A 121,896-nucleotide genomic window follows, 5' to 3' on the forward strand; every position below is an offset into this window, starting at 1 on the left:
TCGGGATGATTGCAGTCAGCCACCTCAGAGGTGGTGTATGAGTTAACTTATATTTCCAGCGAGCCGCTGCTTAATAAATATACCCCAAGCATATATAACAGCATCTTATGTCATTTAGGCAATATTTACATTTCATAATACAGCTCATGCATGTAGCCTAAAGGTAGTTTTATATATTTGTAATACTTTTGTAAATGTAGTTCCATCAAAAAGATAGTACAGTACTGTAATCAGAAAGGTATTATTTTTTTGTTTGAATTAAACATAGGGCTATTATTTGCATTTTAGACACAAAAACCAAATCAAAGACACAGAGAAGACTGTGACTTACAGGCAGAGAAAAACAGCAATTTTTGAACATTTTGAATTTTGGAATTTCCGGATTTGTGCCTGTATTAATATCTAAAGCTGCTAGGACTGATGTTAAAGGATTTTTTATTTAGAATTAGATTCTGGCACACTTAGAATAAGTTTCACCATGGGGCGTGGCTAGGCGGCGGCCATGAATGGTCGCAATATCTGGGGCTCCTGGAGTGAACTGCTCAATCCGCCGATTTAAGCAGCAATTCTGCACTTCACCTAGATTAACAGCTCGTCTTTGATTAGATTAAAGACCACTGCACAATATTATTTCAAAGTTGCAGAGCTAATGAACTTTGGGACCCAGATCTGGTCCGTTGAGATCTTAGGCGGCGGCCTACACAAGATCCCGACTCCCCCCCCCCCTGTAACCGGGGTATAGCAGTCTCCATAGACTGCCCACTATTTTGCAGAAGGGGGCCAACTTGCCAAACATCTTGAGGTCTCTTGTGTGCTAGAGAGAATCGTACATATACTGTTTCATAAATGGAGGCCCTGGACAAGTGGGAACACTCAGTGACGCAGCTTCTGAATGAACACTTCCGGAGCTTAGAAGAAGAACTGTACAGAATACTCTTCAGCCCAGCAGTTTCAACAGTCTATATGACCATTGATAACAGTGATCATGTAGCCCTAAGTGCCGGCTCATCTGACTCAGCATCTCTTACCAACTGCTACTCTACAGATGACCCCAGATGTGCGGATCTCTCATCTATCAGGGTCATTCGTCAAGGGGGGCATTCTATTCTGGAAGACCCGACAAGCAGCCTCATACCAACACCTAACCATCAGAGGAGCTGGTCGACGCCCGAGACAGAAGCGAAGTTTATGATGGCTCCGACGGAAGGGTTGTGCACTCCAGAAGACATGAACATGATGGGAACAGAAGCTGTAACTCTTATTGGGGATGCAAACCCTGATCTGAGCGGAGAAAAAACTGTTTCATTTGTGGTAGTAAATAATTACATAAAGAGAGGTAAGAAGTCACTCATGTATAGTTTTGGGGACGCTAGATTGGCCAGATGGGCACCGGTCCTTACTCCAGGGGATCATGCCAAGACAACCGGGAGATTACCCTGCTTATTGTCTCCCGTAACAAACTGTAAACAGAAGCGGAGGCTATTTGACCCAGGGGGAGAGCTTCTATCCGGCATGACAGAGACATAGCCATATTCATCTCTGATCCGTGGCCGAAGCATTAGGTGGAAATGATCACATAATAGTAATGCACTTTGTGAGGTAGAATGGCCTTATATGAATGGGTTAGCACTGTTCTGCTCTAATCACCTTCTAGCTCACCGGATTTCACCCTAGGGGACTGTTGCAAGACAACCGGGAGACTACTTTGCCTAATGTCTCCCATAGCAAATTATGAACGGAAGCGGAGACTGTTTGACCTAGAGGGAGAACTTATGCCCGGCATGACAGAGACATAGCCATATTCAGCTTTGAATCATTGTTAGGATTCTAAGTGGCATTGAACATTTAATAATATTATACCTTATGGGGCAGAATAGCTTTATAAGAATATGCAGACATGGTATTGATTACTCCCTAGTCCCTCTTAGTGTATTATAGCATGTCCTGTTTTTTCTTTTTCCTTAGGGGGCGCTAAGCTTATTGCCTAAACTGCACTCTCGCTAGCCAGCGTGTTCACTGTGCTTGTGCTGCGTGGCCAGCGGCCGAGGCGGCGCGGTACGGCATAGGGATTAATATAATAGACACCCAATATTTCAGCCCATAGTTTTAATTTTGACTCATAAAATTTTAGTTTCCCAGATAGCGGAGGTACTACCCCAAAGCTGGTATTAATTGATGAATATAGGCTGTTTAACATGATAATACTATTATTTTTATGTCATACCGGAGCTGTGTAAAACCGGGTAAGCGGCCCCTGATATCAGACATGTAGTTATGTCCCTATTTTGAGATATGTTCAGGTAAGAGTGACAAAGTTTACAAAATGTTGTTTGCATCCTCTATTATTAAATTCCATAGTATATCAGTTCTACCTAGAAGTACGTCTTATGCTATATAATACTCCTCCTGAGTATAATATGTTAGCTATTATAGCACTAGTTGACTTGTTTGTATTAATACTCCTGTTTCATTACTTTAGCTCCCTCCATGAAAGAGATATACTCTTGGTTCAATTCAATTGGAGATTTGACTATGGGTACTATTTCCCAGCACATTTCCCTACATAACTCTCTATAACTAGTTGACAAGTTGGTTCCTAATACATACATATGTTGATACGAATATTGTCCTGTGGGTCCAAAAGTGGCCCTTTCACACATATATTTTTTTCCCCTGCGTGCCCCCAGATATCTCCCTCTCTATAGTTTCAGCAGTCCAAGAGAGGCTGCTAGAGTTTAACTGGGGTAATATGTTTTAAATTGTATACAATTATGAGGGGAACTTCTCATCTATCCTATAAATTTAAAAAAAAAAAGGGGTTCAATCTGAGACCCATGAGTGGTCTTCTTCTGTCTCAGTTTACCAACTATAACGACACACTATGTATATAATTTGGGGGTCCAAGAGTGACCTCATATAACATTGAGTTGGTATACAAAATTGTAAGGCAAACATTTTCTTATACAAAGAATGTACAAGTCATTAATTCATGTTTTATATACATATATATATTCTGATTTGTATCAGCTTGAAGTCTTGTAACCATTTATTACTGTATTCTTTCATATGTGTTGACGTTTATTATTTGTAAGCCTTGAACTGAACCTTAATAAAAAAAATTAAAAAAAAAAAAAAAAAAAAGAATAAGTTTCACCATGATAGTGTCTTTATTTCTAAATTTAATCTTTATTTTCAATTTGGACCTAAAACTTAAAAATACCGGCCATGTTGGTAAAATATCGGCTGGGTTAAACACCTTGCAGCCTGCATTGTGTAGTGTTTGCTAATTGCTCTAATTAACTGTTCCACTGCTGGGCTGCTCATAAAACTGACCTTAGACGGAACACTGCTGGCAATCATATTCAGATATAACAAACAACTTTCCAATTTACTTCTTTTATCAAATTTCTTTAATTCCCTTGGTACCTTTTGTTGAAGGAGTAGCAATGCACTACTGTGTGTTAGCTGCACACATTGGTTGAGCCAATGACAAGAGAGAAGTATGTGCAGCTGCCAATCAGGAGCTAGCTCCCAGTAGTGCATTGCTGCTCCTTAGCATACCTATGTATCCTTTCCAACAAAGGGTACAAATAGAACAAAGCAAATTACATAATAGAAATTGAACTGGAAAATTTGTAAAATTGCATGATCTATCTGAATTATGAAAGAAAAACAAAATGTATGCTTACCAGATAAATTCCTTTCTTTTCTGGCAGGGATAGTGCATGACTTTATTCCTTACTGTTGGGATTATAACACCAGACCACCAGAAGGAGGCAAAGACACTCCAGCCAAAAGGCTTAAATATCCCTCCTATTTCCCCCATCCCCCCAGTCATTCGGCCGAGGGAACAAGGAAAAGCAGGAGAAACATCAGGGTATAAAGGTGCCAGAAAATTTTTTAAAAATAGGGGCCACCCAAACAAAAATTCTTACGGGCGGGGTCGTGGACTCTCCCTACTAGCAAAGAAAGGAATTTATCTGGTAAGCATAAATTGTGTTTTCTTTTCAAAGGCAGGGAGTGTTCATGACTTCATTCCTTACTGTTGGGAAACAAGACCCAAGCTCAAGAGGACAATTAATTAACGGGAGGGAACTTAAGAAAAAAGGCGAACCCTAATCTGAGAGCACCGCAGCCTGCAAAACCTTTCTCCCAAAAGCTGCTTCAGCCGAAGCAAATACGTCAAACTTGTAGAACTTTGAAAAAGTATGTAAGGAGGACCAAGTAGCCGCCTTACAAATCTGATCCATAGAGCTTCGTTCTTAAAAGCCCAAGAAGAGGCAACCGCCCTAATGGAATGAGCTGTTATCCTCTAAGAAGGCTGTTTACCTGCTGTATTGTAAGCGAAGCGGATCACTTTCTGACCCCTGCGCTTATATGCATACAGAACAAACAAGGATGAAGATTGTCTGAACTCCTTAGTAGCCTGAAGGTAAAAATTCAAGGCACAAACCACATCCAAATTATGGAGTAAACTTTCCTTAGTAGAGGAAGGATTTGGACACAGGGACGGAACCACAACCTCCTGATTGATGTTTCGATCGAACACAACCTTAGGAAGGAAACCTAACCTTGTACGTAACACTGTCTTGTCAGCATGAAAGGGGAATCACACTGTAAGGCCAAAATCTCAGAGTCTCTGCGAGCTGAGGCAATGGCTAACAAAAACAAAACCTTCCAAGATAATAATTTAATATCAACAGAATGCATGGGCTCAAACAGAGCTTGTTGCAAAACACGAAGAACAAGATTGAGAATCCAAGGAGGAGCATTTAGTTTAAAGACAGGTCTGATTCTAGTCAGAGCCTTAACAAATGATATTACATCCGGAAGATCAGCTAATCTCTTGCGCAACAAGACTGATAAGGCTGATATCTGGCCCTTCAGAGAGCAGGCAGAAAGATCCTTCTCCAAACTGTCTTGGAGAAAGGATAAGATTCGAGCAACCTTCACTTTGTGCCATGGGAAACTACATTCCTCACACCAGTGGAGATAAGTGCTCCAAACTTTATGGTATATGCGGCAAGTAACTAGCTTGGATCAAGGTGTCTATGACCCTCTCAGAGAATCCTCTCTTGAACAGAACTAAACGTTCTATCTCCACATAGTCAGCCTCAGAGAATCTAGATTTTGGTGTAGGAAGGGGCCTTGAATTAGAAGGTCCTTCCGAAAGGCTAACCTCCAAGGAGGAGATGATGACATTCTCACTAGATCTGCAAACTAGATCCTTCAAGGCCAAGATGGAGCTATTAGAATCACTGGGGCTTGCTTCTGTTTGATGCGAGCCACTACCTGAGGGAGCAGAGCTAACGGAGGAAAGAAGTATATAAGACTGAAACTCCATGGAACCGCCAATGAATCTATTATCTCTGATTGAGGATTCCTCGATCTCAACCCGTATCTGGGAAGCTTGGCATTTAGGCGAGAAGCCATGAGATCAATCTCCGCCGTTCCCCATCTGAGACAAATCTCTGCAAACACCTCGGGAGGGAGAGACCATTCTCCCGGATGAAAAGAATGTCTGCTGAAAAAATCTGCCTCCCAGTTGTCCACTCCCGGAATGTGGATGGCTGACAGAACACAGTTGTGATCTTCCACCCATTGTTTAACCCAAGATTAAGGAAACCTTCATCGCCAGGGAACTCTTTGTTCCTCCCTGATGATTGATGTAAGCGACCAAGGTTATACTGTCTGATTAAAATCTTATATATCGGGTCAAACCCAGCTGAGGCCATGCCATTAATGCATGGTGATTCGCTCTGAGCTCCAGAATGTTGATCAGAAGGGAAGACTCTTCCTGGGATCACAGCCCCTGAGCCCTCCTGGGACCCCAGACAGCTCACCATGCTGAGAGGCTGGAGTCCATAGTCACAATCTCCCAGGACGGTCTCAAGAAGCACGTGCCAATCGACAAGTGATCTTGACAAAGCCACCAAGAGAGTGACTCTCTCCTCAAGTTGTCCAACATAATCATCTGAGACAGGTCTGAATGATCGCCGTTCCATTGTCTCAGCATACATATTGTAGTGGTCTGAGATGAATCAGAGCAAAATGAATAATGTCCATACAGGACACCATGAGTCCAATTACTTCCATGCACTGGGCCACTGAAGGTCTTAGAGAGGTCTGAAACAAAAGACAACTCGCCATTAGCCTGGCCAGTCTTTGATCCGTTAGGAAAAATTTAATGCGGACAGAGTCTATGACCGTGCCCAGAAAAACCACCCTGGTACTGGGAACCAGAAAACTCTTTTATAAGTTTATCTTCCATCCATGTGACCGAAATAGATTCAGAAGAGTTTCCGAATGTGCTTCTGCCAAAGGAAAAGATGGAGCCTGAACGAAGATAAGGGGCTACCTCAATACCCTGCGACCTGGCTATGGCTAAAAGAGTACCCAAAACTTTTTTGAATATACTTGGAGCAGTAGCTAAGCCAAACGGCAGAGCTATGAATTGGAACTGCTGACCCTGAAACACAAATCTCAGGAACTGAAAGTGATCCTGGTGAATCAGGACATGTAGGTAGGCATCCTTCAGATCTATTGTGGTCATGAATTGTCCCTCCTGTATTAGAGGGAGAATCGATCTGATGGTTTCCATTTTAAAGGAAGGGACCCTGAGAAATTTGTTTAGACACTTTAATTCTAAAGTTGGTCTGAATGTTCCCTCCTTCTTGGGGACCACAAAAAGGTTGGAATAGAACCCTAGTCCTCTTTCTGAGGCGGGTATCGGAACTATTACTCCCAGGGAAGATAGATTCTGGACACAATCTAAAAATGCTGACCTCTTCTCTGGTCTTGAAGGCTGGAGATGAGGGACCTACCCCTGGGAGGATGAGATTTGAATCCTATCTTGTATCCTTGAGATACAACATCTAACACCCAGGGATCCTGTACGTCCTGAAACCAGGCATTTGAGAAAAAAGACAGTCTGCCCCCTACATGATCTGATCCCAGATTGGGGGCCGCCCCATAATGCAGAGCCTCGGAACTGGGAACAATTTCTTAAAAGTAGAAGAAGTGGAGAATGGAGTTCCAATTCTCTCCCATTCGGAAGAAATAATCTTCGCCATGCAAACAGGGACCGGGAAGGTCTGTGGAGCCTTCTTATCCTCATAAACTATATTTAGTTTCAGAACTATAGGTTCCTCAGAAAGCTTTGCATCAGGCACCTCTAGGGTAGATAAGACTTCCTTTAAAAGGAGGTTCAATCTTAAATTTAAAAGAGGGTTCCTCAGAAGGAACCATCTTAACATTAGATTTCTGACTCCGACAGCTCGCTCTTCGATGCTACCGAGGTTAATTCATCCTCAGAAAGCTGTGACATACTAGCCAAGTCAGACTGAAAATTAGATAAATCTAGGTTTGTAGAGTTATGTTTAGCCTTTCTCTTCCGTTTTCCAGAGACAGGCAAGGCACTTAAGGCAGTGAACACAGCAGATTGTAACTTGTAGAAAAGTCTACAGGGGAAGAAAAACCCTCCTGTAGGAGGATTAGGGATGTCATGAGGAACTGCATGTGAAAGATGGTTAAACGCAGGTTTAGGAGTGAGGGTAGACATCCCTGGACAACTGAGTCCTGAGAGGTAGACAGCTTAGACTAAACTTATTTGAAGGGTTACCATTCTTGGACCCCTTTTTGATCTAAAGAACATCCCCTAAACAATTGGAAGAAAGTTGTGCAGAGGGACATACTATGGCCTCCTCACAGTACAGGCAATTATTCGAAATAGGCACTGACGCTATAGAACCCCCTAAAGGGTTAATATCGGAGTCCTCCATTGCTTTAGAAATATATCTCCACTCAATGAGAGAAAAAAACCTAGAATGAGTGGCACCTTTATTCCCACACCAATAGCTGGAGCACTCACCACCTCCTAGTGTCTCAGTAAAGACCCTTCTGTACTCTCTGTTGATCAAAAAGCAGCCTGATGGAGACCGGACCAGATCGCTAGTGAAATTTGGAAGAAAAGTGCACCCAATCAATGGTACACAATAGGAGCCAACCCTGCTAACAAGGAAAATGTACGCTGAGAATTAACAACTGTACAACAGTCAAAAGCAAAAGTAAAACACTTTGACAAGTTCCTCAGATACAGCCATGAGCAAAAAATTACCTGGTACCCTACACAAGTTCTACCATGTAAAGCGGCACATAAGCCCCAACTGCTCCCACACATTTCCATACATAAGGATAATTGCTAACCCCCGATCCCATAGAGGGTCTATGTGTCACACTGTGACCAGACTGAGTCCTGTAGTCCTTAGAGGAAAATGAGCCCTACTAGGGACTATCCCCTAATAAATAAAAGGATTTACCCTCCAGGATCGCTCTTGCTGTGGAACAGACCAGCCTTTCATGGTGTGACACTTCCACTGGAATTTCTGACAGGGACCTGAGAAAATAAAGATAGAACAGTATAACACGTTAACACTGGTTCCCAAGGAGCTGTTAAGATCTGCAGTCTGGATGCAGTAACAGAAAAACTTTCCCTGTATCTCCAGACTCTAACTCTCTTCAACACCCTCACTGAGAGATTTACATGACTACCTCAAGGCAGCTCCAGTCCTCTCTTGAAGGGAAAATACCAATTAAAAGACTATATTCTATCTTCTAGCACTTCTCTGCCATCCTCCTCTTGTGACGAAAGGCAAAGAATGACTGGGGGGGATGGGGTGAGTGGGAGCGATATATAAGCCTTGGGCTGGGGTGTCTGCCTCCTCCTGGTGGTCAGGTGTTGTAATCCCAAAAGTAAGGAATGAAGTCATGGACTCTCCCTGCCTTTGGAAAGAAAAGGTTTTATGTCCCTTTAAGGAGGAGGGGAAAGTATTTTTGTCAGGACTGCACTGGAGCTATTTACTATAAAAGGCTCATTTCTGCTGTCAGTCTGGGAGATGCTGGGTCCAGGCAGAGATGGGTACTGGAGCAGGATACTTAACATTAGACCTCTCAGTACTAACCCAGCTCTCTGTTTTAGGCCACTTATCGACTATACTTGGTTCTGGTTCACAATATATTTATTTGCATGTTTAGAGGAGCCTATAGTTCAGCACACCTGCAGCTCCCAGGTTTACTTACCTCATTACCTGGTTATTTTAGCTGCTTTTCTTTAAGCTTTGGGCTCTGACATTGAGTATTTGCTAGAGACAGCCTGGCTCTCAGTCTGATTTGTTTTTCCTTGATTCTGACCACGACCTGCCTCCTGACTTCACTGATTGCCGACTGCCACTGACCTTTGGATTGTCCCTGACAGGCTCCTGCCTCAAGGCCTCTTATACTTTGTCTTGAATTGTGCTTTCTACCTGCTTGTTGTTGCTGTACACCAGTACCCAGCTCTGAAGGGAGCATTTACCAAGCATCAGTGGCCTGCTCTGGTACACAGCCCTGCAGAAGACATCTGTAAAATATCAGTATTTTGCTCCAGTACCTCTGAACACAGTATCTACCAAACATCAGTAGCCTGCTCCAGTACCAGGTTGTGCAGAGGGCTTTCTGCCAAGCATCAGTAACCTACTCCAGTACCCAGCTCAACAGAGATGGTCTGCTAAACATCATATTCTGCTCCAGTACCCTCTGTTTGTCCTTGTAAATAAGTGTCATGACAAAAGAGAGTAGGGATATGGCAAACAAGTGAGCCCAATGCTAATAGGGCCCATCCACCAACCCTATACTTCAACCCTGATAATTCCATGCCATGTTTAGAAGATATGGAAACATAGAAAACAGAGAGAGCAAGGCAAATTCAGTAGTTGGGAAGCTGTGTCGCTCTAGTCCGTGAGCAAGCGACAGGATTCAAAAGCCAATCCCAGCAGGGTTCCAAACGGTCCGGTATGCGCAAGATGCGACATACGCAATAGGGGGGTGCCAACCAAAAAATGGTTGAGCCAACCAAGGTAAATACAAAGAGAAGAAAAGATAGGCGGCACTCCAAAGGCTTCAGGTGCAATAATAAAAGCAATTCTTTATTTCATTAATAAAAAATAACACTCATAGTGCTAAACATGATAGGAGGAGGAGACCTTACATGTTTCATGCCCTGCGGCACTTAATCATAGGTGCAAGGCAAATTATTCAAACTATATCTTCTAACAACAGAAAAAAACAATATCATTTGTGTGACCTAGATTTTTCAGGTCAAGTACTATCTGACCTACTACCAAGCTATACCTGGAAATTTCCCAGATGCCATCTTAAACTAATATGAGTGAGAGAGACCCATAGATGATGTTGCATCTATGGGTCTCTCACTCATACTAATCTCAGATGGAGTCATTACAGGTGAGGATGGAGCGACATATTCTGTTGGGTCCAATCATGGAGTTCCAGGGTAGGTTTTCAGTCTGGATGGTTCAGAAGCATGTTAAGGTTGTCCCTGATTGGCAGGACATTTGTAAGACAGAAAGAGTTGCCAGACTTGGAATATGTGAGATAATTGGGAACTCTGCAAATCAACTCTACATGTCTGTAATGATCTGTGTTCAAATTGTGCCTTCACCTTGCAAACCCTAATGGATTAGTGTAGGATTTCATTGGGGGGTGGGGGCTATGTATGGGCCACATTTTTAAAGAAAATGTTTCGCTGAACCCACCAGAGTTTTTCTACCATTTTATTACTTAGAAGTTTATTAATCACTATATTTTGAATAAAGTAATATATAAAAAATAGCTGATGACTTTGTAATCAGTCAAAACATATTTTTTTTCTTACATATCGACCTTTGCTCCAAAAACTATGCAGCTGGTAGCCAGGTTTTAATCGATTTTGGCTTCATTTTTCAAGCCATCAACTGTCATCCGTGTGTCATCTTGCATCAAAATCCATGAGCCAATTATAAATCACATTTAACAAGCAGTCATTATTATTATTATTATTATTATTATTATTATTATTATTATTAAAAAAATCATCTTAAACAATCATAGTACAGAATATTATGTGATCATCAGTCTTGTTAAATCAATTGCTGAATATTATGTTTATTTTTTTACAGGGAACATGCAATCCTGCACCAGTTAAAGGGATATTCTACTCCAGGATTTTGATTGTTTCAAAAGATAGATTATCCATTCAGTGCTGACTCATAAATAACTCCACTGGAGTCAGCACAATATTATCTTTACGGCACATATGAACTAGCGCTTTCTATCCACAAAAAAACAGACAAAATGCACTGAGATGGCCTTCAAAGGGCTTAGAAATTAGCATATGAGCCTTTAGCTTTCAACAAATAATACCAAGAGAACAAAGCAAATTTGATGATAAAAGTAAATTGGAAAGTTGTTTAAAATTGCATGCCCTGGGGGACGTGTCTGAACAGTGATCAGGAATGGTTGCATCCTCTTTGAGCTCCAGCTGAAATTCTGAAAATCCGCTGACATCAGAATAACTTCACAGCAAAAATAATATACCAATAGTACACATCACTGTGCTGATTAAAGGTACATTATAAATCAGGATTTTGGCTGTGCTCTTGACGCAGGAGATCAAGAATGACTGGGTTAAGGCCTGGCGCGGCGGCTCACTACAGGCAACGCTACCCCCCTCGGTTCGCCGAGGTTATCTGTCCTATTTTGGATAATATAGCATAAAAGCACAAACTCTGCATCGCTCATCTGGTCTAAATTACAACAGCTCACTACCCAAACAAAGGAAATAATAACCGGCAAATAAAAAATAGAGAAAACACTGCCACAGACCAACTAAGATGGCCACCAAACGAAAAGCAGTCCTTCTCAATAGCTCAGATCGCTACATGGCACAAATTGAGAGCTGTTTCCAGAGATTAATTGACAAAGCACCCTGGGATCACCTAATGGATATTTATGCCAAGAATAGTAAGTCCAATACCATCATTGGTGCCCCAGATACTACTCCTCAACATGATGACCCCAAAAGAACACTCCAGTAATGCCTAAACATTTGCGGAGACAGCTACTACCTACCATGCAGCTGATACACAACACTACTGTGACATGGAAGAAGGAAAACCATGTCCGCCCCATTAGCGCCTGTGCCCCGGCAATAAGAAAAACACCCAAGGCAAACCGGATCCACATACCGTTATAACAAAATAACAAAACAGATTACACCGGCCTTCATAGCTTATGAGAACTTACTAGCAGATTGGGTTCCAGGGGATGCCATGCCACTGCGGGATCTCGGAGGGGACTCCCGGGATATCACTGGCCCCGGCGGGATCTCCACCTCAATCACTCATGTTATGTCAGATGGATGTTGGGCTGTCTTTTGTGAGTGTCCAGCTAGCCCACCATGTCCTGCTGAAGGGTCTGCTGCCACAAAGCTAATAACTGATAGACACTTGAAGATGTTAACATCCTCAAGCCAGCACCCTCTTTGCAATTCCAATAAAATGCATTGGGACATTATTTTCCTCAAAGATTAAACTTTGCAGCTGATTATTTGTTTCTAATGTGCTGGGTATCACCTTTTATTTCTATAATATATATATACAAGAAGAGTTTTGTGTAGCCTAATGTAATTTAAGAAACAAAAACTAAGGTCTCAGCTGAATGTATATCATACTTTAAAAACAAAACAAACACAAAAAAAAGTATTTAGTTCTGTACTGAACAATGTATAACTGCACGAGATCTCTAATTCAATGCTTGATAAGGGGCAAACATGTCCTATTAATGTAATTATAGAGCTGCACTATTTTAACTACATATTGGAAATATTCTAACCATCTAAACTCTATCTTTAAACTCAGAGTCTATGAGTAAGCGCACCTGGAGGCGCGAAACATGTTAGACTTTTAGTCTCCTTACTGCCTGTCTGCATGTGTTGTTGTTTTTATTTGGAACCTCAATAAAGCATGACATATGTTTTTATATTTCACGGATTGAAGTAGTGCCTGCCTATTTTTTCCTTTTGTGTATTATATTTATTAACCCCTAATCTGCCCCCCTCAACGTCGCCGACACCTACCTACACTTATTAACCCCTAATCTGCCGACCGGACCGCGCAGCTACTATAATAAAGTTATTAACCCCTAATCCGCCTCACTCCCGCCTCAATAACCCTATAATAAATAGTATTAACCCCTAATCTGCCCTCCCTAACCTCACCGACGCCTAACTTCAAGTATTAACCCCTAATCTGCCGACCGGATCTCGCCGCTACTATAATAAATTTATTAACCCCTAAAGCTAAGTCTAACCCTAACACTAACACCCCCCTAAGTTAAATATAATTTAAATCTAACGAAATATATTAACTCTTAAATAATTATTCCTAATTAAAGCTAAATACTTACCTGTAAAATAAATCCTAATATAGCTACAATATAAATTATAATTATATTGTAGCTATTTTAGGATTAATATTTATTTTACAGGCAACTTTGTATTTATTTTAACCAGGTACAATAGTTATTAAATAGTTAATAACTATTTAATAGTTACCTAGTTAAAATAATTACAAAATTACCTGTAAAATAAATCCTAACCTAAGTTACAATTAAACCTAACACTACACTATCAATTAATAAATTAAATAAACTACCTACAATTATCTACAATTAAACCTAACACTACACTATCAATAAATTAAAAAAAAATTAATTAAATACAATACCTACAAATAAATACAATTAAATAAACTAACTAAAGTACAAAAAATAAAAAAGAACTAAGTTACAAAAAATAAAAAAATATTTACAAACAGAAAAATATTACAACAATTTTAAACTAATTACACCTACTCTAAGCCCCCTAATAAAATAACAAAGACCCCCAAAATAAAAAAATGCCCTACCCTATTCTAAAATTAAAATAGAAAAGCTCTTTTACCTTACCAGCCCTTAAAAGGGCCATTTGCGGGGCATGTCCCAAAGAATTCAGCTCTTTTGCCTGTAAAAAAAACATACAATACCCCCCCCCAACATTACAACCCACCACCCACATACCCCTAATCTAACCCAAACCCCCCTTAAATAAACCTAACACTAAGCCCCTGAAGATCTTCCTACCTTATCTTCACCACACCGGGTATCAGCGATCCGTCCAGGCTCCGATGTCTTGATCCAAGCCCAAGCGGGGGGCTGAAGACATCCATCCTCCGGCTGAAGTCTTGATCCAAGCGGGCAGAAGAGGACATCCGGACCGGCAAACATCTTCATCCAGGCGGCATCTTCTATGTTCTTCCATCCGATGACGACCGAATGATCTTCAAGACCTCCAGCACGGATCCATCCTCTTCTTCTGACGACTAGACAACGAATGAAGGTTCCTTTAAGGGACGTCATCCAAGATGGCGTCCCTCGAATTCCGATTGGCTGATAGGATTCTATCAGCCAATTGGAATTAAGGTAGGAAATAGATCAGCCAATAGAATGCGAGCTCAATCTGATTGGCTGATCGGATCAGCCAATCAGATTGAACTTGAATCTGATTGGCTGATTCCATCAGCCAATCAGAATTTTGTTCCCTTAATTCCGATTGGCTGATAGAATCCTATCAGCCAATCGGAATTCGAGGGACGCCATCTTGGATGACGTCCCTTAAAGGAACCATCATTCGCCGGGAAGTCGTCGGTGAAGATGGATGTTCCGCGTCGGCGGGATGAACTACATGGATCCGGAAGAAAGAAGATTGAAGATGCCGCTTGATAGAAGACTTCAGTCGGATCATGGACCTCTTCAGCTCCCGCTTGGATGAAGACTTCAGCCGGATCATGGACATCTTCAGCCCCCCCGCTTGGGCTTGAATCAAGACATCGGAGGCTCTTCTGGATCGATCGGTGAACCCGGCGTGGTGAAGACAAGGTAGGGAGATCTTCAGGGGCTTAGAGTTAGGTTTATTTAAGGGGGGTTTCGGTTAGATTAGGGGTATGTGGGTGGTGGGTTGTAATGTTGGGGGGGGGGGTATTGTATGTTTTTTTTTACAGGCAAAAGAGCTGAATTCTTTGGGGCATGCCCCGCAAAGGGCTCTTTTCAGGGCTGGTAAGGTAAAAGAGCTTTTCTATTTTAATTTTAGAATAGGGTAGGGCATTTTTTTATTTTGGGGGTCTTTGTTATTTTATTAGGGGGCTTAGAGTACGTGTAATTAGTTTAAAATTGTTGTAATATTTTTCTAATGTTTGTAAATATTTTTTTTATTTTTTGTAACTTAGTTCTTTTTTATTTTTTGTACTTTAGTTAGTTTATTTAATTGTATTTATTTGTAGGTATTGTATTTAATTAATTTATTGATAGTGTAGTGCTAGGTTTAATTGTAGATAATTATAGGTAGTTTAATTTATTTATTGATAGTGTAGTGTTAGGTTTAATTGTAACTTAGGTTAGGATTTATTTTACAGGTAATTTTGTAATTATTTTAACTAGGTAACTATTAAATAGTTATTAACTATTTATTAGCTATTGTACCTGGTTAAAATAAATACAAAGTTGCCTGTAAAATAAATATTAATCCTAAAATAGCTACAATATAATTATAATTTATATTGTAGCTATATTAGGATTTATTTTACAGGTAAGTATTTAGCTTTAAATAGGAATAATTTATTTAATAAGAGTTAATTTGTTTCGTTAGATTTAAATTATATTTAATTTAGGGGGGGTGTTAGTGTTAAGGTTAGACTTAGCTTTAGGGGTTAATACATTTATTATAGTAGCGGCGAGATCCGGTCGGCAGATTAGGGGTTAATAAGTGTAGGTAGGTGGAGGCGACGTTGGGGGCGGCAGATTAGGGGTTAATAAATATAATATAGGGGTCGGCGGTGTTAGGGGCAGCATATTAGGGGTACATAGGGATAACGTAGGTTGCGGCAGTGTACGGAGCGGCAGATTAGGGGTTAATAATAATATGCAGGGGTCAGCGATAGCGGGGGCGGCAGATTAGGGGTTAATAAATATAATATAGGGGTTGGCGGTGTTAGGGGCAGCAGATTAGGGGTACATAGGTATAATGTAGGTTGCGGCAGTGTACGGAGCGGCAGATTAGGGGTTAATAATAATATGCAGGGGTCAGCGATAGCGGGGGCGGCAAATTAGGGGTTAATAAGTGTAAGGTTAGGGGTGTTTAGACTCGGGGTACATGTTAGGGTGTTAGGTGCAGACTTAGGAAGTGTTTCCCCATAGGAAACAATGGGGCTGCGTTAGGAGCTGAACGCTGCTTTTTTGCAGGTGTTAGGTTTTTTTTCAGCTCAAACAGCCCCATTGTTTCCTATGGGGGAATCCGTAAGCACCGCTGGTATCGAGAGTTGCAGTGGCGGTAAATATGCTCTACGCTCCCTTTTTTGGAGCCTAACGCAGCCCTTCTGTGAACTCTAAATATCAGCGGTATTTAAAAGGTGCGGGGAAAAAAAAGCATGCGTAGCTAATGCACCCATTTGGCCGCAGAACTCTAAATCTAGCCGTAAGATACTAGTACTACTATGCCAATTTAACATGGTTAATGACAACTATATCTGAAACTCCCAGAGACGCTCTACTGAGCAATCACAATTATACCCAACTGCCAATGCACCCCCAATAATTAAAGAGAGTCGGCTTAATATTTGACAATTGTTACCTCTTTATTGTAATTTTTTATTTAACTTACACTGCAGAGTTTCGTTATACCTATCATATGTATACCCAAAATAGGCTTTAGCATCATTTCTCTATTGTCTAGAACAACTAGCTTAATATTTTTTTTTTCATGATGCAATTCTTTTGTTTATTTGATGTTCTTGGAACCTGTTAAACCCCTGCAGCATATTATTACTGTATACAAGACCCAAGAGTGGTCAATATCTTTTAAATTGGGGAGAAAATGAAGGGGATGATTATTTTTAAGGGTACAAAGCAACACTTCCAATATGTCACTAATGTTTGTAAGATTCCCTGTACCATATATTTTATGTTTGTATATTTCTACAACCCCAATAAAAAAAATTAAAATAAAATAAAAATTAAACATAAATTGCATGCCCTATTGGAATCATGAAAGATTAATTTTGACTAAACTGTCCCTTTAACTTTCTTTTTTTCTTAGATATCATTAATTCAATCTATCCATTTGTGGGCCAGATTCACACATACATATACTGTACAGTATATGTATATAAGCATATGCATATATATTTACAAGGAACACACACATTTCCCCACAACGCAATGTAAAGGCACTTTTCAGTGCCATTTTTTTCTAACACCCCACACCGGCCAACTTTAACCACTAAAAATTGCTTTGTGCAGTTTTTTTTTATTAATTTTATTTAATAAAAAACTAAAATATACTTTATTTTGGGGGGAATTGGGGGATATTTTGAAAAATAACCAGAGACCTGATCTCTGGTTAATTTTTGGAGTGCTAATTGCCACCGCAAGCTCGCTGTAGCAATAACCAGCTACTTGTAATGGCTGGTTATTTATTGCGCGCCCATAAACAGGCAAATTAACCAGTTTACGGGCGTGCAATAAATTAGCGCTCCACTTGTAATCTAGCCCTGTGTATTTATCCATGTCTATATTTACATAGCTTTTAAGCAGTGGAAACAATAGAAATGAATAGGGAATGATGACAGATGTCTGGAATATCAAAAAGGCATTGTCCTAGAGCTGTATAAAGGGCCAACGAGTTCTCCAACATTATTGTATTAATTGTGATTGTTCTCATTATAAGAGAATCAATGGGTAAAAATGTTCACATTAGAATTGGATTATTTTTGGGATTAGTTATCATGTTAGCTTTTCTATTGCTAAAGAAATTTGACAAACATTGAAAAAACTTTTTTTTACCTGCAATGGTGTTGCTATCACAATTGCACAAGCACTTCAGTGCATACAATTATGCAACATCTTTTGTAATTAAATAGACCCACAACATAAGCTCGGACTCCTCTGGTATCCCCTACAAGTTTTGCCTTAGTTATCTAATCAGTATAATTGAAACACTTGTTTCAGTGCTCTATGCCCTTTTTATATAGGCCCTAAGCACTGACATAAAAGCACTAACATAGGCCTAGTTTCCATTGAGGTGGTAAAGTTTGGAAACTGGTGATAACATAAAAATTCTTCATAGGCTTTAATAGAGATAGAAATGTTTTTATCACCGGTTTCTAAAATTTACCACATCAATGGTAACTAGGCCTTAGTTGTTGATTTTCTGCTACAGAGATATTTTCCTGGCTGCTGAGAGTCTGTTTTACTTGAGAACCAGATACAACAGGTTCTCATAATATTTCATTTATCATTCATTTGCTGCTTTTCACTATGCATTTTGTTAATAATTTTGCTGAAGGCTATTCTGCAAGGTGCAAAAAACTGTGTGTATATCCAATTCCATGCAAGTGAACAAGTTGAAAGGGCCCTAAGTCTATAGTAAAATCTTTTAGCTTATTGAGGGCTGTTTCACTCATGTACATTCTACAAGTGCATTAAAGGGACAGTCAAGTCCCAAAAAATGATTCATGATTTAAATAGGGCATGTGATTTTAACCAACTTCCTAATTTACTTTTATCAACAATTTTGCTTTGTTCTCTTGGTATTCTTAGTTGAAAGCTAAAACTAGGAGGTTCATATGCTAATTTCTTCTACCTTGAAGACTGCCTCTAATCTGAATACATTTTGACTACTAGAAGGCATTAGTTCACATGTTTCATATAGATAACATTGAGCTCATGCACGTAAAGTGACCTAGGAGTGAGCACTGATTGGCTAAACAGCATGTCTGTCAAAAGAACTGAAATAAGGGGGCAGTCAGCAGAAGCTTAGATACAAGATAATAACAGAAGTACAAAGTATATTAATATATAACTGTGTTGGTTGTTCAAAAATGGTGAATGTGTAATAAAGGGATTAGCTTTATTTATAAACAACAAAATTTCTGGTGTTGACTGTCCCTTTAAAGACAATTCTGATAATTGCGCGCACACAACACATATGATTAAAGCATTGTTTCCTGTGTAACTTTTATTTAGTTTTGTTTATGTGCTAACAAGGAAGGGGGCGAGTCGCCCTCATTAAACACTTTAACTTTGTAGCAATAATTCTGTTAATCCTGTATATTTATAGTATTGCATGACTAACTAAAATTAATTCTAAATTAACAATACAGATTTGGAAAGGGAAAAAAGGAAGCGATAAGCACGCATAGCGTCAACTCTGATGCTAACATCATTAAAAAAACCTCTGCCACTTCCCCATACCACAATGATACGATCAGACAGCAGTCACATTATATATGAAAAGCATGTTTATTAAAACACAAAATCTACATTTAAAGTCCTAATATATACTGTGTTTAATCATCTTTAAATGTGATCTAGTTTATCCTAAATTTTATTTCCTAAATTTGTTCCCAATGATCATTTTTACCTGTTGGAGTGTATTCAATTGTTCACAAATAGCTCCTTTACCTTTATATCAGCATTTGAAATAGCTTATTTTGCATGTGATATCACAACCTATACTGAAAGTTTCTAATTAAAGGGACAGTTTACTCAAAAATTTTCTCCCCTTTAATTTGTTCCCAATGATCCACTTTACCTGCTGGAGTGTATTAAATTGTTTACAAGTATTCCATTAACCTTATATTGGCATTTGAATTAGTTTATTTAGCCTGTGGTATCCCCACCTATTCTGAAAGTTTTTGGCCTCGAGGCCAAGATGTGTCAACACAGCCAGTAGAAGAAATTACATTCTCAGTGGGTTATAGAAGAGATAAACTAATAAAATGTTAATTTTCCATTGTTCTCTCCAAGTGTTGGTGATTGGTTTATGGACATATATAAGATAAAGAAGCAGGTATATGTAAACAATGTGATAAAGTAATGAGATCTGATTATACCTACATGATCAACCCATTTTATTAGGTTGTGGCTTCAAAACACAAAATCAGCTCATTCATATACACAAATAAGCCTTAAAAAAAGCAAATTTCATACATTTTATACTCTGCAGCTGGTAAAAAAAAGTAATTGGAAACACATTAGGGAAAAAAACTATTTTATAGTATACTGTCCCTTTAAGTGTTGGCTATAGAAAACTGTGTAAACATTGCCAGCAGAAAAAATTACATTCCCAGTGGGAGGTAGGAGAGATAAGCAATAAAATTTTAATTTTCAATTGTTCTCTCTAAGAACCAAATGATGTAAAGATCTCTGGGCTAGAGAGATTATAAAAGAATGATCGCCAGTACTTCTATTTCCCTGGTGGAATTATCTAAAGCCATTTTTACCCTAAAATCAGGGTGTCTTCCTAAGGGGCATATACTGCATTACAAAAGTGCACAATAAAATCCAAATTTTAAAAATGTTACAAAACAAATAATTGAACCATTCACCCAGATATACGCAGGAAATTGTGTTGTTAAGGTGCATCAAAAATTGTAACAAAATGATTCACCAAAAATGGTATTTTATCAAAAAACTAAAAATGTGTATATAAATTACACAGGAATAAATCATATTAAATATGCACAGCGTAAATCGTAATTTAAGTTCACTGGATGTGCAAAATCACTTTGAAATGTGTACTTATAAATACAAAATACAAAGCATAAAATTGTTGTTTTTCGTAAAATGGGCGTTCCATGGGCGTATATGAAATGATCTCTCTAATCCTAGTGTTATTCTGTAAAGATTTGCGCTCTACAGATCTCACAGTTTTTTCTCACAAACTAAAAGCTAAAATACTCATAACCCTAATAGACAAACACATGCATCTGAAAATGTAGGGGATTATAAGATGCGCAGAAAGCAGCGTAATGTGATTTATATTGGCTGCAGGATTGAATTTTTAAAATGCGCCCCTTGCTAACTTCACTCTACGGAGCAAAATCTCCCTTTCCACAAGCTCCTTTACTTTCAATAGGAAACGTCTCGCCATTCGCAGGGACTGCCCCTTTTTTTTATTATTTAATTTTTTATTGAGGTTATTAGATATAACAACATAGAAAATATGCCTATACACAAGTCTAATGTGATAAGAAGAAGCGTGCAGGTCTCTCACAATGTACAAACTTGAACATAAAAATCTATACATGAATACTGAAAGTATACATACCATTTCTGAGGTTTTGTGATGTTATACATATGGATAAAAATAGATATTATATAATAAAGCAATTTCTGTATTATTAAAGTAACTGCTAGCAGAATCCAGAGTGTTAAGGGTTGTAATTAAAACGTATAGACAGTGATATTGTGATCTATCACAGGTAAAATATACAATATGTAGAAATAACAATGAAGGCAACAGCTAACCTATGGCAAATATAGGTGTCTAGGACATATGTCAATGAAATCTCAGTTTGAAGTTTATACTTATGTTCCCCATATTACACATATGATCACTCTTGGACTTACCTGTTCTGAACTTGTAAAAGTAAGGGGAATGGGCATATGGTCATGGTTACTCTTGGACCTTAGCATATACAAATAGAATAGGGATGAGCAACTGATATAAGAAAAATCATTCAGAAGGGTATTATGCATGAAATAGAATATAAGTTTATACAGCTCTGTGATATTAGTAGTATGGACAATATAAATATAAATTATCCAAGGTCAGTTATATCTGGTGATGGAGGATCACTTATCTGTTTTAAACTCTGATATTATGACCTTCAGTGGAACTGAGCCATATAATATAGTAAGCAAGCAAGCTTTGACGCCACTCCAGACAATGAGGACAAAACTGAAGAGGAATCTAGCATGTAAATGGGGGGGATAAATATTAATATAAAAAGACAAGTGGCTATTTCTGTTTTTAGCGCCAGATCCCTAATATGAGAGGTAAATCTTAGCGATTATGTATATATATTTAAGTATATTCTATCAGAAAATGAAAGTTAGATTTGATTGGAGCATATCCAGGGCTGCCATCAGGGGGTGACAGGGGTGACTCCTGTCAGGGGCCCAATGGGGCCCCATGAGGCAAGAACTAAAAAAAAAAGTTTTTAATTTTGGCAGCCACCAGTGGGTACTACAGCAGAGTGCTAATTGAGCTTGGGAAATGTTATTAAAAGGAGTAAAGTATTAGCATTTGAGAGGATTTCGGAGTGTGCACTAAACCACTATGCACAGTGTGAGACAGACTTCGCACTTTGTTTGTACAGTGTGTGCCTGAGTCAGACGGCAGATCACTTTCATTTGCAGAGGAGGTAGGACTTACTTAGCAAATGTTTTTTTATTTCTTTGTGCAATTTCGGGTTGTAACTTCAGTGTGGTAGTAGTTGTATGGTGGGGCCAGGGGTCCATAAAAACACATTTTTTTTAGCAGCAGTGATTATTTGAAAATGCTGTAGAAATTCTATATTTAAAGCCATGCAGAAATGTTTACTCCTCAATACACAAATGGTAGGTGCCCTTTTGGCAGATATGCATTTTTTTATTATATATATATATATATATATATATATATATAGAGAAGAAAGTAAAATGTGTTCACTCAGTATACTGGGTAGACACAAGTGGCACTCTATAGTTGGCGCTAGTCTGTATTGTGTATGGTATAGTGGCAGCTATATAAGACAAGTACTGGTTGAGATGTGAAGTCCCAGTCAGTAAGTGAAAAATGTGTATACAAGAGTAGATACAGCGCCTATATATCCATTTAAAATATGGGTGGTATATGGGAATATGAATGAGAACTAGAGCTAATTATTAGAAAAATAATAGCAATTAAAAGAATATTAAAAAAAAGATAGATTTTTAGAATCAATTATACTTGAAGAATGATGAATAGATTATGAAACAGTGTTCATATGAGTCTTTAGACAATATATAGTCCGTAGTAAATCTTCATAAGCAGTTGATATCAGTAAATAGATGGTATGTAATACCCTTACCAGATATTACCTCAATCTGATGAGGTAAGTATGCCGCACTGGGGGTATATACAGATGGTAGAATCTTCTCCTTGTATTTAGATGTGGTGCCTCTTGGGTTTTCGTAAGCCTCCTGGAGTATGCAGGGATATGTTTCTGGTTGTAGATAAATCCCTTGTACTTCCTTTGTGTTGGTAGTTAGCCTCTTGGAGTACCTTTTCTGTCTTGGTATACAATTGCAAGTCTTTTATCACTGGATCATTCAAGTATATTTCACTCCAGTACTTTTCTTCACCACAATGACACAAATCATATATATATTACATTCCAGTTTACTGCCCCTTTATGCAAGGACTTTCTAGATGCAAGGAGGCATTTTATCTAAGATTTTTACATCTGCATAAAATGTTATACTCTCAGACTAAGATTGCTCAGTGTTTGAAATGAGACAGGTTAACTTAAAACTGTTCAGTTTACACTACAGCTGACTTAATTTTGAAATACATACAAACAAGCCTAAATCCTGCATTTAACCAGATCTAATGGTATGAGTACCACAGCTTATGGTTCCACCAAGACCATATAGAGTACAGCATTTTCAAAATCCATAAGTACAGCTGACAGATGGGAACATTTGTACACTATATTTGAAGTGGTGCTCTTGTTTGGGAAAAATGGGGAAAAAACAAACAAACATATGTCAACCTTTTAAAAGTACTTTTCTTCATCTAGCCATCTACCCAGATCATTAATGTACAATTTTAAATTCACAGAATTATTTTTGTTTGCACATTTACAAATATGATTCTTTAAAAAGTGATCTCTTAATTTCTGCATTTTTATTATCATGCATGTAACACACTGTTGATTTAGGGGATGCAAGGTGCATAAATGTTTCCTCCTGTGAGTGTTTCTGTGGGTGTTTGTGTTTATGTCTTTGTGCTTTGGGTTGTGTCTCTATGAGTGTGTATGTATTTTTTTTCTGTGGGTCTCTCTGTGAGGGTGGGTGCGTATGTCTTTGTGCATTTTCTGTGGATGTCTGTGAGGGTGTGCGCGTATGTCTTTGAGCTTTTTCTATGGGTGTCTCTGTGAGGGTGTGTGTATGTTTGTCTTTGTTTATTTTCTCTGGATGCCTCTGTGAGGGTGGGTGTGTATGTATGTGTTTTCTGTGGATGTCTCTGTGAGGGTGTGTGTGTGTATGTATGTCTGTGTTTTCTGTGGATGTCTCTGTGAGGGTGTGTGTTTTCTGTGGGTGTCTCTGTGAGGGTGTGTGTATGTCTTTGTGTGTTTTCTGTTGCTGTCTCTGTCGGTGTTTCCTTGGGTGTATGTGCAAGTTTGAGTTTGTGTGTGTGTCCATTGTCTGTTCCTTTTTAGGACATTTTGACCTTACTACTGATTATTCACATCTTTCTACATACTTTGAGACTAACGAGACCTTTTCGGAAGTCACCAATCTACCATTTAACCTTTAAATTATTGTTTAGGCAGTTCAGGGCCCTTCCTTTCAGCCACTGCATGCTGTTGTCATCATTTAGTTGGCATCTTCCTTTACAAAAAGATAATCAGAACTCCATATTTTGTTTTCTAAATCTCCTTTTATTAACAAAACTGTAGTTTACCTCATTACTTGTCAGGTCAATGTAAACAAGTGCTGAGTTTCTGTGTCTGATTGAGTTTTTGTGTTTCTTTGCGTGTCTGCTAGAGTGTCTATATGTGAATCCTTATGTGTGAGTGTGTGTGTTTCAGTGTATGAGTGTGTGTGTGTGTGTGTTACTACCTTTACAACATTTCCAAGTTTAAATAGACACTTAAGAATAAAGTGCATATACGTTTTAGTCACTTGGTCAAAAATTGCACATGTCAAAGGAGGGGGGGGGGGCCTGATCAATGGTTAAGTCAGGGGCCCCAAAATTTCTAGTGGCGGCCCTGAGCATATATAATATTGTGCTTGCAATTAATATTAGCAGAACCAAAAACTACATCCAACATTTCAAAGTGTCATCATTAAGATTGATCTGCGTTATTTGTTATTTGTAAAATGTATATGCTGAATTCGGCACCGCCAATAGCGTATATGAGTCCTGTAGCAATATAATAAAAATGCAATACCGTTACATGAGAGATCGTAACAGTAGTAAAGAATCCCCTCACTATCCCACGCCACATGGGATAAAGGAGCCTGGTGAGCTTTGCTGTTCGAGAGATACTGCTAACCAGGATACGGAATATAGATCTTTTGATCTTAGAATGTCCTCAAGGTACTCAATAATGTCCATTCCCATGGATTTCAAGTCAGACGTAGTTCCGAAGGGGGAGGACAAGGTTAGGTCAGTGTTATGTAAGTTCTCGTCCTCTATGGGCCATCGAGCAGTAGTGGAAGTGGTCAGTTCTGAATAGAAGAAGGAGCTACGGCGGCTCTCCGGAGGGCCGGCCGCACCGACCCAGAAGGCCGCCGGAGGTAGAGCTTTCACCAGCGCTCGATCCCTATCCCCTTCTGCGTCATGTTGGACAGCGGTATGTTGGTTCTCCACTAAGGTATGCTCTCTCTTCGGCATCTCTGCTGGATCGTGGGATCTGGTGAGTATGTGCGGCTCATCAATCTATCTCCACTGCGGAATCCTCAATGATTCCTCCTCACATCAGTAGTGTAAGACTCTCAAAGCCGCTGCACATTTTTCAGTCAAAGTCAGCCAGAAGGGAGTCCTCCATTTTAACAGTAGCTGTCGACTGCCCCTTTTTTAATTCCACCAGGGCAGAATCAATCTACACATAGAAATCATCAGAAGCCCCTGCGAGGGTCGGCGTGAAAAAACACGTCTGATCTGGCAGTATTGGGATTTGTTATACAGGCAGAGATAATATAAAAAAGTATGTGTGTGTACAAAAAGTAATACAATAAGGAGATCTGATTTCCCTGCTTTTTCAACCCATTTTAATGGCTTGTGGTTTAAAAAAAAAACAAACAGGCAGCTATTTCATATACATAAATAAACATAAAGAAGACATTTCTCATATATGTTATACTCTGCAGCTGGTATAACAAGTAATTGGAAACACATTAAGGGAAAACAATTTTACAGTACACTGTCCTTTTAAATACCCTACACAAATTCACAAATCAGCTCAATAGCACCACCTAGATGCCAATGATTCTACTACAACTAAATTACATTAAAATGCTAAAGGTGCTAATATGTAAAATATTAATATTCTTACAAAATATATATACAAATAGACATCATTGTGTAACCATTGAGGAGAAGAAAGAAGGTTCAGTCATAATAAAATCAATCTACACATAGAAATCATTATCACAAATATAAGGTCCTATCAAAATATCTATACATACATTTAGGCTTTAAGGATTCCATTATGCATATATGCAACACATTCCTCTTTTTACTTCTTCCTTTTCTTCCTTTGTTTTATCACTTTGGGCTCGATTTATCAAGCCGTTCGCCACTGTATGACTGCAGGTTCTCACAAGAGAACCAGCAGTCAGTATTTATTATCAGACCGCTGCATCCCTATCCTCTTCTCCACCTCTTAGGTGGAACATTTCAATCTCCCCAATCTCAACCGACCGGGGAGATTAACAGCTCCTGCCACGCGTGATTGGCTGTGCGCAGGCAGGGGGCCGTGTTGCACGTGAGCGCAAAATAGCGCTCGTGTGCAATACTGAACTCCGACAGCAGATTGCGAGCTGGGGAGGACAGGGGCAAATATGTACGCCCCTGTCCATCCTAGCTTGATAGATCGAGCCCCTAAAATCTTAACTGTGGAAGTACAATATGTGAGGAGACAAATTATTTAAGCTATTAATCTGATCTAATTTTTAAAATTGTTTTTCAAAAGTGAAAATGTGCTTGACAGGTTTTGCGATTAATTGGAGACCTAGTATAGAATTATCCACATGCAAGGTATAGGGAGTGTTACTGTGCCATAAATGCATTTTAACATGCTGTGATAAGTCAGTTATCATGGGGATTTTTAAAAACTGAGAGGGGTGAGGAGGGGGCTGTGTGTGAGGAAGAGGGGGTCAGAGAGTGAGGAGGGGGCTGTGTGTGAAGAGGGGGGATGAGAGGGTGAGGAGGGGGCTGTATGTGAGGAAGAGGGGGTCTGAGAGAGTGAGGAGGGGGCTGTGTGTGAGAAGGAGGGGGTCTGAGAGAGTGAGGAGGGGGCTGTGTGTGAGGAAGAGGGGGGATGAGAGGGTGAGGATGGGGCTGTGTGTGAGGAAGAGGGGGTCTGAGAGAGTGAGGAGGGGCTGTGTGTGAAGAAGAGGGGGTCTGAGAGAGTGAGGAGGGGGCTATGTGAGGAACAGGGGGTCTGAGAGGGTGAGGAGGGGGCTGTGTGTGAGGAAGAGGGGATCTGAGAGAGTGAGGAGGGGGCTGTGTGTGAGGAAGAGGGGGTCTGAGAGAGTGAGGAGGGGGCTGTGTGTGAGGAAGAGGGGGTCTGAGAGAGTGAGGAGGGGGCTGTGTGTGAGGAACAGGGGGTCTGAGAGAGTGAGGAGGGGCTGTGTGTGAGGAAGAGGGGGTCTGAGAGAGTGAGGAGGGGGCTGTGTGTGAGGAAGAGGGGGTCTGAGAGAGTGAGGAGGGGGCTGTGTGTGAGGAAGAGGGGGTCTGAGAGAGTGAGGAGGGGGCTGTGTGTGAGGAACAGGTAGTCTGAGAGGGTGAGGAGGGGGCTGTGTGTGAGGAAGAGGGGGTCTGAGAGAGTGAGGAGGGGGCTGTGTGTGAGGAAGAGGGGGTCTGAGAGAGTGAGGAGGGGGCTGTGTGTGAGGAACAGGGGGTCTGAGAGAGTGAGGAGGGGGCTGTGTGTGAGGAAGAGGGGGTCAGAGAGAGTGAGGAGGGGGCTGTGTGTGAGGAAGAGGGGGTCAGAGAGAGTGAGGAGGGGGCTGTGTGTGAGGAAAAGGGGGTCTGAGAGGGTGAGGAGGGGGCTGTGTGTGAGGAAGAGGGGGTGAGAGAGAGTGAGGAGGGGCTGTGTGTGAGGAAGAGGGGGTCTGAGAGGGAGAGGAGGGGGCTGTGTGTGAGGAAGAGGGGGTCAGAGAGTGAGGAGGGGGCAGTGTGTGAGGAAGAGGAGGTCAGAGAGTGAGGAGGGGCTGTGTGTGAGAGAGAGGTGCGCTGTGAGGCTGAGAAATAATGGGATTATGAAAGGCATTAGGCAGAGTGACCTAAGAACACAATTCTTGACATATTGCACAAAAGTATTTTTTTTATCAAGCTGTGAATAAAAAAAAGGAATAAAGAAAAAAACAGATTTACACAGTTTGCTTGCACAAAGTATGATGTTTCATAAGGATGGTGCATAATTTGAGGTAAATTTACTTTTTCCTCTAGCAGTATCTTAAAGGGACACTAAATCAAAATTAAACTTTCATTATTCAGATATAGCATGCCATTTTAAACAACTTTCCAATTTACATCCATTAACTAAATGTGCACAGTCTTTTTATATTTTAACTTTTTGAGTCACCCGCTCCTACTGAGCATGTGCAAGTGTGTATGCATTTGTGAATGGCTGATGGCTGTCACATGGTACGTGTATGCATTTGTGATTGGCTGATGGCTGTCACATGGTACAGGGGGAGTGGAAATATACATAACTTTTAAAATTGTCAGAAAAAAAATCTACTACTCATTTTAAGTTCAGACTAAGTGCTATTGCATTGTCTTGTTATCTTGCATTTGTCGATTATGCAAATGTACTGTGTTGACTGGTCCTTTAACAATTGCATATCAGCAGGAACATTCCAATTAATTAGTGCAGTACTTATCATTTTTTGCCCCAATGTCTTGTTCCTGTATTGATAATGCATTTCTTATATATAATACAACTTTAAAATTTTCCAAAAATACTTGGCTCCTAGATTTATGGCCTCCTGCTCCTACATTTTGACTGTCCGGTAGTCTTCAAACCATTATCTTTATCTATCTATTTTATTGTCCAAGAGTAGTCCTTTGTGCTAATTAAAATGTAATATCAAACTGTAACCTAAGTATTAAAAGGCTTAAAAGTGTATTTAATATGCTTGCAATTGTATAAGCTTTATTTGTATCTTTACATCTTTTTGATAAAATAATTATTATGGCCTCTCTAACATGACCTTTTATGTCGTCAAGTTCCGGCCCTTACACACAAAACACATAACTAATACTTTTAAAACAAACCAACCCCATAAATAAAAGACAACAGACTTAGCTTTGGTGCAAATTGGCCGCAGCTCCTTTATTTAATAAATATTTTTTATAAAACTTTAATAACTCAATAAATAACAGTGCAAAATAATTGTAAACACATTACACATAAAAAAACAGCTAGTCCATCCTAATTTCTCTGTATATAACTATGGCCGTAACTCCTGTTACTGGACCCAACCGTGCAAGTGATTGGGCCCGTCAGCAATAATCCACATACGTTTCTTAGGAACCCCTTGCCCTTAGAAGCCCCCCATCTTGAATTCCCCTCATGGGAATGCAAAATACCACCACACTAACAATTGGCCATAGTCTCCTGAAATTTAAGGGCTAGCACCCCCGCCCACCAACTGCGACAACAACCTTAAAATGACAAAACAAACATACCAAAGAAAAAACTGGGGACAGGTGGGAGGGAGATGCTTCTTCCAATCTTTCTAATAAACACTGCTGGCTTTCCCGCTCAGCCCTAAACTATATAACCTCCCCCCAGCTCTGCCTCCAGCTCCTCCTATCCAGCACCCAGGCCTCTTCCTCCGCGGTCAAAACGCCCTCCGGCTATGCTTTGCACCGCCTACAGGAGCCACTTGACCTTTTATGTCGTCAAGTTCTGGCCCTTACACACAAAACACATAACTAATACTTTTAAAACAAACCAACCCCATAAATAAAAGACAACAGACTTAGCTTTGGTGCAAATTGGCCGCAGCTCCTTTATTTAATAAATAACTTTTATAAAACTTTAATAACTCAATAAATAACAGTGCAAAATAATTGTAAACACATTACACATAAAAAACAGCGGTGCTAGTACATCCTGATTTCTCTGTATATAACTATGGCTGTAACTCCTGTTACTGGACCCAACCGTGCAAGTGATTGGGCCCGTCAGCGATAATCCACATAAGTTTCTAAGGAACCCCTTGCCCTTAGAAACCCCCCCATCTTGAATTCCCCCCATGGGAATGCAAAATACCACCACACTAACAATTGGCCATAATCTCCTGTAATTTAAGTGCTAGCACCCCTGCCACCGACTGGCCTGAAACCTCAGCCCAGTCCCGCCAACCCTTCAATGGAACACAAAGCCTCCTTAAAATTGAGGACAAACAACTGAAGACCAAAGTCATTCAAATGCACCCCATCAGGCAAATAGAATTCACCCTCGCCAACCTCAGCCAAGTCTGGGTGATTAACCACTGCGCCACCAAGCCTCCGTACAAAGAACCCCATAAGCTTATTAACCTTTCGCCTGCTTTTGTCTAAACGCACCGGGTCCCAAGCCGCCCTCCACACCATTCGTGGCAAAATGTCAGACCATACAATCCTCAGCGAAGGGAATAAAACCACCAGCCTCCCAATGTCCCTCTTCATGCTTCTCACCAACTCCCTCTGTGGCATGAAACCAAGATCATTACCCCCAGTGCGGATCAACAACACAGTCGGAGGCTGAAAACGTCTGCAGTAATCCACCACCAGAGGCAACAATTTGTCCCAACGAAGCCCCCTTACACCGAACCATTTAACATCACAACGTGACTTGGGAATACCCAACTGCAAGCCATCCACTTTCACCGAAGCCACTCTTTGGGCCCAATAAATAAAATAGTGGCCAACCAACCACAAACGTTCCACACCTAGAACACAGAAAAGAAAAGTAACCAAAACACCACCTTAAAGACCCATCTCAGGATGGACATACAGCCAGAAACGACCAGATCCCCACCTACCAATGCCCTTAACCGCCGCATCAGATAAACCCCTCATTGTAGCTTCAGTTGCCGCCCCTATACGGAAGGAATGGGTCCCAAAATCCCCAGAATTGAAACCCAAATGACTCAATGATTTATGAAGAACAGCCCTGAACTGAAATTGCAACAAAAGCCTACCATCCTGGTGGACTAACAACAAACCCCCCCATCACAGGCCGAACACCCAAATACAACTGCAAACAAAGCCATGGACAAACCTCTGAACCGCTGGGAAAAAGGACAACTGTCCTACCCTTTCCCAACTGATGCGTTTTACTCCTCCTTAAAAATATTTCAACCCTGGAATCAAACAATGACACCTCTGCAAAATTCAAACCACCCATGGAAGTCAAATTTTTGCTAACCAACTCCGAAATTCGGAACGCCCCGAAAAAGGCTAAAACAAAAGCCAGACGGAACAAACAGATCTCAAAATCCGATAAACATATTACCTCTAAAATACTATACATACTTCTCAGCAGCAAAAAAGTAATCGGGGCCTTCGATCAGGAGGGGACCCTACCGAACCCTTCTTCAAACCCTTCAGAACTTACCATACACAAAAGCCTTTCGTTAAATCTTGCACACCTAACAGCTTGAAACAGAAGGCTAAAGCCGCCAGAAGCCTATCCATCGTGGAAGGTGTCAAATTTTGGGACCCCCATTCCCACATCCATTCCAACAACAAACCAGTAAGATCAAATTCCCCTCATGTATTCCTTTTGCATACAACCTGGATTCCCACCACACTCTAAAATAAGCTGCCCAAGTACCTGGAGCCAGAGAAGCTTTCACCAGTCCAGCCAATCCTCCTCCCCAAGCCGCCACAAATAACTTGGGCACGGGCAACCGTTCACGTCTGCATGAGGTGCCAATTCCCGGAACCGCTGCCACTAAAAGCGAGAGAGGGAGTCGGCTATAGAATTATAAACACCAGGAATATGTTTAGCCTTAATGCAAACATTCATCCTCAAACATTTCAGAACAAGCAGACGCAACAATCTCAATACAGGCAAGGACGAAGCCGTCAATGTATTCAGAGCATACACAACTCCCATATTATCCGCCGAAAACACCACCGACTGATTACACAAGTCAGTCTCCCATACAAACAGGGCAACCACAATCGGGAACAACTCCAAGAAAACCAACGGCTAGATTTGGAGTTTTGCGTTAGAAGGGGTGCGTTAGCTACGCATGCTTTTTTCCCCCCGCACCTTTTAAATACCGCTGGTATTTAGAGTTCACAGAATGGCTGCGTTAGGCTCCAAAAAGGGAGCGTAGAGCATAATTTACCGCCACTGCAACGCTAAATACCAGCGGTGCTTACGGACGCGGCCAGCTTCAAAAACGTGCTCGTGCACGATTCCCCCATAGGAAACAATGGGGCCATTTGAGCTGAAAAAAAACCTAACACCTGCAAAAAAGCAGCGTTCAGCTCCTAACGCAGCCCCATTGTTTCCTATGGGAAAACACTTCCTAAGTCTGCACCTAACACCGTAACATGAACCCCGAGTTTAAACACCCCTAACCTTACACTTATTAACCCCTAATCTGCCACCCCCGCTATCGCTGACCCCTGCATTATACTATTAACCCCTAATCTGCCGCTCCGTACACCGCCACAACCTACGTTATCCCTATGTACCCCTAATCTGCTGCCCCTAACACCGCCGACCCCTATATTATATTTATTAACCCCTAATCTGCCGCCCCCAATGTCGCCGCCACCTACCTACAATTATTAACCCCTAATCTGCCGACCGGACCTCACCGCTACTATAATAACTGTATTAACCCCTAATCCGCCTCAATAACCCTATAATAAATAGTATTAACCCCTAATCTGCCCTCCCTAACATCGCCGACACCTAACTACAAGTATTAACCCCTAATCTGCCGACTGGACCTCGCCGCTACTCTAATAACTGTATTAACCCCTAAAGCTAAGTCTAACCCTAACACTAACACCCCCCTAAGTTAAATATAATTTAAATCTAACGAAATAAATTATTTCTTATTAAATAAATTATTCCTATTTAAAGCTAAATACTTACCTGTAAAATAAACCCTAATATAGCTACAATATAACGAATAATTATATTGTAGCTATTTTAGCATTTATATTTATTTTACAGGCAACTTTGTATTTATTTTAACCAGGTACAATAGTTATTAAATAGTTAATAACTATTTAATAGCTACCTAGTTAAAATAATTACAAAATTACCTGTAAAAAAAATCCTAACCTAAGTTACAATTAAACCTAACACTACACTATCAATAAATTAATTAAATAAAATACCTACAATTATCTACAATTAAACCTAACACTACACTATCAATAAATTAAATAAATAAAATACCTACAAATAAATACAATTAAATAAACTAACTAAAGTACAAAAAATAAAAAAAGAACTGTTACAAAAAATAAAAAAATAATTTACAAACATTATAAAAATATTACAACAATTGTAAGCTAATTACACCTACTCTAAGCCCCCTAATAAAATAACAAAGCCCCCCAAAATAAAAAAAATGCCCTACCCTATTCTAAAATAAAAATTGAAAAGCTCTTTTACCTTACCAGCCCTTAAAAGGGCCTTTTGCGGGGCATGCCCCAAAGAAAACAGCTCTTTTGCCTGTAAAAAAAAACATACAATACCCCCCCCCAACATTACAACCCACCACCCACATACCCCTAATCTAACCCAAACCCCCCTTAAATAAACCTAACACTAAGCCCCTGAAGATCTCCCTACCTTATCTTCACCACGCCGGGTATCACCGATCCGTCCACAAGAGGCTCCGAAGTCTTCATCCAAGCCCAAGCGGGGGCTGAAGAGATCCATCATCTGGCTGAAGAGGTCCATCATCCGGCTGAAGTCTTGATCCAAGCGACGGCTGAAGAGATCCATCATCCGGCTAAAGTCTTGATCCAAGCGGGGGATGAAGAGATCCATCATCCGGCTGAAGTCTACTATCAAGCGGCATCTTCAATCTTCTTTCTTCCGGATCCATCTTCATCCCGCCGACGCGGAACATCCATCCTGGCCGACGACTTCCCAGCCAATCAGATTGAGCTCGCATTCTATTGGCTGTTCCGATCAGCCAATAGAATGCAAGCTCAATCTGATTGGCTGATCCGATCAGCCAATCGGATTGAACTTGAATCTGATTGGCTGATTCCATCAGCCAATCAGATTTTTCCTACCTTAATTCCGATTGGTTGATAGAATCCTATCAGCCAATCGGAATTCGAGGGACGCCATCTTGGATGACGTCCCTTAAAGGAACCGTCATTCGTCGGGAAGTCGTCGGCCAGGATGGATGTTCCGTGTCGGCGGGATGAAGATGGATCCGGAAGAAAGAAGATTGAAGATGCCGCTTGATAGAAGACTTCAGCCGGATGATGGATCTCTTCAGCCCCCGCTTGGATCAAGACTTCAGCCGGATGATGGATCTCTTCAGCCCCCGCTTGGATCAAGACTTCAGCCGGATGATGGATCTCTTCAGCCCCCGCTTGGATCAAGACTTCAGCCGGATGATGGATCTCTTCAGCCCCCGCTTGGATCAAGACTTCAGCCGGATGATGGACCTCTTCAGCCCGATGATGGACCTCTTCAGCCCCCGCTTGGGCTTGGATGAAGACTTCGGAGCCTCTTGTGGACGGATCGGTGATACACGGCGTGGTGAAGACAAGGTAGGGAGATCTTCAGGGGCTTAGTGTTAGGTTTATTTAAGGGGGGTTTGGGTTAGATTAGGGGTATGTGGGTGGTGGGTTGTAATGTTGGGGGGGTATTGTATGTTTTTTTTTACAGGCAAAAGAGCTGTTTTCTTTGGGGCATGCCCCGCAAAAGGCCCTTTTAAGGGCTGGTATGGTAAAAGGGCTTTTCAATTTTTATTTTAGAATAGGGTAGGGCATTTTTTTATTTTGGGGGGCTTTGTTATTTTATTAGGGGGCTTAGAGTAGGTGTAATTAGCTTACAATTGTTGTAATATTTTTATAATGTTTGTAAATTATTTTTTTATTTTTTGTAACAGTTCTTTTTTTATTTTTTGTACTTTAGTTAGTTTATTTAATTGTATTTATTTGTAGGTATTTTATTTAATTAATTTATTGATAGTGTAGTGTTAGGTTTAATTGTAGATAATTGTAGGTATTTTATTTAATTAATTTATTGATAGTGTAGTGTTAGGTTTAATTGTAACTTAGGTTAGGATTTTTTTTACAGGTAATTTTGTAATTATTTTAACTAGGTAGCTATTAAATAGTTATTAACTATTTAATAGCTATTGTACCTGGTTAAAATCAATACAAAGTTGCCTGTAAAATAAATATAAATCCTAAAATAGCTACAATATAATTATTCGTTATATTGTAGCTATATTAGGGTTTATTTTACAGGTAAGTATTTAGCTTTAAATAGGAATAATTTATTTAATAAGAAATAATTTATTTTGTTAGATTTAAATTATATTTAATTTAGGGGGGTGTTAGTGTTAGGGTTAGACTTAGCTTTAGGGGTTAATACAGTTATTAGAGTAGCGGTGAGGTCCGGTCGGCAGATTAGGGGTTAATACTTGTAGTTAGGTGTCGGCGATGTTAGGGAGGGCAGATTAGGGGTTAATACTATTTATTAAAGGGTTTTTGAGGCGGGAGTGAGGCGGATTAGGGGTTAATACATTTATTATAGTAGCAGTGAGGTCCGGTCGGCAGATTAGGGGTTAATAATTGTAGTTAGGTGGCGGCGACGTTGGGGGCGGCAGATTAGGGGTTAATAAATATAATATAGGGGTCGGTGGTGTTAGGGGCAGCAGATTAGGGGTACATAGGGATAATGTAGGTTGCGGCGGTGTGCGGTCGGCAGATTAGGGGTTAAAATTTTTTATTAGAGTGGCGGCAATGTGGGGGGGCCTCGGTTTAGGGGTACATAGGTAGTTTATGGGTGTTAGTGTACTTTAGAGCACAGTAGTTAAGAGCTTTATGAACCGGCGTTAGCCCAGAAAGCTCTTAACTCCTGGCTTTTCTCTGCGGCTTTAGTTTTGTCGTTAGATTTCTAACGCTCACTTCAGCCAAGACTCTAAATACCGGCGTTAGAAAGATCCCATTGAAAAGATAGGATACGCAAATGGCGTAGGGGGATCTGCGGTATGGAAAAGTCGCGGCTGGAAAGTGAGCCCCTTACCTACACGACTCTAAATACCAGCGGTAGCCCCTAACGCTGGTTTTGACGGCTAACGCAAAACTCTAAATCTAGGTGAGAGTTTTTTACCAAACCCAGCGCAGACCAATCAGCCGGCCATTCAGCAGCACACCAATGGCCCATAAAATATGCACCAAAACCACAACCACCAGCTGCATCAGTCACCAGCCCCAACTCCTCATTAGACACCCTAACGGCCTGAATCAACGCTGAGCCATTAAAACCCAACAAAAAACGCCTCCAAACCCTTAAGTCATCCTTTAGCTCCCTGGATAGCCGCACAAAATGGTGCGGTTTCACAATACCCGCCGTAGCCAATGATAACCTCCTGCAAAAAACCCTCCCAATCGGGATGATTCTGCACGCAAAGTTAAACTTGCCCACCAAAGATTGGAGCTCACAGAGGGTAACCTTTTTAGCCAACAAAGAGCGTTCAATAACATCCAGCAGGTCCAAAACCTTGTCACTGGGAAGCCTGCATTCCATGCTAACCGAATCAATTGTAATGCCCAAAAATTCTAGTGATGTAACATGCCCTTCGGATTTTTCAAGTGCAATGGGCACACCAAAATCAGATGCGACCTGATAGCAAACATCCCTTAAACGCTTACAATTCCCCGAACCTGCCGGACCCGTTCCGCGACAACCCATTCAAGGAATGTACTAAATTGCTCAAAGAACGAACACGAAATAGAGCAGCCCATGGGCAAGCACAGGTCAACATAGTAAGAGCCCTCCACACAACAACCCAACAAATGGTGCGAAGTCGGGTGCACAGACAACAGCCTAAAAGCCGATTCAATGTCAATTTTTGCTAACAAGGCCGAAGGATCAGCCTCCCTCACCAAGCTAACTGCCTGATCAAAAGACGCATATTTGACAGATGACAATTCTGGCGGGATACCATTATTAACTGATCCCCCTTTAGGGAAAGATAAATGATGGATTAGCCTGAACTTTCCAGGCTCCCTCTTTGGAACCACTCCAAGCGGTGATATTCTCAAATCTGCAATAGCGGTGGACAATCAAAAGGACCAGTCATGCGCCCCAACGACACCTCCTTCTGTAGTTTGTCAAGGACTACCCCAGGTCATAAGCGAGCTGACTTCAAATTACCCCGAGACACCTGACTACCCCCTTGTGACGGGATCACAAAACCAAACTGAAAACCATGGTACAATAAAGCCGCCCTCTCCCGACAACCCTGCCGCCTAGCATAAAGAGCGATCCAAGGCTCCATCGCGTCGAGCCTCACCAGAGTCACCCCCTTTTTCAGACGTATCTCCGACTCCCCCTGTCTTACCTTTACGGAAACACTTTGCATAGGGGTGGAAGCCCCCACACCCAGAGCATTTGTGTTTAAACTTGCCCGCGGAACCCCACTTATAACATTTTTCATTAAATGCAAAGCAGTACCCCTTCTTAACCGATGCCAGAGACCCACTAGCGGAGGAGCCACCGGCTCCTGACCGAAAGGACTGCGAAGCTCTCAAAGGTGTCATTATTTTGAGCCATAACCCTATCTCACGGTCATCCCATTTCATATCTGGTTTAACCGACAACCATTGCCTAAACTGTTCATCATATGACCACCAGGCCATCCCCCCATACGTCCGCTGAGCGGCCGCGATCTCATCCATGCAACAAAACAAGGCACAACCTTGATCCGGAAACCTACCGGAAAACACACTTGTATATATTACAAAGGCATGGAACCAATTAGTAAACGTTTTAGGTAACTTCCTATAACGTTTTTTCCTTTCCTCTTCCTCCTTCTTGGCCACGTCCTTTTTAGAATCCTCAGGGATCTCAAAAGATTGTACAAGTGGAAGAAGGGAGAACAATTCAATAAATTCCCTCTTATATATTTTTTCTTTTATCTCTGAAGTCAAATGCATCCCCAAAGGTCCAATGGAGCAGAGGCAAGATCGGGACATCGCCGTGTCAGCCACCCTCAGCTCTGCCCCATCAAACGGCTTAGGGCCGACACTAGGGGAAACCCCTGATGGCCCAGAACTCTGAACCACTAAAGGGACATCACCATCCTTGACCACTTGAACCGCATCAGCGCGGACCTCAACCCTCCCCAACACCGGAACACCCGCCGTCCCGACCACCGGAACCCACGCCTTCTCCATTGAGGCACCATGAGCGCGCACAACTCCTTCCAACTTCGACAACAACTCCTTCAAACCAGCAACTACCCTACCAGCCACAGAATCCCTTTCACTCACTACAACATCCCTCCCCGTCACATTTATCAGCCCTGTCTCACCTGTTGAAGTGTCCTCCAACTGCTGACCACCTGGTGTACCATCGACTGACGCCTGGAGCCCGCCTATGCATTGCTCCGTTCTCCTTTGTACACCATCCCGAATTGCCCACGCTGGTCCGGCTGCCGTGGTTGTTCCTGAAAAACAGCAGCACGTGAACACATATCTAGGGGAAGAAAACCTTTGCCCCCCGTCCCCCTAGGTGCAGGCTGGTACCCCTAGCTGTAGGCACCCCTTTACCTCTCTTAGGTGCTCCACCACCGTCACCACCTGACCAGGCAGCTTCTGCCACCGGCCGTCGCCTAGATCTACCCCTATTGACACCAACATGGCCCACCGTCCTACTCGGCTATCTGTCACCCCCCCCCTACCACCCCGAGTGGCCGCCGTATATAAACTGGCCCCACTCTGTTCCCTGGTCATCTCCACCACCCTGGCCGTACCACCCCATCTCACCTTGTTACCTCCAACCGACCAAGCTTCTTGTTGCACACTGTCATCAGGCTCCAAACGAATAGAATCCATCCAGGAGCCGTGCAGGCCAAATAAATCCTCCTCAAGGCCGTCAAGAGTGTCTTCCCCCACAGATGGACCTGGCTGAGGCCCAGGCCATTGCCCAGCGGGACTAGCTTCTGCAAAAGAAACACCCACATGTGAGTCACCCACAGTATCAGTCCCCACCACCCTGAAAGCAAACGAAACCCCTGGAGGCTTACCCTCTGAAAAGGACTTAACTCCTGACCCCCCAAAATGGCTAACTGACTTACCAATAGCCCCAGGAGAGGGGGGTACACACTCCTCATCAGATGAATTTAAAAACAACCCAACTGCCCCAGGATCCAATTCAAACTCCTCCCCCTCTTCCCCGGACCCATATTCCAAATCAACAGGGAACCCCTGAGACCTAACAACTGTATCAGGCCCCCCTTGCTGGAATGACCTACCGCAAGGGGCCTGGGCTGTACCATGCCCTGAACAGGTTGCTCAATCCCCCCCCCTGTCAGCACTAACAACCGGAGCCTGCGTAGGGGCCCATAAACCTTCCCCCTCACTATCACTATCTAACACCACCCCCCCAAAGGAAAAAAGAGGCCCACTTGGACCGGCAAGGCCAACATCACCAGCCCTCTGTACCCCATCCGGATCAGACCCCTCCAGGCTGTGGGCCACCAAAACAGTACCTCTATTAGGCTCAGTGGCCAGACCTGTAACGGCCCTCTGCTCCGGATCACTGCAACTCCTCCCCACTGATGACGTCACTGCTGCGGGCCTCGCCGAAGTTGAAGCCCCGTCCACCGCCTCCAGATCAGCCGACCTCCTCACTGCACTGGAACCGGACTTCCTTCCACCAGCAGACCTCTGGCTCACTTCAGGACTGAGCCTTGATGGAGGCCTGGAACGCCTCAACGACTTCTTCCTGGGAACTGGCTGCACCATAACCGGATCAGACACCGGAGCTCCCAGCAATGACTGGACCTGAGACTCCAGCCAGGTAGGTCCTTTCAGCTCTGCAGCCTCCCGGAGCCTCTTCAACAAATCCTCCACGGCAACCATGACGCAGGCTGAGCGGGAAAGCAATGCAGCTAGAGATGCTTCTTCCAATCTTTCTAATAAACACTGCTGGCTTTCCCGCTCAGTCCTAAACTATATAACCTCCCCCCAGCTCTGCCTCCAGCTCCTCCTATCCAGCACCCAGGCCTCTATTTAGGTTGCTTGAGGTTTGCGTCACTGTCCTTGTTATCATCATAAAAAAAACACATAAAAATAAGGCCCAGTTAAACTCAACTCTCCCTTATTGTCAGCATAATTCTTCATTATATGCAGAAATATTGGTGTCCCACTAGCACAAACAGTATATTGCAATATATAAAATGTTTTAGTGCTCCACACTGGATTTGTATTTTTTTAAAATAAAATGTGCATTACCTTAAAGGGACATTGTACACAAGATTTTTCTTTGCATAAATGTTTAGTAAATGATCCATTTATATAGCCCATCTGGGAGTGTTTTTGTAAAAATGTATAGTTTTGCTTATTTTTCAATAACATTGTGCTGATTTTCAGACTCCTAACCAAGCCCCGATGTTTTAGATGTATACTGATGTCTACAGACTGCTGGTTGTGTAATGGGTCTTTTCATATGCAGGAGAGGGTGGTGCCTGCCTGTTCCTGCTTTCCCAGAACCTTTAATTTTACACCCAGTTGTTTGATTCTGCTTTTTATCATATTCACGTATTCTGATATATATATTCACTTATTGTGGCTTGCTAATTTTAAGGGAGACATCCCTGAAGTTTTATATTGGCATGAATGCAGTGTGTATGATTTAATTAGTATCATTAAAGTTTATATATTTTTGACTTTTTACATACTGTGCATCTCTCCTTATTTATATCCATGCTTGATGAGCGCTGCCTCTTCTGTTGTCTGCATTTATATGTATTTTTCCAGAGGGGATTAACTGAGTAGCAGCATGATTTTCTGTCTCCTTAGGCGCTCCTATGCTTCTTATTCACATTAACCCTTTTATTGGGGGACCCAGCCAAGCCTCATCAACAGAGCTAAACTGGGAGCTTCTAAGTAAGTTTTTAAAAGGTTTTATACTGGATTTTGATATCAGTATATGTGCATATTCTTATTTATAGTAGTGTCTATTACATGCAGTTATATGAAAATTGGTGTATACTGTCACTTTAAATTGTTTTTCTCCCATTTTTCATCTTTAAAATGGTGGGTGCGGGGCTTGGAATGGGCGGAGTTGTTGTGAACGGGGTTGGGGCGGGGTTGGGGGCGGGGGCAGACAGGGGGCCCCATTTTGTCATCTTGCCTTGGGCCCCACAATGGCTATGGCCGGCCCTGGTATGTAATGTGTTTATGCATGCTCATGTAATGTGTGTGTATGAGTGTAGTGTGTACAGTGTGTGTCTGTGTTTAATGTACATGTGCATATGTGTTTAACGTGCATGTAGTGTGTTTATGCTACAGGACACCCCTCTAGGTACTCATATACAATACAGACCCAACATTTGAGGTTGCAACTCTCACAAATGTCTATTGCTAAATCACTACAAGTACCATAGAAAATAAATGAGGTATTCTTTTTAATTAAACACTTTCCTCACATAGTTTAAACAAAAACAAAAATCTAAATAAAACTACCCACATGAACTTGGCTTTCTTAGCCTATCTTGTTATTCTGTGTTTTTTTTGTTTTGTTTACCTACACAGGGCCAGATTACGAGTGGTGCAAGAGATATTGGGTTTATCGCGACTGCTTGTGCGTAACGGGTGTAGTGCTCGTATTACAAGTTGAAAGTAAATGTGATTGCTTGAGCACGATTGAATTTAACACAAGTCGGGATAGTGCGACCTCAGAGCTCTGGTTTCAGAAAATAAAAAAGTGTCAAAAAACACATAAAAAAAATAAATATATATATATATATATATATATATTATATATATATATATATATATATATATATATATATATATATATATACAGTATCTCACAAAAGTGAGTACACCCCTCACATTTTTGTAAATATTTTATTATATATTTTCATGTGACAACACTGAAGAAATTACACTTTGCTACAATGTAAGTAGTGAGTGTACAGCCTGTATAACAGTGTAAATTTGCTGTCCCCTCAAAATAACTCAACACACAGCCATTAATATCTAAACCGTTGGCAACAAAAGTGAGTACACCCCTAAGTGGAAATGTCCATATTGGGCCCAATTAGCCATTTTCCCTCCCCGAGTCCCCAGTGTCATGTGATTCGTTAGTGTTACAAGGTCTCAGGTGTGAAGCAGGTGTGTTAAATTTGGTGTTATCGCTCTCACACTCTCTCATACTGGTCACTGGAAGTTCAACATGGCACCTCATGGCAAAGAACTCTCTGAGGATCTGAAAAAAAGAATTGTTGTTCTACATAAAGATGGTCTAGGCTATAAGAAGATGCCCAAGAACCCTGAAACTGAGCTGCAGCATGGTGGGCAAGACCATACAGTGGTTTCACAGGACAGGTTCCACTCAGAACAGGCCTCACCATGGTTAACCAAAGAAGTTGAGTGCACATGCTCAACATCATATCCAGAGGTTGTCTTTGGGAAATAGACTTGTGAGTGCTGCCAGCATTGCTGCAGAGGTTGAAGGGATGGGGGGTCAACCTGTCAGTGCTCAGACCATACGCCGCACACTGCATCAAGTTGGTCTGCATGGCTGTCATCCCGGAAGCAAGCCTCTTCTAAAGATGATGCACAAGAAAGCCTGCAAACAGTTTGCTGAAGACAAGCAGACTAAGGACATGGATTACTGGAACCATGTCCTGTGGTCCGATGGGACCAAAATAAACTTATTTGGTTCAGATGGTGTAAAGCGTGTGTGGTGGCAACCAGGTAAGGAGTACAAAGACAAGTGTGTCTTGCCTACAGTCAAGCATGGTGGTGGGAGTGTCATGGTCTGGGCCTGCATGAGTGCCGCCGGCACTGGGGAGCTACAGTTCATTGAGGGAACCATGAATGCCAACATATACTGTGACATACTGAAGCAGAGCATAATCCCCTCCCTTCGGAGACTGGGCCGCAGGGCAATATTCCAACATGATAACGACCACAAACACCTCCAAGACGACCACTGCCTTGCTAAAGAAGCTGAGGGTAAAGGCGATGGACTGGCCAAGCATGTCTCCAGACCTAAACCCTATTGAGCATCTGTGGTCCTCCTCAAACGGAAGGTGGGGGAGCACAAGGTCTCTAATATCCACCAGCTCTGTGATGTTGTCATGGAGGAGTGGAAGAGGACTCCAGTGGCAACCTGTGAAGCTCTGGTGAACTCCATGCCCAAGAGGGTTAAGGCAGTGCTGGAAAATAATGGTGGCCACACAAAATATTGACACTTTGGGCCCAATTTGGACATTTCCACTTAGGGGTGTTCTCACTTTTGTTGCCAACAGTTTAGACATTAATGGCTTTACACTCACTACTTTACATTGTAGCAAAGTGTCATTTCTTCAGTGTTGTCCCATGAAAAGATATAATAAAATATTTACAAAAATGTTAGGGGTGTACTCACTTTTGTGAGATACTGTATATATATATATATTGTTTATACTATGTAGAAATATGTTTATATGTGTATACATATGTATTTTATATGTATATATGTTTTTACAGACATATATACACATATAAACACATAAATACATATATAAACATATATATATGTCTAGGGTTAGTACATAAGTCTGTGAACCCTGACTTGTTCCCAGTTTGTTTGATTGAGAGCTGGCATTTGTATAGCTGTATTAGGGACCCAGGTTTTGGAAGAGACCTTGACGTGGTACCTGGGCTTGTCCCATTTGGCCAGATTCGGTAACTAACTCTTCCAGATTTGCTTTTAATCTTAGCTGAGAGCTTGTAAGCGAGTGCTGGACTTTCTCTATGTGTTTTATTAATTTATTTTGTCATTTTCCCTATGGGCCTTGCACCCAGACTTGTTTGGGGTTAACTGCCTGTGACTCTGGAGACAGCACAGCTTCCTGAGAGTGCTATTAGCACCCAGGGCTGAGCATGTTGCAGGGTCATGGGATGTGTATCCAGTCCAGTCTGAGAGTGCAGTCCCCTTCTGTGTTTTGTATATGTCTAGGGTGATTACATAAATCTGTAAACCCTGACTTGTTCCCAGTTTGTTTGATTGAGAGCTGGAATTTGTATGCTGTGATAGGGACCCAGGTGTTGGAAGAGACCTTGATGTGGTTCCTGGGCTTGTCCCATTTGGCCAGATGCGGTAAATAACTCTTCCAGTTTTGCTTTTAATCTTAGCTGAGAGCTTGTAAGCGAGTGCTGGACTTTCTCTATGTTTTTTATTAATTTATTTTGTCATTTTCCCTATGGGCCTTGCACCCAGACTTGTCTGGGGTTAACTGCCTGTGACTCTGGAGACAGCACAGCTTCCTGAGAGTGCTATTAGCACCCAGGGCTGAGCATGTTGCAGGGACATGGGATGTGTATCCAGTCCAGTCTGAGAGTGCAGTCCCCTTCCGTGTTTTGTATATGTCTAGGGTGATTACATAAATCTGTAAACCCTGACTTGTTCCCAGTTTGTTTGGTTGAGAGCTGGAATTTGTATGATGTGATAGGGACCCAGGTGTTGGAAGAGACCTTGATGTGGTACCTGTTTTTTATTAATTTATTTTGTCATTTTCCCTATGGGCCTAGCACCCAGGCTTGTCTGGTTTTAACTGCCTGTGACTCTGAAGACAGCACAGCTTCCTGAGAGTGCTATTAGCACCCAGGGCTGAGCATTTTGCAGGGTCATGGGATGTATACCCAGTCCAGTCTGAGAGTGCAGTCCCGTTCCGTGTTTTGTATATGTCTAGGGTGATTACATAAGTCTGGGAACCCTTACTTGTTACCAGTATGTTTGATTGAGAGCTTGCATTTGTATAGCTGTATTAGGGACCCAGGTTTTGGAAGAGACCTTCGGACTCTCCAGTTTTGCTTTTAATCTTAGCTGAGAGCTTGTAAGCGATGCTGGACTTTCTCTGTGTGTTGTATTCATTTATTTTGTAATTTTCCCTATGGGCCTTGCACCCAGACTTGTCTGGGGTTAACTGCCTGTGTCTCTGGAGACAGCACAGCTTCCTGAGAGTGCTATTAGCACCCAGGGCTGAGCATGTTGCAGGGTCATGAGATGTGTACCCAGTCCAGTCTAAGAGTTCAGTCCCCTTCCGTGTTTTGTTTATGTCTAGGGTGATTACATAAGTCTGTAAACCCTGACTTGTTCCCAGTTTGTTTGATTGAGAGCTGGAATTTGTATGGCTGTATTAGGAACCAAGGTTTTGGAAGAGACCTTGACGTGGTACCTGGGCTTGTCCCATTTGGCCAGAATCCCAGAGATAGGCACCGACCAGGGCTGTGGCGGACATTTTCCAAAGTACAGACCTTAGTAAAGGACACCAAGGTACATTTCAAATTAGAAACATAATAAACACTCACTTTACCGAGAGGGTAGTGGATGCATGGTGGAATGGCCATCCAGCAGATATGGTAAAGACAGTGAAGGAGTTTAAATATGCATGGGATAGGCATAAGGCTATGCTAGATATAAGATAAGGCCAGGAACTAATGAAAGTATTCAGAAAATTGGGCAGACTAGATGGACCGAATGGTTCCTATCTGCTGACACATTCTATGTTTCTATAAGTCAGGAGAGCGGCATTACAGACACCAATTAACTAGTCAGGGCAGTTTATTTATAATCCCTTCCTCACTGGATACCCCGCCCCCTGCAGCATAGCAATGTTCCATACAGCATGGGCAGCACTTTTCATGTACTCCCATCAGCATGCATAAATAAAATATGTATCTGTGGTGAAGCAGGACTGAATTCCACCTGAGTACAAGCAGGACAGAATTTTTACTAGTTCTCCTAGATCTATTCCCTGCAGAGAGCCTGTTTTAACCCTTCACTCTACCCTGGGTGGTCTCAGCATGCAGACCCCCTGGCTGCTAACATATTCACTGGGGGTCCCAGTGCAAACAGAACAGCTGGCACTTTAAATTGGCTGCTCTGACTCCAATCCTTCTCAGATGGTATCATGTGTCCCAGCAGCAGGAGCCTCCAGGAGTCTGGGATTGGGGGGAGTCTGGGACCCCTGTTTAAATAGAATCCTGGAGGCTTCTGCTGCTGGGACACAGAATACTGTCTGAGAATGATTGGAGACAGAGCCGTTAGTTTAAAGAGGCTGCTGGGGGGCTCTGCAACTCCTGACCAAACCCACCCACCTGTTTCGCCTGAACGGCTTTCTTAAAGGGATTACGTGCGCCACTAGACCTACTTAACCATAAATGCCCAATACCTCTGTAACATTTACACTTTCATTTAGTTGGCCAGGTACATCAGTTAGCGATTTACTATTTTCCAACTTGACTTGACACAGATGATCTACTTTGGAGACAGAGCCGCCAGTTTAAAGAGGCTGTTGGGGGGGCTCTGCAACTCCTGACCAAACCCACCCACCTTGATGTTAATCGAATGATCATCATGGTCGGTTACTTACTTGATTAGGTAAGGTTTTTCAGAGTAGACAGCGGTCTTCTACACACAGACACCAGCACCAATGCTGCCACACAGATCAAGGAATGAGGGCGGGTCATGACTCATGGGTAGTTGACACAGGCTCCAACAGAGGCAGCTTGCTTTGTCCCTCTCTTTCACTCACTTTTTCGCTACTGAGTGGCATCACACCGGCACGGCCCCAATCCTGTGAAATGTGGTGCCGCTTGCGTCAAGGAGAAGTGTCAGGACCAGCATTCATCTGTCCTACCCCTCCCTCCCCGCCACAAACTGTGTGGTGGACAATGCAAGGGCCAGTCACGGACACCAGTGTCCGTGTACGGACACCTTACCTATTCCTGGGCCAGATGCAGTAACTAACTCTTCCAGTTTTGCTTTTAATCTTAGCTGAGAGCTTTCAAGCGAGTGCTGGACTTTCTCTGTGTGTTGTATTCATTTATTTTGTAATTTTCCTTACGGGCCTTGCACCCAGGCTTGTCTGGTGTTAACTGCATGTGACTCTGGAGACAGCACAGCTTCCTGAGAGTGCTATTAGCACCCAGGGCTGAGCATGTTGCAGGGTCATGGGATGTGTACCCAGTCCAGTCTGAGAGTGCAGTCCCTGTCCGTGTTTTCTGTATATATATATATATATATATATATATATATATATATATATATATATATATATATATATATAAATAAAATTAACAAGACATTCCTAAGATATATAGAACAAAACTAGTGCCTAAGTGAAGATGGATGCATAGGATGCAGGCAGCATTGGTAGCGTGAGTAAATAACGGTCTGTGAGTATCAGCCCAGGGAAGCATTAACTTTGTGAGTACTTAGCATCCAATGAATTTAAGTCTCTGTATAGTTTTAACTTGGATTGTGCTTTCTACTAATAAATGGTAGTGTTATGTTACTAACTGTACGTGTTCCCAGATCACAGAGTTAATTTATACAAGGAACTTTATTCCATGTAACCTTTGAAGATGTGTATCGCTATAGTAAAGGGGAATTTATATCCTTGAATTGGCGCAAGTGTTATTGCTGATAAGAATAGGATCAGATACACTTCCTAATTGGATTACTAAAAGGGAGCTCCCAGTATTAATGGCCATGGACATTGACTCTTCAGGGACGTTTTTGTATATAAACATTTGATAAATGGATGGTTTTCAATAACATTGATCACTTTGCTGGTCAATAAATGTTATTTGTGATGCGGTTCTATTGCCCTGTGTGTGTTTATCAGTAGACTGATTTATTATTATATCCATTGAATGGTTTGTGCCAGATAGGGTTTGCTGGGTCCTAAGAAGGTAGGGTTAATACCTTCTATCTTGTTAATGTTATTAATATTAGGTGTTCAGATCCCTGTGCACCATTTGCTTGTTAGGTGCTTTTATAAACAAGTAAATGTAAACTGACGTTTAGATACTTTCTAGTGCCAGTTATTTGTTTAATATATATATATATATATATATATATATATAAACTTACATATAAACACACACACATTGCTATTCTCACTGCCTCTGTATCTCTCCCTTTCTCTCTCTCTCTCTCTCTCTCACTCTCTCTCTCTCTCTTTCTCTCTCTCTCTCTATATATATATATATATATATACAGTATATATATATATATATATATATATATATATATAGATCGATAGATGATAGATAGATTTTATATATATATATATATATATATATATATATATATATATATATATATATATACACACACACATTTACACTTTCATTTAGTTGGCCAGGTACATCAGTTAGCCATTTACTACTTTCCAACTTGACTTGACACAGATGATCTACATTGGACCACACATTTAGCTGCAAATTAAAGTTTCTCAAATTACATTTATTGCCTGTTAATCAAGAACGAAAAGCTTACATCTGAAACCTCAAGAATGTTTAATAACAATGAATTATTATAATAAACTACTTCATAAACAACAAAATGATCTAAAATAAAATGTGAAGTTCAAGTATAAATTTAAATGGGAAAAAAAAAGAATTCTTATATTTTATAAACATTTATCATATAACTTCTAATTGACATTTTATAGTATTTACAATATGGCTTGACGTATAAAAGTGAATACTGGGATTCTGTATTTTCAATTATATCTCTAAACCTAACCAACGATTTTAAAACACTGTAGATTTCAAGTAAACACTTCTGAGTTTAAAAATATATATTTGTATTTAGTTTTAGACTTTAATTTGGTCACTTATTAAATATAAAGAGATTTATTAGAAATTAGAGCCACATCTGCACCTGTACATAATTTGCACATTAAGATGCGACTATTTATCATAGCTAAATATATTTTTTTGTGCAGATGTACACACACTTAAAGTAATGGGAAATGCAAAGACACCCATTTTGACACCTTCTTTTACCTTTTTATGCACTTTGACAAGTGTGTGGTACGGCCAATGTCAGAGGTACCACAAGCACTATCTATTTCTCCCACACCTGCTTTTGCCTGGCATGTGCAGTTAGATTGTCATTGGATCCAGGCAGCAGTGCAGGAGCGAGCTGCTGTAGAAAAACACAGGGCATGTGTGGTGCCTCTTTTATTGGCAGCACCACACGCTTGTCAAAGTGCATAAATAAAAGGAAATGCCAGGGAGGAGGCCAGATGGATGGATTAACATAATGTAAGTTTTTATTAATTAAAATATTTTTTTGGAAATACCACTATGCTTAATATATTTATATTAAAGGGGGGAAATGCCACTATGCTTAATATATTTATATTAAAGGGAAAGTCTAGTGAAAATTAAACGTTTATGATTAAACAACTTTCCAATCGGATTTGCTTTGTTCTCTTTGGAATTCTTTGTTGAAAGCTAAACATAGATAGGCTCATATGCTAATTACTATGCCATTGAAGTCCGCCTCTTATCTCAGTGCATTTTGACATTTTTGTTACAGCTAGACAGCGCTAGTTCATGTGTGCCATATAGATAGCATTATGCTCACTTCAGTAGAGTTATTTATGAGTCAGCACTGATTAGCTGAAATGTAAGTCTGTCAAAAGAACTGAGATAAGGGGGTAGTCTGCAGAGGTTTAGACACAAGGTAATCACAGGGGTAAAAAGTATAGTAATATAACTGTGTTGGTTGTGCAAAACTGCAAAATGGGTAATAAAGGGACTATCTATCTTTTAAACAATGAAAATTCTGGAGTAGACTGTCCCTTTAACATTATCTATCACATTCCGAAATTTGGTGTCTTTGTATTTACCATCTCTTTAAAGGGACAGTGTACTGTAAAATTATTTTTTTCCTTAATGTGTTTCCAATTACTTGCTATACAAGTTACAGAGTTTAAAATGTATGGGGAATTGTTTATTTAGGTATATTGTTGTATAAGGTATAGCTGTTTCTCCTAAATGAAACCACAGCCCAATACAATGGTCTGATCTTGTAAGGATAGAATACCTCATTTTCTTATCGGTCTAATTATTTACACAAAGTCCTCCTTATAGTCTTTATTACTGTTCACTCAAAGAAAAAATACTTGGATAGAACAATGAAAAATTTACATTTTAGTACCTCACTGTCACAGCCCTCACTGGGAGCATTATTTTATGTAAACCTACTTGTTTAAATATTTTTTTTGTAACCAGAACTTAAAGCGACAGTCAACACTGAAATTGTTATTGTTTAAAAAAATAGATAAAGCCTTTACTACACATTTCCCAGCTTTGCACAACCAACATTGTTAGATTAATACTCTATAACATTTAAACCTCTAAAATTCTGCCTGTGTCTAAGCCACTACAGACATCCTCATAATCACATGCTTTTTTGTTTGCTTTTCACAACAGGAGACTGCTAGTTCATGTGGGCCATATAGATAACATTGTGCTCACGCCAATGGGTTCTTCACAACACAGCTAAAATGCAACTCAATAGATAATAAATAAAAAGTCATGTGATCAGGGGGCTGTCAGAAGAGGCTTAGATACAAGGTAATCACAGAGGTTAAAAGTACAATAATATAACCACGTTGGCTGTGCAAAACTGGGGAATATGTAATGAAGGGATTATCTTTCTTTTTAAACAATACATTTTTTTGAGTTAACTTTCCCTTTAAGTTTAGAAATGTTCAGTATAGGCCGGGATACAACACGCAGCTATTTCAACGAGAAAATAAAGATAAAGGAGATATTTGTAAACAATTTAATACACTCCGGTAGGTAAAATGGATAATTGGGAACATATTAAAAATAGAAGAGTACACTGTCCCTTTAAGATATAAAAACACATACATCAGATGATGTATCAAAAATAAAAAAATAAGTCAAACTGTTTCTCTAATTCTATACCATTTTCAACAACACTTATTTCAGGTAAAATAGATTAACATACACAACATCTTTATTTATTATTTGTTTGCCAAATGAATAATGAATTAGAAATATTTTGTCCGACATCATTCATTACTGGAACTAAATCATTTGCTCATTTGTTCATTTATTTGTTAATACATTTTCCTATCTATGAGAACAAATAAATGAACAAATTTTCTGTTTGTTTATTTGTTTCTTAATGAACAAAATGTTGAACAAAAATTTTAAACTTTGTTATTTGTCTGTCAAACAAATAATGAATAAAACATTTTTGCACATCTATAAACTATTATTGATATTTTATTAATATAACTACAAATTAAGCATAACTAAAATATATACAGAAATATATTATATTAAAACGTGGTTACTTTTCAATGAATACATTTTAGGTTCCAGAGCATTTTAATAACAAGTTGGCAGCATACTGCTAAAACTGTCCAATAAGCAACATTGAAAAAATTACAGTACAGTGCTTTAAGATTTCTAACAAATCACATCTTAGGAGGCAAAGACATGTTTAGCCAATAAGCTTCACCAGTTCTTCATCAGAAAGATTATTGGCCTGCATGATTTTCTCCAGATAATCCATGTATTTACTGGTGTCTTGAAGAAACTGTGGAATCCTAGCATTGTCCAGCATGGCGATGTCTTTCAGGCGATCTACATCTTCATATGAAACCTTTTAGAAAAAAATGGTTGGTTAATATCTAAGAAGTATATCAAATAAAAAAGAAAGAATGTGTGGAATCCATTTATATAAATTTTTATAGGAAGCATATTTCCCATTAAGACTCCATTTTATGCACCTCGCTCTAATCACGGGTGCTGCCATTTTGGAATCTAGGTTACACTGCAGGTATCTGAAGAAGAGTTACTGCACATGTGCAAATAGATCAGCACTGGAATGCAGTAAAAGCTGGATTTCAACATGGCGGCACCCATGACTAGAGGGAGGTGGTGAATAACCTCAATATTAAGATTATAAAATGTATTTAGTGTTTAATATCCCTTGAAAATCCCCAGGTAAAAACATTGTATGAAACTTTGGACAATTTTTTGCTTTGTTTGCTAATTTATAAGAAAAGGCTCTGTTTGAATTTTTTTTTATTTTTAAAGTGCTTGAATAAAGAAATTATATAACAGAAAAATCCAGTAAAAAAAGATTAACACTATAAGGGTTTTTTATGTTTTTTTTTTTTTATTAATTATGAATTCATAATGTGTGCAATAATTCATTTGGTACCACTTTGATTAAAGGGACATTAAATTAAAAATGTAATTTCTCATTACATGTTAAATTCTGCATAATTAACAAACTTTCCAATGCACTTTCATTATTTCATATACCTGCTTTTCCTGTAATTTAACTCTAAAATTGTAATGTTTCCACTCCCCATAGAGAGGCTGGAGTGTATTCTGTGGAATGCAGAACCCTAATACTCTAAAAAAGGGGACAAAGGGATGCCCTTTCTCCCTTTTGCTTTTTGTTATTTCAATGGAGATCTTAACAGCAAGAATATGCTCTAATTCAAACATTAAAGGACTAATAATAGGGAAACAAGAATATAAGTTTTTATTATACGCGGACAATGTTTTGTTAACGATGATGGATCCAGCCAGGTCTATTAACAACATAGAAAATGCTTTCCAAGAATTCGGAAAATATTCAAATTTCCATATTAATAACAGTAAATCTGAATCCTTTAGCATCTCACTCTCTTTTTGCAGGAATATAAGGGTTGTAAGTGAAACAGCCCATACACCCGGAAGGAAGCCTCTTTAAAATATCTCGGGGTTCACCTATCGGCAGATGACACACTACTTTATTCTGAAAATTATTCTAAATTATTTAAAACTCTTCAACAAGATCTTAATTGATGGAAACAAAAGACATTATTATGGCTGGGTCGTATACAAACCATAAAAATGAATAGTCTTCCGTGAATATTAAATATATTTCAGACAGTACCTATTGATCTTCCCCATACTTTTTGCCTTAATTTCCAGAAAATGATTAACTCTTTTATCTGGAACCAGTTTAAGCCCAGAATCAAGGCATCGATCCTTTACATCCCCCCAAAGAAAGGTGTTTTAATGTCCCTAATATCAAGAATTATTATAGAGCAGTAAAACTACAAAAAATAATAGATTGGCATATTAACTATAATAATAAAGCATGTTTTTTTTTAGAAACCAATTTAATGGCCCAACAATCAATTAACAACCTTATATGTATTTCAGCAGAAGGCAAGCCTTTAAATATATAAAAAAAAATCCTATGACATCAAACATTTAAACAGTAGGATATGATTGTTTCTGCATATCCTAATATATCAACTATCCCTTACTCATTATTTCCGATTTCGACGATTAACGATGAATTTCAAGGGAGTGATATTTTCTCTAATTCATTTTATATATGGTGGTAGGTTTAAGCCACAAGAAGATCTCAGGGACCTTGCTAAGGGAACTTATTCAAAATGGTTAAAATATTCACAATTGCATAATTTTTTAGATCGTCACCCGCAAAGGGTAAATTTAACTAGACAATTAACCCCCTTTGAAAAAAAATATGTCATTCAAATGTCCTCATGAAAGGCACTATCTAATTTAGTAAAGTCTACTAAATACACCAGAGGATCTTAAAAATCTTACTTATATATATATATAAATGGGAAAATGAGACGGGAGAATATTTACCACAGTCAGATTGGCTCCATATATTTTCCAACAGAGCAGGATCATCTGCCTCTTCTAATATTCAAGAACTAAATGATAAAATCCTTACTAGATGGTACCTTACACCGGCCAGATTACATAGCATATATCTAGGTGCATCTAACTTTTGCTGGAGAAGGTGTGTTATGATAGGGACAATGAAACCCATATGGTGGGATTGTCCCATTATTAAAAATTTGTGGAGTGAAATCTCCAGTTGTATTCAACAGATCACAATTAGACATATATACTGCACTGCTAAATAAACCCATTAAGGGCATTAAAAAAACTAGGGCTAAACTTATAACGTATGTATTAAATGGTATTAAATCTATGCTAGCCAGAAACGGGAAGAAAACATATGCTCCAGAAAAAAAGAAATATTATTCTCCAGAATCACCAAATTACTAACACTTGAAGAATACTCCTACCTAAAATCTAAAAGAGAACAGGTCTTTCAAATAATACTTTTTTATTGGGACGAGTTTATACAAAATAACCATTTAAATAAATAAATTGTAAACTTATTATTTTGGTGAAGCCAGGGTTGAAGAAAGAGATTGAGAGGCACAGTTCTCCCCCCACCCCCTTTTATTTTTTTTCTTCTTTTTTCTTTTGTATTGATATTCATTATTTGTCTTATTAGAGCTTAAAAGATCTAATCATCCATATTATAAGCAGGGATAGGCAAGGTGTCCGTACATTTCGCAGGGTTGGGGCCACGCCCACGTGATGCCGCTTAGTACAGGGAAAATGACTCTGAGTGAGACAGAGAGAGAGGGAAGATTCAAGAAGCAAGCTGCCACTGTGTCCCTGGAGCTTTATATGCAAAGGTAAAACCCTTTAACCAGCACCTGAGGTTTATTATAAGTAGTATTTAATTAGAAAGAAAAGATATACTAAGGTTGTGATTCACAACCTTAGTATACCTTTTCTTTCTGATTAAATAATAGGAAAGGGAGAATATGTTGTGTGAATAAAGTAAGTGGCTTGTCAAGAGACTGCTGACGATATTGGGTTTTAAGTTATGGAATAAATAAAGTCTGAGTGAAATACTGGATGTGTATCTTTCATCTGTATAATAAGCACTATACAAAGACACAGAAGTGACACTGGCACATGGGTATAGCCAGAGGAGGACTGGTTATAGGGTCAGTGGTATCTGTATCAGTATAATAACATTCAGCACTATATAAGTATGTTTTTAATTTGAAATGTACCTTGTTGTCCTTCACTAAGGTCTTTACTTTGGAAAATGTCCGCCTTGGTTCGTGCCTATTCCTGATTATAAGTATTCAAGGAAAATATTATTTTCTAATTTTTCTGCAAGTACTTTATGTGTTAACTAAACGGAACAATAATTCTACATTGTATATATGCTTTCTCTTAAAAGGTTACAATGCCATGTATATGTAAAATTTGTATTTATCATTTATCATTTATCTTTTGTAAACAGTTATATTAATTTTTGTAATAAAGATAATAAAAGATTAAAAAAAAAACTCAAGTAAAACAATATGCTTTGAATTTTGTATCAATTGCACAAGGTTCTCTTTGGACATCCAGTGTGTCATTTTATTAAGATTTCTACTGTGTACATTAAATATGCATTTTTCCCTGTGTAATTAAAAAAAAAAAAAAGGATATCTGGACATACTGACAGGATTACGCCTAAATAACTTTCCCACTTTTACCAATATACTAGATTGTTCACTAAAGATAAGGGGCGCGATCCAATATACGGCGTAGTTTTTGGCGCAAGCGAGGGAACCCGCGTCGCCCGCAGTTTCAGCTCGCAACTCGAGCTATCCAATATACAGCGCTGTCAGATGCTAAACTGGCGTAAGTTGGATAAACCAGCGATGTCCAGAAATCTGCGTAAGTACAAATTTCTGGAATCACCAGTGACTTACGGCACTTTAGAAACTGCCGGCGCCTACAAAACCTGACTAAGTTATTAAATCACCCGCACTGTCTAACACGCCTCCCAAACATAGCCCGACACGTCTAACCTTCTATCCGCTATCCCCCCTCACTATCCTAACAATAAAAAATGTATTAACCCCTAAACCGCCGCTCCCGGACCCCGCCGCCACCTAATAAAGTTATTAACCCCTAAACCGCCGCTCCCGGACCCCGCCGCCAGCTATATTAAATCTATAACCCCCTAATGTGAGCCCCTACCCCGCCGCCATCTACGTTACCTACCCCCTAAAGTGAGCCCCTACCTCGCCGCCATCTATTTTAAAATTATTAACCCCTAATTTAATCCCCTAACCCCGCCGACACCTATATTAAATTATTTAACCCCTAATCTAATCCCCCTACCCCGCCGCCACCTATATTAAATTAATTAACCCCTAATCTAATCCCCCTACACCGCCGCCAGCTATATTAACTATATTAACCCTAATTATATTAGGGTTAATATAGTTAATATAGTTATTATATTATATATATTAACTATATTAACCCTAATTATATTAGGGTTAATATAGTTAATATCGTTATTATATTATATATATTAAGTATAATAACCCTATCTAACTCTAACATCCCTAACTAAACTCTTATTAAAATAAATCTAATATTAATATTATTAATTAAAATATTCCTATTTAAATCTACTTACCTATAAAATAAACCCTAAGATAGCTACAATATAATTAATAATTACATTGTAGCTATTTTAGGGTTTATATTTATTTTACAGGTAACTTGGTATTTATTTTAACTAGGTACAATAGCTATTAAATAGTTAATAACTATTTAATAGCTACCTAGTTAAAATAATTACCCAATTACCTGTAAAATAAATCCTAACCTAAGTTACAAATACACCTACACTATCAATAAATTAAATAAACTACAAATATCTATCTAAAAATACAATTAAATAAACTAAACTAAATTACAAAAAAAAAAAAACACTAAATTACAAAAAATAAAAAAATTACAAGATTTTTAAGCTAATTACACCTATTCTAAGCCCCCTAATAAAATAATAAAGCCCCCCAAAATAAAAAAAATTCCCTGCCCTATTCTAAATTAAAAAAGTTAGCTCTTTTACCTTACCAGCCCTTAAAAGGGCCTTTTGCGGGGCATGCCCCAAAGAAAACTGCTCTTTTGCCTGAAAAAAAAAACACAATACCACCCCCCAACATTACAACCCACCACCCACATACACCTAATCTAACCCAAACCCCCCTTAAATAAACCTAACACTACCCCCCTGAAGATCTCCCTACCTTGTATTCACCCCGCTGGGCAGAACTCTTCATCCGATCCGGGCGATGTCTTCAAGCAAGCTGCAGTGAAGTCTTCTTCCATCCGGCGATGTCGTCAAGCAAGCGGCAGAGAGTCTTCTTCCATCCGGTGATGTCTTCAAGCAAGCGGCAGAGAGTCTTCTATCCGGTGATGTCTTCAAGCAAAGCGGCATCTTCAATCTTCTTTCTTCGCTCCTCCGCCGCGGAGCATCCATCTGGCATGACGACTTCCCGACGAATGAGGTTCCTTTAAATGACGTCATCCAAGATGGCGTCCGTCGAATTCCGATTGGCTGATAGGATTCTATCAGCCAATCGGAATTAAGGTAGAAACATCTGATTGGTTGATTGAATCAGCCAATCAGATTCAAGTTCAATACGATTGGCTGAACCAATCAGATTTTTCTACCTTAATTCCGATTGGCTGATAGAATCCTATCAGCCAATCGTAATTCGACGGACACCATCTTGGATGACGTCATTTAAAGGAACCTCATTTGTCGGGAAGTCGTCGTGCCGGATGGATGCTCCGCGGCGGAGGAGCGAAGAAAGAAGATTGAAGATGCTGCTTTGCTTGAAGACATCACCGGATGGAAGAAGACTCTCTGCCGCTTGCTTGAAGACATCACCGGATGGAAGAAGACTCTCTGCTGCTTGCTTGACGACATCGCCGGATGGAAGAAGACTTCACTGCAGCTTGCTTGAAGACATCGCCCGGATCGGATGAAGAGTTCTGCCCGGCAGGGTGAATACAAGGTAGGGAGATCTTCAGGGGGGTAGTGTTAGGTTTATTTAAGGGGGGTTTGGGTTAGATTAGGGGTATGTGGGTGGTGGGTTGTAATGTTGGGGGGTGGTATTGTGTTTTTTTTTCAGGCAAAAGAGCAGTTTTCTTTGGGGCATGCCCCGCAAAAGGCCCTTTTAAGGGCTGGTAAGGTAAAAGAGCTAACTTTTTTAATTTAGAATAGGGCAGGGAATTTTTTTTATTTTGGGGGGCTTTATTATTAGCTTAAAAATCTTGCAATATTTTTTTTATTTTTTGTAATTTAGTGTTTGTTTGTTTTTTAATTTAGTTTAGTTTATTTAATTGTATTTTTAGATAGATATTTGTAGTTTATTTAATTTATTGATAGTGTAGGTGTATTTGTAACTTAGGTTAGGATTTATTTTACAGGTAATTGGGTAATTATTTTAACTAGGTAGCTATTAAATAGTTAATAACTATTTAATAGCTATTATACCTAGTTAAAATAATTAACAATTTACCTGTAAAATAAATATAAACCCTAACATAGCTACAATGTAATTATTAATTATATTGTAGCTATCTTAGGGTTTATTTTATAGGTAAGTATTTAGATTTAAATAGGAATATTTTAGTTTAAGGGCTGGTAATAGAGCTTATTACTTTAGGGATATTAGATTAGGGGTTAATAATATTAATATAGCTGGCGGCAGTATAGGGGGATTAGATTAGGGGTTAATAATTTTTATATAGGTGGCGGCGGTGTAAGGGGTCAGATTAGGGGATAGATAAGGTAGATGGCGGCGGTGTAAGGGGTTCACATTAGGGGATAGATAAGGTAGATGGCGGCGGTTTTAGGGGTTCACATTAGGGGATAGATCAGTCAGATGGTGGCGGTTTTAGGGGCTCACAGTAGGGGGTTAGTTTATGTAGATGGCGGCGGGGTCCGGGAGCGGCGGTTTAGGGGTTAAATACTTTATTAGGGATTGCGGCGGGGGATCGCGGTTGACAGGTAGATAGACATTGCGCATGCGTTAGGTGTTAGGTTTTATTTTGCAGGTAGTTTAGGTAGTTACGGGGCTCCAATAGTCAGCGTAAGGCTTCTTACGGCTGCTTTTTGTGGCGAGGTGAAAATAGAGTAAGATTTCTCCATTTTCGCCACATAAGTCCTTCCGCTGTATATTGGATACCAAGAGCTAACTGCGCTGGTTTGGTATACCTGTCTATGGCCCAAAAAACTACGGGCGACGCCAGAAATCTACGCGCGTAACTTCTAAGTTACGCCGTATATAGGATACCAAACCAGCGCAAAATTCAGCGTCGCCGGCATTTGTGGGCGACGCTGCATATCGGATCGGGCCCAAGGTCTTTATTGTTTGAATTTAAATCTAAAGTTTTGTTTGAAATTAGAAAAACTATTGATGTTGTGCAAACTAGACTACCCTGGTTTTGACCAGACCTTAAAACATATACATATTACACACACATAGGGGCTGATTTATCAAAGCGTCAATCTCTGTGTATTTGCTGGCGTCAATATGCTCGCCAGACATCGCTAGACATTGCTGCCACATATCTACATACTACGCCCTTATTTATTAAAAACTCTGTCAAAACACGCTCGTCAAGTACGGCGCGATGAACATCGGACTGTTGATAAATAAGAGTCATCGATGTCGCGAATATTCTGTTTTTTCAAACTTTATTTATTTCATTACTGTCCATGAATAAGCACATTTCTCTAAAGCTAATCTTTTATTTTTCATCTGTTAATGTCCAAGAAATAGCTAGATGTATACCTGAACAAACAATAATATTTCATAGATAGTTATTTTCTATGTATTTGTTGTAAAAAAAAACTGATATATGATATTTTCACATAAATGAATGTATATTTGTATTTCTAGAAATCATGATATCCTATCTCATGTTTATTTTATTTTTTTAAATTATTATTATTAATGCTAGAATTTGTACATATATCTTTGCACATACTTATATATATATATATATATATATATATATATATATATATATATATATATATATATATATATATATGGGTGTGTGCTATGTCAGAAATATTTTGCAAACATATTTACATGTCCCTAGATTCCTTTTCTTGTTCTAAACAATGTTGTCTGTCATATCTCTGCGTTTATTTATACCACTATATGTATATAGTGTAAATATATTATTATTCTGAGCAAGAATAATTGTGAATATAACATGTAATCAGGGTATCATATGTATTTATTTGCAATCAATGGATATTTTAAGAGCTGGGCCAGTTTTCTCTCTGCACCTGTGTAACCCCTCCTGATTGCAGTCTAGTTTTAAACACCACCCCTACACAGGTGTTATAAAATGGGCTGGCATATAACATGACATCTCCTAATGAAAATGAAATTCAAGAGAAGGAAGAAGAACACTGAAAATAGCATGACAGTAAAGAGGTAATTTTAATTTCTGCTATATCTGAATTATGACAGTTTAATGTTAGGTAGACTATCCCTTTGAGATATCTTAAAATCATTGTCAGAAATATTACACTGTGTGTCCTAATGTCATCATCAATGTTTAAATTTAATACTAATTTCACATATACATACTTTCAAAGTATAATACACAATGTAACAAATTGCACTTACAAGTTCTGATGAGTGATCAATGACACAAGTATCGAGCAATTTGATTAGTTAGTGATAGTATAAAATGTATATTTCAATCAGATTGGCTGATGTCATAAATCATGTGATTATGCATATCCCAATCAAAAGTTTTGGAAAACTTCACTAGTTTGTGGGTTGTTTATGAGTTTGCGTCAACTTTGGTGCGAATATTGTTGCGTCAAATTTGGTGCGAAGTGGAGAGTGGGACTTGTATTACATGTGTTAAACATGGTGCAAATAGATTTATACAAAAACAGGAAGTTGGCAATATTATGTAATGTATTTATTTCATTTTTATCTCTATATCTACTAGTGCACCAAATTTGGAGCAATAATTGCTTTGTAATGGGAGACAAAGATGTAACATAATCCATAAGTAGGTTAACATCTCCCTAATTTACTTTTATTATCTAATTATGTTTCATCGTCTTGCAGCATCGAACATAACCTTTCTGTGTTTTCAGACTCCCATTGATTTCTATGGCATTCACGGCCTCAAGGGTGGCGGTTTAAACTATAGGTACTCTGAGTCATAATAGACGCGAGCGTACCTGTTGATTGTTGATAAATTGGGAAGAAGGTCAAATAGAGTCGAATGTGAATTCAAAACATCTGGAATGACGCAAGCATCGATCTGCATCAGATTGATAACGCGCAAGCATATATTACATCAGGCATTTCAACATTTGACGATCTTGACGCTTTGTTAATTACGGCTGGATCAAGTTCACGTCTAATTTGACGCGAGATTCCAGCGTATTATCAGTTGAAGCTTTGATAAATTGGCCCCTAAATATGTAAGGGATAGAAATGATTATGAATTAACAACAGTGTACATTTGGAATACAAGACAATGTTACATAAATAGGAAAGCAAATAATCCTATTAGATCTAGGGGTAGATCTCGTAGACCTCATAGTAGGTCTTAGAGCCCTGTACAGGTTATGTTTTCTGAAAGTGAAATAGAGTCAAATGAGAAGGATGTCCTTCAGATGGAGATGATTTAGTTGTATTTAGTAGTGATAGGATACCAGATAGCAATTCATACAGCTATTGCTCTACAAAGCCCCAACTGACTCAAACCAAACAAACTAAAAAGTATAGTTAAAAATCATAGTTCTGGAACTAGTTAAGATAACATAAAGATTACCTCTCATTCTAAATATCAGTCTAAAATATTTGCTGACACTTCTTTTTCAGACCCTGCACATGGTGATACTAAGGAAATGGATATATCACAATTTGATCAGGTTTTCCCCCTTCCCAAAGAAAACTAGATGGGAGGGGGTTCATTACAGGTCCTTATAAGCAAGAGAGCTATCCTCTACAGCAGTGTTTTTCAACCAGTGTGCCGTGGCACACTAGTGTGCTGTGAGAGATCCTCAGGTGTGCCACAGCAGACTGACAACAGTGTGACATATTTTTTAAATTTTGATTGTTTTTTATTCTGGGCCATTTTTTTTATTTTGAGTGAGATGATGACTGAGGGTAACAGCGCAGCTCGCTTCCCCGATTATGATTGTTTGTGAATGAATGTCAATATGTCATGTATAGTTTGTAGGAGGCATGGCATGACAGCACAGTACAGTGTGTGTGTGTGTATATATATATATATATATATATATACCATAGTCCAGGAGAACCCAGCACACTCATAACGTAGCAACTCCCAGGGTGCCCTACACCCTGTACATAGAGAAGTTATTTCACATTAGGCAAGCACTCGCTGGTATTTTTTCAAACAACAGTATTTACTGTACAACAAATCAGTGAACGTTTTCGGGCATCCGCCCGTTCTCAGACATGTACATGTATGTATGTGTGTATATATATATATGTGTGTGTGTGTGTGATTTTGTAAAATTTTGGGATGGGGGTGTGCCGCAGGATTTTTTAATGTAAAAAAGTGTGCCACAGCAAAAAAAAGGTTGAAAATCACTGCTCTACAGAGAGGAACAGCACAAATGAGGTACAGTATAGATCCAATCAGTGATTAATCTATCCTCCTATAACATCAGAGTTTAAGATGAAAGCTCTTCAATATGGGTTGAGTTTTGTACCTACTACCAATTTTAATGTATGAAGAACGATGCTAGATGTTAATAAATTGCGGAGGAATATTACTCTGCCTAAACATTTTATTTTTTATTTTTTTTTGTTTTCAAAAGCTTTATTGATCATTCAACAAAATATACAGAATAGCGAAAGTAAATATCACAGCAAATCCTCTGATTACGTGGAAGGTCAAAAAGACCCGAGTGTTCAGCATATCAGTACAAGATAATATCTATAACAAATCAAGTCAAGTACAAAAGGAACTCATGGGTCTCGATCTTTCTTAATTTATGAAATCAAAAAGGGGGGGAGGAGTTCGAAGGAAGGGGGAGGAATAGGAATGATTTTTAACTCTCATACAGGGCTCAGATGTGAGTCTAATCCGCTATATACATCACTGGGCTCAGTCAGAAGTCAGAATGTTGGGTCTCCACTCTGTGTTGTAGGTATCTGTCCAGTCTGCCCACACAAGTTCAAAAAGGTCTGTTTTGTCAAGTTTATAAAATATATCCTTTTCCATGGTATATACAGTATATATGGCATGGTGTTACATATTCCCGCCCAGCTAGGGGGAGACTCCTTTTTCCATGCACAGGCTATAGCATTTTTAACAGTTGTGAAATGATAAATACATATGAAGGAGTGGTGCTTCGGTAATGTATGTACACCTATATGTAGCAGGGCCATGGACAGTGATCTAGAAAGGGGTATTCCCAACCTGGCCAAAGCAAGAAAACGTGCTCCATAGGGGCTGGATCTTAGGGCACTCCCACCAGATGTGAATCGTGCTGCCCTTCTGACCACAACCCCTCCAACATTCAGAAGGTGCACTTGGGAACATTTTGGCCAGCCTAGTAGGGACGTAGTACCAATGGGATAGAAGTTTTGTAAAAGGTTTTGTATAGTGTAGTACAGTGGATAGCCTTCTGTGTAAGTTCTAGGGTACGTTCCCAAGTGTGGGGAGAAACTGGGGTGCCCAGAAGGGACTCCCAGCGCTGCTCCTAAACATTTTTTTTTGGTCACACTACAGATGACATACAAGACCTCTCTCTTGTATGTCATCTGTAGTGTGACCAAAAAAAAATGTATTGTTACTCAACCATACAGTGCCAATTTCTTGTTTTGTGAAAACTGTGATCTTATTGCATTGTCTGATTTATATTTAGAAAATGCAAAAGAGACAACTAACAAACCAGTGAAGTATTCTTCTTTTAAAAAAACATGCCAATTTTATCCAATACACAGTAGAGGGCCAATCACTAAGACCTTTTACAAACAAGTTGAACAACATGTAATAGCATTGTCACAGCCATCCAAACAAACCCCTATTAATCTAACTAAACAGGAGAGGGATGCATTAAATAATTTGAGTGAGAATCCCCAGCTGGTAATACGTGCAGCACATAAAGGGGGTTCCATAGTGGTTCTTAATAGGACTGATTTTATCAATAAAGCCATTCGCCAACTGCCAGATGAGACCAATTACTTTACACTTTTTGGTGACCCCACATTAAGATTAACATTGGAGTTTAAACAACTTTTGGATGATGTGAAAAATTCTGGTTTTCTGGATCAACCTACTTTTGAATTCCTTTTGGTGAAATATCCAGTTTTACATTTACCAAAAGTTCACAAATTGTTAACATATGTAAAAGGAAGACCAATTATAAGTTGAATATGTTTGTTATTTGAAAATTTATCGGAGTAGGTTTATACTATATTACCACCCATTGTGTTAGGTTTGAATAGCTATTTACAAGATTCTAAAAATGTTTTGACTGTCTTGTCAAAAATCAGGAGGGATATAAATGGCTCATGGTAGATGTTACATCTCTCTACTCTTCAATCCCGCATTATAAAAGTATATTGGCATTGGATTTATTTTTTTAAACCTATACTGACTATCTACAATGTTTCAATCATATTTAGTTAGAGTAATAGAATTTTTGCTCAAACACAATTATTGTACTTTTGAAAGCGTTTCTATCTCCAGAGGTACGGGATGGCTATGGGTGCACAGTTTGCACCCTTGTATGCCAATCTTCTTAGGTTGGTGGGAGCTGTCCCACTTCAATGGAGAGGAAAACCCATTTTGACAATGTATAGCTCTTTATAATCAATATATAGAGGATTTGTTGTTTATTTGGATGGGTCACGAAAAGGAGGCATTATCTTTTGCTAACTGGTTAAATAATAATGTTCTTGGTATCTCTTTTATGTATGAATATAATAAGAACACTTTAAACTTTTTGGATCTCAATCTTAAGAATACATCAAGATGGTAAAATTGTAACCATGTATGTGTATAGAAAACCAATTTCAGGCAATTTACATGCAAAAAGTTGCCTCCTACGAGTGTGCCTTATTCAGAAGCAAAAGGACAATTTGTGAGGTTAAAAAGAAACTATTTGTCTTAAGTGGATTATGACACCCAGGTTGATTTACTAGAACAGATGTTAAGACAGACGATTCCCTCAGCAAGTTATAAAGAGCTAGATATAAAAGAAAAAGATCAATAGAAACTAGTTGATATGGACCAATATTAATGTTGCTTGTTTGAAACAAAGTAACAAGCTAACCTTTGTAACCAAGTACAGTAATCAGTTTTCTCCATTTGTAACATTTTCCGTTATTGAAAGTAGATGATAAATTTAAAAATTCTGTATTTCAAGATTGCAGATTCACATATAGGAAAAGCAGGTCCTTAGGTAAGGACAACACTTCTGAAATCAGCACAAAAAACACAATCATCTTGGCTAACATTTAAAGGCATGTCTAGATGTGGAGTAGATAGATGTAAAGCATGTGATTATCTGATGGTTGGAGATGTATATATCACACCAGAGAGACATTTTCTGGATTTTATTACCTTATCTCTTGTATACCCCACTGGGAGTGTAATTTCTTCTGTTGGCTGTGTATACACAGCTTTTCTATAGCTTGGACTTAAGGCCAGAAACTTTCAGAATAGGTGGGGATACCACAGGCTAAAACAACTATTTTTCAAATGCTGATATAAGGGTAAAGGAAAAACTTGTAAACAATGTAATACACTCCAGCAGGTAAGATCATTGGGAACAAATTAAAAGGGAGAACATTTTTGAGTAAACTGTCCCTTTTATACAACACCTTTCATATATGAATTACATTGAATATACCTTTCCCATAGATGTTAACAAGCGAAAATCTATAGATTTTCTGTGCCTCAGAATTTGAAGGATGCCATCTAGGTACACCTGGTCTTTACTGAAGCAACCTGAGGGAAGCAAAGAGACCACATTTCAGAAGATAGCAGTACTGTTAAGGTCCCAATATAGTACTTTTCCACAACCCTTATATTTTCACATTCAACTTTCTAGATACAAGTAAAGAAATAACAGCAATACAGATTATACTTCCAACACATGCTCAAGGATTTCTATGATTTGACAAAATAAAGAAAATTACATTCTCTACTAACAAGAAAACAGTGATGGTTAAATAAAGTTAAAGTGACACAGCCAGACTAGAACATGAATGTTGTAAAACAGATAAATATTCTAAAATGTGAACATAGATTGTAATGGCTGATAAGTACCAGAAGGCCCATCTAGTCTGTTTGTGAATTTATATTTATAATAGTATTTCTAATGCTTTCTTTAAATGTAATATTTGAATTATGCAATATTCTATATAGAAACATTTGAAATGATATATTTGTATCTATTATTTATCAATTTACTAGATTCCCTACCACATGAACTATTGAACTTCTGAATAGTATTTGTTAAATAAATAGAATGTTAAATTCAAAATTTCGAATCTGGACATTCAATCTAATTATAAACATTTGAATTCGAAAGTGACATTCGAAAACTGTAAATAGCATTCGATTATAGAATTTTTAAGAATATTCATTCTTATCAACATTCGGATTTATAATTCGAATTTCGGTAATAACATTCGTTCTAACATTCGAATTCGGAAATTTACACATTCGCCCATCCCTACTTGTGTTTCTATGTGATGTATAGATTTAAAGGGACATAAACATTTAGAGCAAGATTACAAGTTGTGTGGCAAATCAGTTGAGAAAACACAGCGCGCGTTATGGCTTTTTCGCATTTGGGGTTGCACAGGTATTACAAGTTGCAAAATAACTTATTTTGTCCGCGCGTTAAGCCGCATAATGCAAACCGTGAAATCCCGTGCACGTTCACAAATTCCCCATAGAAGTCAATGGAGAAGAAAATAGAAAGAAAAAACCCGACAAAAACCCTAATATGTTGCGCAAAGCCCATGACGTATTCTCCTTGAAAAGTGTACATGAAAATGCAAATATTTCATATTGCGAAAATGTTTTCACACGGAATATGCTCTATTTATTTCTTAATAAATATTCTCTATATATGTGATGATATTTGGACTGATATATCTATAGCGAGATATGTATATGAATATATACTCTATGTGTAGGAAGATATCTTGAGATCTATATGCGAATATCTTTTTGAAAACACATCTGAGATATTGTTTAATGTGCATAAGATTGTAATGTAAAATATTTTCATTATCTCTATAATTAAAAATATCTCTATACGTATAAATCCATGTTTCTCAATATATGTGTATGTATGTTAATGTAAAAATCCCTGCGTCTGCTTTTTTTTCCTAACACCCGAGATTTCATATCTTTGAGCCCTTATAGCTTTTGTGTGCAATATTTTTCTTTAAAAATACATTACAAAGTACACTTACACTCATATTAACACTGTCTAATAAAAATTATTTAAAGTGTTTCATGAAACTTTTTTGTTGCGGAAAAACATTAACTACAGCTCTTCAAGTGCGGAAAGGATTGTTGTGTAAAAGGCGAATGCGCGCACGCAATCACGATTTTTCAAAACTTGTAATACCTGCACAATGGAAATTGATCGCGAAAAAGCCTGCGGAAAACTCATAACGCGCTACTTGTAATTACAAGACTTTTCTGCTGCCTTGCAGTAAATTACCATGTCAGCCATAGATAAACATAGCAGAGTGTGAATATTTTCAGAACAGATTAACACCTAATTTATTGCAAATTTTTTTAAAATTAATGGCTGAACTACACCCATCACGTGCCTTATTTGGAGAAGACAATCTGGATTTGTTTCTGGAGTTAGACAAAGCTTGCAACTATAATTTTCATAATAAAACCTGAATTATTGTACAGTTTCCTATCTTATAAGATACTAGGTATAGTGTGAATCTCATAGATGAACAATATATTTTCTCAGAGAGAGAATATATATTAAAGTTCCCCAGTAGATGGTACTCTATCACAAAAAACACTAAAAAAAAACAGTGAAACCTCAACACTGTTTGTGGATTTAGTATTTTGAGCAGAGTGTGTACATAGATAGCACTCAACAACTTGTTCTCATCAACCATAGGATATAAGTTTAATAAGTGATGAAAACATAAGTGACAAGACGAATGTTAAAATATAACTTCTATTAAAGTGAGTTAAAAATAATTGCCCATTTAAAAACAAAATAGATTTGCAGTAATCACTATTTTGTGTTTTTAAATGGGCAATTATTTTTAACTCACTTTAATAGAAGTTATATTTTAACATTCGTCTTGTCACTTATGTTTTCATCACTTATTAAACTTATATCCTATGGTTGATGAGAACAAGTTGTTGAGTGCTATCTATATACACACTCTGCTAGTGTGAGATTCATACTATACCTAGTATCATATTTTCTTTTGTGTACAGCACCCTTTCCTATGTGAACGCTAGCATTATAATTCCAACTGAGCTACTTATATATGAATAAAAGCTTAATGAAAAAAGGAAACAACTTGAAGGTAGTGCCATTATTATTCTCTTCTCCTATCTTATAAGCCCTGCTAAGGCCAGTTAGGGACAGATATGTGGCAGGGTTATTCTTGTAAAACATGAACTAACATTTGCGTGGGCACGATGTTGCAATCTGAGTATTACTGCCCCCTGGGGGAGGTGGGATAACAGAAGGGGCACAAATAAGTACAATTGGTGGAAAGAGGGCACTGGTATTATCTTAGGGGGCTCTAGTAGGCAAGCTGAGGAAGACGATGCTTGTGGGCTCCTCAAAGAAAGATTATTATAATTTGTTTTATCCCAGATTGGTAAAGCAAAAACAATGTTATTACTTGTTACTTAAAGTTTTACTACTGATTTCATGGCTTTTGGTTTTATGATAGTTCAGGTTTATCAGTAACTTACACTCTCTCTGACTATGATTGCAGCTACTTGTATATAATACCTGCATTCTTTGTTTTACCAGTGCTGTAATAATTGTATTGATAACATTAAAGGACAAATAAATACAAAATAATTAAATAACTGACAAATGAACAATAAAACAACAATGCAATAACACTTACTTTAAATTTGATCATCCAATTTTCCCTCCCCCTGTATCATGTGACAGCCATCAGCCAATCACAAAATGCATATACGTATAAACTGTGCACTTTCGCACATGCTCAGTAGCAGCTGGAGCCTCAGAAACTGTGCATATAAAAATATTGTGCATGTTTTAATAATGGAAGTATATTGGAAAGTTTTATTTAAACCACATGCTTTATCTGAATCATGAAACTTTAATTTTGACTTCAGTGGTTCTTTATTGGCACAGTCCAGAAACACTGTGTAGCAAGAAACACAACTAATGCCTGTTTTACTTGTCTGAGTAGCTTTATAAGGTTGACTTATGTCAATTATTTTTCAGTCTTCTGTTTCCAAAATGAACCTGTGTGGTGCACACAACATAACACTTTTCATATACATTGTTTATTGGTGCCGTTGTACAACTATTCTCCAAGCAAAGAAAAAGATGTCTGAACATGAATGCTGAATAACAGAAATTGTGAAACTTGTACCTCCTTATCACTTGAAAATATACAAAACAAAACACATGTAAAATATATTCAGATAAAGTATTTCACTCATATTTATACATATTAATTGTAAAATCAAGGTTTATTATAGAAAAAATGTTTTAATAGTGTTTAATAGTGATTAAAAGGATATGGTGCTTGACAAGGTGTTGGGGAAGGGCTGTTTATTTGCACCTTCATGTTATATATATATATATATATATAGGAAGCCGGATTCGTCAATGGTGACGTATGAAGAGACTTGCGACGGGCGGGGGAAGCACTGGAGCGGCTTTCAGAATAAAAGGTAAGTATTTTTACAAAAACTGTGAAATGTTAACTTTGATGAATGAAAGTTCCCCTGTTTTTAATAGTATTTTTAAAAACAGGGCACTGATTCAACAAAGTTTACCTTCACTTTAACAAAATACAAAAATGCTAAATCTCTTAATACCAAAAATACTAAATCAAATCAGATACAGTGCAGTTGTGAATCTTGACATTTTACTGAATAAGTCCTGAAATTATATTCATAGAAAAGTATGTGCAGCGGGGACATTTAATATCCAGTAGCAACATTTTACTCAAGACCTATGTGCTACAGACTCCTGAGACAATTATAACATATGACGACATGAGGCATAAAGCTGGGACTGTCCCAGAACAATTGGGACAGTTTGCAAGCTTTCACTTGTGTGCTAAAGAGAGGCCAGGATTTCAGGATAACTTTTCACACACAAGTTTAATTTTGCCAACTCTCCCAATTTTCACTGGACAGTCCTAGTTACTTGATTGCTTTGTTGTAAAGTTTCCCCTTAAATGGATAGTAAACCCCAAAATGTTCTTTCATGATTCAGATAGAACATACAATTGTAAACAACTTTCCAATTTAATTCTATTATCAAATTTTCTTCCTTCTCTTGTTATCCATTGCTGAAGGGACAGCATTGCACTACTGACAGGAAGCTGAAAATATCTATTTAGCCAATCACAAGAGACAAATGTGGGCAGGCACCAATTAGCAGCAGCTCCCAATAGTGTATGATATGTGCATATTCATTTTTTAACAAAGGATACTAAGAGAACAAAGCACATTTAAAAATAGAAGTGAATTTAAAAGTGTTTTAAAATGTCATGCTCTATCTGAATCATGCAAGTTTAATTTTGACTTTCCTATCCGTTTAAGTTTTTTTTCCCCAAATGTTGGCAGTTATGCTACTGGTAAAATCAAAATGACTGATCAAACAGGGATGACTCTCACAAGGTCTCTAACCAGGTTGGAGTACATGAAAAAGACTGATGAACCCGGGGCATATTTTGGCCTAAGCCAAGCAGACCTGTGCCTAGTGCAGCAGGATTTTGTGGAACATCAAATTTTGAAGGATAGTTCTTCTATGGTATGATGTCTTCACTCTTCTATTCTATCTAAATTGTCTATTGTCTAGTTTGGGTGCATGACCCCTCCATATGTTCCTGACTCCAGGTTGTAAGAAGTATATGACGCAAATATGAGCTAAAAAACTTTGGGAGTTGAAGTTTTGGAGGAGCAGCAGAATTCCCAGTAATTACAGTATTTTATTGGGTAAAACCTATGGTAATGCATCCATACATAAACTTATAAATCACTGAAGACACAACTTCAAATCAGGAGCCAAGATGCAAGGACTTCTATTTTGAAATAGGTTATAAAGCTATTTGTTTCATGACTTATCTATACTGTGATCCTGGAGTCCAAATGAATATAAATTGCCAAGGAACATTGCCTGGCCTATCAAACTCCTCATTGCAATAGTCTTTGCTCTGTAAAAATGAAGAATGGCTTTGTAACTGGCATCTAATTAGTCATTGGGTGTATTAAATAAACATTTTGTTTCACAGTTTTACAATGTACACCAGATAATTTGCTACCACTTTGAGAAAAAATATATTTTTACATAAAAGTAACATGTCTTTATAACATCGTTATGTTATAAATGTAGACCTGATTAATCAGTTTTGATGTCCAAATGGGCTACAATTACTCTACAATTCTTTTTTCGGTACATACCTGGCTGTGACGTGTCAGTCCAGCCTCTCTTGGCTCGTACACAGTAATCCCATCTGGTATTAGGGTCTTTGACAAAACGTCCAATATCTTTGAAGAGCTCACTAAAAGACATGCGGCTGGCTTGGTAGACTGTGTAATAGAGGAGAGCAGCTCTCCACAGAAGGGGATCTTTTCGAAACAAAACACTATGGATGCTCGCAAAACCTTCTTCTGTTGGGTTCATAGGTTTCAACCCATATTTTTTACGCCCAATACTGTCGCACCATGGCTGACGATTGTTGTTCATTCCTCTAAAGTAATGTGTCCCTGCAAAGAAATAATAATAGCTATTAATAATAGCCAATCAATACAGCTAGTAGCAATTACAACTAACATTAGCTTATAGTGGGGGCATCTCTGGGTACAGTATTTTTGGGTTTTAAACTATATGTCTATCTTCTCCTGAGTTTTCCAATAGCTGTCATTTATATTGGAAGCCAAAAAAGCCTGTAACAACTTCATGCAACCTACTCTGTGCTGGTAATCCTGTAGCGTATTCATCTCCCTTCCTCTGTACACTTTTGGACAGACCTACTGTTAAAATACATCTCCAAAGGACTCCATCCCTATACAAGGTTAGTTCACAGTACTGTTAGAAATATAACAAGAGTAATAGCAAACATTTTAATAGAATTTAACAGAGATTATTCTGTTGCTGCTACGTTTAAAAGTAGAATATGATCTAGCACAAGTGTCTATATTACAGAAAAAGACGTATGGTCAAAGTACGTGTAGTCATGGCATGTTGTTGGTCTACACTTTCTGTAGACTATTTTCCTTAATGAATACTGCAGCAACACCCTTAAACCTGATCCAAAAGGCTTGAAGAATGTCCCATCCATGAAAAAATTATATTGGATACTGCAATAGTTCGTCCAGTGAGTACATACTATGGGCTTCATTTATCATCCCATCGCGGACAGGGCATTTCATATTTGCCACTGTCTGTCTGGTTTCTCCTCTGGCAGGCAGCAATCTGCTGCCCACATTTACCATTGCACACAAGCACTTCTGTGCGCTCACAGACAACCCCGCCCCCTGCCTGCGCACAGCCAATCACTGCAACAATGTAACATGAAACACAGCACTCACTGCACAGCCAGGAACAGGTTCACCAAACCAACATCAATATGAAGAAACAGAGATGTTCCAGCTGGTGCAAAAAAAATACTTTTTATTGTGCAAACAGGGATACGATAAAGCAACGTTTCAGGCCCACAATTGGCCCTTTCTCAAGCTTGACCATAGATCAGTGAACAAACATTTAAATAGCCATAATGGCGCCAAATATTGTGATTAAAAGTGATACACTGCTGCCCTCTAGTGAAGAGCAATAATATAACATACAAATGTGTATTAAAGTGCATTTTGATGGCTAACAGTATCGCCATCTAGTGAATAATCATCATATTGTCTAACAAATATATCTTTTTTATCATATGTGAAAAATTTATATATTAAAACATTAAAAAATAATAACTGTGAATCAATTTATCAATATATGAATGACAAAAAATAATATTAATAAGGATTAAAAATGTATTGAAAATTCAATTAATCATTATTATGATAACCACAATATATCAAATTAAAAACATATATATGCCAAGTGTATCAAACCTCAGATAGACAAATTATTTCTATTTTAATTTTATTTTATCAATTCATTTGATTTTATAATAGCTTAGTTCACTGTCTATCACATCAATCAATTGAATCAGTAGACTGACACACTTGCATATTGGTCAATATTGGATATTCAACATTATGTGCTCACACTCACAACCTCTCAGAGACACTAGGTCTCATATCAATGCGTGTATCTGAGCACACATACGTACATATATAATTTGAGCAGTACAATACCTGTAAAAAGAGACTTTTAATATTATTCACATTTTATTGAATTACCAAAAGGCAGTCCAATTGCATTCCCTATTCAAGCCTCTCGGCCACAAAGTGCATAATTCATTTATCCAAAATGTTTCTCTCCTAGTCAGTATATTTTCCTTATCTCCCCCTCTTCTAGGTGTATTAACCCTTTCAATGATTTGAAAACGCAGTTGACTTATCCTGTGGCCTGCCTCTAAAAAGTGACCAGCCACTGGGGCATCCTTCTTCCCACAACGAATATTGGACTTGTGCTCCGAGATTCTTTCTCGTGCCTCCCTGGTCGATTGACCAATGTACATCAAGGAGCACGGACATTTAATTGCGTAAATAATATACTCAGACCTACAAGTCAAATATTCACTGATAGAATACTTCTTACCCGTGTAAGGGTGACAAAAAGTGTCACCCTTAATCATAGAATTGCAATTGAAGCAAGATAGACATGGGTAACATCCCTTTCGTTTTTGGCCAGTTATTATTATTATTAGTATTATTAGTATTATTATTAGTATATTATTTACGCAATTAAATGTCCGTGCTCCTTGATGTACATTGGTCAATCGACCAGGGAGGCACGAGAAAGAATCTCGGAGCACAAGTCCAATATTCGTTGTGGGAAGAAGGATGCCCCAGTGGCTGGTCACTTTTTAGAGGCAGGCCACAGGATAAGTCAACTGCGTTTTCAAATCATTGAAAGGGTTAATACACCTAGAAGAGGGGGAGATAAGGAAAATATACTGACTAGGAGAGAAACATTTTGGATAAATGAATTATGCACTTTGTGGCCGAGAGGCTTGAATAGGGAATGCAATTGGACTGCCTTTTGGTAATTCAATAAAATGTGAATGATATTAAAAGTCTCTTTTTACAGGTATTGTACTTAACAAATTATATATGTACGTATGTGTGCTCAGATACACGCATTGATATGAGACCTAGTGTCTCTGAGAGGTTGTGAGTGTGAGCACATAATGTTGAATATCCAATATTGACCAATATGCAAGTGTGTCAGTCTACTGATTAAATTGATTGATGTGATAGACAGTGAACTAAGCTATTATAAAATCAAATGAATTGATAAAATAAAATTAAAATAGAAATAATTTGCCTATCTGAGGTTTGATACACTTGGCATATATATGTTTTTAATTTGATATATTGTGGTTATCATAATAATGATTAATTGAATTTTCAATACATTTTTAATCCTTATTAATATTATTTTTTGTCATTCATATATTGATAAATTGATTCACAGTTATTATTTTTTAATGTTTTAATATATAAATTTTTCACATATGATAAAAAAGATATATTTGTTAGACAATATGATGATTATTCACTAGATGGCGATATTGTTAGCCATCAAAATGCACTTTAATACACATTTGTATGTTATATTATTGCTCTTCACTAGAGGGCAGCAGTGTATCACTTTTAATCACAATATTTGGCGCCATTATGGCTATTTAAATGTTTGTTCACTGATCTATGGTCAAGCTTGAGAAAGGGCCAATTGTGGGCCTGAAACGTTGCTTTATCGTATCCCTGTTTGCACAATAAAAAGTCTTTTTTTTTGCACCAGCTGGAACATTTCTGTTTCTTCACAGCCAATCACTAGCAGGCAGGAGCAGTCAATTTCTCTGGACGGACGAGAGAGGGGAGATTGAAATTCTCCACCTAGGAGGTGGAGAACAGGGCAGGGAAGCGGCGGTCAGATGACTGCTGCTTGATAAATCCTGACTGCACGTTCGCTTGTGCAAACCTGCAGTCAAAGGGGAGAGAAGGGCTTGATAAATGAAGCCCATCAGGTATATAATACAACAACATATAAACAGTAGTTTAAACAGTAGTATAAAATGCCCCGTGCATGGAAGGAAGCTAAGTTTAATAATAGAAGTAACTGAGATTTTTTTTTTTTAAATTAAATATTCTATCAGAATCATGAAGGTTTTGTTTTTATTTCCATGTCTCTTTAATACAAAACTTTATGATGATCGAGGTGGAACCAATTCTGTTATTAAACAACATAGCTGGGGCATAACTAGACCTCACTGGTCTCCAGGGCAAATGGAGTGATGGGACCCCCTTACCAATAGCATCCTTCCTAGCTGTTTGCAAGTAACAGAGGCTGAGCAGGCAGCTGCATAGGAGCAAGAGGAGCTGCTTCTCCGTGACTGTGGATCCTTCACCCTTGGTTAGTTTGCACCATACTGCACAGCTTTCTTGTGCAAATAAGGGAGCAGGTTGACGGCCATCTTGGAAACATTGCCATTATACTTGTAAAGGCAAATCCATACACAGAGTGCCATGTTTTGCAGGAAGGGAAGGTGCACAGGGAGCCCAATTTGATGATAGTGGAACCCAGGGCCCCCAGTAGCAACACAAGTACTGATTGCAGGGCCAGATGGGCCCCCTAGATTTGTGTGGGCCCACTCTCAGTTGTGACCTCTGAGACCCCTGTAGTTACGGCCCTACTAAATATTAAAAATGAAAGCAAATTTGCTTCATTAGCAAATGTCTTGTGAAATTAAAGAAAAATGAAAAAGGTTATATACAGTACCTATCTCATGTCTGAGCATCCCTTCCAGCCACTGCTCCCGCGCTACTGATATATTGATCGTCAATGTTGGTCGACCATTTAAAACTGTCATGGACGCTCGAGAAAGCAAATCCTGTGTCAGGTGAACAACAATCTATACAGAAGACAAAAGGGACGTGTGTAACTTAGTGATTCAAACACATATATATAAGTATAGATTTATATAAGTTTGATACTTTTTGCTCTAACCTCTCCCAGACATCTTTCTTTCTCCATATATTTCCGCACTTGGTGCCATATTCGGCTCTTTGGAAGTAGCATTCCACCTGTAGCCTTCTCAAAGCTTTCATAGTTCCCATATTTTTCGAGTGCCTTCTGCATAATATTAATGGCCTGTATTAAAATAAAAAGCAGAAAAAAGTGAGATATTGAATTATTTGTGTTTGATTGATAAAAAGAGTAGAATAATTGCTATGTGCTTGATGTTATGGGAACAACACATGAAACAGAAATGAACAAAAAAATAAACAAATCCTTGAAGCTGAACCCATAATGACCAATTATAATAATAATCTAGTAAAAACATAATCATTTTTAATAATATTACTGGAATGGGCAAAATATCTAAAGTTCATTTCTATGTAGATAATATAGAATACATATAGAAATAAAAGTCCTATTAGGGCGAAACTTCTTAAATTAGATATGTATTAATATACATATCTCGCAATAATTAGATATATCAGTCCAAAAATCATCACACATATAAAGTTATTATTATTTAGAATTAAATAGAACATATTCCGTTGCGAAAACATTTTTGCAATATGAAATATTCTCATTTTCAGATACACTTTTCGAAGAGGATATGTCATGGACTTTGCGCAACATATTAGTTTTTTTTTCTATTTGTGTTCTCCTTTGACTTCTATGGGGAAAACGTGAACGCACACATTATTTCCCAGTTTGCATTATGCGGCTTAACGCGTGGGCAAAATGAGTTATTTCTCAACTTGCAATAGCTGCACAACCCCAAATTTGAAAAAGCCATAAGAGAGCAGAGTTTTCGCAACTGATTTGACGCGCAACTTGTAATCTTGTCCATAGGAAATTATGTAAGGTATCTTAAATCTATGTGGAGCTAAAACGATTTTCAAATCTTGATTCTTCCTAAAAACATTTTCAGCTGATCAAATATTTGAACATATTTCCCAATGTATATTTTAAAGCCTATAGGTAGTGTTGCCAGATGCCCTCTATAAAAATACTGGATGACCTGTAGGTGACTGGGCTTGGGTGATAGGTTTACCTTAAAGGGGCTCATCCATGTGTTCAGTTAGAAACCAGTAGTGCATTGCTGCTCCTTCAACAAATGATACCAAGAGAATGAAGCAAATTTGAATCTAAAAGTAAACTGGAAAGTTGTTTAAAATTGTATGTTCTGGTATTCTGTGTTCCGGGGGAGGTGCGGAAGCGCAGGTCACGTGAACGCTTCCTCTCTGACTCCCAGCAAGAGCAATTGGCAGAGGACACTCGTGCTTAGAACTCCAGACCTGGGGCGGCTTGCTGAAGCACTTAAAACATTGCTACTGGTGCTCCATCAGTGCTATCAGACCGCACTGAGCTGCATGTTGCAGCAATTTCAAAGGACTGTCCATTACTCTTCCCTATTTGCAGTCTAGTCTGGCAAAGGAGTTCCCAATAATATTCCTCAATGTGAGGGGGGTAAATTATCTGTCTATCAGCTCGGGAGCCTGCCCTATGTTTAAAAAAAGGCTCATGAATTATAGTTAACAGCCTTACACCTACCTCTGTATCGTCTGGAGTGCTGCTGCCTGCATTCTGGCCTTCCAGGGGCCTGCTTAGCACTAAGGGCAGAGTACGAGCAAAGTATCCTGGGGAACCCGGAGCCGTTCTGTAGCTGTTGCGGTCTGTTGCTCCTCCCCTCCCACGGGTGCTGCATGTGGGGAGGACTGCACTGACTCCCTGCGTATACAAGGATCTTTGCGGGAATGTCAGCTTCGGCTGAGTGGCTGATTGGTAGCGGAGGTACCATCGGGGCGCAGGTTTTGCTCTTCAGGTTTCCCCCCTTCCACCGGTGCTGCGTGAGGGGGGCTTCGCCTTGTTCAGTGGGGGCTCAGGTATGGCTGCCTTGGTCAAGCTGCAGGTGTGGATCGGCTGGGGTCGCCCTACTTGTTGTGAGCGGTGGCTTGTGAGCTCGAGCTGTGGCTTATCTTTAAAATTAACAAAGAAGTTGGTGTTGATATACAGTACCTGGCCTAGTCCTGGAGTTTCATGTACACTAAGCCACTTTTTCCTCATTGTCTCCTTGTCATCCTGGTACAGCAGGTATATCTCGCTCGCAGGGACTATGGACCGTAAAATGTAATCACGGGCAGCACGCAAGTAAAATTATAAGAATATTGACTTTTTTTTCTCTTCTTTTTTCCTTGGTGTTCTCCCAGTTGCATCTAATCTTCTCTAGTTAAATGGTTTAACTGATATGCTTTTTGAAGAACTTATATTTAAATTTTACTTTTATTTTTACTTTGTATTCTACCGTTAAGAAACAAAACTTATATGTATTAGTTATCAAACTGAATTACTTGTACTCTTCTAAGTGAGGGGTTGTTTTGTTCTGTCTTATAGGGGGGGGGACCTCTTTTTTTTTTTGAGATTGTAGACTTTTGACCTTGTGCATTAAGTTAAATACCTTGTAAAACTACATGAATTAATTAAGGTGAATTGCCCCCCAGTGCCGGACCTAAAAGTGGTCCTAATGTTAGCCCCCCTAGAGGTTTTTTCTCTCTCGTTTTTTTTTTTTTAGGGAGGGAGGCATTCTAATAAGGATCAGACACTAGATTTTCTAATTATCAGGGTGTTTTCTACACCCCCATATATTTATAAGTGGGTAGCGGTTCTAGGATGAGTGGCCTATAAGGATTATTTGTGGGAAGGTTGTGACATGCACGGTTTCTCCGATTATTAAATCCTTTTGGTTGCTTACACTTTTCTCATCCCCTATTTTTTTTTATTTTTTTTTTAACAGCGAGCGCTGAATTCCTCTGTTTACAACTCCTGAAGTAAAGGGATCAATTTAGGGCAGGGCCAGTAAGGGAATTGATAGGCTTTGCTTTGCCTTCTGTTTTTTTGCTAGACTCCTTACCCACTCTGTGGGACCTTTCCTTGGTAATTAATACTCTTGTTGATTCAAATTTATCGATTTGTCAGTCTCCATAACTGACTTAACAAATCTTGCACGTACTTCACTCTCCCCATTCTTTCCCCCCCCCCCCTTTTTTTCTCCTATAGAGGCACAATTTTACACGATTATACACACGGTGGTTCACTTCCCTTAAAGGGTCCTGACGGTGTTTTCCTTTATCTTCCCATTAATTCCTTCCCCATTGGGGTCTTCTTGGCATCACCTCCTGTTTTACCTTCACTCACTGCACGGGATTCACAATTTTTTGTCACTAGCACATGGATAAATTTCTCAACACCCAATTCAAAACCTCACCTTCAGTTATGGCAGTCAGACAAAGAGATAGGAAAAACAAGACTACCTTGGAGACCTCTGCAGAGGTTCATTCAGTTGCTACCAATCCAGTGTCTCTAGGTGAGCCGCCTGATATCCAATCACTGGTAACAAGTATCTCTGAAGCCCTTGCTCCTAAATTTGACATCCTCAGGAATGAAATCAAGCAAGATAGATCACTTCTAACGAATGAATTTAGACAATTTTCAAGTAGAATATCGGAGGCAGAGCAAAGAATATCGGATCTTGAGGACCTCACTGTAGGTCAAAACATTAAGTTGGAGGCCTCCCTCTATAATCTTTAAAAAATCCAAGATAAACTAGAAGACCTAGAAAATCGGTCCAGGAGGAACAATATCAGAGTGATTGGGGTACAAGAGGAGAAGCGGTTTGAGGACCTCAGTACATTTTTAACCATCACATTACCACAGCTCTTACAAATCCCGCAGTCTCAGCCTCAAATTGTGCTGGAGAGGGCACACAGGTTAGGGTGGCCCTCAACTGGTAAATAAACTACTAGATCTAGGCCAATTATTGCTAAAGTATTAAACTACTAAAATAAAGTTATGTTGTTACAATTTTTTCAAAAAAATCAACCCATCTACCTTGGAGGCACAAAAATTATGTTGTTCCAAGATTTTTCAGCTGAGACAGCTGCAAAGAGGAGAAGTTTAGCCCCACTATGTACGAAACTAATCAATCAGGGGCTCTGCACCACTATTATCTATCCTGCCAGGTTGAAGATCTGGGTTGATAATAAAACACATTTTTTTTATTCTGCGACTGAAGCAGAATACTTTTTGGCTGAGACAGGTTTATCAGCTTCCTAGAGGAGATAGGTTGGCAAACAAGAATTTTCGTTATGTTTTTTAATTTAAATAGGATAGTCCTTGAAAAGGTTGGGTTTAAGGGCCTAGGGGTTAAGCGGGCCAACTTTAGGAAGGCGTTGTTCTTTTAATATAATGTGGGCAAGAAGGGAGGGGGGGGGTCCGGTTCCCTTTTTCTTTTTTTTTTCTTCCCCCTTCCTTCCTTTTTTACTCTTTATACATAAATGTCAGATACGGTAAGCAGAATTAAGCTGGTCTCATGAAACATTGGAGGCATTACATCTCCCATTAAGCAAAAGGTAATTATATCTCAACTGAGGAAACTAAACACAAACATTGCTTTCTTACAAGAAACACATTTAAAAGCAGAGGAAGTTCTAAAACTTAAGTGTGCATGGGTTAAGGAAGTGGTTGCCTCTCCTAGCGTAGAAAGGATAGGAGGAGTTGCAATATTGCTAGGGAAAAAGATAAACTACAACATTTTACACATTAATGCGGACACAGAGGGGAGATTCCTAATGATTAAAATTAAACTGGCCAAAACTCTTTACACGCTTTGCAATGTCTATGCGCCAAATAGATTCAATTCTGTGTTTTGGGAAATGCTACAAGATAAAATATCCTCTTATGCTGAGGGTTTCTTGATATTAGGGGGGACTTTAATATGGCCCCACAATACCCATTAGATAGACGTAGACAGAACCCCAACTCTCCTAAGACCAAAAGAGACAATTTAGAATCCAAAATGTTTAATAGCATTTATCTGAATCTCAGAGTTAGAGATATATGGAGATCACAACATCCTGACAGCAGCAAATGTACTTGTCTCTTCATGGCACATAAGACTTTGTCTAGGATTGACCTATTTCTTCTAGATGAAAGACTTGTTAAACAGAGAGTAATATCAAGAATTTTGCCTATTTGTATCTCCGATCACACTCCTATATTTCTTGACCTTCAGTTCGGGGATTTACTTCCTAACACTAGACGATTCTATTTTCCTATTTATTTAGCATCAGACTTTAAATTTAAAAATTGGCTTAATCTTAAATATGAGGACTATGCTCACTTTAACCGGGAATACTTAAATCAGCCAGTGGTCTTCTGGGAAGCCGCCAAAGCGGTTCTCAGGGGGAAAATCCTAGCGTATAGTATTTACAGAACTAAGAAATATAAAGAGAGAGAAAAGGAAGTGTTGAAGTCAGTATCTAACGCATATAATGGTTACTTATTACATAGAACACCAGAAAGCTGGGCAAGATTTTGACCAAAATTGGTCTCAACAGCGGAATATGTTTTAAAAGTTTTTACAGAATATTATCGAGACCTTTATTCCTTCAAGAACTCGAATGTTCGCGAGCGTAAGGATTTTTGGGGTAAAATTTTGCATCCAGCTTTAACTTCTGAGTTATCTGATACCTTGAATTCCCCTATCTCTGAATCGGAAGTTACCAGAGCTATTCAGGATCTCCCCCTAAATAAAGCACTGGGCCCTGATGCCCTACCCAATGAATTTTACAAGATTTTGTCCTCAGGGATCATCCCACACTTAGCTTTCAATGACATGTACATTCAGGGCAACACGATTTCTTCCAATTTCGCTGCATCTTATACTTCCCTCATATTAAAGCAGGGGAAGGCTCCTGATCAAAAAGAGTCTTATAGACCGATAGCTTTACTCAATACAGACTACAAAATACTCACCTCTATTTTAGTGCAAAGATTACAATTGCTTCTTCCTAGTATTATTCACAAGGACCAAGCAGGATTCTTATCTAAGCAGAATTCTTCAGCAAAAATAAAAGAAGTTTTTGTCACTATACGTTAGAGAAACAGGGTGGTGGGGGGGGGGGGAGGGCATCCCTGACTTAGCAATTATTGCGATATATACCGAAAAAGCATTCAATTCTGTTCATTTTTTTTTAATTTAATTTATTTATTTTTTTTAATAATTTTTGATTGAAGTTGCAAAAAAAAAACCCAATATAACAAAACAAAATTGTCCATAGATAAGAATAGCATGAGGCTAGGGAGTCCATTGTAACCAGATAAACAGTAAAACATAAATAGTAGCTTACTTTCTGATACATCAATACTGTGTTCTGTCATAATAAGATATACATGCAATTGATAGAGGAGCTATGTATCCAACGTATGGAGTTAGGTCTAACATATTGAGTGCTTGTGTGTAAACATAGTGATCTAGATTTATTTTACAAAGATATGACGAGTTCACAGATTCATCCTTACTTGTGGGATATTATCCTCCTGCTAACAGGAAGTGGCAAAGAGCACCACAGCAGAGCTGTTATATAACTGCTCCCTTAGCTCTTCCCCCCAGTCATTCTCTTTGCCTATGCTAGTAATAGGAAGGGTAAAGTGATAGTGGTGATAAAATGATAGTTTTAATTTCTTCAATGTTTTTTATTTTAAATGGTACCAGTGAGTACTATTTGACTCAGGGGGGATTTGGAAGAAGATTTCCCCCTGAAATTGATGATCTTAGCGGCAGTTACTAAGATCAATTATGGTTCCCACAGATCTGAAGGTAATATGGGAAAAATCTTTAGTGTGGAGAACAGTCTCATGCAGCAAGCAGCATTTGAGGTATGTTTTCAGCCTTTTTATTTCTGAGGAGAGTTAATATATCAGAACTGGCTGATTGGGTTCCTCATAGTGGGAACAGGGTAAGCAGTAGTCCTATATGCAAAAGGGTGTTACTGTACTCCTGGGTGTTTGTTTTCTAATACTTATGCACTCAAAGTCAGCATATAATTAAAACACTGGGACATATTACTAAGTCTTTATTATATTGTTAAACAAAAGGATAGCTTTTATTGTGTTTTTGGGGACCACATGGCAGTTTAAAACCGTTTCTCATGAGGTAGTTTAAATTTTAGTGCAACCTCCATTGTGGGCAGGGCCTAGTTTACACTGAAGGAGACAGCAGGGGTCTTATTTAGCAAAGTGTAATTTTTTTGCTTAAATGTTCCTCTAAAGTGTAAATGTCTACTCTTGCATTTGGGGTGCAATAATTTTTTGGCAACTCTGCATTTATATTCATAGTTTTTGAAAGTTTATAGGATACTTAAGTGTGTTTGGAAAAAAAAATGTGCGCTTTTATTTCTTAAAGGCGCAGTACCCGTTTTTTACCAAAAATTTTTTTTCCAATAAATAAAGTGTTTACCAACTGTTGTGGTTATTACTACTTTGTTTAACATGTCTGACATTGAGGAAACTCATTGCTCTATGTGTTTAGAAGCCATTGTGGAACCCCCTCTTACATTGTGTACCTCTTGTACTGATAGAGCCTTACACTGTAAAGAACATATTTTAGGAAATGAAAGTATGTCTAAGGATGATTCTCAGTCTGAAGAGAATCAGGATATGCCATCTAATTCTCCTCAAGTGTCCCAATTTTTAACACCCACACAAGTGACACCTAGTACATCTAGTGCGTCTAATTCTTTTAATCTGCAAGATATGGCTGCAGTTATGTCAACTACCCTCACTGAGGTATTATCTAAACTGCCAGGTTTGCAGGGTAAACGCAGTAGGCCAGGTATTAACGTAAATACTGAACCCTCTGATGCTTTAGTAGCCATTTCCGATGTACCCTCACAATGCTCTGAATTGTGGGTTAGGGAATTATTGTCTGAGGGAGAACTTTCAGATTCAGGGAATGTGTTACCTCAGACAGATACGGACTTAGCGTCCTTTAAATTTAAACTTGAGCACCTTTGCCTGTTGCTCAGGGAGGTCCTAGCGACTCTGGATGATTGTGAACCTATTACAATTCCTCCAGAAAAATTATGTAAAATGGATAAATATCTAGAAGTTCCGACTTACACTGATGTTTTTTCCGGTTCCCAAAATAATTTCGGAAATTATTAAAAAGGAATGGGATAGACCGGGTATACCGTTCTCTCCCCCTCCTAATTTTAAGAAAATGTTTCCCATATCAGACACCATCAAGGACTCCTGGCAAACGGTCCCTAAGGTGGAGGGAGCAATATCTACTCTAGCTAAGTGTACAACTATACCTATTGAGGACAGTTGTGCTTTCAAAGACCCTATGGATAAAAAAATAGAGCGTCTTCTAAAGAAATTATTTATTCACCAGGGTTTCTTGTTACAACCTGCTGCCTGCATTGTTCCAGTGACTACGGCGGCAGCTTTCTGGTTTGACACCCTTGAGGAGTCTCTGAAAGTAGAGACGCCCCTAGACGACATTTTGGACAGAATTAAAGCTCTTAAATTAGCTAAATTTTTATCACAGATGCTGCTTTCCAGATTACTAAATCAGCAGCAAAAAATGCAGACAAAAAGAGAGGCGTTCTTACACTGTGTAAAAGACCTCTATACCATGGGAGTAATTTGTCCTGTTCCAAAACTGGAACAGGGACAGGGGTTTTACTCAAACCTTTTCGTAGTCCCCAAAAAAGAGGGAACTTTCAGACCTATTTTAGATTTAAAATGTCTAAACAAATTTCTCAGAGCCCCATCGTTCAAGATGGAGACTATACAAACAATCTTACCAATGATCCAGGAGGGTCGATACATGACCATGCGTACCTTCACATTCCTATCTACAAGGATCATCATCAGTTTCTAAGGTTTACTTTTCTGGACAAGCATTATCAGTTCGTGGCCCTTCCCTTCGGGTTGGCCACAGCTCCCAGAATTTTCACAAAAGTGCTAGGGTCCCTTCTAGCGGTTCTCAGGCCACGGGGCATAGCAGTGGCGCCCTATCTAGACGATATCTTGATTCAGGCATCAAATCGCCATCTGACCAAATCTCACATGGATATTGTGCTGTCCTTCCTAAGGACTCATGGTTGGAAAGTGAATATAGAAAAGAGTTCACTTGTTCCACATACAAGAGTTCCATTCTTGGGAACTCTGATAGACTCGGTAGACATGAAAATCAAAGATTCTAAATACTTGCCGAGCTCTTCAGTCCATTCCTCGGCCATCAGTGGCTCAGTGTATGGAGGTCATTGGATTAATGGTAGCAGCAATGGACATCGTCCCGTTTGCTCGCTTTCATCTCAGACCACTGCAGCTGTGCATGCTCAGACAGTGGAATGGGGATTATGAGAATTTATCTCCTCAGATAAATCTGGTTCAAGAGACCAGAGACTCTCTTCTTTGGTGGTTGTCACAGGATCATCTGTTCCAGGGAATGTGCTTCCACAGGCCATCATGGGTTATAGTGACAACGGATGCCAGCCTCTTGGGCTGGGGTGCAGTCTGGAATTCCCTGAAGGCTCAGGGAACTTGGACTCCGACGGAGTCTCAATTACCAATCAATATTCTGGAACTGAGAGCAATATTCAATGTGCTTCAGGCGTGGCCTCAGTTGGCACTGACCAAATTCATAAGATTCCAGTCGGACAATATCAAGACTGTAGCATATATCAATCATCAGGGGGGAACAAGGAGTTCTCTTGCGATGATAGAGGTATCAAAGATAATCTGATGGGCAGAAAATCACTCTTGCCATCTATCAGCAATCTATATCCCAGGAGTAGAGAACTGGGAAGCAGATTTTCTAAGTCATCAGACTTTTCATCCGGGGGAGTGGGAACTCCATCCGGAGGTGTTTGCATCATTGACTCAACAATGGGGCACACCAGAATTAGATCTAATGGCATCTCGACAGAATGCCAAACTTCCACGTTACGGGTCCAGGTCAAGGGATCCTCAGGCTGTACTGATAGATGCTCTAGCAGTACCTTGGTCGTTCAACCTGGCTTATGTGTTTCCTCCTTTTCCTCTACTACCCTGTGTGATTGTGAGAATCAAACAGGAGAGAGCTTCAGTAATTCTAATAGCGCCTGTGTAGCCACGCAGGACTTGGTATGCGGATCTAGTGGACATGTCGTCTCTACCTCCGTGGAAACTACCGTTGAGGCAGGACCTTCTCATTCAAGGTCCGTTCCAACATCCAAATCTAACTTCTCTGCAGCTGACTGCCTGGAGATTGAACGCTTGATTTTATCAAAGCGGGGATTCTCTGAGTCGGTCATTGATACTCTGATTCAGGCTCGCAAGCCTGTCACTAGAAAGATTTACCATAAGATATGGCTTAAATATCTTTATTGGTGTGAATCCAAGGGCTACTCATGGAGTAAGATTTGGATTCCTAGGATTTTGTCCTTTCTCCAAGCAGGATTGGAAAAGGGGTTATCTGCTAGTTCTTTAAAAGGACAAATTTCTGCTTTGTCAGTTTTATTACACAAGCGTCTGGCGGATGTCCCAGACGTTCAGTCTTTTTGTCAGGCTTTAATCAGAATCAATCTTGGTAGATGAAATATAAAAAATGTTTGCGCTGCCTTGTAGGGTAAGCCTTTGCTCCTAGGATATTTTCCCCAAAAATATCTTACTTAAGTGTGCAGGAAAGGTTGGAGTTTAGGAGGATATTTTTTAAAATATATATATATATTTTTTTTTTTAAAATATATATATTTTTATATTTAAAATTTTTGATCAAATAAAAAATATATATATTTTAAACAATTGGGTTCAGTGTAATACCTCAAACTACATCCATCCTTACTAGCATCCCTTGCTAATTACTAATACAAGGGTAAAAGCATTTAGTTGCGCCAGCACTCCTAAACTCCAACCTTTCCTTTAATCAGAATCAAGCCTGTGTTTAAACCTGTTGCTCTGCCATGGAGTCTGAATTTAGTTCTTTTTTTTTTTATTTTTATAATGTTTTATTGAGGTTTTAATTAGATTACAACATGCATAAATAACCGTCAATACACGACAGCAGTAGGTATACAATCAAAAATGTCAACTCAAACTGGTGTACAGGTAAAACAATGGTTGGTCGCACATCTATAGAATAAATACCAGAGTAATAAGTCCTCTGGTGAAAATTCCAGCAAGGCATGTTATTAACTATCTATAAATAAGTACTTTGCGAACACATTTTAACAGCCTGCTACTAGTGAATAAATACAGACCAATACTAACATAGTGACAAGAAATCAACCTACTAGGTAAAATTGTCTAGATAAATATTAAATTAACCATAAATAGAAAAAAATAAATAGATTCAACAATTGTGATAATACATGTGTGATTGAAACCTCTTTTTTTGTTTTGTTTGTAGCTAAAGTAAAGGATCCTCTTTAGATCAAAAAATGCATAATTACATCTTAAGGAAAAAGGGTCAACCAGGCAAAGTATTTAGACCAAGATCCATTTGTTGCTTAATCAGCATAGTATTGACAAAAAGAAAAGAAGAAATATAAACCTCCTGTTTTCTATTATATTCATAGTTTCTCATATAATTTTAACTTCTCAGCCATTTATTGACAAACCGTTATATGCCATCCGGTTGTATTAAAAAAAAAAGAAAGAGAGATGGGGGGAAGAGAGAGGAGAGAGAGAGAAGAAAAAATAAATAAAAAAAAAAACCCTACCAGCGATTCAGCAGAAATATCTCAGAATGTCTGAAGGGGTAAATTAAATTATCTATTTCTTCCGGGGAAAAAATTCTGATAAATCTGGCCCATTTTTAAAAAAAAAAAAAAGTTATTTCTCTTTCAGAAGTTAAAGGTGTATCCATCTGTTCAATAATGCATTGTTTTTTCATGTAATTTTTAACTTCTGAAATACTAGGAATCGAGGTATCTCGCCATTTGTTAAAAATTAGATTCCTTGCAGCCAAGATTGTCATATTCAGTGTCTTTTTAAACTCAGAAGGAGTGGGGGATTCTATGAAAAAGACAACCTCTGCCAAAGAGAGAGAGTGAACAGGTATTTTCAATACCTTAATAAGCCAAAATTCTATCTTCCGCCAAAACTGCTTTATCCGAGGACAAGACCATATCATATGGACTAGGTCCGCTGCCAGGTATGCACATTTTGTCACTAGAAAGATTTACCATAAGATATGGCGTAAAAATCTTTATTGGTGCGAATCCAAGGGCTACTCATGGAGTAAGATTTGGATTCCTAGGATTTTGTCCTTTCTCCAAGAAGGATTGGAAAAGGGGTTATCTGCTAGTTCTTTAAAAGGACAAATTTCTGCTTTGTCAGTTTTATTACACAGGCGTCTGGCGGATGTCCCAAACGTTCAGTCTTTTTGTCAGGCTTTAATCAGAATCAAGCCTGTGTTTAAACCTGTTGCTCCGCCATGGAGTCTGAATTTAGTTCTTATTGTTCTTCAAGGGGTTCCGTTTGAACCCATGCATTCCATAGATATTAAGCTGTTATCTTGGAAAGTTTTGTTTTTAGTTGCTATCTCTTCTGCTCGAAGAGTTTCTGAGCTTTCTGCTTTACAATGTGATTCGCCTTATCTTATATTCCATTCTGATAAGGTGGTTTTGTGTACTAAACCTGGATTTCTTCCTAAGGTTGTTTCAAATAAGAATATTAATCAGGAAATTGTTGTTCCTTCCTTGTGTCCTAATCCTTCTTCTAAGAAGGAACGTCTATTACATAACTTGGATGTGGTTTGCGCTTTGAAGTTTTACTTACAAGCGACCAAGGATTTCCGAAAACATCTTCTCTTTTTGTTGTTTATTCTGGAAAGCGTAGGGGTCAAAAAGCTAAGGCTACCTCTCTCTCTTTTTGGCTGAAAAGCATCATCCGCTTGGCATACGAGACTGCTGGACAGCAGCCTCCTGAAAAAATTAATGCTCATTCCACTAGAGCTGTGGCTTCCACATGGGCTTTTAAAAACGATGCTTCTGTTGAACAGATTTGTAAGGCTGCGAATTGGTCCTCCCTTCATACTTTTTCCAAATTTTCCAAATTTGATACTTTTGCTTCTTCGGAGGCTGTTTTTGGGAGAAAGGTTCTTCAAGCAGTGGTGCCTTCCGTTTAGGTCTCTGTCTTGTCCCTCCCAATCATCCATGTCCTGTTGCTTTGGTATTGTATCCCACAAGTAAGGATGAATCCGTGGACTTGTCATATCTTTGTAAAAGAAAAGGAAATTTATGCTTACCTGATAAATTTCTTTCTTTTACGATATGACGAGTCCACGGCCCGCCCTGTCATTTTAAGACAGAATTTATTTTATTTTTAAAACTACAGTCACCTCTGCACCTTTTTAGCTTTTCCTTTCTCTTCCTATATCTCCGGTCGAATGACCGGGGGGAAGAGCTAAGGGAGCAGTTATATAACAGCTCTGCTGTGGTGCCACTGCCTGTTAATACACGTCGTCCGGTCAACCACAAAAGATGGAGCACACAGATGGAGATCCTCGTCTCACCAGGGAGAGTCCAGGGATGTCCAAAGGGGAGTACAAGTGGAGCTATACAGCAGATATCCAGCCAGATCCTAGTGGCCAGAGTTCCAGCGGAATCCTGGTAATCAGAAATCCCTGATGAAACAGTGTGTACCACTTAGAAATGCGTTGCTGTTTTTATTGTTATTAAACCTTTTAATATATTTTTAAATTCTCCGGTTGCTGCCTTATCATTTCTCTCTCCCTGGGCTGGGCTTGGTGAACTTCCTCTGGCCTCCATTACCAGGATTCCGCTGGAACTCTGGCCACTAGGATCTGGCTGGATATCTGCTGTATAGCTCCACTTGTACTCCCCTTTGGACATCCCTGGACTCTCCCTGGTGAGACGAGGATCCCCATCTGTGTGCTCCATCTTTTGTGGTCGACCGGACGACGTGTAGTTCCGGACTGCTATTTCTGCACTATATTGTGCGCTTCCAATTGTGAGTAGGATTCTTGTGATCATTCTGTGTCTGTCATTATCTTATTGATCTGCACCATGTGGCGCCCTCTATCCAATTCCTTCTAGATTTTCCATCTGTGTTCCTGGCATAACACTCTGGAGGAGCGGCCTATATTCCATCTTCTCTCTGGATTTCTGCCCACCCTCGCACCATCTGGGGCCATATCTTTGGACTCTGCTGGACTTGATAAGTCACCTCATTGTTTGGACTTATATTTACTTTCTTATATATACATATCATTTGATTTTGTGTTATTTTATATTATTAATATTCTTCCTTTTTATATTTCTTTATCTTTTCATTTCTTTATTGCCAAATGGGTTTTTAGTAGTTGTATATTTATCAATTACTATTATTAGAAGTTAGGATTTTGTTTAATTACTATCTATTGTTAATAGATTCATCCCCCATTTATATTCTACCACTATCTTGAAGGGATTATTTATCCCAAGTTAATAATACCATCTATTTGAATTTATTTTTTACTTTTTTGCTATTATAGTCTAGGCGCCTCTTATTAGTGCCCTGGTGACTTCTGTGTCCCCATTGGCACTAAACTTTCCACTTCCTGTTAGCAGGAGGATAATATCCCACAAGTAAGGATGAATCCGTGGACTTGTCATATCGTAAAAGAAATACATTTATCAGGTAAGCATAAATTTCCTTTTTGAGGTGAATATATGGAATAAAGTCTCCTCCAATGCAGCCTTAATAGAACATGGTGGAGGCAGGACAAAGTCTATAGGAACTTCAGTTTTATATTTTATAGAAAGGAAGTATGTTCCTCATATTGCCGTGAGATGTGCTCTGTCTAGTCTAATTAATGTATGGAGTGGGGAGTTGGCTTTTGGGTTTGGTCACTCTTGGACCAAAGTGTATAAGGGGAGAGGGGGTTGAGTCAACGGACAAAAAGCCTTTCATAAAGATGGAGAGGGAGATGGGAGGCGGGGCTTTAGAATTGATATGAGGTTGACTTTAAGGGAGTGGAAGGAGACATATGTAATATTGTACCGGTCTTTGAGCTGTACTGAGAATATCTAACACCAGACCATCTTAAGAATAGCTGTGTACCTCCGATCAAATAGGACTTGTGTTAGTGGCAAGAAATATAAGTAGTTCCTCTGGATATGACAGAGTGAAGTCTATCATCAGTAACTGTGCCATGTAGGCTAACAATATTATATAGACTAGAGTGAACTGTGCCATGTAGGCTAACAATATTATATAGACTACAGTGAACTGTGCCATGTAGGCTCACAATATTATATAGACTAGAGTGAACTGTGCCATGTAGGCTAACAATATTATATAGACTAGAGTGAACTGTGCCATGTAGGCTAACAATATTATATAGACTAGAGTGAACTGTGCCATGTAGGCTAACAATATTATATAGACTAGAGTGAACTGTGCCATGTAGGCTAACAATATTATATAGACTAGAGTGAGCTAAATAACAAACTAAAATACACACCTTTAGTAAAGTTAAATTAAGAGTGACACCCTCATATATGACCCATATCAGGCATAAACTGGAACACATTTTTTTACATGTTCTAATATAAGTGTTTCTTGCAGCAAGTATATCCCCAATCTTGCATAGAACAGGGATTGAGTCATAGAGGTTCATGTCTGTCATGAGATGGTGTAAAGTGCGGTTTAAAGGCTTGAGCTGTGCCTTGTAAATTGTAATATTAAACATGGGAAGAACCAGGGGTCTAGTATGGGTTTCTCCTACAGATATCTTCATCCTAAAGAGCTAAATAGTTGTAGGTACAACATCAGACAAGATATGAGGCTAACTTGGTCTATAAACAACAATGAACTTTTAAACAAGCCTGTATATTATTATTATACTTTATTTATTAAGCGCCAACATATTCCGCAGTGCTGTCCATGGATACAATTCATTTAAATAAAACAATACAAGACTTGTAAGATACAGGACAAAATTTACAAACACATACAAGAGGGATTGAGGGCCCTATTCCCGTGGGAACTTACAATCTATATCCTCTGAAATATGTGTCATAATGGTTGGATGTATAGACAGTGAAGTTATTTATCAAACTATGTAATAGACCACTTATACTTCTTTATGTAAACAGGTTATATGGCATTTAACAGAATAATGGGAACTTCTGTTATAGCTCAGAATGTCTCAGCCAGGTGCTTTATAGCTCATAACCTAAGATTGGCAGGATATTTACAACTAGCATTTGAAATGTGCAGCTCGAATCTGTAATCATAACTATAGGGAGAAATATGCCCCTGGGAGTCTAGAGAGATATAAAAGGCTACCTTATTCACATGTAGATTCCTGCATAGTACAAGCCAAATGTGGTCAATATAAAACATCTTGGAAAAAAATATGTAACCTTTGCATCCTTTACTGTTATAAACTTAGCTAGTGGATATTAAACATAGATGAGACATTGGTAAGGAACAAAGATACCTGGCTAGGAGATCAATATCGTATCTCAAGAATAATAATACAAAACAAAACAAAAAGCAATGGACTAGGGAAAGGAAAGGTAGAAACTGACTAGGAGTAACCCTAAAACGCAGCAGGGATGTCTATGAGCCCATAAATATACACAAGCTCTATTCTCCCGAATGCATGTAATGTCAATAATCTAACCCACTCCTATCCTCGCATAGTTCAAGTCTGGTAATTGCTGTAGAATCATGTCCAAAACCCAGTCCTGGATAAAGAACGTAACACCTTCCATCAGGTAAATGGATATGTGATTGTAATTGGAGGTCTTAGATAACCTCCGCATCAGTGGACAGGTAGCATAGGGACGACGAAGTCCACAATGTGGACAGCCTCTCAAAGTTTCCCTCTGGGCCCGCCAAAGATCTGCAACTGCAGGAGTGATGTGGTGAGCAGTACCTTCGTTGTAGCCATCAACAGTTGCGTCTCCCATGTGAACAAGCCCTGCACACCGCTGCTTAGTGACTTCTATAACATGTAGACTGTTGTCATATGTTTCCAGGCTTCTTCTGGGAATCCCTATAGAGGAGAGGCATCAGACTTTATTTCCCTCGATAGGATGCCATAGTGCATATCCAATCTGTGAATTAAGCTATACAAGGCATCGACAATCTGCGCCTCCATATTTATCTCCGCCGGTAGTGTGTTGTTGCTGCGTTAGTTGGGCTCATAGAAAGTCTTGTGATAAGTGTGATGCAGCACTCTCCTATTCCGGGTCTAGCGTTAGTAAGCCTCAGGGAACTGTACCACGATAACTAGTATGTACTCACAGTCCGCATCGGCTAAAGGATATCAGTTCTGCTGTGCTCGTATAGACTCCATGTGGGTGTAAAGATGGCCGCTCCTCTGGAAAACAGTGTAAGAGCTGCGGGTAGCATAAAAGCGCATCACACTGTCCGTTCAGTTCTTCTCTACCTCCTCAAGGCTTCTCATACGTGTTTCAATGACCTTAGTCGCTATTTTTAAAGGTTTTGGGTATGTCTGGGTGATCTATTATATAGTTATTTATATTTTAGGAGCAGAGCTCTCTATATGTACGACCACTCAGATGCCCGGTATGGCTTTACCAGACCTTCGTAGTTATAATTATGTTTTTCTTGCACGTATAGTCATTGACTGGTTATATTCCAGAGATTATGTCACAAATAGTGACTTAGACCGAAATGTGATTGATCCCTTTCTTCCTACAGCACTAATCCATTGTAATAGTAGTTCTTTACCTTGTGAGGTGAAAAAATTTAGGTCTATTGTTAACCCAATGCAGGCCTGGTGGCGAATTTGTAAACTTTTGGCCGTAGAAGGTAGGGTTTCTAAATGTATGCCATTAATGGGAAATCCCCAATTCCCAGTGGGAATACAGTAGGCACTCTTCCTGAGGTGGCACAACAGGGGCTTAGATAATATTTCCCTTCTTTTAGACATGGAGAGGAAGTGTATTAAAACTTTTGGATCTCTTAGGGAAGAATTTCCAAAAGGATTTCTTCGCATATTTACAAGCGAGACATTTTGTACTTAAATTAACGACTGATTTTGGCTGGAAAAGGTCCCTTGGGAGCCTGGAAAATTGGCTGCTCTTAGTAAAGAACGGTCACATGGTTTCTACAATATACCAAATTCTTAGCTCCCTTAATGGTCCCCTCAACTTGGAAAAGGTATCTTCTAAATGGGCTGTAATGATTTCACAAAGTAATGTTGACCCTGCCCTTATTCAATACTCCATTTCTGAAGTCATGCGAATCACGCTCTCCTCTACATGGAGAGAATCACACGTCAAATTACTCTTTATGACATATTATACGCCAGGCAAAGGCTTAAGGAACGGAAATCCTGATTTTAATAAATGTCCAAAGTGTTCGTTTCCCTCAGCAAATATGGTGCATATGATCTGGAACTGTCCAAAGATAAGATCCCTTTGGTGGAAACTAGAGCACTGGCTTAAAAATACATTGGGAATCTTTCCTTTGGTTTTCTTTTTTCCTTAGCCTTACATATAAGATATCCACTATATAATTTATTCTTAAAGGGATACTGAACCCAAATTTTTTCTTTTGTGATTCAGATAGAGCATGCAATTTTAAGCAACTTTCTAATTTATTCCTTTTATCAAATTTTCTTCATTCTCTTGGTATCTTTATTTGAAAAGCAATAATGTAAGTGTAGATGCCGGACCATTTTTGGTGAACAACCTGGGTTGTTCTTGCTGATTGGTGGATAAATTCACCCACCAATAAACAAGTGCTGTCCAGCATCCTAAATCAAAAATTGACTGGCTCCTTAGCTTAGATGCCTTCTTTTTCAAATAAAGATAGCAAGAGAACGAAGAAAAATTGATAATAGGAGTAAATTAGAAAGTTGCTTAAAATTGCATGCTCTATCTGAATCACGAAAATAAAAAAATTGGGTTCAGTGTCCCTTTAAATCTATTCATAGGAATGGATGGATGCTTCTCTAAGAAATAAGAGCTGTACTTTTTGTTATCCTTTGCTAAATGAATATTGTTTAGTCATCCCCATAACTGACCACTAGAGGCCGCTAACAATCCATTTTCATAAAGAGATTTTATTAACCATAAACAGTAAGCCCAAATCATTCTCATTCAGAAAACATTATTATTTTATTTTAACCATGCACTAACATTTACAACCACACACTAACCTCACTCATGTATTTCTTAAATGGGAATTGTACCTAAAGGGATATGAAACACAATGTTTTTTTGTTCATGATTCAGATAGAGAATACAATTTTAAACATTCTAATTTACTTCTATGGTCAAGTTTGCTTCATTTTTCTGGTATCCTTTATTGGAAGAGAAGCAATGTACTACTGGGAGCTAGCTAAACACATCAGTAAGCCTATGATAAAAGGTATATATGTGTAGCCAACAATCAGCAGCTAGCTTCCAGCTCCTGAGCCTACCTAGGCATGCTTTTTCAACAAAGGATACCAAAAGAACAAACCAAATTAGATAATATAAATACATTGGAAAGTTGTTTTAAAATTGTTTGCGTCACTTGAATGATGAAAAAAAAAATGAGTTTCATGTCCCTTTAACTCTTTAACTGCTGAGGCATTTCCACCCCACTGTCATGCGGCTTTTAGATGCTGTTCACAATTTTTCAGTGAGAAATCCAAACGTATACACAAAGGCGTGCGCAGCGTACTTGATTTGGGTGTTCACCCACTGTAATTCTGCATGTTAGTTTACATTTATCATAAGTGCACACACACACACACACGTGTATATACACACATACTCATATACACATGCACATGTACACTTATATATGCACTTACACCCTCACACACACTGATTATAAACACATACTCATACACACACATGTACACTTATATATGCACTTACACCCTCACACACTGATTATAAACACATACTCATACACACACACATGTACACTTATATATGCACTTACACCCTCACACACACTGATTATAAACACATACTCATATACACACACAATTTCATACACACCAACTGTCCTGATTTCCGCGGGACAGTCACGATTTTTTTTTTTATTCTATTGGGCACATACTCAGAAGCAGCTGGCTTTTCTGTCCCAGGGTTATATACCTGTTAGATTTCTTGTGGAAAAGTAATGGTGTGTGGGTTAAGTAGGAGTAGGAAGGCTGTATACCCTCTAACCTCAGGTAATGGTGACCTCTAACTCCTGGTAGTGATGACGTCTGACCCCTGGTGATAATACTAGCATGCCTTCAGTTTTATACGATGAGCAGTGCTAACACCAGGGTAACGAACAGTGGCAGCCTCAGACTGACAGCTAATGTGCTTGCCAACCCCAGGACCCCATACAATGAGTTACAGATACCCATATATGATGTAGTGTGTGTGTCTATCTGTATCTATAAGTGTGTAAGTGTGTGTATCTGTATGAGTAAGTGTATGCTATGTAGTGTGTGTGTGTGTATCTGTATGTATAAGTGTGTGTGTGTATGTGTGTGTGTGTGTGTGTATCTGCATGTATAAGTGTATGAAATGTAGTGTGTGTGTCTGCATGTATAAATGTAAGCTATGAAGTGTGTGTATCTGCATGTATAAGTGTATACTATGCAGTGTGTGTATCTGCATGTGTAAGTGTATACTATGTATTTTATTTATCTGCATGCATAACTGTATGCTTTGTGGTGTGTGTGTATCAGTATGTGTAAGTGTATGCTAAGTAGTGTGTGTGTGTGCATATCTGTATGTATAAGTGTATGCTATGTAGTGTGTGTGTGTATCTGTATGTATAAGTGTATGCTATGTAGTGTGTGTGTATCTGCCTGTATAAGTGTATACTATGTAGTGTGTGTGTGTATCTGCATGTATAAGTGTAAGCTATGTAGTGTGTGTGTATCTGCATGTGTAAGTGTATGCAATGTAGTGTGTGTGTATCTGCATGTGTAAGTGTATGCAATGTAGTGTGTGTGTATCTGCATGTGTAAGTGTATGCAATGTAGTGTGTGTGTATCTGCATGTGTAATTGTATGCTATGTAGTGTGGGTATGTGCATGTGTAAGTGTATGCAATGTAGTGTGTGTGTGTATCTGCATGTGTAAGTGTATGCTATGTAGTGTGTGTGTATCTGCATGTGTAAGTGTATGCAATGTAGTGTGTGTGTGTGTATCTGCATGTGTAAGTGTATGCTATGTAGTGTGTGTGTATGTGCATGTGTATGCTATGAAGTGTGTTACTGTGCATTTTTGCTAACTTTAAAGGCCAGGATCTAGGAAAGCAAAGAGCAGTTTTAAAGAATCTATTATTAAATGTCCAATTAAGATAAAAAATATTTAGCACTGTCTCTGCAAAGGTTAATTAAATACAGAGCTCAGTGGTTTGAGCTTGTGTTTGATTTGCTGCCTAAGAGTATTAAAAGATATGACTTTTTTTTAGCAATTTTTTGCTGTGGGGGTGTCCCTCTTTTGAATTTTGAAATGTTGGGAGGTATGACACATGTACACTTATATATGCACTTACACCCTCACACACACTGATTATAAACACATACTCCCCGCCTCCCATGACCACACCCTTTTTCTCTCCCCGCCCACTCCCATGCACATACCCTTTTTACTCCTCCTCCCATGCCCGTATCTCTTCTCACTCCCACCTCAAATGCCCATACCACTGTTCTCTCCCCATCTATGCCCCTTCTCTTTCCTCCTTTCCATGCCCATTCTCTCTTTCCTCTTCCATATCAATACCCTTTCTCTCTTCCCCTCCCATGCTTCTTCTCTCTCCCCACCCCCCAAGCCCCCTCCGCACTCTAACCTTAGTGCTAATTCTGGCACACAGGGCTAGTGCACTTTAAAGAGGAGACGGGAATTTACAGTAACATCAACTCATATCCCCTTCTTCCCTCACCGATTGGCTGCTGTATGCTGGGATGTCCTGAAGGAAACCTGTCAAAACAAAAGCCAGGATCCCACAAGGTGCGGGCACCTCTTATAAGGAGGGGGCGCTGCGTGATGGGTGTGGGGCCGGTTAGGGGAGATATTTGACCTCTCTACTAGCCCATTGAAATGCTATAATTCTCCTCCAGCCCTGTGTGCACAGGGGTCATTAGGGTTTGCCCAGGGACACACGGCACACCCCCTGCGCATGCATTTGCATATACAGCTTTTTGTGTTTCAGGAGACCCAGCAGATTTAAGATATACAATTATTTTATGTTTATATCATGGCATGTAAAAAAACTGCAACAAAAAGAGTGGAAAAAAATTAAACATTTTTTTAAATTAACATTTTAATAAACAAGGCTATGAACAATAGTTTGTGTGGGGTTTTTTTTCCTTAAAGAGACAGTAAAGTTCAAATCAAACTTTCACTATTCAGACAGAACATGCCTATGGTTAATTTTTTAAATGTTCCCCAAAATACCATGTGAGGTCCCTTTAAAAAATAATTGCACTAAGCAGTTTTTAGGGGTTAAAAGTGGCGGGTGTGGGGTGTTAGAAAACAAAACGGCACTAAAAAATGCCTTTACATAACGGCCTATGGGGATTGTGTGTTCCCACTAAATATATATGTATATGACATATTAACACATAAATATATATGTGTATATTCATATACACATATTTGCTGCCCATCACTGCACAACTTACCCCCTTTCGCTGAGCTTGTTCTCATGCTGTTTCTCCGTGCAATGCGAACGCAAGGTTGCATTAGCAATTGCACCTAAAATTACATTTGCGTGTGCTGGTATTACTTTTTTTGAAAAAGCAATATTTTGCCCTCAACTTGTAATGTGGCTCTTAATAGGTTGAGCTTGCAAGGAAATCAGATCTCCTTATTTATAACTTTCTATACACACACATGCTTCTTTATATTATCTCTGTCTGTATACCAAATCTCAATACTTAGAACAACTGAAAATTAACATTTCATTACTTATATACCCCATCCCCCACTGGAAGTGTAATTTCTTCTTATAGTTATGTTTACACAGCTTAGAAGCTTTAACTGTAGGTAGGGATACCACAGGCGAAATTAGCTATTTCAAATGAGAAAATAAAGGTAAATGAGCTATTTGTAAACAATTTAATACACACCAGCAGGTAAAGTGGATAATTGTGAACAAATTAAAGGAGAGAAAAAGTTAGGGTACACTGACCCTTTAAACTTAGAAACCTATATAACAGCCCATTAAAAAGGCCTAGAGACCCCAAATATCCCTTATTTTGAAGAGCAAAAGCCCCTCTTTATAATAAAGCCCCTATGTAATTTTAATAACCAGGTGATCACCTGGCATGAATAAATGTCCTTTTCTTTACATATGTGCAGATCAACGTTAACTATAACAAAAGGTCATTATTTAATAAAGATAACCCCTTCTTTTTACTATATAGTTTAAAGGGACATGAACCCCTTTGTTTTCATGATTCAGATAGAACATGCCATTTTAAACATCGTATTCCTTTACTTCTTTTATCTAATATGTTCCCTTTATACCCTCTGCTAAAAAGCATAACTAGGTAGGCTCAGGTGCATGGAGCTAGCTGCTCATTGGTGGGAGCAAACATATGCCTCTTGTGATTGGCTTACCAATGTGTTCAGCTAGCTCCCAGTAATGCATTGCTGCTCCTTCATTAAAAAAATACCAAGTGAATAAAGCTAAATTGATAGTAAGTAAATTGGAAAGTTGTTTACATATGTATTCTCTATCTGAATCATGAAAGGAAAAATGTGGGTTTTATGTCCCTTTAAGGTGGAACATCAGAGTTACTGCTCATGACAACATCACTGAGGATACTAGGTGGTTTATGTGTAAAAAAACAGCAATATTTGATTACACAATAACAGTCTATCAGCACCCACAGACTGTAAACATATAGTACAATATTTCATAAAATATATATAGATATGAGTGTGTGTAAAAGAGGACGAAAAGGGAATAAAGTGGCGCTGTTTCTGTTAAATAGAATAAATAAATAGAACACATATATGAAACATAGAATATAGTGATAATGGTAATGATAATATAGGGATAGAATATTAAAATATTTTGCATTGTTAAAAAATAATAAATAATAATTAATTCTGAGCACTAATTAATCTGAGCGCAAGTGTAAATATGAACACATATACATAAATAAATAAATACATTTTGACAGTAGGATACAAACAAAATTTGTGTTAAATAAAAAAAAAAAAAGCTCTAGTAAGAAAATGTGTTCTCACTCCCGTGTGAATATCTAAAATTCCCACTTACAGGATAAAACCTCAATCCTATCAGGTAAGATGTTCACACTGTAGGGAGGTACTTCTGTGGTGTGTACTGGTATCTAAGCAGATATAGCCGATTCCCCTCTTGGTATATGGTAAACTTCCAGGTACTCCGTGTGGATACAGCATTTGGATTATGGTGATGTGAACAAGCCACACATACAAACTAAGAAAATTTTGGGAGATCTGCCATATCCTTGAATGAAAGATTCCATATCTGAGAGGCAGGAGGAACACTGACTCGGACGGAGTACCTGGAAGTTTACCATATACCAAGAGGGGAATCGGCTATATCTGCTTAGATACCAGTACACACCACAGAAGTACCTCCCTACAGTGTGACCATCTTACCTCATAGGATTGAGGTTTTATCCTGTAAGTGAGAATTTTAGATATTCACACAGGAGTGAGAACACATTTTCTTACTAGAGCTTTTTAATGGCAATATTCTCTAGAACAATGTCTGGAGGATTTTCCATTGGGTTGCACACACACACACACACACATATATATATATATATATATATATATATATATATATATATATACCCCCAACTGTCCCGATTTTCGCGGGACAGTCCCGATTTTAGGGGTCTGTCCCGAGTTGCTAGCCATCTGTCCCGATTTGCCCCAGGCATTAAAAAAAAAAAAAAATTCTGTTGGGCCCATACTAAGAAGCAGCTTGCTTTGCTTTCACAGGGTTAGATAGCTGTTTCCCTGTGGAAAAGGAATGGTGTGTGGGTTAAGCAGGAGTAAGAAGGCTGTATACACTCTGACCACGGTTAATGGTGACCTCTCTAACCTACCTCTGGTAGTGATGATGTCTAACCACTGGGGATAATACTAGCATGCCTTCAGTTTTATACAATGAGCAGTGCTAATACCAGGGTAACGAATAGTGGCAGCCGTAGACTGCCAGCTAATGTGCTTGCCAACCCCAGGACCCCATACAATGAATGTAGTGTGTGTGTCTATCTGTATCCATAACTGTGTGTGTGTATCTGTATGTATAAGTTTATGCTATGTAGTGTGTGTGTGTCTGCATGTATAAGTGCATACTATGTAGTGTGTGTGTATCTGCATGTATAAGTGTCTGCTGCATGTATAAGTGTATGCTATGTAGTGTGTGTGTATCTGCATGTATAAGTGTATACTATGTAGTGTCTGTGTATCTGCATGTATACGTGTATGCTGCCTGTATAAGTGTATGCTATGTAATGTGTGTGTGCATCTGCATGTATAAGTGTATGATATGTAGTGTGTGTGTATCTTCATGTGTAAGTGTATGCTATGTAGTGTGTGTATCTTCATGTGTAAGTGTATGCTATGTAGTGTGTGTGTATCTGCATGTATAAGTGTATGCTATGTAGTGTGTGTGTATCTGCATGTGTAAGTGTATGCTATGTAGTGTGTGTGTATCTGCATGTATAAGTGTATGCTATGTAGTGTGTGTGTGTGTATCTGCATGTGTATGCTATGTAGTGTGTGTGTGTGTGTGTATCTGCATGTATAAGTGTATGCTATGTAGTGTGTGTATCTGCATGTATAAGCGTATACTATGTAGTGTCTGTGTATCTGCATGTATAAGTGTATGCTATGTACTGTGTGTATCTGCATGTGTACGTGTATGCTATGTAGTGTGTGTGTATCTGCATGTATAAATGTATGCTATGTAGTGTGTGTGTGTGTGTGTGTATCTGCATGTGTAAGTGTATGCTATGTAGTGTGCTACTGTGCATTTTTGCTGACTTTAAAGGCCAGAATCTAGAATATTAATGGGGAATGCAGAGAGCAGTTTTAAAGAATTTATTATTAAATGTCCAATTAAGATAAAAATATTTAGCAATGTCTTTGCAAAGGATAATTAAATACATTGGTCACATAGCCATACCAGTGGTTTGAGCTTGTGTTTGATTTGCTGCCTAAGTGTATTAAAAGCTATGACTTTATTTAGAATTTTATTTATATTACTTTGGTCTTATGATTTTAAGCCCCGCCCACCACATTTAAATTTTTCTGCCGCGGGGGGGGGGGGGGGGGGGTGTCCCTCTTTTGAATTTTGAAATGTTGGGAGGTATGTATATATAATGTGTTTATTTTATTTAGCACACATTTTGTTTGTATCCTACTGTCAAAATGTATTTATTTATTTATTTATGTATATGTGTTCATATTTACACTTGCGCTCAGATTAATTATTATTTATTACTTTTTAACAATACAAAATATTTTAATATTCTATCCCTATATTATCATTACCCTTATCACTATTCTATGTTTCATATATGTGTTCTATTTATGTATTCTATTTAACAGAAACAGTGCCACTTTATGCCCTTTTCGTCCTCTTTTTCACATATTCACATTGAGAGTACATGCTGGAGTTTTTTTACTCCAGTGCACACTTTCTTTTAAGGGATAGCAGCCTATGTTTCTGGTTATTGTTTGAAGAACAATTGCAATCCAGTTCACATTTTTTTGTCCCTCTTTTTGCGCCCTAGCTTTTTGCTTTTAGTTCTATATATATACATATATTTAAGGTGAGTATACAGACCTTTACAAGTATGAAAATAAAGTTGTTTTTATGATTGTAGCATAATTAATAAAATAAACAGCGGCTCCTTAAACCTGTTAAACTTGTCAAACAAGTAGAAATGTGATCATCTCTTGCATAAAATTGTGTAAAATGCTTCATTTAGAACAAATAACTGTGACTTGCCCTGTGAGTTACTGACTAAGGATAGAATTTCAAATGAGTTTTAGCTTAATGGTGCCAGTAGAAAATATAAAAATACACAGTTTTAAAGGGGCACTGAACCCAATTTTTTTCTATCGTGATTCAGATAGAGCATGCAATTTTAAGCAACTTTCTAATTTACTCCTATTATCAAATTCATTCTCTTGGTAAGAATGAAAGTTTGATGCCGGCCCATTTTTGGTGAACACACTATGTTGTTTTTGCTGATTGGTGGGTAAATTCACCTACCAATAAACAAGTGCTTTCCATGGTCTGAACCAAAAAAATTGCTTAGATTCCTTCTTTTTTCAAATAAAGAAAGCAAGAGTACAAAGAAAAATTGATAATAGGAGTAAATTAGAAAGTTGCTTAAAATTGCATGCTCTATCTGAATCACGAAATAAAAAATTTGGGTTCAGTGTCCCTTTAAGTTAACTTGACAGCAAAATCATTGTAAAGGGATAGTAAACCCAAATTTTTTTTTCATGATTCAGATAGACCATGCAATTTTAAGCAGCTTTCTATTTTACTCCTATTATCAATTTTTCGACGTTCTCTTGGTATCTTAATTTGAAAAAGCAGGAATGTAATCTTAGGAGCCAGACCATTTTCGGTTCAGCACATGGGTAGCGCTTATTTTATCAATGATATGATGATCTCAGCGTGTATCTCATGTAATGATGGCACACTACTGGCAGGTATGTCATTTTATAGACCAAAATACCAGTATTGCAGCTTTGTTCCCATGCAGGTTATAAAGAACGTTATCATGACACAAATACATTTGAATATTTTGTAATAATTGACTTTTTGTCATGATGTCAAATGTATTAAAATGGGTTCACATTTAAAAAGCCACAAAATAAACTGTAAATAGGAATTCTAATGATTTTATCAGGGTCTTTAATAGTAGAAATTGTCAAGGGATATACCCTCTTTCCCTTAAAGGGACACTAAAGTCAAAATTAAACTTTAAGATTCAGATTAAAGAGACTTTGCAATTTACTTCCATTATCAATTTTTGCACATTCTTTTTATATGCACGCTTTCCGAGGGACCGGCTCCTACTGAGCAATGTTCAGAGTATATGTATACTAGTCTGTGATTGGCTGATGGCTGTCACATGTATAAGGCAAGAGGTGGGTGGTGTTTGTGTCCATTAAAACAATTGTAGCAAACAAGGTGTCCTTGTACCACTTCTGCACTTAACAGGTATGTTAATACTTTGCAAGTCTGCAGAAAGTCTAATAGTTAGAAGGACTAGACTATTTATGCTCCACTAAGTAATATCAGCGCACATAAATGTGTGCTGGTATTACAAGTGCACGAGAGGACGCAAGCGCTCAAGAGAGTGTGCTTTCATAGGCTTCAATGGGAGCCACGTTTTCATGCCGATAGACATGGCAAACGACCCAGCGCAGCGGGCAAATTGTGCAGAGTAGGGCAGCAATAAATAAACATATGTATATGCTTATATACATATATTTATCTGTTTATATGTGTATATACAGATATAAACACATAAATATATATGTAAATAAGCATATACATTTTCTATGAGGTAGTAATGACAAACACTGTGGGGGAATTTAAGTATGCCTGGGACAAGCATAAGGCTATCCTACGAACTAGATAAGTTTATACTGTTAGGTAATATCGGGCAGACTTTCTGGGCCTAAGGCTCTTATCTGCCGTCAAAATCTATGCTTCTATGTTTCGAATATACGTATATCAGTAGTGGACCTACACAACATATAGGTCTCTGTTGTTGCTTTAAAAATATGCTCATATTTATTTTTTATTTTAAAGAGCTATTCTCTTTATTTTGGGGGCAATTGGGGCAACTTTTTATACTTAACCAGAGGTCTGATATCTGGTTAATTGCACTTAGCGCAAAAGTGTAATCACAAGCTCACGGGAGCATTAACCAGCCACTTGTAATGGCTGGTTATTTCATGTACGCCCATAAACATGCAAATTTGCCCCTTTACGGGCGCACGTTAAAATAGCGCTCCACTCATAATCTAGCCCAAGGTATTTCAAATCACTAAGCCTTACTCAATTGGAGTCTTAATTGATTTTACTTTTCAGAAATCACTTGAATGGGCACAAAACAATACTACACCAGGTTTTCATGGAGTGCTAATGCAAATATTGGAAGTTTCCTTAGAAAATGATGATACTATCAATAATGATCATAATACTTTAATCATGGTTAATCATGGCTAAAGGGACATGAAACCCAATTTTTTTCTTTCATGATTTAGAAAGAGCATGCAATTTTAAACAACTTTCTAATTTACTTCTATTATCTAATTTGCTTCACTCTTTTGATATCCCTTGCTGGAAAGCATATCTAGATAGGCTCAGTAGCTTCTGATTGGTGGCTGCACACAGATGCCTCTTGTGATTGGCTCACCCATGTGCATTGCTATTTCTTCAGCAAAGGGTATCTAAAGAATTAAGCAAATTAGATAATAGAAGTAAATTGGAATGTTGTTTAAAGTTGTTTTCTCTATCTGAATAATGAAATATTTTTTGGGGGTTTAATGTCTATTACATTTAGTGGCCTGTCTGCATATGGTATTTATTACTGAAAGTTTTCAGCTCCATTGTTTTAAGAAAATGACTACATAAACCTTCAATATATTATTTTGTCTACAAATTAAACGTAAATTAAAAATGCTGAAACAAAATTCTATTAGCCGCTGTATTTTTAAAAATGATTGCAATGCATTCTTTTAAATGGACGTACAAATAAAAAAATGCTCTAATATGCTAGCTCCCAGTAGTGCATTGCTGCCTGAGCCTATCTAGGTATGCTTTTCAGCAATACATATGAAAAGATAAAAGTAAATTTGATAATAGAAGTAAAGGGAAAAGTATCTTAAAATTATCATAGAAGTTTAATTTTGACTTTCATGACCTTTTAATAAATTCAAAACATCTTGTCCTTTGCAAAGGCCACAATCAACTTCTGCAAGCAACAATTTCCATTCAACTAAACTGTGCGCACATACTCTTGGGGGTAGATTTAACAAGCAGCGGATGCTGCAATCTACCCCCGTAGTTTCCAGTTTGCTGGAAAAATAAGTAAAGAAGCTGCAGTCTTAAATGGACACTAAACCCCAAAAAAATCTTTCATGATTCAGATAGAGCATGCAATTTTAAGCAACTTTCTAATTTACTCCTATTATCAATTTTTCTTTGTTCTCTTGATATCTTTATTTTAAAAAGAAGGCATCTAAGCTAAGGAGCCAGCCAATTTTTGATTCAAAACCCTGCACAGCACTTGTTTATTGGTGCTGTCCAATCAGCAAGGACAACACAGGCTGTGAACCAAAAATGGGCCGGCTTCTAAACTTACATTCTTGCTTTTCAAATAAAGATAGCAAGAGAATGAAGAAAAAATGATAATAGGAGTAAATAAGAAAGTTGCTTAAAATTGCATGGGTTCAGTGTCCCTTTAAGACTGCTGCTCCTCAACTTGTCTGCCACCTCTGAGGCGGCGGACAGCAATCATCCCAATTAGATACGATCGGGATGATTGACACCCCCTGCTAGCGGGCAATTGGCCGCAAATCTGCAGGGGGCATTATTGCTCAAGCATTTTACTAGAAATGCTTGTGCAATGTTAAATGCTGACAGCATCCGACAGTTAATAAATCTGCCCCATAGGGGCCCATTTATCAAGCTCCGTATGGAGCTTGAAGGGCCGTGTTTCTGGCGAGCCTTCAGACTCGCCAGAAACACCAGTTATGAAGCAGCGGTCTAAAGACAGACATTGCGGGAAATCAACCCGATCGGGTTGACTGACGCCCTAGTCAGGGGGCGGCGTTGCACCAGTAGTTCACAAGAGCTGCTGGTGCAATGCTGAATGCGGAGAGCGTATTGCACTCCGCATTCAGCGATGTCTGTCGGACATGATCGCTGATCGGATCATGTCGGACAGACATTTGTTAAATAGGCCCCATAGTATTGACCTATACTGGACTAGTTTGTAGCTGCAGTTTTGAGCAGAATGTGGAGTGACGTTTTCAAAGTTGATTTTGTGACTTTTATGTCTCAGGTTATTAAAAAAACATTAATCTGTATACTTTGTATAAACTTGCACTTATCTAGTACAATGCATAGTTAAACAGAATAGAAATATTTAACCTTTATGGGAAAAAAGGTTAAACATTATTATCACTTACACAGATAATATAAACTATTTGTCCACCCACTACTTACGTGTAAAGAAAAAAAATGTCATTTCTGAATGAAATATAGACACTACAGTAGTAACAAACTTGCAAGGGCGCGATACACACCATGAGATTTTTATATGAAATGTTTAGTTATGCACAGTAAAACAACTTTGTAATATATTTTTATTATTTATTTTGCCCCCTTTTCAGAGCTGGATATGCACACTGTAGACTACTTAAGTAGTCATGTCTTGCATGATCCTACTTCTCTGATGTATAAAAGGACTTTTGGAATAGCTTTGTATAAAATAATATTACAAAGGGCTCAAATTTCGTTAGCTGTTTAAATAGTGTCAAAATAAGTGTAAAGTTTAAGTGTTTATAAAAGAATGGGAGCTGCCGTGTTGCAACATAGGTTGCCTTCTCTGCTGCAGCCAATTAGAGACAGATATAAATAGGTCACTAGAGTGTGCAGCCAATGGCTATTTGGAATATAACAGTGTTCTGCACTTCCATTTCTAACAGAAACTGAAAAGCTCACAATTTTTTCAAAATGCAATTAGAGGAAAAGGGGACTAAATAAATAATGAAAGTATATTGCAGACTTTTTTTTATATATATATATGCGATTTATCATTTTATATTACCATCTCAAAGTGTTTAATGTCCCTTTAAAGAGATTGGCCACAGGTGAGCGGCCATGTGTTCCCAATGACTTGTTATACCTACTACAGAGTATTAAATGTATTGTTCCTTCATCTTTATTTCTGGACATGTGCATTCAGGTGTTTTGTTTAACCCCTTAATGACAACTGACGTACCAGGTACGTCATGCATTAACAAGTAGTTAATGACAATGGACGTACCTGGTACGTCAGTTGTCTAAGAGAGTGCTGGAAGCGATCGCAATCGCTTCCAGCAGCTCTCAGGGTATTGCAGTGATGCCTCCATATGGAGGCATCCTGCAATACCTTTTTAGAAGACTCCGATGCAGAGAGGGCCACTCTGTGGCCCTCTCTGCACCGGTAGCGATGGTGCCGGTTCGTTGGTGGGTGGGAGCGCAACAGGGAGGCGGGTAGGCGGCCCATCGCTACCCGGCATCCGGTTCCTAGAAGTGCAATGTGCACGCCAGGTGCCGGGAGCGTGCGGGGGGCGCGCGTGCGTGTGCGCGCGTGCGCGCGCATTAGCTGGCCACTGACACCAATGAGGAGGGAAGGGGGGGGGGAAAGATTTTTTTTAAAATAATATAAAAGGATCTGGGAGGGGGAGGGGGTAGGGGTATTGTGGGGGGCTGCTACACTACAGAAAACCCCCAAAAAAAGCAAAAGAGAAAAAAAATACTTTTGTTTTTGGGCAAATTGGGTACTGGCAGACAGCTGCCAGTACCCAAGATGGCCGCAATTAGATAGGGGAGAGGGTTAGAGAGCTGGGGGGGGGATCATGGAGGTTGGGGCTAAGGCAGGAGTCCATCACAGCTAAAATATTTTATTTTTTTATTTTTCTGCCAGTACTTAAGATGGCGGGGGCATTTGTGGGGTGGGGGAGGGAAGAGAGCTGTTTGGGAGGGATCAGGGGGTGGGATGTGTCAGGTGGGAGGCTGATCTCTACCCTAAAGCTAAAATTAACCCTGCAAGCTCCCTACAACCTACCTAATTAACCCCTTCACTGCTGGGCATAATTTACGTGTGGTGCGCAGCAGCATTTAGCGGCCTTCTAATTACCAAAAAGCAATGCCAAAGCCATATAAGTCTGCTATTTCTGAACAAAGGGGATCCCAAAGAAGCTTTTACAACAATTTGTGCCATAATAGCACAAGCTGTTTGTAAATAATTTCAGTGAGAAACCTAAAATTGTGAAAAATGTAAAGTTTTTTTTTTATTTGCTCGCATTTGGCGGTGAAATGGTGGAATAAAATATACCAAAATGTGCCTAGATCAATACTTTGGGTTGTCTTCTAACAAAAAATATATACATGTCAAGGGATATTCAGGTATTCCTGACAGATATCAGGGTTCCAATGTAACTAGCGCTAATTTTGAAAAAAAGTGGTTTGGAAATAGCGAAGTGCTACTTGTATTTATGGCCCTATAACTTGCAAAAAAAGCTAAGAACATGTAAACATTGGGTATTTCTAAACTCAGGACAAAATTTAGAAACTATTTAGCATGGGTGTTTTTTGGTGATTGTAGATGTGTAACAGATTTTGGGGGTCAAAGTTAGAAAAAGTGTGTTTTTTTCCATTTTTTCCTCATATTTTATTATTTTTTTGTAGTAAATTATAAGACATGATGAAAATAATGGTATCTTTAGAAAGTCCATTTAATGGCGAGAAAAACAGTATATAATATGTGTGGGTACAGTAAATGAGTAAGAGGAAAATTACAGCTAAACACAAACACCGCAGAAATGTAAAAATAGCCATTGTCATTAAGGGTAAGAAAATTGAAAAATGGTCCGGTCATTAAGGGGTTAACAATGAATGCTGCCGCTAGCAGCATTCGGCTCTTTTCGGAGCTGAATTTCTTCTTGCGAAAGTGCAACACACAAAGATATGTATTTGCTTTGAAAAGAGCTGAATGCTCCTGGCGGCACCCATATTAGGCATTCTTTGTTAAACAAAATACCTGATTGCACGTCTGTTAATTTCTGTATTTGAAATAGCTGTTTTTTCTAATTAAAAACAATCTCCTAGGACATGCCCATAATAATGGGCTGAGTCTGCAAGAAGTGCTTATGTTATTTATGTTAGGTATTGAATTGCTAACTATGGCTGGGGAGAAAACACAAGAAACTATTTCACCTACAAATTCTATCACTTCCTCATACCCCCCACTGGGAGATGAATCAGTGCTATTGTCTTCTCTCTACATAGCTTTTCTAGAGAGAAAACATTTGTTACTCATATTTTCCTTTTATGCAGGGATAAAATAGGCTAAAATAGCTATTTCAAATAACAAATAAAGATAAAGTAGCTGTTTGCAAACAATTAAATACACCCAGCAGGTAAAATGGACCACATTAAAGGGGGGGCATTTTAGAGTACAATGTTCCTTAAAGCCAGCAGAAGAAAAGAGTTTGAAACTAGCCTGAACCTTGACTTTTTCTCCTCTTGTCCTTTTCGTTTAAGGTGGAGGTCCTGTGTCTGCGATTGTAACTGTTTTGGAATAACAATTTACACAAGCTCTATTGGAATAACATTTATTGAGAAGCATTTATCTTCTGCGCCATCTTCAGCTTATCTTGAATGCAACTCAGGTAATGTGCAGAAGGAGGAGCTTTAGGGTGAGGGTCTACCAGACTGCAAGCGCAGATGGACTTTTATAACAAGGCTTGATAAATACCCAGTGCTTTGCTGCAACTAAAAATTAGTTGCGGTATGTTTTAAAATGCCCCTGACATTATACTTGGAGAGAGGTGTAGGTCACTTTCAGACTCAGATGTAGGAAGCAATAAGGGGGTGAAATCGCTGCTGTGAGTGTGTTACATAGCAAGATTTACCCCTTTATTGACCTATATGTTCAGTACAATCAGGAAGTTGTCAGGGCTAAAAGGACATAGACATATCAGATGTTAACTGGACAAAGTTCACTTAATTCTAGAGCGACTATCTTGACATGTGCGTGTGCCATTCATATATATATACAGGGCCCGCCATCAGGGGGTGACAGGGGTGACTGTTTTGGAGATGTGCAAAGATTCAACAATTCTGGCGAAAAATCCAATTCTGGCTGAATAGGGTACTCTCCATCCAGATAGTACTAGAACTGCAACATATCATTTTCTTAATAGACCGGAGCGATCTTGCGGAGTATGTCCCTAATATCGAGTTTATTAACACAGTAATTTTGGGAGGGAGATATCTCATTCTGAAAAATTGGAAATCTACAAGGGCACCAACAATTAACAATCTAACTTTTTTACCGCATTCTCAATACATACTAGAACAACTTGACAGCACTAATACTGGAACAATTCAACAAGATAGATTTGAATGTAAGTGGTTAGAGTTTATCAGAAGATATAGAAATAATACAGTAAGATAGTTGAAAACGCCACCTTTTTTATTTCTCCCCCCCCCTTTATAATTTTTTTTTTTCCTGACCATCCCGCAACCCAACATGACTGTCCAATAGGACGTGTTTAGATACGGTTAGAACCTAAATAGTTTATATCACATCAGGTTTAATAAATATTGATGCAGAAAGTGTTTGGTAGTAATTTTATGTTATTCGTGTGGTTTAGCTTCTTTAAAAATTTGAGGTTTGCTTTCTTTGTTATATATAAAAATGTCAGCAATACTCTGTGATGTAACAGAATGATGAGGTTCATGTGTCACTGTAGATCAATTGTTAGGATTATTAGTATCTTGATGTATGGATTTCTATTGTTTGAACTCTGTTGACATTTGGTGGTTGTTATGTTAACCTCAAATAAAAAAAATAAAAAAACTGAGCTTCTGGACGAATGGAACACAGCTTTAAATGCTGTAAATGAATGTTCCATTACCCTTTTGGGGATTCTGGTTAAAGGTAAAGAACAGAAAAATATTTAAAAAAAACAGTAAAAAAGTGTGTCTGTGTATATCCACTAAACAACCATACAGAACCAATAAAACCAATAGAAAAATTGGTATAATGGGAGTTCAGAACATTATATTTATAGAATGTTCCTTTCTCATATCTTTTCTTATATTAAAAATAAATAAAAAATAAATTGTAAAGAGAGCACAAAAGAGAGGGGGGAGAGAGAGAACGCAAAAGAGAGTGGGAGGGAGAGAATGCAAGGGGTGGGAGTCTTTGGAGCCTGCCCATGTTTTGAGAACTTTATGTCAGTAGTGTTTACAGAAATGTATAACATTGCAACAAATATTGTTACAAACACTGTGTGTTGTGGTGATTGTAAGTTTATTTTGAGTTTTACATTCATTTTGACTGTGAAATTTACATTTTAGGATGCTCTTTAGGAGTTTGTTGGGGGGCTGTTTTTAGTCCTTAATGGGTTTCTTTGCCTAAATTAGTTTGGAAACACCCATCTAGAAATTTACAGAGATGACAAAAAAAAGAAAAATCAAACAATGACACATTTCACCTGTTTAAGGAATCTGTCCGAAGCCAGAGAGTGCTTGGCTAACACACTTGGCTGAAGAGGGTTGGCGTATTCGAACTGTGGGTTGTACGTAAACTCTGATTTGAAAAACTTGTTTTTCTCTTTATCCAAATTCAAGGGTTTTATGGCATTTAATATACAACATTTCTTTCCTGAGATTTCTTCTTTTACTTGAGGTTTTCTCAATGGCTCTTTCATTTTCAGAACCTCAGGTAAATAATATTTTCTCTTGGTTTTGGATTTAGGGATCTGTGTAATTCCAATACTATGTCCTGTTACTATAATGTTTTGAGAACACTTAGAATCAATGGTTGTGGTATCGGTGATGAAGGCTGGTAGATTCCTTTTTGCACAGGCCCAGAGTGCGGTCAATGCTGGAGCTTTATACCTACAACATTCCTTGCTACGTGTTGGGGTGGAATTCACTTTGATTATTTTCTTTCGCTTCTTTTTATGGCTTGATGACGAATGTTTTTGTTGTTTTTTTTCTTTGCTTTGAAGAAGGACATTGTAGCTGCTGGTTCCTGTGGTAAAAGTATCTCTCAATATGTCCAGTCTAGGTCCACTTCTTCCTGTGTCAGAGCTAGGTTTCTCATCTACATTAAGGATGGATTTCTTGGAGATCTCCTCCTTCGGGAGATGAAGTTTTTCTGCAGATTAAATAATCAGAAATTAATTTAATTTAATTTAAATATGAATTAATGTGAATATAAAAATCAGTACAAGGAATTTTAATAGAAATATTAAAGGGATATAAAACCCCAAATTTTTCTTTCAGAATTAAGATAGATCATCCAATTTAAAAAAACTTTCCAATTCACTTCTATTATCAAATTTGCTTTGTTCTTTTTGTTGAAGAAGCAGCAATGTACTTCAGGGAGCTAACTGAACACACTGGGTTTGCCAATCACAGGTGTCATATATGTGCAGCCACCAATCAACAGCTAGCTCCCAGTAATGCATTGCTGCGTCTGTGCCTACCTAGGTATTCTTTCAACAAAGGATACCTAAAGAATGATGCAAATTTGGTAATATAAATAATGTAGTTTCAAATTGTATGCTCTATCTGAATAATGAAAAGAAGCACTGTGCAGCTTGTAGTTGTAGTATCAGGGTTCTGAATTCCAGGGAATGCACTCCAGCCTCTCAGGGGGCATTGAGAAACTACAGTATTATTTAGATTATATTACAGAAAAAAAGACAAACTAAATGTTGAAAATACATTGCAAATTGTTGTTTTACTGAGTAATTAAACATTTAGGGGTAGATTACTAATGGGGCAAAATCGATAGTGCTCGGTGCGTTGTCTTGCAATACAAGTGGATGGTTAAAAATATTACATTTTATCCATTGCATCTTAACACAGCCAAAACTTCAAATAAATATAGCAAGAAAACATTATATTGGCTATTGGCTAAGAGGTAGAAATATCAACTCAAAGCAAAATAGCGTTCTGCCGTGGGTTGCCTGAGGAGCTCAATGCTGCGAACACTTCAGACAAATACAGGAACTTTCAGCATGAAATACTTTATACTTCATGACTGAAAGTCCCCTTTATTTGTATCACTGGTAAATCCTAGTGTTTCACAAACGCTAGGATTTACCATCGCTTTTAGCAACTCTAGCATTTGTGTAAAACAATTGTGCTTGTCACATGTTCAATAGATAATAATGGTGGTATTCTAGCGCTAAGAGTGCCCTAAGCTGTAACCGAAAAATGGGGTCTAACCTCCCCCAGAAAAAAGTATTACTGAGACACAGAGGTCGGTACAGCGCCAGAAGGCCAAGGGACAAATATACAAAACTGCCGATACGTTTAAAAATGTGGATTTATTACAATCAGATAAAATAATAAATTGTACAATAAGATAAAACCAAGTGGTGTAGTGGCAAAAATTGCCAAGCAAGTATTAAAACATATATAAAACCATAGGACGGTAAGTGGATTTAAAAAACTTTAAAATCAGAAATAACTTGGCATTCAAGTAATAAACGTAGAAGTCTAGGGTACATAAAAAGGTTGATAGCGCTGTCTGAGAATTCAATGGGTGTGATGTGGTGGGTTAGTGGAGTAGGTTATGGATCCATATTTAGTGTACACTGTGATGAAGTGTGGGAGGTGCGTGCAAAGTTATGCAAAATTATGAGAATAACCCTTTTCAGAGTAGACCTGGATGTGGATGCTTGAAAGCTACCAGAGAACGAATACAATGTAGCAAAATACAATACAGTAAAAATGGTTACAGGTGGAATGTGACAGAGTGCAACACAGTATAAAAGGTACACATGAATAAATGTCGAATGGGAACTAGGACTCCGACATAAAAACAAAAGATATCCAATCAAAAATAGTGAGGGGTCCTAAAAAAACAAATAGGATGAAAATTGAAATTCAAATTAATAGTCAATGAAAAATCCAAAAAATGATGCCCAACAAAGGGGGGATGGAGAACAAAGTGAGTGCAAAAGTCGGTGCAAAAAAAAAAAAAAAAAAACGGAAAAAGCAGGCATAAAAAATTAATCCATTTGTTATCCAAATTGTGACCAAAAGGTGATCCAAATATATCGCAGTGGTGATAAAAAATTAAAGTCTAATCACAACAAAGTCAGGTGAAAAAAAGAAATATAAAACAAAGTGTAATGGGTGAGACAAGGTAAATTCCAGGGATCCCAATGAACTTTAGGCAATCAGCGGCTCAAAATTATCGTCCCTAGTAGATTCCTGCAACCCAAAATAACAACATAGCGTAATACAGTAAAAAATAGTAATAATCGAGTTGAAAAGATGCTTACCAAAGGGTCTACGCGTTTCGGTCCTCAAAAGACCTTTTTCAAGACTCCAGTCATTTTTTATTTTCTATTTTTTACTGTATTACGCTATGTTGTTATTTTGGGTTGCAGGAATCTACTAGGGACGATAATTTTGAGCCGCTGATTGCCTAAAGTTCATTGGGATCCCTGGAATTTACCTTGTCTCACCCATTACACTTTGTTTTATATTTCTTTTTTTCACCTGACTTTGTTGTGATTAGACTTTAATTTTTTATCACCACTGCGATATATTTGGATCACCTTTTGGTCACAATTTGGATAACAAATGGATTAATTTTTTATGCCTGCTTTTTCCGTTTTTTTTTTTTTGCACCGACTTTTGCACTCACTTTGTTCTCCATCCCCCCTTTGTTGGGCATCATTTTTTGGATTTTTCATTGACTATTAATTTGAATTTCAATTTTCATCCTATTTGTTTTTTTAGGACCCCTCACTATTTTTGATTGGATATCTTTTGTTTTTATGTCGGAGTCCTAGTTCCCATTCGACATTTATTCATGTGTACCTTTTATACTGTGTTGCACTCTGTCACATTCCACCTGTAACCATTTTTACTGTATTGTATTTTGCTACATTGTATTCGTTCTCTGGTAGCTTTCAAGCATCCACATCCAGGTCTACTCTGAAAAGGGTTATTCTCATAATTTTGCATAACTTTGCACGCACCTCCCACACTTCATCACAGTGTACACTAAATATGGATCCATAACCTACTCCACTAACCCACCACATCACACCCATTGAATTCTCAGACAGCGCTATCAACCTTTTTATGTACCCTAGACTTCTACGTTAATTACTTGAATGCCAAGTTATTTCTGATTTTAAAGTTTTTTAAATCCACTTACCGTCCTATGGTTTTATATATGTTTTAATACTTGCTTGGCAATTTTTGCCACTACACCACTTGGTTTTATCTTATTGTACAATTTATTATTTTATCTGATTGTAATAAATCCACATTTTTAAACGTATCGGCAGTTTTGTATATTTGTCCCTTGGCCTTCTGGCGCTGTACCGACCTCTGTGTCTCTTGTCACATGTTCCACAAAACAAATTCTGTAACCTAGTTTAAAAAAATTTCTTTTTGTTTTTTTTCTAGGGAGTGTGGAACTAGTGCAATTTTTTTTAAACAAAAGCAAAAGGTGTTAAATGTCCCTTTAACCAGTGCAATGTAGCACCACAATAATTTCCTCTTTAATTATGGTAAGGCTCTGGTTAGGTCATAAGTCATAGTTCAAGGAAGAGATTTGCCATCTATGGTACCCATCATTTTTAAACTTTACAAAAGCAATACCCAGAAAGTACTAATAATATTGTGAGTTAGGAAATAGGGGAAATACAATTCAACTAAAGTAAAATAAAATATAGAACCAAGCCAGGTTTTTGTTTAATTATGTCTTTATTTTTCTTCAGGATCAACTATCTTTTTTCTTGACGTGACAAAAGTATATGTGGATACTTATATATAAGTTATGCCACATTTAGACCTGCTATAAACCATTTTATCTCCTTGGACAGCATGAGAGTGGCAAAGCATCATGGAACCAAACTGTTCACCAAAATTTGTTGCCACTCTAAAATCCTGCTGCTCCAGTCACAGGCCTAGTTGGCCTGGTCTAAAAGACAACTTTAGGCTTAAGTATTAAAACACATATGCACATACAGTACCTATTAAAAAGTTTCCTTTAATAGAGTGCCTTCATTTTATAAAAGCATTATTTTGTACCCTGTGGAAACACCAGAGGCAGCTTTGCCTTATGTCTAAATTCTGCAAAGGATACTTTTGCCTGGTAAGTTACTGTTTAACCTCCAGAGTCTCAAGTATATTAGCTGTAAGTGTACTAGGAGGGTTTTAATATGGAAAATTGCAGGGTTATATATTTGAAAGTAAAAATAAGCAGGCAATGTATTATTTAAATGAGACTAAACTTAGCCAAACACAGGAGGATTTGAGAGTAGCAACAGATAGCAAGCCAAACATTGGTGCACAATGCAGGACAGTGGCTTCTAAGGCTAATAAGATAAGATACTAGCATGTATTAGAAGTATTGATGCAAGGGAGGAAAGCATAATTCTGTCACTATATAAATCCCTGGTAAGACCTCACCTTGAGTATGGAGTGCAGTTCTGGGGATCAATCTCAAAAAAAGACATTGCAGACCTTGAAAAAGTTCAGAGAAGGGCCTAAAAGCTAATAAGGGGAATGAAGAATTTAAGCTATGAGGAGAGGTAAGCCAAACTGTGTCTGTTTTCTCTAGAAAAAAGTGCTTGAGAGGTGACATGATTACTTTATATAAATATATTCAAGGCCCATATACAAAGATGGCAGAAGGCCTATTTATTCAAAGAAATTTGTTTGTGACAAGAGGTCACAATATAAGGCTGGAGGAAAGGAAATTTAATCTCCTGCAACGGAAACTTTTTTCACTGTAAGAGCAATAAAATTGTGGAACTCATTACCAAAGGAGGTAGTAAATGCCAATACCTTAGATACATTTAAAAATGTTTTTGATACATTTCTAGCTAGAAACAGAATTCAGGGATATAATTGCTTGTGTTAAATGGGTCCCCTTTTAATGGGATTAATTTAAGCTCAACTGGAGCTTTTTTGTAAGTATATTAGATTTGTACAAGTTGAACTCGATGGACTTCAGTCATTTTTCAACCTTATTTACTATGTTACTATGAAGGTGACACAGTTAAATTATTGTCTTGGAGGCTCAAGCAGTTAAACTTGCAGCACTTTGAAGCTGATTACATATCCCTGCAGCTTTGAAGAGGTGATTAGCTCCTCTTCATTCATATTTCTACTCTTCTGGGTGGTGACCTGTATATATGCTGGTGCTACTCCCCCCCCCCAGCCTTTATTTTACCAGTAACCACCCCCAAGGACCCTCTATTTATGGTGTGAATGGGCATGGGAGGGAGAGAGGTAACATACACACAAAATATTTTATTTACAATGATATGCATAGGTTCTACTGTCCCACCATATTATTGATTTGTATGACCTTTTAATTAACTATAGACCATTGATCCATCTCTATACATCAAACACTTTTGAGCTGTAAGGACCTTACCGATGAATATACAGGGCACAGATCTTTAAGCGACACAGTTATTTTTGACAGCAGGGCCATAGTGCATGTACGTACAGGGAGCCAATCATTGCCCACCCCACCACCCTAATCCAATCAGGGAAGCTGTATCAAGTAAAAACACATCAATTGTGAGAAAAAAAAATATTTGATATGCAAAACATCATAGTCCTTAAAGAATTCATGCATTTAATAGTTAATGAGGAGCTCATGAGGAGTTTGTTGTTATTATGTATATTGTCTTCCATTACATCCATATACTGTTCATGAAAAAATATATAACCAATCACCATGGCAACACAGGGGATAAGAAATCTTAATGACTGATTAGTATGGAACGTACATGTATGTATATAAGCACATTTGTAATAAATAATATAAAAGTGTATCACTAAATTGAAAGAGACTATTTCTATTTATTTTGATACTGAAAAATAAATGTTATTGTTTTCAATGCATTTCAGCATATGTCCAAAATGAACAGATATTCTGGGATCTGCTTCTACTGCACTGCGTCAGGTAGAAGAACTAAATATGCTGACAGACTGAAAACTGAGACATCTTATGAATGGATTTAAATATACATCAGATAATAATAATAATAATAAAACCTAAAGTGAGACACGAATATTAATGTTTGTGCTGTGGTCTGATTTCTAGAAAACACCTGAAATCTATTTATTGGTAAATATTTTACCATAGACGTTAAAAAAAAAAAACAAGTACACTTACCCTTTACACAGATGGATTCAGGCATTTTTCTGTTTTTTAAATCTTTTGTTTCTCCAGAAATAGATGTTATAAAATGCCTCTGAAGGAAATGAGAATTATTTGTGGATCTTTTGTTTTCTGGCAAACATGTTGCCATCATTTTCTGTTTGATGTGCAAGAATATCAGATCTATTTCCAGACGGACAGACAATCAGTTTGTTCTGGTCTGACATGCAGCCTCTAGCTATTGTTGCTCATGTGGATGCATCGCTTCATGCTAGAGTGACTTAGAGCAATATCCTAGTTGCTATAGCAACCCCTGGTTGTACGTCACTGAGAATGAACAGGTATTTAGAATCTGAAGCAGCACATGTGTGAGCGAGCGGGTTGCTTTGGTTTGAGGGCATTAAAGGACCAGTAAAAAAGTAAATTTGCATAATCAACAAATGCACAATAACAAAACAATGTAATAGCACTTCAAATGAGTAGTAGATATTTTTCTGATAAATTTCAAAGTTATGTCTATTTCCACTCCCCTTGTACCATGTGATAGCAATCAGCCAATCACAAATGCATATATGTATATTCTGTGAATTCTTGCACATGCTCAGTAGGAGCTGGTGTCTTAAAAAGTGTAAATTTAAAAAGACTGCACACATTTTGTTAATGGAAGTAAATTGGAAAGTTGTTTAAAATTGCATGCTGTATCGGATTCATGAAAGTTTAATTTTGACTTGAGTGTCCCTTTAAATATTATTAGTACAATGGTTAAACATTTGATAGACATAAAGAAAGTATATTATTGTATACTGTTATATTTAAACAATTGTCTACTCACAGCATTGTTTGACTCCTTAATTATACCTTGGCCATGAATAACCTATATTTATTTGAAAAACAAAGTGTCACCCAGGTTCAACAACTATATTTAAATATAATGTAGTGAAGAAAGATGATCTCCATAGTTTCATTTCCTTACAGGGACATTAAAGTCAGTTTGTATATGTAAACATGATGCATATCAGAAATACAGCACTGCATTAAACATACAGTATTTACAAAATAAATGTTTTAAAAGCATTTAAAACTGACATAAGGTTTTCAGGCAGTGACAGATATACAGGGAGTGCAGAATTATTAGGCAAATGAGTATTTTGAACACATCATCCTCTTTATGCATGTTGTCTTACTCCAAGCTGTATAGGCTCGAAAGCCTACTACCAATTAAGCATATTAGGTGATGTGCATCTCTGTAATGAGAAGGGGTGTGGTCTAATGACATCAACACCCTATATCAGGTGTGCATAATTATTAGGCAACTTCCTTTCCTTTGGCAAAATGGGTCAAAAGAAGGACTTGACAGGCTCAGAAAAGTCAAAAATAGTGAGATATCTTGCAGAGGGATGCAGCACTCTTAAAATTGCAAAGCTTCTGAAGCGTGATCATCGAACAATCAAGCGTTTCATTCAAAATAGTCAACAGGGTCGCAAGAAGCGTGTGGAAAAACCAAGGCGCAAAATAACTGCCCATGAACTGAGAAAAGTCAAGCGTGCAGCTGCCAAGATGCCACTTGCCACCAGTTTGGCCATATTTCAGAGCTGCAACATCACTGGAGTGCCCAAAAGCACAAGGTGTGCAATACTCAGAGACATGACACACAAGCTGAAATGTCAAGACTGGGCCAAGAAATATCTCAAGACTGATTTTTCTAAGGTTTTATGGACTGATGAAATGAGAGTGAGTCTTGATGGGCCAAATGGATGGGCCCGTGGCTGGATTGGTAAAGGGCAGAGAGCTCCAATCCGACTCAGACGACAGCAAGGTGGAGGTGGAGTACTGGTTTGGGCTGGTATCATCAAAGATGAGCTTGTGGGGCCTTTTCGGGTTGAGGATGGAGTCAAGCTCAACTCCCAGTCCAACTGCCAGTTTCTGGAAGACACCTTCTTCAAGCAGTGGTACAGGAAGAAGTCTGCATCCTTCAAGAAAAACATGATTTTCATGCAGGACAATGCTCCATCACACGCGTCCAAGTACTCCACAGCGTGGCTGGCAAGAAAGGGTATAAAAGAAGAAAATCTAATGACATGGCCTCCTTGTTCACCTGATCTGAACCCCATTGAGAACCTGTGGTCCATCATCAAATGTGAGATTTACAAGGAGGGAAAACAGTACACCTCTCTGAACAGTGTCTGGGAGGCTGTGGTTGCTGCTGCACGCAATGTTGATGGTGAACAGATCAAAACACTGACAGAATCCATGGATGGCAGGCTTTTGAGTGTCCTTGCAAAGAAAGGTGGCTATATTGGTCACTGATTTGTTTTTGTTTTGTTTTTGAATGTCAGAAATGTATATTTGTGAATGTTGAGATGTTATATTGGATTCACTGGTAAAAATAAATAATTGAAATGGGTATATATTTGTTTTTTGTTAAGTTGCCTAATAATTATGCACAGTAATAGTCACCTGCACACACAGATATCCCCCTAAAATAGCTATAACTAAAAACTAAAAGCTCAAAGCGGCAAGATGTGTCTTAATGAAGCTCTTGAAGACTCAGCTACTTTCGTGTAGATTATCCATAGCAAATTTACAAAATCTTCTTCCTAATTTATCAGACTGCACCTTTATAAGGTTTGAGTCCTGATATACCTCAAGGGCAGATGTTCCGACTACGTTCTTACCTATGTTCTTTGAGATCAGCTGCGTGACAGACCTTCTCACAGGCCAGGCAGCCATATTGCAAGCAACTGCATCTACGCAGTAAGATTACTACATACATAAAGCTTTGTGGGAACCACAGAACGCAGGTCTGGGGCTGCCGCATTACTACCCCCCCCCCCATTACCGGGGTTACGGGATCCTATTAAAGGATATTTAGAATACCAACTAACTCCCTAGAAGAAATAAACAATAATACTGTTTGAAGCGCTACCTATCGAGCGGAGATGGAGGCTCTGGCTAGATGGGAGGCCCGTATGTACAGCATTCTACATGATTACCACAGAGACCTGGAGAGAGATCTTTGTGCTATACTCATTGGAGGGGACCTTTTCAATGGAACATATAAGGTACAAACCAGCTGCACTCCGGCAGAAGAGGATAGCAGCCCGGTTCCTGATATGTCCGGGGGGGCCTGCAGGGGGGGGGGCCCTCTCGGTCACTTCACGGCATTCAGCAAGTCTCGGCCAGCAAGGAACTCTGCCTACTTCTATATCGGCTGGGGTGACTCCTGAGAAACTGGAGGACTCATCCATTGCTACATCGCCCTCCAGCCAGCTAACAGATTTTAGCCCAGAGTTACCAGAAATGGAGGCAGCTGAAATAAGAGGTGAGGAGGGACGCAGCTATTTATGTGACTTGGACAGGGCTAGAGGACTCACAC

The 121,896-nt window shown here is 38.7% G+C and overlaps 1 protein-coding gene across 1 annotated transcript; it reads right to left on the bottom strand.

Annotated features, from left to right (window-relative positions):
- Positions 1–51,025: 51,025 nt before the first annotated feature.
- LOC128659400 (putative tyrosine carboxypeptidase MATCAP2) lies at positions 51,026–118,642 on the bottom strand. The gene is made up of 7 exons (XM_053713049.1): positions 118,536–118,642; positions 111,853–112,520; positions 75,768–75,911; positions 75,540–75,672; positions 71,045–71,350; positions 65,268–65,365; positions 51,026–51,335 (listed from the first exon to the last, which is right to left on the bottom strand). The coding sequence occupies exons 1-7, from the start codon at positions 118,558–118,560 to the stop codon at positions 51,174–51,176; spliced, it is 1,536 nt and encodes a 511-aa protein (XP_053569024.1). The 5' UTR covers positions 118,561–118,642; the 3' UTR covers positions 51,026–51,173.
- Between the last annotated feature and the right edge of the window lie 3,254 nt (positions 118,643–121,896).

The sequence above is a fragment of the Bombina bombina genome, chromosome 5 (genome assembly GCF_027579735.1).
Source record: "Bombina bombina isolate aBomBom1 chromosome 5, aBomBom1.pri, whole genome shotgun sequence".
NCBI classification, from domain to species: domain Eukaryota; kingdom Metazoa; phylum Chordata; class Amphibia; order Anura; family Bombinatoridae; genus Bombina; species Bombina bombina.

What these genes read in the sequence shown, in the direction of transcription:
- LOC128659400 (XM_053713049.1), bottom strand. Translation starts at nt 118,560, where the DNA reads ATGCCTGAATCCATCTGTGTAAAGG. An exon ending in TGAATCCATCTGTGTAAAGG is followed by an intron (nt 112,521 to 118,535) that starts GTAAGTGTACTT and finishes TTTAATCTGCAG; the next exon opens with AAAAACTTCATCTCCCGAAG. An exon ending in GATGCTCAGACATGAGATAG is followed by an intron (nt 71,351 to 75,539) that starts GTACTGTATATA and finishes ATTTCTTTGCAG; the next exon opens with GGACACATTACTTTAGAGGA.